Source organism: Mesoplodon densirostris, chromosome 1 (genome assembly GCF_025265405.1).
Source record: "Mesoplodon densirostris isolate mMesDen1 chromosome 1, mMesDen1 primary haplotype, whole genome shotgun sequence".
NCBI lineage: Eukaryota > Metazoa > Chordata > Mammalia > Artiodactyla > Ziphiidae > Mesoplodon > Mesoplodon densirostris.
In genome coordinates, this window is record NC_082661.1 from 9,295,281 (window position 1) to 9,418,170 (window position 122,890).

General features: G+C 42.2%; 4 protein-coding genes across 8 annotated transcripts; 2 read left to right on the forward strand and 2 right to left on the reverse strand.

Moving 5' to 3' along the window:
• Positions 1 to 22,169: 22,169 nt before the first annotated feature.
• ACADSB (acyl-CoA dehydrogenase short/branched chain) lies at positions 22,170 to 61,416 on the reverse strand. 3 transcript variants are annotated; one of them, XM_060098504.1, is made up of 11 exons: positions 61,155 to 61,412; positions 39,349 to 39,508; positions 39,036 to 39,136; positions 36,390 to 36,596; positions 35,668 to 35,838; positions 34,211 to 34,336; positions 32,912 to 33,004; positions 29,458 to 29,547; positions 28,401 to 28,538; positions 26,001 to 26,100; positions 22,170 to 25,268 (listed from the first exon to the last, which is right to left on the reverse strand). In XM_060098504.1, the coding sequence occupies exons 1-11, from the start codon at positions 61,194 to 61,196 to the stop codon at positions 25,198 to 25,200; spliced, it is 1,299 nt and encodes a 432-aa protein (XP_059954487.1). In that variant the 5' UTR covers positions 61,197 to 61,412; the 3' UTR covers positions 22,170 to 25,197. The 3 variants fall into 3 exon arrangements, with proteins under 3 accessions (XP_059954487.1, XP_059954496.1, XP_059954505.1); XM_060098513.1 differs by lacking the exons at positions 28,401 to 28,538; positions 29,458 to 29,547 and having other exon boundaries at positions 61,155 to 61,415; XM_060098522.1 differs by lacking the exons at positions 34,211 to 34,336; positions 35,668 to 35,838; positions 36,390 to 36,596; positions 39,036 to 39,136; positions 39,349 to 39,508 and having other exon boundaries at positions 61,155 to 61,416.
• A 1-nt stretch (position 61,417) lies between these two features.
• IKZF5 (IKAROS family zinc finger 5) lies at positions 61,418 to 76,619 on the forward strand. 3 transcript variants are annotated; one of them, XM_060098544.1, is made up of 6 exons: positions 61,418 to 61,528; positions 62,263 to 62,334; positions 63,045 to 63,193; positions 69,525 to 69,710; positions 71,763 to 71,945; positions 72,552 to 76,619. In XM_060098544.1, exons 4-6 carry the CDS (start codon positions 69,578 to 69,580, stop codon positions 73,493 to 73,495), a joined length of 1,260 nt encoding a protein of 419 aa, XP_059954527.1. In that variant the 5' UTR covers positions 61,418 to 61,528; positions 62,263 to 62,334; positions 63,045 to 63,193; positions 69,525 to 69,577; the 3' UTR covers positions 73,496 to 76,619. The 3 variants fall into 3 exon arrangements, with proteins under 3 accessions (XP_059954527.1, XP_059954518.1, XP_059954537.1); XM_060098535.1 differs by lacking the exon at positions 62,263 to 62,334; XM_060098554.1 differs by lacking the exons at positions 62,263 to 62,334; positions 63,045 to 63,193.
• PSTK (phosphoseryl-tRNA kinase) lies at positions 75,963 to 101,134 on the reverse strand. Its single transcript, XM_060098567.1, has 7 exons — positions 101,037 to 101,134; positions 88,088 to 88,573; positions 85,193 to 85,484; positions 84,747 to 84,945; positions 80,867 to 80,942; positions 80,247 to 80,340; positions 75,963 to 77,289 (listed from the first exon to the last, which is right to left on the reverse strand). The coding sequence occupies exons 2-7, from the start codon at positions 88,301 to 88,303 to the stop codon at positions 77,090 to 77,092; spliced, it is 1,077 nt and encodes a 358-aa protein (XP_059954550.1). The 5' UTR covers positions 88,304 to 88,573; positions 101,037 to 101,134; the 3' UTR covers positions 75,963 to 77,089.
• A 165-nt stretch (positions 101,135 to 101,299) lies between these two features.
• On the forward strand, positions 101,300 to 117,013 carry LOC132490322 (ATPase PAAT-like). The gene is made up of 6 exons (XM_060098582.1): positions 101,300 to 101,603; positions 102,363 to 102,566; positions 103,386 to 103,458; positions 106,290 to 106,496; positions 111,631 to 112,085; positions 115,842 to 117,013. The coding sequence occupies exons 1-6, from the start codon at positions 101,440 to 101,442 to the stop codon at positions 116,074 to 116,076; spliced, it is 1,338 nt and encodes a 445-aa protein (XP_059954565.1). The 5' UTR covers positions 101,300 to 101,439; the 3' UTR covers positions 116,077 to 117,013.
• The last annotated feature ends 5,877 nt before the right edge of the window (positions 117,014 to 122,890 follow it).

Sequence of the window (122,890 nt, forward strand, 5' to 3'; positions counted from 1 at the left end):
CACGGCATGTGGGATCTTCCCGCACCGGGGCACGAACCCATGTCCCCTGCATTGGCAGGCGGACTCTCAACCACTGCGCCACCAGGGAAGCCCCCCCATACTTATAATTTTTAAATTACTTATTGTTCAATAAGTATTGAAATTCAAATTTAACTGGGCATCCTGCATTTTGTATGGCAATCCTGTAATGGGCCTGGGTCTCTGGTGCTTGTGGACCTGCCATACAAGCACTGGACTGTCCACTTAGACCTCCCATTTTATCTAATTAATTCATTTAATGAGCATCTATATAAGTGACTATTATGTGCTGAGTCTTGGGCAAAGTCCTGTGAAAACAGTCAGATTGGCACATGGGATTCACAGTCCAGTGCATAAAACGAGTATTAAGACAAATACCCAAGTACCAGTGAGATGAGTAAGAAAAAGGGGGCATGGGTTCTCCCCTCCCCCACACTCGCCCATACTGATTATTCCCTGAACACTGGGCTGTTTCCCACCTCTGGTCTTTGCCCACACTGTCCCTCATCCTGGAATGTCCTCATCAACACACCTGCTCATTTCACTTCATTCATTCATTCAGCAAACTTTGGTTAAGAACCTTCTGTGCTACGTACTAAGGAACAGAGGGCCTGCCCTGCAGGGGCCTATGGACTCAGTGCCCATTGATGAAGTTTTCCACGTGCCAGCATAGAGGTAGGATTGTGTGATGATGGTGTTACAGGGACAGGAAGAGAAGGAGAAGGGGAAGGGCAGGCCAACAACAGAGTGGGGTTTTGAGGGATAAATAGGAGCTCAACAAGCATGTGGCGTGTGAATGCAGCCATAGTGGATGGACGAGTGAATGAAGCTGACCACACAGATGAGGCCACCCACTTCATGACTGGCCCCAGCCCCTCCTCTCCTCTCTGTGGGGAGCAAGCCAGATCGAGGGAGGCTTCGAGGTCCCTACAGGGTGGACAGAGCCCTTCTTGGGAGCCAGATGGCATTTCCCTGCCTCTGGTTATGCAGCCATGCCCTGAGCCCATTCCAGAAGGAGACGCTGGAGTCAGGGCATTTGACTCTCATGGTCCAGCTTCCTCTGACCAAAACTTAACACTTCGCAAATGAAGCTGGAAGGGCCCTGAGTTGGCAATTTTTCCAGCGCTGCCAGTGTTTCTGGAGTCCTCCAGGTCAAGGCTGGAAGGTCTCTCTTAGCCACTGTCTGGTCCAACCGCCCATTGAACTGATGAATAAACTGAGTCCCAGAGAGGGGAAAACCTTGCCAAAGGTCACATTCCACAGCCTGCCTGGTCCAGTCCAGTGCTGCTGGACCCCAGTTCCCTGGCCTTCCAGTCCTACACGGAGCCTTCCTGTGCAATCAACAACAGAAATTATACTCAGCAAAAGTTATAAATGACACCTTGCAACCAATTGTCTGGGGGCATTCTGGCAGTGGTCCAATCCCCTGTTCACAGACCTCAGCCCTCCTAGGCCGTAAGCCCCAGGCAGCTCAGCTTAGCAGCCGTCCACAAGCACCAGCCACCTTAGAGGATATGGCCGCAGCTGACCTAGGAGGGGGCTCCTGGCAGATGGCCAGGGTCTCTGAGGGACCCTGTTACAGGGGCGCAGGAAGGACTCCTCTCCCAAGCTGTCTCTCTTCCTTCCCCCGGGTTCTCCGCCCTCCAATCCAGCCTGTGATGCTGCAGCCACAAGCAAACACCGGGATGGAGCCACGGCCAGTTACTCCCGCTGAGGAAAGGGAAGAGGCTGAGCAGATGTGGGACTGCAGCCTGGCAGGGCCAGAGTATCCAGTTAGCTGCCAGGGGGGTGGGGGTGGGGGGGGTGGAGCCATCACGGATCTTGGGGGTGGGGGAGTGGCTGCTTCCCCCAGACTTTGGAGAAAGTGAGGACAGGGTTGGAAAAGCCTTCCTGGGAGGGCAGCCCAGGAGCTGGGGCTTAGAGGACCTTTAGGATCTGCCTGGACAACCCGTGAGTCACTGATGAGGCCAGAGAGAGGCCGGGCCTCCCGACTCCAAACCCAGAGCTCCCCTTGGGGTCCACCTTAACCCCAAGCCTTCCGTAAACGCCAGCTCCAGCAGACGCGGATGTGGTCCGGGTGGCCCGGCGAGGATGTTCCAGGGTCCCGTGACGGGGCCGTCCTGGGTGAGAGTGTCCTCTCAGGAATGGGGGGCATTACCCTTCATGGACTCAAAGGTCAGCTGCCGATTCCACCTTGCCACCAGTAATGAAGAGCGCAGGAGGCAGATGGAGGCTGTCCCGCGCACAGTATGCTGATTCCGCTAACCAGTGGACCAGGAAATGGCCGATTATTTGCGCCGCCATCAACAGACAGACATGCTGCCTCAAAGCTCACTTGTCTTTAATGCTGTCCCCCTGTTGAGGATCCTCAGGCTGATCGCTCCAGCCAATTTCCAGAGATGCAGGCGGCAGGAGGAGGGGGTGAGTGACGGAGGTGCGGGCCTTGGAGGGAGCCCTCCGCCAGCGCTCAGACTGCCTGGGGTCCCAGCAGTGACCGGGGGCCGTTGGGGCAGTCCCAGCGCCTCCACTTCTGCTTCTGTGCCCATGGGGCCTCCCTCCCAGGGCTGTGGCCTGGACCAAGAGGCAGGCGGGCTGCTTCCAGGGCCAAAAGGCTCTTATAAGAGAACAGAATTCCCGCTGTGGCTAGCGGGCATTTCTGGACTCTGTGCTGGTTCTCAGACCCGAGGTGGCCCCTCTCTTTGCTCATGGGGTGGTGGATGAAGGTAGGGCCAGAATGCTGTCTGAGACGTGCAGAGCTCAGTTCTCAGATTCTGGGACGTGCCTGAGGCCAAACCAGGGGCTGTCTCCTTGTCTGCCGTTCAGTCCCTCTTGTGTCCCAGTCTTGGAGCCCTAGTACTTTGAGCTTGAGTCCAGTCCTCCTGGGACCATTTCTTTCCAACAACCAATGGTCCTTTGCCATGGAGAAGGCACCCATACTGGGAAAGCCCTCCCTACCTAGATAACAGAGACCTGCAGTGGCTGGCTCCACCTGCAACCTGGGGGTGAAAGCTCCGGGGAAATGACTCGTGTGTGTGTGTGTGTGTGTGTGTGTGTGTGTGTGTGTTTCCCCCTCACTCACTCTGGGCAAAGGTATGTAAGTGATGCATCTCTGCAGCTCTGAACCCCTAACATAAAGAATGTACACCTTTTGTCCTGGGGATCCTGAGACCTCACCTGGGGTATACAAAGTCCGTTCATCCTAGGAAAATTGGTGCTGGAAAAGGCCCACTTTAAATGGATCTGTGTTAAACAGGGATCTCCTTTCTTAGTAAATGGTGAAAACTACAAAGACTTGATGTGGAATTTGTCTTAAATCTTAAATTTGTCTTAAAATTTATAAATTGTATTACAATTTATTAAAATTAATTTATCTTGTGTTTTAAGCTACGGCTATAATTCCATCCATAATCTTTGAGCAAAGAATGAATCAAATGTTGATTTGGGGGGGTATAAATTTTTCAGCAAAAAATTGTGTCATGGCTCACTCTGTAGCCATTCCTTGTGCTTGATTTTCACAGGATGGTCTTACCAGGTGTCATTTTTGCAAAATTATCCAAAGGCTTCATGCATTTTCACAGAGGTGTTCGTTAATCCATGGCAGTTAAATCGCTCCCTTTTGAGTGTCTGCTATGTCATCACCTTTGCCCTTTTTTTACTTCATGTCAAGAATGGCCAGATCCTCATTTATCAATGGTTTTGCATAGAATTTGAATGCTTCTTCAGCATCGTTTTCACTTCATGAAATCCTGTTACTTTGGCACAGTTTGCATTTTCACCTTGCAATCAATTTATACTTTGCAATCAATTTATTTGGGTTTTGCGTAGGTGGGCAAAGATGGACACCAGAGTTTAGCAGAAGGGGGTGTTGGGTGGGCACCACATTTATAGATGGTCAGTTTTTTAGTGAACACCGTGTTATGATGTCTCTAACTGCCCTAAGGAAGCTACATGACTGGGGGACTCAGGTACTGAATCCTAGGATAATAAGGACCCATGTGTGGTACTCCTCATTTTATGTATCCAGATCCTTCTCTGTGAAGAGTAGTGGAGGCAACATGCTTCATCTTCCTGGTCTCTGCTGGTTCCTCCTGGACCACATCTGGGACTCATCCTGGTAGGGTACATGAGCCTCTGAAAAGGACCAGCCAACTCTATCAAAAAGAGCTCCAGATTTAACCATACCCTCCTTAATTTGGTTTCTGGCAGCCTTCTCATCCCTGGACAGAGCATAGGATTCAATCTGAGATGCCACTTTCCTGCCATTTTCCCTGGGGGCACCAGGCAGCAGGACCCAAGGAAGTGGTGAGCAATATTTAGGGACATCTGTTTCATTAAACACCTGTGGTCTTCCAAGTCAAATAATAAATAATAATAGTAATAAGTAAAATGTGTTGAGTGCTTACTATGTGCCAGGTATTGATGCAAACATTTCACAAGTGTTATCTTACTTAATTCTCACTACCCTTTAAGTGCTACCCCCATTTTACAGTTAAGAAAATAAACATGTAGAAAGTTGATTTCTTTTTTCCAGATCATACAGATGATAAATTGCGAGTTGAGATTTGAACCCAGGAAGTCTGACTCTAGACCTCAGACTCATAACTAATACTGTGTTGGAAACTAACTTGGCTTTTTTCTTCTGGGTCTGAATAATGCTGGGGGGTGTAGAGTTGACTAGTTATAGGATAATCTAGCTCCTGCCCCACATTTGATAAGGGAAGAAAACTTGCCAAATGCAGCCTCCAAAATCAATAGCAAAGTGCCATACTGAAACTAACAAGTGTACTTTATGTTTACTCATGAATCCATTTTGAAAATTCTGTGCGTAAGTCAAGAAACTCTCCGTCTTTTAGGAATTCAACCCCGAAAAGGCTGGTGTCTCTCAGTTTCAGGCATGGGAAGTATTTTCTCAAAGATGACTCATTTCTTGAAACTAATGAAATAATTGGGTTGAACATGCTCAATGCAGACTTTCCCCTACCAGTGAGCTCTCTTATAGCCGCTGAAAAGTCACTTTTTGGGGGACTCATTATCCCTCAAGATCCCGTGTCGCTCATTTACATTAGAAAGAGGAAGTTCATAAAAGCCCTTTCTTATTTTCTAACACGAGTTCAAATCAGGGGCCATTATCACCCTATAGAAAGACCCAAATGGCATATGGATCATTCTGGAGAAGGGGGTGAGCGCCTTTTAAGAGAATTGTTTTAGTTTTTGCAGGAAATTAATCAGAGGGATGGGCTTTGTAGAGCGGGGAGCAAATCTAATCTGTCCTTTGTGCGAATTTGCCTTGCTCCAATTCCTAGCAATTGTAGACAACATGCTCTTTTGTCCGGGAGACACTTGTTACATGCATAATTAGAGACTGCAGTAGCTGTGTTTAAAGAAAAACTGTTTTCCAATGTAATGTGTGATCTTGATAATAGTATTTTCATCAAAGGTAGCAATTACATTCATTAAGCTGGGACTGGCCGGGCGGCAAGGAAATTAAGTGGAAAGTGAATAAAAAGCTCCCCTCCCCCCATGTTATCTCCTTCTCTTTATAAGTTGAAATGCACCATGGTGAGCTGGAACTGGGAAATACATAGTGCATATAAAAAAATAAAGTCCTCCTTAATCTTTCTGAATAATGACCCGGCAGATAACCCAGGGACGGCAACTATAGATGCACTTTTCAAATTAAAGGGCTTTATTCTCCCTTAATTTCCTATGCAAGTTTTAAACGAGCTCAACATATGATTCAGGTCTTTAAAGGCTGCAGGGCTCTTTAGGATTCATTCACTGTTCTTTGCACACATAAATTGTTTTGTGCTCTCAAAAAAAAACACAACAAGGCATAAATCAACCAGTTTAGGAGAGAAATAAAGCCATTTGCCTATTTTTAATTACCCCTTTAACTATCATTTAGGCTTCCTTATACTTTAATTTTAAAGATGCTATAAATGAAGTCCACACGTGGAGGTGGAAACACATTACAGGAAAAGAGCGCCCCCTCCAGGTTCTTGAATCTCACTGTGTTGCTGTGAGAAACTTATTCTGGAAAAGAAAAAAAATCCCACACACGTATATGTGTGTGTGTGTATCTCCTCCAGGCAGATGCTCTGTGTCCCTCCCCCATCCCCCTGGATTAAAAGTCCTGCTTGCAATGCCTCAAAGCGTTTGATGATTTCAATTTTATTCAACAGAGCACAATGATAGCCAGACATTTCTGGGCAAAAGCAGATGGAAATATGCCACCTCCTATCAGCACCCTAGCTCTGGCCAATGTTTGACCTGAAAAGCTTTTTGAGAAAATGAAACCAGTCCACAAAAATCAATTGGGGACCCCTATTTCTTGTGATTGGACATGCATAGCTCTGCGGCAAGAATCATTATCTCTAAATTGATTGACCCAAATGTCATGCAGATCATCTTGGAGTGGGAAGCCGAAGAGCTTGAACGGCCTGCGCATTTTCTGCTGGCTGCACAGCCAGATGCGGCAGTGGCCTTGATAGCTAACCTCTAACCAAGCGGGTCAGGGTATTCCACTCTTGGCTAAAGGAGTTGCCATAATTTGAGAAAAAGTGGGACTTCAGAAGTTCTTCAACTTTACTTTCTGATCTGCTCGTTAGCAGTTGATTTGACTTTATGAGACAAGGGTATTGAATGCGGAGCCAGGAGACCAGCCTGTGGTCCCAGCTGGTAATAAGCTAAGGTTTGTTGGATGGCTTACTATCTGCCAGGTACTTGGCTGGGGCTCACACGCATTGTATTCTCATTCTTCACAGCAAGCCTTCGGCGGGGGGGGGGGGGGGGGGGTTGGTATTATCATTTCCATTTTACAGTCAAGAAAATAAAACCTTAGAGAGGTCAAGTAAGCTACCTCGGTCTGTATAATTAAGACATCGGGGACCAGACATCCGTACCCTGCAGTCTGATATCAAAGCCCAACCTCTTGGTCATGAGAGCAGGGGCTTTGGCCTTTCCAGACTCAGGTTCCCTGGACGTAAAGAAGGGGGTAAGCTGACAAAGCCCTAGGGTCCCAAGCAGCTCGACATCTACCACTACAAGATTTCTCAGAAAACCTTTCAAGTTATCTTGTTGAAGCAGCTCGTTTGCTTTGGCGGGGGTGGAGGGGGGCTTCCTTTGAAAAGCCATATGTAGTCCCCAGAGCAGAGAGAGGACAGAGCCGGGTACCCAAGGATCACAGGCAGCTGAAGCTGCCAGGAGGTGGCCCAGTGCCAGGTGATGGGTGTGGATCTTGGTCCACCGACTCAGATGAGCAAGAAGGAAGCAGCGCATTGAGGCTCAACATTCGGGGATGTTTTCTATTTTCTAATAATCATTCCCAATTACCCTCTACCCAAGCCCTCTCTCCTGCTCCCTTGGCAGTAGTAGATCTCAGTTCAACGTGACAAATTCAGTCACTTTTGGTTCATCGAACAGCCTCGGTTTGTTCTTAAGACTTAGCCCCGTTCATTTAAAAACTGCGGTCTCGTGTCCATTTTGAGGCTCGTGTGTCCCGCATCTCAGCAACGGCCCCGCCTGTCTCGTGTCTCTAACGGTTTGTGGCGTGTGTGTGTGTGTGTGTGTGTGTGTGTGTACGAGGGAGAGCGCAGGGTGTCTCTTGACTTTTTCCTTGTTCCCTCTGGCGCTGGGGGTGGTTGTGAGTTGGGGATGAAGGAGGGGGAGGCCTGGGCACGTGCTGTCTCTCCCCTCCCTGACGTTGTGTTCCTTCCCTCTGTGCATGTCACGAATGCGGGCTGGCTGTCGCGGGGACTTGCTTCCTGGGCCCTGGGGGTCTCCTGCAAGAGCGGCTGCAGTGTACCGCTGCCCCGTGGCATTCCTCCTCCGTGCATCCCTCTTTGTCCTCAAGGGAAAAGCGTCTATAGAGAGATGGTATAACACCATCTCATCTACCTCCTGGGCCAGCTCTCCGGCCTGTGGGCACAAGCAGGATCCATCGTCCTTAACTTTTTGGAGCCAAGAACTCAAGACGGCGTGGTCCTGACCCTTTCTTGGGGGCTCCCCCATTGTGCCATGGTTTCCTGGGTCTCTTTTCTCCCGCTTTTATGGGGAAAATCAACAATCCACTGGCTAAGTAAGGTGTCCAACTGGGAACAAAATGCCAGGCTGCCTTCCTTGCCGGATCCTCAACCTTGGATTTGGGGTGGTAAAGCACCCCTTCCTCCACTCTGGTGGGTGGCCTCCCTTCATTTTGAAGGTGGTTTACCGAACTGGTGCTTCTCTGAGGCCCCGGGGGAAGGTGGCTGGTCCTACCCCTGGGGGTTTTCTGAACTCAGAATATGAGATACTTAGGTATGGTGACCTTATCATTTAGTGCCCAAATTGGAAGGCTCTTTTGAAGGTGAAGGGTGGCACGATTAATAATCATCCCGAGACAGCAGACATGACCTGGGACTGTCTGGGCAGACGGAGACGTGTGGCCCCTGATCCTCGAGCACCTCTGGACTCTAGCTCCAGTTCTGGAAAAGGGAGAAATCACCTCCTATACCCTCTCTACCATCAATCAGTGTGATGTCAGCTCTGAGCCCCATCCCAACAAATGGACGGGTATCCAGCTTTGTTCAGGGCTCCTTTCTCAGCAGCTCTGCCTGGGCTCTGAGGTCTCACGCAGGGTCGAAGTGCCTCCGTCATCTGCCACACCACCTGCCTCCACGAGAGACGTCTCTTCCTCTGGTCCCGGGTCCTTCCTTCCAGATGGCTCCTCTGCCGCGTCTGGAACCTGCTTGTGGTTCAGCATCTTTTGTGAGGCTAGAGGGCTCTGCCCAACATCCAGCCTCTTGGCGTCCCAAATACCTTTCCCTCTGGCACACATTTCCAGGGTGCTAGTCTAGGCCACGTGTGGGGCATGGAAGGCCTCTCTTTCCTCTTCCAATCTGAAGAAATCCCTCTTTAATTTAGGGCAGATTCATTTGGGGCAATTCCCTTCAAGACTTATTTTCCACATTGGATTTAGGTTTCTCCTTTCCTTCAAACCCCTTTTGTCCATTGAAAACAGGGACGAAATTTGGGGAAGTACCACTACCAGCCTTGTGGGAAGCACAGAACATAGAACCTGCATAAATGGGGAGAAGAGAAAGGAGAAAATGCCAAAAAAAAGAGCAATACCTCCCCAAATGAATGTTTCCATACTGCTTCAAAGCCACAAGTCCTTGGAGACCAGTAAAGTGTGCTTGGCCAGGAGCCCTGGATGCCACTTGTTCTTCTGCGGAAGCAGCTGCTCCATCTTCTAGAGCCACAGAGACCTATAGAACTTTCTGCAATCATTGATATGCCCTATATCCACATGGCCCAATATGGTAGCCACTAGACAAACATGACTAATGAGCACCTGAAACAACTGAGGAATTGAGTTTTTAATTTTATTTAATTTTAATTTTAATAGCCACATGTGGCTAGTGGCTCTCATACTGGACAGAATAGTTCTAGAGAAATCATTGAAGAGGAGTGATAATAACCCAATTTACATTTAAAAGACTGTCTCAGGCTGCTATGGAAAATGGCTTGGATACTGGGGAAAGTAGAAGCTGGAAGCCAATTAGGAGGTGACTACACCATTCCCAGAGAGAGATCATGCTTCTGATTGGACTAAGGTACTAGTAGAGGTAGAAAGATCTAGAGACATTAAGAATTATTATGGAGGTAGAACTGGTGGAGGAGGCCCACTGGTTACTGGGTCTCTGCATGCCACTCTGAAGACCCCATTTGTAGTTAAACAGATCCACTCTCGATGGTCATTTCTGAACCACTCAATCCTCACAGAGCCCTTGAAAGAGGACAGGTCTTCTCTCAGAGGGGGATGCAGCTGGTTGCCACATGTACTGGGTTGAATAGTGTCTCCCATAATTCATGTCCACCTGGAACCTATGAATGTGACCTTACTTGGAAATAAGATCTTTGCAGATGTAATCCAGTTAAAGCGAAGTCATACGGGATTAGGCTGTGCCCTACATACAACATGACTGGTGTCTTTGAAAGAAGAGGAACGTGCGCCTAGAGCAAGGAGGGCCACGTGATGATGGAGGCAGGGATGGAAGTTGTGCGGCCACGAGCCAAGGAGCTCCAGGATTGCTGGCAACCATCAGAAGCTCAAAGAGGCAAGGAAGCGTTCTTCCCTAGGGCCTCCAGAGGGCATATGGACCAGCTGACACCTTGACTCCAGACTCCTGGCCTCCAGAACTGTGAGAGGATGTATTTCTGTTGTTTTAAGCCACCCAGTTTATGGTGTTTTGTTACGGCAGCCCCGGGAAATAGAGCCACCCAGCCAGCATCCACTCCCTGTTCCTGCCTAGCAGACCTAGATTTTGCTCTGGTAACTACCCTCCTCCAGTATCCATGTACCTAAGGAAGTGGACCTTTCCTGGGTGGGTACTCCTTTGCCCTAAAGGTACTACTACTTTCTTGCCAGGGATGATTTTGGAACGAGTATGGGACTCAAAATTGGCCCGGAGGATAAGAAGAGAAATCTGTGGAGGACTGTTCTTCCGTCTCTCCTAGAAGCTCTTCTTCTCTTGGACATTATTGTGTTAAAGGGTAACACCTGCAGCTGTGGCAGCACCCTGGCTACCTGCCCGAGGATGATGTCCGTGGAAGGATGGCAGAGTATAGAGATGGGAAGACCCTGGGCCTGATTACTTTGCTGAGCTGATGAATCAAACAGCCCTGAGGCCCCCCAGACTCTGGGGTTCCAAGCTCTGTGAGGTGACTGAGACAAGGCTCATACCTCCTCCATCCAAGTGGTTTATCAAACTCCAAACCCCCTGAGAAGAGTGTTGGCAAATGCCATTGTCCCTATCTGGTTGATTTTCCAAATGATGTTTTAGTGTCCCCAGCAACTCCCAGCTGGCCCCCACTTGAATGAAGACAGTGAGTAAAAGAAAGGAGAAACATTTACTAAGCGGCTACTCTCTCAAGAAAAAACACTAACCAAAGAGCGCTTCCTATCTGGCCATCCATACTGCAGATACTTTTGCTCAGCATCTGGCCTCAGCTGTTTTGGAGGCTGGGGCAGGGGTGATGCCTTAGTCTGTTCAGGCTGTTTCTCAGTTTCTCAGTTCTGAAGGCTGGGAAGTTCAAGATTATGACGGCATCAGATTCGGTGTCTGGTGAGGACCTGCTTCCTCATCTTCTCACTGTAACTTCTTGTGGCTGGAGGGGCAAGGGGTCTCAGCCGGGTCCTTTTATAAGGGCACTAATCCCATTCAAAGCACCTTCTAGAGGCCCCACCTCCTAATACTTTAACCCACTTTGTGGGTTAAGATTTCAATATATGAACACAAACATTCAGTCCATAGCAGATGGGAAAGATTCTTTCTCTCTTACCCCAAATTAGGTAATTCCACCAAAACTTTTCATGGTTTCTTGGGTCTCCCTTCTGTCCCTGGCTATCTCAAAAGTTCCTCTCGGGGCTTCCTTGGTGGCGCAGTGGTTGAGAATCTGCCTGCTAATGCAGGGGACACGGGTTTGAGCCCTGGTCTGGGAGGATCCCACAGGCCAGGGAGCAACTAGGCCCGTGAGCCACAACTACTGAGCCTGCGCGTCTGGAGCCTGTGCTCCGCAACAAGAGAGGCCGCGACAGTGAGAGGTGTGCGCACCATGACGAAGAGTGGCCCCCGCTTGCCACAACTAGAGAAAGCCCTCACACAGAAACGAAGACGCAACACAGCAAAAACAAATAAATTAATTAATAAACTCCTACCCCCAGCATCTAAAAAAAAAAAAAAGTTCCTCTCATCCAGAAAAAAAAGTGTATCTCCTAATTTCAGAAGTCCTCACAACCCACCTTTTAATTCCCCAAACTTATTTTGACATATTTCTCCTCCTTTTTTCCTCCTTAAGAAGAGTAACTGAGTCCTCCTTTGGTCTAAATGTACTTAGCGCCCATGAACTCAGGCTCAGCTGCAGACAAACCTTCAGTTCAGTGCCTGGAGTATCCCACAGACGTGCTCCCAAGTCCACTTTTCTTCTCCAGGGCCAGGACTGCTGGAGGCTTTCCCTTTGAATGTTCTTCTTCTTCCCTCCCACCCCCATAGTCAGCACCACTGGGCATTTCCTGACTCTTTCTAGCTTCCTGAGCTTGCCTCCTTCCTTGTTCTTAAGATTTTGATTCCCTTTTACCCCACATCTGAAAGCCAGTACCTAACGATTCTTGGCTCCAGGTCTCATCTCATCCTTCCCTTGTCAAGAATAAAAACGTTGGGAGGGGAACTTCCCTGGTGGCGCAGTGGTTGAGAATCCGCCTGCCAATTCAGGGGACATGGGTTCGAGCCCTGGTCCGGGAGGATTCCCACATGCCGTGGAGCGGCTGAGCCCATGCTCCACAACTGCTGAGCCTGTGCTCTAGAGCCCGTGAGCCACAACTACTGAAGCCGGTGCGCCTAGAGCCCGTGCTCTGCAACGTACAACGGAGAGTGGTCTCTGCTCGCCACAACTAGAGAAAGCCCCACGCAGCAATGAAGACCCAATGCGGCCTAAATAAATAAATAAATTAATTAAAAAAAAAAAACACGTTGGGAGAGACGTCCCTGGCGGTCCAGTGGTTAGGACCCCGTGCTTCTAGTGCAGGGGGCTCGAGTTTGATCCCTGGTCAGGGAACTAAGATCCCGCGTGCTGTGCAGCGTGGCTGAAAAAAAAGAATAAAAGCATTGGACTCCTTTCCTCAGAGTACCTGCACCTCTACCCAAAGGCTATCAGCTGCTTTTAGGATAAAGCTGGATGGGAAAAGGGGGCAGAGCCTCCACTTTCTCTCTGGTCTTGAACCTGACCTCCCAGTCAAGGCTGAGAAGCAGAAGCTTTGCTTCAGATATCACATGCCTGGTTCATACACCGTGAATGGCCGTGGTGGTATCCAGCTTTGCTTTCCTTGTGTCAGGAACCAAATCTTAGAACTAACAACCTATATGAAGATGTGGCAACAGAAGCAATTTTAAAACTAGATAAAGGGGGCTTCCCTAGTGGCACAGTGGTTAAGAGTCCGCCTGCCGATGCAGAGGACACGGGTTCATGCCCCGGTCCAGGAGGATCCCACATGCTGCGGAGCAGCTGGGCCCGTGAGCCATGGCCGCTGATCCTGCGCGTTCAGAGCCTGTGCTCCGCAACGGGAGAGGCCACAGCAGTGAGAGGCCTGGGTACCGCAAAAAAAAACCCCAAAAAACAAAAAAACTAGATAAAGGAGTTTAACTTATTTCATCACAGTTCCAAGAATTTGGCAAGTTGTCTCGGAGCATTTCAGAATGATGTATTCCGCAAGTATTGTACGGATATTCTCAATGTTAGTACTGCACTTAGACCTGGGCAAGGGGATCTGCTGCCCCAGGCCCTGCATTTCATAAACACACAACAGTCCCTGTATTCACCGGGATCTGGTGCTCATGCCGGCACATGGTGACCTGAGCCCTAAACATCCACTCTCGTGACTAACACCTTCCAAGTCATGGGGGACCGCATCTCCTCTGCCCAGAGTGCCTGGAACAAAAGGAGCCTGAATCTTGATGAGGACAATATCAGAGAGATATACTGCTTTGGAGGTGAGGAGGATTTGCTTAGGGAAAAGACAAATTCACTAACTTGTCAAATCCTTCCTCTTGGAAAACAAGAGTGGGATAGATCCTTGCATAACCAATGATCATTTCCCAAAGCACAGAGCTTCCCTTTTCTGGCTTCTCTGTGTTCCAGTGGACAGTTCCAGAAGTTCCCATGAATTGGCATAGCTTTCCAACAGTTTTACATGGTGGCTGACAACATTTTGTAATACTAATAATTCACACGACTTTTAACTTTATGTATGTATGTCTACATGTAACATGCATGGCATGTGACACCAATTCATTACATTAGCTGATGGACACTGAATACCAGAATTGTGAATGGTCTTCTTTTTTATAAAAAGTATTTAATAACTAATTGAAATTTCAAAAATCAAAATTAAAAATTAAGTTTTATTTAAATAACAAAAAATTTATATAAGTTGGAATTTTATTTGGCCTGTAAACTTTATTTATTTATTATTTTTGTCTGTGTTGGCTCTTCATTGCTGCGCATGGGCTTTCTCTAGTTGCAGTGAGTGGGGGCTACTCTTCATTGTGGTGCGTGGGCTTCTCATTGCTGTGGCTTCTCTTGTTGTGGAGCATGGGTTCTAGGCGTGTGGGCTCAGTAGTTGTGGCGCGAGGGCTTAGTAGTTGCAGCACACGGGCTTAGCTGCTCCACAGCATGTGGGATCATCCCAGACCTGGGATTGAACCCGAGTCCCCTGCACTGGCAGGTAGATTCCCAACCACTGCACCACCAGGGAAGTCCCTGGCCTTTTAATGTTAATAATTTTGAGTACTTTAAAAGAAAAATAACTTTTGGAAACAGATGAAGAAGAATTTAAATTTTAAATTTTTTTATTTTTATTTTTATTTTTATTTTTTTTTGTGGTATGTGGGCCTCTCATTGTTGTGGCCTTTCCCGTTGCGAAGCACAGGCTCCGGACGCGCAGGCTCAGCAGCCATGGCTCACGGGCCCAGCCACTCCGCGGCATGTGGGATCTTCCCAGACCAGGGCACGAACCCGTGTCCCCTGCATCGGCAGGCGGACTCTCAACCACTGCGCCACCAGGGAAGCCCTAAATTTTAAATTTTGCCTTAACTTCAATTTACATTTTTATGAAGGTACATTCTTTAATTAATTTCACCCTCTTTATTAATTAAAAAAGTAATTACTGATTAAAACAATAAGACTAGGGGAGTTCCCTGGTGGCCTAGTGGTTAGGATTCTGGACTTTCACTGCTGTGGCCCAGGGTTCAATCCCTGTTCGGGGAACTGAGATCCTGCAAGCCATGTGGTACAGCCAAAACTTAATTTATTTATTTATTTATTTATTTATTTGAAAAAACCAACAAGACCATAGCTGGGCCTCCGGTGGTAGGCTAGCCCCAGGCCCAGGGACATCAGGGCCTGGCCTCCTCACCTTCAGAGAACACTTGCAGAAATGCTGGCGGGGGAGATGTTCTCTCTTACACAGGGCATGCTGAAATTACTGTGGGAAACCCATAAAGTGAGATAGTAAAAATGCAAGAGGAAATAGGGGCCAGAAAAAGGTTGGAAGTTAAGGGCATAGGACAATTTCAGAAGAACATAAGAGAAAAATGAGTCTTGAGAGAAATTACAGAAAAGCCTCAAAACCAACCCACCTACCTGAGAGCGCTCTCTTCTGGATGGTACCAAGGAAGCATGGGCATTTTCTTTCAAGAGATATTCCTTTTAGATGCCTGTGGACTATTCTGACTTTTAATTTTTATTTATTTAATTTTTTGCGGTACGCGGGCCTCTCACTGTTGTGGCCTCTCCCATTGCGGAGCACAGGCTCCAGACACGCAGGCTCAGTGGCCATGGCTCACGGGCCCAGCCTCTCCGCGGCATGTGGGATCTTCCCGGACCGGGGCACGAACCCGTGTCCCCTGCATCGGCAGGCGGACTCTCAACCACTGCACCACCAAGGAAGGCCCTATTCTGACTTTTGCACAATCACATGAAGCTCTTTCCTCTAAGGGGCCAGTAGTGAACACTACCGTATTTGATTTGGATTCAGCTTCTTCTTCATCTATATTATTCGTCAAAGATGAAGAAATTAACTTGTTTTGAAATTTTTACTCTTCTGGAGATTGCCCTGGATTGCTGAAGCCCAGTAGAAATTTGAGACCAAAAAATCTGCTGGAATGAGGCAAACATTTGTATAAACTTAGGGTCAGCTGAGGTGAGAAGTGTGCTAACCCCAAGACAGCATGAATGTCCACCAAATTATGCCTTCTTAGAGCACAACAGTAGATGAACGGAGCCTACATTTTTTAACGCTGAAAAAACAACATCCATGCCTTTCTATAGCTAGCCAGTTTTTTTTTTCTTTTGTATAATTTTTTTTTAAATTGGGGTATAGTTGCTCTACAACGTTGTGTTAGTTTTTGTTTTACAATGAAGTGAATCAGCTATATGTGTATATATATATCCCCTCCCTCTTGGACCTCCCTCCCACTACCACCCCCCAATCCCACCCATCTACGTCATCACAGGGCACTGAGCTGAGCTCCCTGCGCTATACAGTTTCCCACTAGCTATCTGTTTTACACATGGTAGTGTATATATGTCAATCCCAATCTCCCAATTCATCCCACTCCCCCTCCCCCTCCCATGTCCACACGTCCATTCTCTACATCTGCATCTCTATTCCTGCTCTACAAATAAGTCAGAAAAACAAATACCATACATTAGCAGATATATGTGGAACCTAGAAAAATGGTACAGATGAATCTAGCCAGCTTTTAATGTTGGTACGCTTCTGGGCTTCCCTGGTGGCGCAGTGGTTGAGAATCTGCCTGCCAGTGCAGTGGACACGGGTTCGAGCCCTGGTCTGGGAAGATCCCACATGCCGCGGAGCAACTAGGCCCATGAGCCACAACTACTGAGTCTGCGCGTCTGGAGCTTGTGCTCCGCAACAAGAGAGGCCGCGACAGTGAGAGGTCCGCGCACCGCAATGAAGAGTGGCCCCCGCTCGCCGCAACTAGAGAAAGCCCACGCACAGAAACGAAGACCCAACACAGCCAAAAAATAAATAAATAAATAATAAATTTAATGTTGGTACGTTTCAGTCTGAGTAATTCCCAAGACTTCTTGCCCATTGGACAAGTGCAGGGTTGTTTCAGTCTCAAAAAAGCCCTTTATTACAAAATACACTTAAAATGAGCTCAGCAGCGATCAATAAGTATATCCTTAGCCTTTGTCTACTTGGAAAAATCAATTGGGTTGAAAAGATGGAGTATTAATGAGCAAAGGAACTGTACATACATTATACACTGATAGGTTTCTGTTGTATGACTGAGTGCAAAATAAGGCAAGGGACCCACAGAAGCTGTCCACTCAACCAGATGTGCTCCCCCCAGACTCCCCAACCCTCCAAAGGTGCAAAACCTTACAACTCTGGTATTACTTTATTGTGTTTATATCTCCAAGAGGAAAAAAAATCCATTTCTCTCTAAGAGAAATTAATAGATTTAAAAACACCGAATCTAAGGTGATTTATCTCATCAGTAGTTTCTTCATTAACTCTCTTGCTAACAAAGGTAAGGTCTCATTAACGCAAGCCCCAGCGAGTCTCCTATTTTGGGGTGGGAGAATTGCAATGAACACATTGCCCAAAATTGCTTTTGGTTCCACAGAACTAGGTGCACAGCTTCTAGCTGGAGCAAGCCTTCTCACTAGCGCCCTAGAAGACTGACTGGTCACCTGCAATGAGAGTCACCTCTGGACTTGGTAGAAGGGAGGGGGACGTACCCTGCCTGCTCCTCCCACTCTGCCCCTCTAAGCAAGTGGGGTGTTTGGGGAGTCCTGGGCTTGCTTAGTCGTTCCTGCTATATTGGGGCGCTGCAGACGTTGAAAAGGAACATGGACACTGGGGCTGGAATCCCTTGAACACTACTCAAGTTTCAGTATGTGATGAAAATGCTCTGGGGGATTCTGACATAGGCAGATGCCAGGCCCAGTGATCTGACCGGTAAATCAGGAAATCTTCCTTTTTACAAGGAGCAGTGGTGCTGTGGGGGCAAAAGACCCAGGAGAAGGCTGTTTCACTGTTCCCAAGACCTTCACCTGTCTTTATACCACTAGTAACTATTTACATTGTCTCCTAGACCTCAACCTCCCACCTTAATCCTCCTGCAATTTAGACATACATTTCCAAGAGGCGGCTGGACATCTTTCTGGAGGAGATCTGAAAATAAACATCATATCTAATGACGAGGAAGTTCTGGGACTGGTAGTCCCTGGTCTGCACTTTTAGGACTAGAAGTTATTCTAAAACACAGTGAGGACGTTAGCGTGGAGGATAGAAGAGGTGCAATGGTGGAATCTTGGTAAGTGGTAGAATTTCCACTTATGGGCAAAGAAACCAAGAGTCAGCCAAAAGTAGACATTTTGTCAAAAAGCAAAGGAAGCAGAATCTTAGAAGTGGGGTATCCAAAGCTATGTTCGGAATGGATATAATCAGCCACGAATTAAGGGTAAAAAGATAACTTTAAGAACATGGTTTAAACTCACTGACCAAAGTGAACGTCAAGCAAAAAGGGATTAAAGGATCAGGCGATGAGTACGAGAGGTTGGGGCAGGGAGAATGGAGCAGCGGCTCACGGAAGCTTATCCTTTAAGGATGGGGAGACCCGAGCACTTCTGTAGATTGAAGCAAGGAGCCAATCGGGCTAGATAGGCTACAAATGAAATTCAGAGAGAATAATACTAACCCGAGTTCCTAGGGGAGGTCTTCTTTTCTTTTTTTTTTTTGGTGTGACACCCTGACTGACCAACTTGAGTAAAATCAGACTTAGCAGGCACTACTTTCATCATGGGCTGGCAAACTTTTCTTTACGCCTCGTGGGCAAGAGGCAAAATTAAGGAGATTATGCAGATACTTATATACCATTTAAAATGTTAAAAAAAAATCTAGTTTGCAGGTCATAGGCCCTAGTTTTGCCCACCCAATTTAAACCTGGGTCCTTGGACTTGAGATGTTTTGAAATTTTTTTTTCTTGTCCAAGAAAATATTATGTTTGAATACCTCAGATTGAATCACATAAAATCAAATTACAACTAAAGACAAGATGCTAATCACAAGGCCAGAGCAGATGGTCCAGTTCATACCCAAGTATGCGCCCAACCCAACCCAACCCAACCCGGGGAAGTCCCCGCTCAGCAAAGAAAGACACACACTGCTTTTCGTGGGAGGGTCTTTCAACGTGGTCAGTGCTATTTACCCACAGAGGTCAAACCTTCAAGGGATTAGGTGTCAGACCCCTTTTCTGTCCTCTGTGTCAGTCTTTGTCTCCTGTGTGGCCAAATGGAGCTGCCTACATGGCTGTGGCTATTTGAGAAAAGCAGAAAAATTGGTTAAAGGGGAATTGATGCACAAGAGTGAAAAATTTCCATAACCCTATACACAGCTTTATTTTCAATTACGCAAGATTATATTTACTTTATTACAATTGCACAATATTATACAATTATAAAAATTCAAACAATCTAGATGATGCCAACGACTCTGACGCCGTCTTCTTGGTCCCCACTCCCAGCACAGCCCTCAGTGTGATGACTGTATTTTCCCAGTTTATTCTAAGAATTTATATACATGCTTGGACTTACAGAAATATATAGATTTGTACTGTTCTCCACAAATCTTATGTGATTTGTTATTTTCTTAAACAATATAAGCTGGTGATGATTTAACCTCAGAACATGGGTCTTATTCTTTTAAACTGCTGCACAGGATTGCGTAGTGTGTACGTCCATGATTTATATATTCTCCTACCTAGCCATTTCTAATTTTTCACTACTACAAACTACTCTGTCCTTAAAGTCCCTGACGTGCCTTCTTGTCCATGCTCCCAGAAGCACTGACTAAAACAGCTCAGTTTCCCATACTTTTATCGACAATTTGTAATTTATATCTTTATTTTCCAATTAACCAAGGTTATTTAAAGTTATGATGAGCTTTTTTGCATCCTATGTTTTGGTTATTTACTTATTGTGTACAGTGAATGTTGCCTGTAAGTCTGTCTTTTTGGAGTTTGTAGAAGTTTCCTTTGTGGCAAAATTCTAAATTAGACAATTCATTTGCATTTGAAAATAAAAAGTTCCCCTTCTCTCTCTCTGTATATATATGTGTATATATCAAACTTGTTAATTATGCTACCCAATCCCTCTCTGTTCTTACCATTTCCTACTTGACTTGTTGATTTCTAAGTCAGAGGCTGTGATCATGGCTTTGTCAATGTTTTCACTGTATTTTTATTTTTTGTTTTGTTGTATATAGTTCCTATGTTGTTAGAGACATAAACTTCATGACTATTGGACCTTCTTGGTGAAGTCTTCCTGTTTTATTATAAGACATCCTTTTCTTGTCCTTTAAAATTATTTTTGCCTTTAATTCAGTTTTTAAAAGTTATTTATTTATTTATTCATTCATTCATTCATTCATTCATTTATTTATTTATTTATTTTTGGCTGCTTTGGGTCTTCATCGCTTTCTGGCTTTCTCTAGTTGAGGCAACCGGGGGCCACTCTTCGTTGTGGTGCGCGGGCTTCTCATTGCAGTGGCTTCTCTTGTTGCGGAGCATGGGCTCTAGGCACGCGGGCTTCAGTAGTTGTGGCTCACAGGCTCAGTAGCTGCAGCACACAGGCTTAGTTGTTCCGTGGCAATGTGTTCCCTGCATTGGCAGGCGGATTCTTAACCACTGCACCACCAGGGAAGCCCCTAATTCAGTTTTGATTGCTGTTCCTGCTTTCCTTTTAGTAGCATTTGTATGGTCTTTTTCTTTCTCTTTATCGCAACTTTCCTGTGCTGCTTTTTTTAGGTGTTTCTAACGTTATGTAGCTGGGATTTAAATTTTCCTTTTGTGCCATCTTGACATCTTTTATTTCTAATATTTGAGTTTAACCCATTTATACCTATAAGTCCTACTATGTTTGGCTATATTCCTGCCTTACTTTGTTTTACACTTACCATGATTTCTTTGAAAAAAAAAAGTTTTGTAAAGTTAGGTTTTTTTCCCTTTATAATGTGGGCTATCCATACAAGTGATGGCAAATCAAACATCCTAGAGCCACCCACTCAGATTTGCATCCTGCTTGTCTTTCTTCCTACCTCAGGGCGGCTTTTTGATGGCTGTGATGGAGATGATTTTTTTTCGTGGGGGGGTATTTCCGTAGTTCCCTTTTCAGTACTTTTCTCATCCCTCTACTGCAGTGGTCCCCAGCTTTTTTGGCACCAGGGACTGGTTTCGTGGAAGACAATTTTTCCATGGACGGGGGGTGGGGGATGATTCGAGTGCATTACATTTACTGTGCACTTTATTTCTATTATTATTACATTGTAATATATAATGAAATAATTACACAACTCACCATAATACTGACAGAAGGTGGAGCTCAGGTGGTAATGCGAGCAATGGGGAGTGGCTATAAATACAGAGGAAGCTTTGCTCGCTCACCTGCCATTCCCCCCGTGCTGTGCGGCCCTGTTCCTAACAGACCAAGGACAGGTATCGTCCATGGCCAAGGGGTTGGGGACCCCTGCTCTACTCATCTTCCTACTGCCCTATCCACCTACGCTCCCATTCTTCCTCTGAGAACACAGATGATCCCACCATACCTATTTATTTCTTTTACAGGCCATGCTCTCAGCTAGCTTCTCTGCTTGAAAAGATCTGAAACAATCCCTGAAGAATTATTAGCTAATAAAGGGCTAGTTGGCAGTGGCATTTTACTGGAAGACTCCTGAAAATTAACAAACCTTAAAGACCCAAAGGAATGAATCTGGGAGGGCCTTCATCAGCCAGACTGCCCATGTTTGAATCACTTCTGTCATGTATCAATAAGCAATTTATTTCCCTCTTCATGCCTCAGTCTCCTTGCCTTTACAATGGGCTAACAAGAGCGCTTACTCTATAGGGCTGTGAGTTACTACGCGTCAAGAGCATAGAATAATGGCTGGCACATGATAAGAGCTCAAGAGAGCTTAGTGCTATGTTTATCATTCTAACAGATCTAAAGAAATAATTTTGCATAGGGTTGGCCTTGCTGGTTTTCTATGTGTGAGGATACACCAATGAGAACAGAAAAAAGACACCTGACATAAATACATTTCGATAAGAATCTGGTCTTACTCATCTTTGCATGGCAGCTTGGAGTCCATAGCACCTTGGGCCCCTGGTCACAGCAACTGCTCGGCACAGGTCACTGAATGACAAATGAAAAAGGGACTAATATCTAGATTTCTAAAATAATGTAGGAAATAATGGGGAACAGATAGGCTGAAATCTCCTATAAGGTTAGACAATAGCATATTACTGAGTAAAAGGTTCAACGATATAAAATTTCCAGAGGTACTACTATAAACATGAGCATAAATATCAGCTAAATAAGAGCTATACTGTGAAGATGTGCTCAAAAGAGGTGACCTCTCTATTGAAGAGCTGCTTATTTTGTTTTTTAAAAAAAGGGAGTCCCTTTGGTAACATTTTATTTAGCATCAAGAATTTAAAGTTAAATGGTAAGACCTCTTCCCTGAAAACAAACAAAATTGGTTTACATGAGAGTCAAGCTATCAGCTTGGTAAACAGAGGTGTTGTGTCTATCTTGCAGGAAGGTTACATTATTTTCTTACTTCTGTATGTATAACAAACAATTTTGCTTTATTAGAGTAGCAAAAGTCTCCAGTTCGTGCTTTATTTTTTCATTCTCCATAGAATACTGACTTTGTAACACGGACTACAGTCTGATACGTACCATTACAACAAAAGTTTCACTTTATGAAAGATCAGCAAAAATACATCAGCAAGGATATAACTAGTGCATTTACTAAAACACATCATAATCATAAAACCAAGTGGTCACACACAATAATCTTTACATTTGACATACCAGCTACATCCTTGGAGAGCCAGTGTGTTTGGCAGGTGATTAATATATGTAAGTAACGACACTGATCAATCTTAACACTTCTGAAGTGTTAATTCTTTATCAGTTAAACCTAAAATAAATCAATAGAGTCTTGAAACATAACAAGGATGAAATGCAAACTTTGTTGAACAGAGACAGTAGTCAACGGTAGGAAGAGCACGGAATTGGGACCCAGTGCATGTGGACCCTTGTCTTATCTTTGGCCCTGGATGGATGACCTTGGGCAAGTATCCTGGGCTGTATGAATCCTTCACTCTTTTTTTTTTTTTTTTTTTTGCGGTACGCGGGCCTCTCACTGTTGTGGCCTCTCCTGTTGCGGAGCGCAGGCTCCAGATGCGCAGGCTCAGTGGCCATGGCTCACGGGCCCAGCCGCTCCGCGGCATGTGGGATCTTCCCAGACCGGGGCACGAACCTGTGTCCCCTGCATCGGCAGGCGGACTCTCAACCACTGCGCCACCAGGGAAGCCCAATCCTTCACTCTTAAATGAGAGAGTTGGCTGGATGGTTCTCTAAACTCTTTCTAGATTTTGCTTTCCATAATTCTAAAATCTTTGACACCAATTCATTTTTGTGTTGTAAAGTGAAATGTCTAACAATACTACCTTGGCAGTTGGGTTGAGTCCAGCTCTGCCACACAAACACGACTTGTTGCTTGTGTTCAAGTCTCTTCCTGCTGAGCCCCATGACGGCCCTATCATCAAATTAACAAACAGTAGTGACAGGCTTCAGGAGGTAAACAAACTTGTCCTCCACGAGACACAAACTCAAGACCCCCAAAGTCATGGTTATTAAGAAAAGCTATAATGGGAGAACTATGGGGAAAACCCACAACATCCTCTTTGGTAAATGGTACAACAACACAATTCACTAATAGAAGAAGGCAGGTACAGATATTAATTACAATACATAATTCATTTTCAACTGTTATTTGGGAACCTGCACAAAAAATATATACACAATTAGAACTATATCAATATGAACTATAAATTCAAGGTCTAGATGTACACGGGAGCCTCTCTCATGCTAATCTGAAAGTGGCTTATTGTAGTTTCACGTGTTTGTAACTCTACAGGAGGAAGCTGGGATTCTTTTTACTAACGTTGGCTTCTATTCCGTCATCTGAAAAGTCCACCTCTCTCACATAATCACAGAAATTAAAGATGTCCAAGCCCCCCTTTGGGGCATTTCCTCCATCCCCTACTTTCCTTATCAGATTACTGTCTTTTTGTTCTAAAACACTGAATGACTGGCTTCCATCAGCCCTATCTGAAAATCAAGTAGACTTTACCTCTTTTGATCTAAGGTCTAAATTTGTCCGTATTTCTTCCTAATATTTTAATGTAATTCCTATCTCAATTGTATTTACACAGTTCTGAATATTTAACTATGGTATCCATTATAGAAATTAATTCAATGAACATGAACGCACAAAGCAAAATTACTTTGAAAATGTCAAGTTTTCTTAATAAACATTATCCTTTCATTAAAGTACTAAAGTGCTTCCCTTTTGACAGCAGTGATTACTTTAAGCAACTGTATGAGCCTTGAAACATTTTTCAACATCTCTAACCCATGTCCCCTTCCAGAAAATATAAAACACTCACCCTTCACTGTCCTCCTCCCTCCTGAGGGGACTGAGGACCTGTACCCTACAAGGTCTCTCTGATTGAGAATCCCTGATACTGAAGAAATGGCATCGCCAGCCGTATGTTATGTTGAGCTTTGCCTTTCCATAATTTGACTGTAAAACAACTGATTTATTTTTGCCTTCCCAGAAATGTCATGTTTTATATTACCAAATATGCTTTTCGAACTCTACACTCCCTATCCCTCATTCCTTACAAGATTTTAATACACTTCTTTATGGGGACAAGACATCTCCTCTTGAGAATCACTGAACCAAAATATAATTTCTGAATTACTATTCATGATAAAGCTCAATAACTAAGTTTGAGAAAACAGTATTCAATTTAAAGACAGAAAAAATGAATATTACAATATTGAGTATATTCTAATTATTAAACCAAATTATCTAAACTTCATACTTGAAAACTAACGTAGAGACTTGTTTTTAAAATGATCTACTGAAACCATAATGAAATGCACCTTTCATACTGGTCAATTATAGTAACAAATTATATTGCTTTCCTTTGTTGAAATGCTTTCTTTGATTATATAAACTACAGAGTTATACCCTCATTTTCCACTCAGTTTCAGATATTCAGAACTAAAACTTTTCGATTTTTCTAAATAATTTTTGATCAGTTGCTACCTAGTTTAGCAACTTAGAATCAAATCTATTTCTTCTATAGAATTGCCAACTCTCACAAACGTCTCTCTGACTGATGCACAATGACAGGGATATAAAATACCCATGTCTGCAAGAAATACTTATATTGTCTTTATTTTTCCAAATTCTAGTAGAGTGAAATTCTACATACCCTGAAGCTAAAATGATAATGCATATAGAGTTTTAAAAATAGTTTTGGAGAAAATATGGATGTATTTCTTCCCAAAATTTAAAAATGATTTTCTGAGCCTAAGTTAAGCAGATTGGAAAGAGGAGACAGGAAAGGTCTACCTCCAGATCCAAGGAGAAGGGCCTAAATAAAATCATTCAATGCAGCCCCCAACAAGGCACAATAGTTTAAAATTTTACACGAGTGACACCAGGGAGGGGTCCCACTCCCGTGGCTGTCAGTATTCTGAATCTATGCGCCTTGCAATGGTGTTCAGCTGGATATTTGAAGTTCCTTCATATATTGTACCTTAAACAAAGGGGAGAAAAGGAACAATTAGGAGTGGAGCTATGGTTAAGAGTCTATGCAAGAAACAGCTCTGCAAACATTACCTCTGCATTTACTGTAAAACTTTACCAGGAATAGTGTCTAATGTCCCCTGAATATGGTACTATTTGACAAGGTAATTCTGACTAAGAGATAACAATTTTCTATTTGGTTTACAGATTTCCAGAATCAGTATTAAACAGTTGGAAGTTTTTTGTTCCTAAACTATCAACACACAAGCCTGGATGGTTCCTCAGGAACAGGCAGCTTTCATAACTGCTGTTTCTATTTTCCCACCTGGCAGTGGAGCAGCGGAATGCTCAGGCTTGGGTAGGCACTTAGTGTCTAAAATTAGAACTGAGCTTCAAACAACAGCATTAAACTAATAGAAAATATTAACATTTTTAGTAAAAGAAAAATTAAGACAGTAGATTTTGTTGTGGTTTTACTGAAAGGCCTTCAGAGGCCTTGAGGCATTTAAAAAGGAAATTTGATGTTTTAAAAATATATATATATAAATCTATTTTTTTGAAGGAAGAAGTAGGGGAAAATAACCCGGCCACAAGAAAAGGAGAGCCAATAAACGTAATAACTGAAGAGATTAAAACTGCCTTTGCCTACGTACCAGTAATAAAAAAAAAATCAAACAGATACAACAGCCTAAAACACCTACAGAGTCAAATAAAACAAAATAAATGTAAAAACTCTGTTTACCAATCTTCGCATCTCGGAAGTATTTTTCCACAGGATAATTTTTGGTGTAGCCTACTCCTCCCATCCACTCGATACATTTGCCAGTTATTAGGCCCGCAATCTACCAAAAAGCAGCAGCAAATCACATGTTGAAGCCACATAACTTATGCATTACAAACACTCTTGTAGAATATTCTTAGTAACATGGATTCACTGTTATTGGCAGTTGGAAAGATTGATGTCGTTTTATAAATTAGCATTTCTCCTTAGTCCCATTCTCTATACATACATTTATGTAAAATATCCTATTAGTTCACAAAATTCTTATTTTCTTAAGAAAATTAGGGTATTTGTTTAGACTCATACTTGTCGACAGGTATCATTTACTCAGCAAATGTTAATCAAGGGCCTTCTTATGTCAACCACTCTGCCAGCCACAATGGTGAGGGGTGGCCAGTCACTCACTGCCCTTTTGGTCCTGCTGGTCATTCAGAGAGACAGACATTGAATCGCAATCACTGAAACTGAAAAACTGTATGGGGCAAGACAAGAGCCTGCTAGGGAAGCTGCCATGACTTAGATGGGGGATAGGTGAGGAAATTACAGCCTCGCTGAGAACTAAAGGATGAGTTAGGGGACATTTCAAGCTGAGGAATGACACGTGGAAAGGCTCCAAGGGGAAAATGGGTTCCTCAGCCTCAAGGGCCTGAGGACCAATGGGCTGGGATCGGGGTGACCTGTAAAAAGGGAATTGGGGGCAGGCGGGCCGCACATGATGGTGAGCAGTTTGAATAACGTACTGGCCCCCAAAGATGTCCACAGGAGAATCCCCAGAAAGTGTAAATGTTCATCACCTACATGGCATAGAGACTTGCAGGTGTGATTAAGTTAAGAACCTTGCGATGGGGTGATGATCCCAGACTATCTGGGTGGGTCTCGTGTAATCCCAAGGGTCCTTATAAAGGAAAGAGGGAGGCAGAGAAGATGATGTGACCACGAAAACAGAAAGCAGTCAGATCTGAACACCCTACACTATTGGCTCTGAAGACGGAGGGAGGGGCTATGAGTCCAAGAAACAGAGTTGGCTCTAGAAGCTGGAAAAGAAAAGGAAATGGATTCTCCCCTAGAGCCTCCAGAAAGGCAGCTCTGCTGACACGTTAATTTTATCCCAGTGAGACTCATTTCAGACGTCTCACCTCCAGAGCTGTGAGATAATAGAATTGTACTGTCTTAGGCCACTAAATTTTTGGTAATTTGTTAAAAGTAGCAATAGGAAACGAATAAAAAGGTCCCATTTGTTGTGAGGAGCCACTGAAGGGTTTAAAGCTGGAGAGTGGCATGACCTCACGGATACTTTGAAAAGGGACACTGGATGGGAGAAAGCAACAGAGGAAAACAAGAGGTTAGAAGGTGACTCCAGTGGTTTGGTAAAGAAACGGCACAGCTTGGACTAGACAGGTGGCAGTACGAAGGGAGAGAAAAACAAATTCAAGAAATATTTAGGGGGCTTCCCTGGTGACACAGTGATTGAGAGTCCGCCTGACGACGCAGGGGACGCGGGTTCGTGCCCGGGTCCGGGAAGATCCCACATGCCGCAGAGCGGCTGGGCCCCTGAGCCATGGCCGCTGAGCCTGCACATCCGGTGCCTGTGCTCCGCAACGGGAGAGGCCACAACAGTGAGAGGCCCGCGTTCCGCAAAAAAAAAAAAAAAAAAAAAAAAAAAAAAAAAAAAAGAAACATTTAGGGGGTTGAATCCTCAAAACTGAGGATGGATTCAACTGGGGGATGAGGGAAAGGAGGGCGTCAAGCGGACTCAGGTTTGCGACTGGGGTCGGGGGGAGGTGGGTAGGTAAAGCAGAAGCGGGATCTATTAGTCTGGAACTCAGCAGGGAGGCTGAGGCAGAAGATTAAATCTGGGGGCTGAAGAGGTTAAATAAATATTTGAAGCCAGGGAATGACTAAGACATACTGCCGAAGCTGGGAGAGAGCAGCCCAGTGATGAGGCTAAGTTTCCACCAAAGTCCAGTGTGTTACATGTAGAATGCATATGCATGAGCGGGAAGCATCAACACATGGACAGTCCCTTCTTGGGCATTTTTATTTCACATTATCTCCAGGGCATTCACTTCCTCCCAACCATCGTTCGGCTGAGGCTCATCCAGGGATTTACGGTGGGCCTCCTGCCTGAACGGAGTGCCCCGGTCGCCACCTAAGAGCCTATGAAAACATGGAGACCTCACAGAATCAAAGCACCTCCTTATGGAAGCTTTACTTTTTTGCATTTCTGGTGCAGAAACTAGAAAGTTCATGTTATTTTACTTGAAAAACAAATGTGTAACCAACATTTCTAAATGAAGAGGTTAATAAATAAATATCTTTAAAAAAATAAAAAGACTGACTTTTTTTTTTTTTTTTTTTTACCTCTGATGCATAGTACTTGGCCATAGATGATTCTTTAATGAATGGCCTTCCAGCTTCTAAAAGCCTTGCAGCGTTGTATGTGAGTAATCTTGCAGCTTCTAGCTGGGTGGCCATGTGAGCCACTTGGTGTTGGAGCCCCTGTAACATTCAGGCCCAAGGTAGAGAACTGTGATTTCCGAAAACAGCTCATTGTCAAAGTCCTGCCTGGATGTGGAACACTGACAGATTCAAAATATACCCGTCCAAAAATTCACATTCATTTCGCAAGAATAGTTTAAAATCTGCAATCTAAAATAAACCACTACAGGGACCTCCCTGGCGGTCCAGAGGTTAAGACTCCGCGCTCCCAATGCAGGGGGCCCGGGTTCGATCCCTGGTCGGGTAACTAAGATCCCACATGCCGCAACTTCTGAGCTGGCGCACCGCAACGAAGACCCAGCGCAGCCACAATAAATGAGTGAAAGAACGAATAAATAAATAAATAATAAAATAAACCACTACGTGTATTGCTTCTTTAAAAAATTTCAAAGTTCAGGTAACTGATAACTGCCAAGATTTAAAAAATAAATGATCATAGAATTAGGTTTAAAATTTTGACTTATTTTTAACAATGTGTCAAATACTTAAAACATTTACCTGATTCTGAATCACCCTAGACGGTACAGCGTGTTATCTTTATTTTACAGATGAGGCAGTTGAGGTTTGGAGAGGTGAGGTAACTAAAGCTAGTAATAGTAAGACAAAGAACCAGGATTTAAACCCAGGAAGTCTGACTACAGACCCCATGCCCTGGAACTCTGAAGCAGTGAGGAGGCAGCTCCCAAGTGCTCACCAAGGTATCCTGCATCATGCCATAGCCAGGCCTCAAGGACTATTGCTCTGCCCTTGGAGAAGGTCAAGGCAAGCACAAGTATATGCACCAAGATCTATTCCTTCCACTCTGTGCCTCTCCCGTTAAAATCCCTGAGGGGATTCCCTTACAGCTTTGTAACGAAGCTCTTCATTAATGGGAAGGGGGAGAGCACAGCACTGTAGAAAGATGGTAGTAATTATATACCTGAAAATCAAATATTCTTTTGCCAAATTGTTCCCTTTCTTTAATATATGGAATAGTGTAGTCAAAACATCCTTGAGCCAGTCCCAGCATCTGTTAAAATAAAAAAATCAGAATTTCTTATTTTTTATAAGTTTATGCTCTTAATTATTCAAGTTATGAAGTTATTCAAGTTATGAATGCTTTTTACAGCCAAATTGAAAAGTTGGGGTAGGGAAACGTCTAGAGATACCGAGATGGTGAAGTCTAACGTTAATGACCTTCATCCACTGCATTTATAGAACTTAAGTTCTAGTAATTGGGAGAAAATTTGAGTAATTTCCTGTGAAGAAGAGCACATTTGATCCCAGGAGCTAAATCTCCTGGTGTGGCTGTGCTCATGCACCCGGGTTACTTTTTGGGATTCTTCTCCCTTAGGCTTGAGTCTCCAGGCACCAAGTGAGCCTCAGAAATTTTGCTCAAAGACTGGCCTCAAAGACTAGAGTAGCTGCCTCTAGTCCTTCTAGAAGTCAAGTGTACAAGGTCATTTCTGGTCTTCTTTTGTATATGCTCAGGATTAACAAGAGCTTTGGTGGGTAGGGAGGGCATCGGAACATAAAAGAGCAGCGTTTCTCAACCCTGGCAGCACATGAGAATCATCTCGGGGAGCTCAATAATGGGGGGTGGGTGAGTGTGGCCTAAACACCAGCATTCTAAAAACTCTTTAATGTTTTAATGCACAGCTAGAGTTGAGGATAACTGCACAGAGGAACTGGTAAAAACATCAGTTCATACATTTCAAGAATTAATCAGGATGTGGTGACAGTTTTAGCTGGACGGTCTCATTGCAAACTAATCTCCGTAACAATTGAATGACTCAAGCTTAGAAATTGTTTCTAAATTCTAACACTAGGTAGCCATTAAATCACTATCTAATTACAGATGGCTAAGAGGCACATGAAAAGCTGCTCAACATCACTAATGCAAATCAAAACTACAATGAGATATCACATCACACCGGTTGGAATGGGCATCATAAGAAAATCTACAAACAACAAATGCTGGAGAGGGTGTGGAGAAAAGGGAACCGTCTTGCACTGTTGGTGGGAATGTAAATTGATACAGCCACTATGGAGAACAGTATGGATGTTCCTTAGTAAACTAAAAATAGAATTACCGTATGACCCAGCAATCCCACTCCTGGGCATATACCCAGAGAAAACTATAATTCAAAAAGACACGTGCGGGGCCTCCCTGGTGGCGCAGTGGTTAAGAGTCCGCCTGCCGATGCAGGGGATACGGGTTCATGCCCCGGTCTGGGAGGATCCCATATGCCGCGGAGCGGCTGGGCCCGTGAGCCATGGCCGCTGGGCCTGCGCATCCGGAGCCTGTGCTCCGCAACGGGAGAGGCCACAACAGTGAGAGGCCCGCATACCGCAAAAAGAAAAAAAAAAAAAAGACACGTGCACCCCATGTTCATTGCAGCACTATTTACAATAGCCAGGTCATGGAAGCAACCTAAATGCCCATCGACAGACGAATGGATAAAGAAGATGTGGTACATACATACAATGGAATATTACTCAGCCATAAAAAGGAACGAAATTGGGTCATTTGTAGAGAGGTGGATGGACCTAGAGACTGTCATACAGAGTGAAGTAAGTCAGAAAGAGAAAAACAAATATTGTACATTAACACATATATGTGGAATCTAGAAAAATGGTACCGATGAACTGGTTTGCAAGGCAGAAACAGAGACACAGATGTATGTAGAGAACAAATGTAAGGACACCAAGGGTGGAAAGGGGAGGGTGGTGGTGGGATGAACTGGGAGATTGGGATTGACATGTATATACTAATATGTATTAAATAGATAACTAATAAAAAAAATCACTATCTAATTATGCCAAACCATGTAGGTTTTAGAAAAAGGAAAAGAAAAATCAATAGTTAAAGCTTTTGGGGGAAATGCCCACAAACTTATCAATATTTCATTAGTGTTCATTCAAATTTTCCTTTAGCCTTTTATTTTGAACTTTCTGGAGAATGGAATATTACGTTAAAAACTAAAGGACAAAACCCCAAAAGTAAATTAAGGTGAGACAGCGACTCACTGCACTTTTGGCTATGAGAGAAGATAATGTCATTAAACCCTTATAACTAAAGTTTACAGTATGCCAACAATATGGTATATTGACACAAAAACCGTAATTATCAGTTGTCAATCAAAACAGGCTTTTCCAAAACAGTGTAAAATGTTTTCACTATAAATACTGAAAAACTAAATTCTTTACAACTACAGAGTCTTGAGGTTGGATGCCTCCAGTTCACTGTTACATGTGCCTCTTTCTCCAAAAAGCATCCACAGTATTAACCAAGAAATAATAACTATCAGACTTTACCTTTTTCTCTCTTTTTTTCTGACCTTAACTTTTAATTAGGTTATAAGATAACTTGGAGTAATTAGACTAAAGCCCAGGCTGTGCGTTTACTGCCAGACATCTATATTATTTACAGGTCTGGGAACAAGGAAATCCAGTGTTGTAGTTTTTAATGTCATATCTGATAAAGTTGAATCACAGAAAAACTTTAAAAAGAACAGATAAGCCAGATCTCTTTACTAACCTATTATCTAGTTTTGTGGGAAACATGGGTTAAGTTTTGATCTGAGAATACTTTGTTAGCAAATTAACAGCAGCAAAAAAAAAAAAAAGAAAAAAAACCTAGAGTACAATTACAATTTAAATACTCCAAAGAGCTAATATATGCAACATCTTCAAAATATAAAAGCTGTAAGTTTTTGAATTTTGGATACTCAATGATTAAAAATAAATACATTACAAAAATGAAATAATTCATAATAAAACCAAAGACTTTATTCATTTTGTGATTCTAGAAAATAACTGATACCACCTAATAGAAAAATTTAATATGCTATAAGGGCAAATTTGGTAAAAAATTGAATAGTTTTCATCATACGTATCTGTTTAATTGTTGCCATTTTAAGTGCCATATCAAAAAAAATGTCTCATTTTCACATGCAAAACACTAAGCAACAAATCTTTTATTATCTATAGAGACTCTTACTATACAATAGAATGTTACTTATTCTTAATTTTAAAAATTTCAGAATGAATCACATACTTTGAAAAGTTGATTTAAAAAAATACCACATTTAATCTATAATGTACTTAAGAAGTTATCGATCCAGGTATTAGATAATACTCTAATGCTCTCAAAGCAGAAAAACTGTTACCACTAAGCCATTGTTTGGTTCTCAGGACATTATATAATTGACCAAAGTGGAATTTTAAAGAAATCACAGCCAGAAGCTATTCTTTTACCTCATGGAAGGGAAGGGTGCCATCTTGTGTTCACAAGCTTTCAAATACTCATTGGTTTTACTGCATTTTTTCTTTTTACATTTTAATTGACTGTGTGTGGAAGAGTCAAGTTAAAGGGCTAAAATTTGACTTACCTGTGCAGCAATTCCTATTCTACTTTCATTAAGACCCCCGATGGCGTACTTATAGCCATGTCCAACTTGTCCCAGGATATTGGCTTCTGGAACCTGAAAAGAAAAACGTGGTTATTTCTCAATTTAATTTAACATAATTCATTTTGGTAATATATTTTTTAATGCACATATACTCCCAATTTCTGTGGTAATTCTCTAGCATGGTACTTATTAAACTCCAAGGAAATTATCTGCTATGTCTCTGTCTTCCTCTAAACTGTTTCCCACATGCTCTCAGAAGGATAGGACTCAAGTCCATGCTGTTCACTATTGCATCCTCCAGAGCCCAGCACAGACGTTCGGTGAATCTAGAAAAATGAAATCTCATACAATTAATCAATAACATAAATGAGTAACAATTTTCCCCAAACACTTATCTGTATGCTACAATGTAAGATAAAATATAAGGAATAGCAGAAAACATGTAAGGGTAGTAAACCTTTCTTCTGTTGAGACTATTATCACAACAAAAATCAGCTGAGGGCCGTGTGCTTGCTTATGTGTGTGTGTGTGTGTGTGTGTATGTACACAGGCATGTGTACCAAACAGAAAGGAGGAGAGAAGAAATACATAAAACTATTCAACCGTTTACTTGAAAAAAGATCTAGACTAGGTAATTTTAGAAAATACACTTAGCTTCTTAGTATGGGCAGTTAGGAGAGAGAGTGGGCAGAATGGAGAAAGAAAAGGGAAATTAGGAGAAGAAAGACAGTTGGGGTGCAGTAGTGAGGCTCACAGGACATCCATAAGGACACCCCATGGGCACACACACAATCACCAATGAGCAAAAAGGTCACAATCTAATGAGTGGTAGAAAATCCATCACATCCTGTCCGACCTATGTAAAGTTCTAAAGCACAGCATTCTAGTTATCTTTTCCTCGTTTTTTTTGTTAAGACTCAACTCTAAACTGTGGGCGCTGCCTGGCTGTTTTCCACTCTCACTGGGCAACACCCCCATCTTGTGGCCTTGCTGGGCCGACACCACACTCCTCGGAAGCTACGTGTGATGCGCAAGTACCAGGTTCATGAAGTATAAATGAGATTAATCCTCGGGCTGGCTCTTGAGGCCAGCTGCTGGGCAGACAGGTTTCCACCTCTGGCCTAAACTCTCGTGGGAAGTACATTTAGGTCATAACCTAACCTAAGATCATCGTTCAAGAGTTTTACAAAGTACTCTCCTATGCACGCCTAATAGTGCGACGCCTTTCTCGCACAGCTATACTTTCAGGCAAAGCCATTCCACATCTAGGATACCCACCTTGACATTTTCAAACGTTAATGGGCAGGTAGAAGAAGCTCTGATTCCCATTTTGTTCTCTGTTTTCCCTATATGAAGGCCCTCAGTATCACGATCTACCAAGAAGCAGGTAATTCCTTTATACCCCTGAAATGAAGATTTAAAATGCTATAACCACTTTGACTGATAAGATCCCTTGTTTCCAGAGTTCAAAGTAAACAGAAAACGAAAAACAAACCTTAAGGACTTCCCTGGTGGTCTACTGCTTAAGAATCCGCCTGTCAATGCAGGGGACATGGGTTCGAGCCCTGGTCTGGGAAGATCCTACATGCCACAGAGCAACTAAGCCCATACACCACAACTACCGAGCCCACGCTCTACAGCCCGTGAGCCGCAACTACTGAGTCCGCGTGCTGCAACTACTGAAGCCCGTGCGCCTAGAGCCTGGGCTCCGCAACAAGACAAGCCACCGCAATGAGAAGCCCACTCACCACAACAAAGAGTAGCCCCCGCTCGCCGCAACTAGAGAAAGCCCAAAAGCAGCGACAAAGACCCAGTGCAGCAAAAAAACAAAAAACAAAGCAAAACAGACTTTAGCAGTAAATACTAATGGACTCAGAATTACAACATGTGTATTATGAAACAAGAAGTATGGGAGGGCATTAGGTTCAAAATCAAGAACCTTACTATTTATTTTACTCTTTCAGAAACCATTGTGGCTATTAAAATTATTAAGTGACACTAAAGTATTACATGATGAATTCCACATTTTAAATTTAATTTTATTACATATTTTATTTATTTATTATTATTATTATTATTTTTTTTTTTTTTTGCGATACACGGGCCTCTCACTATTGTGGCCTCTCCCGTTGCAGAGCACAGGCTCCGGACGCGCAGGCTCAGCGGCCATGGCTAACGGGCCCAGCCGCTCCGCAGCATGTAGGATCCTCCCGGACCAGGGCATGAACCCGTGTCCCCTGCATCAGCAGGCGGACTCTCAACCACTGCGCCACCAGGGAAGCCCCCATTACATATTTTAGTTTTAAAATTTAATTCAATTAAATGCTACACTAGACAAAAAACTCAAGATATCTTTATCATTTTGCTATATGTCTATTTTCCAACTGAATAAAACATTTTTAAAAATAAATGTACTATTAAATAGGTAAATTCTTCATTATTAAATAGAAAATCTGAAATTCTACCAAATTTAAGATTAGCCTCCTATATAACAGATTAGGAGATTAATTAAATGGTCCTCCATGTAGCTAATGTTTATTCATGTTAATTGTAATATTTATTTTAGGATATTAGTAAATCAGAGGATGAAAAGATGTCAGTTGTTTAACCCTTTCAGTACTGAGGAGAATGAAGAATTTAAGACTAAGTCCTAAAAAGGAAATGGAAGTAGGAAAAAAGAAATGAAGAGAAAAGATTAGGAGGGAAACGGGGAGCAGCTTTGTTTTCAAACTTACAAGAGTAAGGTCTACATTTGCCATCACCAAGAAGAGCCCGGCATCCTTGGCATTGCTAATCCACATCTTTGACCCGTTGATGACATAATAATTTCCCTTTTTATCAGCTTTGGTCTTCAAAGCAAATGAATCGCTACCTGCTCCAGCTTCTGAAAGGCAGAAACTTCCTATCTACACATGCAAAGAAAAAATTCCAAATTAATACCTATATTTATACTTTGCATAACAAATACCCACTTACAGCAAAATAAACATTTGAAAATCAAACTTTTAGCTACTTCTAAAAGCCTGTACGTATCAAAATAGTAATGGTATTCTGACAGTATTATTTTCCAAACTATACTCCACTATTTGTCTAAGGCAGAGTTAAAGACCTAAGCACACATATTCAATGTTAAGTTTAATTAAATTGGTTTTCATAATTACAGGAGAAAGACATCTCAGTGTAAATGAAACTACCAACAAAGGTTTTAGACAATATAATTGGGACCAAAAAAGAAATAATTTTATTGTCCAATGATAATTCCCTAAATTTCCAAGTGGCAAATGAGAGGCAGAGTGTATTTTTCTAGTAGCATTAATTTATTGAGCATTGCTTGAGTTATTAATGGTGCTGTGTTGTGGTCCTGAATAGAAAAGCCAACACTGCGGCTGCTTTTCTCCTGAAAATATCCTATATTTAGAAAAGATCAGATCCATTTCAATAACTCATCTCAACTCACTTGTTCTGTCGCTAGCTTGGGCAAATAGATAGACTTCTGTTCTTCTGTTCCGTATTTTCCAATTAGCCTGTTAATTATTGTGTTCTGGATGTCACATACCAGAGCCACAGACGCATCAACTTTGGCTAATTCCTCTATCACTAGGACAGAGGAAAAAAATGAAGCTCCTGTTCCTCCATACTTGGTGTCAATTTCAATACCCATCAACTAAAGGAAAAATAAGGAAACACAGATTAAGAAAGCTATTTTTATATGGGACAATTCCTTGCAAGAACAAGTTCAAAAATAATTTGTAACCACATCAGCTTAATTTAAAAATTCTATATGTATATCTTTCTTTTATTTGGTATGGCTCTTTCACTCTAAGTAACAAAAAAATCTATAACAGAAACTAAATATCTTTGCAAAGGATAAAATTACATGCTAGAACTATCATTTGTTTCCTTTTGGGATCTAAAAAACAAGAATAAGAGAGGTAAAATGCTTTGAAGGATACTGGAATGGAATAGTGAGAAAATACATAATTAGGAAACTGAAGAAAGCAGTGGAATATCTAGTTTCATTTAGCGTAATCTCTTTGAGTCAACCCCCCACCTTGACTCTTTCAGCCGAGATAATAATTGAATGACCATTCCTTTTGCACCATTTTAGCAAGTCCAGATGGTTAGCAGACCACATGTGGTGGTGTTTCCACACTAGACAAGGCCCAGGTGCCTGGTAAACATGGCCAAATACTGGTCAAGGCTTTCCAGTAACTGCCTGACTGTTCAGTAACCAGTCCTAAGTCTGGAACATGAAACGTCCGTAACACTCCATTTTTAAGTGTCCTCATTTCAGAAGGAGAATGTGTGCACACGTAATTCAAGACCCAAAGCTGTGAACAGGTAAAAGGGCAACGCTTCTTTCTATCCTCTCCAGGCACTCTAGAGTCACACGCACTACAGCCAGGGTGTGGCTGTTATATCCTAAGCTGATGGGAAACTTAGCTGATATGAAGTTAGAACCACATGGGGGAGGACAGAAAGGCTGAGAGAACCAGAAATGATGTCCTGTGAGGAAGAATTCAAGGATTGGGGTGTGCCTGAAGACTGGGGCCAGCATGAGAATATCGGACTATCATATCTTTAACAGCTGTCAGAGACACTGCTTCTCTAAAAAGGTCACCAATTTCCCCTACACTGGAAATATCTGTCAGTTATTATGGCAGGTGACCTCCACAGAAGTGGGACAACAGAAGCTAGGAGTCACATGAGGCTGAGAATAGCTGGTGCAGGATGTGCAACGCAGACCCTCCATGGGGTACGACATCCAGACAGGAGCAGCTGTGGAGGTGGCAGGCAACTCGTCGCTGCGTGTGACCCTGCCTGTAAGAACTGCTCCTCGGGAGAGTGTTGCTCAAGACGTCTCAGAGAAGCCTAGAGGTTCTGAAAACAACGAAGATGAAATCTGGCTGAGAAGTGGACTCACAGATGCTGTTTGACCCACTGTGGCTCCACATAAGATTCCATTTTCCCAAGTTTCATTGCTAAAAGAAAGGTGGAAAAATCACTACAATACATGGTATTAAAAAAAAAAAAAGCTGGTATCTTTTAAACAGTAACAAGTAAAACAGGGGGCCTTCCCTGCTGGTGCAGTGGTTAAGAATCTGCCTGCCAACGCAAGGAACACGGGTTCGAGCCCTGGTCCAGGAAGATCCCACATCCCGCGGAGCAACTAAGCCCGTGCGCCACAACTACTGAAGCCCGCGCTCCACAGCAAGAGAAGTCACCACAATGAGAAGCCCGCGCACTGCAACGAAGAGTAGCCCCCGCTCACCGCAACTAGAGAAGGCCCACACGCAGCAATGAACACCCAGTGCAGCCAAAAATTAATTAATTAATTAATAAAAAAAGAAATAAAACAGTTACGTGGAAAAGGCTAATTTTCAAACAGGATAACAGGACAAGATTTAAGCCAATGGATCTGAGTAGGAGCTATTAGGTCTGGGATAGCCTTGGTGTTCCAAACACAAAATCTTCACACCTATAGAGAAGGGAGAGATGAAGAGTGCAGTGGCTCTGAAATGTTCTCCCTGGGGCTCCCATGCTGATAACCTCTCCCTTAGAAATTGGCTGCCCTTGTTAATGTGGAATTCAGATACCACCTCTTGCTTTTAAGTTTTCCACATACATAGGGATCCAGGTAGATGTGCTGGTATGAAGTTTAAAGTAGGGTTTCTTAACCTTGGCGTTACTAAGCTGGATAATTCGGTCTTGGCAGGCTGTCCTGTGCACTGTGGGACATTTAGCAGCATCTCCAGCGTCTATCTCAGTAGATGCCAGCAGCACACCCAGTTGTGACAGCCAGTCTCCAGACATTGCCAAATGTCCTTTGGGGGACAAAAAACAGCCCCCGGTTGAATACCTCTGGTCTAAAGAAATCGCTCTTGCTTCTAGCCTTTTACTTAAAAAGCGCAGTATTTCTAATTTAAAATGTTAATTCAATTAAAAAATTTTAACTAGGATCTCAATCTAAAAGAGATCCCAGATAATTCTGATTAGGAAATCATGCTATCATTACAATTCCTAAATTTAAGAGTATGCATACATCTTAACACTGGAAGGTATTTATGAAAGTTTGAAATTGGAAGAATCATTAATTATATACCCCTTGTTGAAATAATCCTCGTATTACTGATTTTTCCATTTTTGAATTTTCATCCATTTTTGAAACCAAAGGAGCAATTTGTTCCTGGGCAAATTTTTTAACTGTAGGGAAAAAAAAATACTGGTAAGTCTTTATTTTATTAATATGACATGTTACTTTTTTCAAAAAAAATTTTTTTAATTAATGTCAAAAATTCCATTCATAAACTTAGATGAACACCTCTCCCAATCATGTCACATGTCATGTGATCTCACATTGTAGGCCCAAGTAATGACCAGAGGAATACTGTGGTGAAATTGAGAAGTTCACTCACCGGTGCTCTTTATCATCATCTCCTCATCTGTAAATGTTTGCAGAGGGGCATAGCGTAGGCCCTTATTTGTTGTTTTGAGTCCAGCTTCTGACTGGGAAGATTTTAGGACATGAGGAGGATTTTTCCAGGAAGACAGGCAAATTGGGAAGTTTCTTCTTAGCTGTAGGAACAGTCCCCATTGAATAAGGAACACACACACAAAAGGGAAGAAAAGTACTGGAACATCAGTTTCTTTGGGAATAACTTTATAACCCATTTGTATAACTTCTTTCAGCAAAATAAAGGAGACTGGGACTTCCCTGGTGGCACAGTGGTTAAGAATCCGCCTGCAATGCAGGGGACATGGGTTCGAGCCCTGGTCTGGGAAGATCCCACAGGCCATGGAGCAACTGAGCCCATGTGCCACAACGACTGAGCCTGCGCTCTTACCGTGAGCCACAACTACTGAAGCCCGCACGCCCTAGAGCTCATGCTCTGCAACAAGAGAAGCCACCGCAGTGAGAAGCCCACACACTGCAGCAAGGACCCAATGCAGCCAAAAATAAATAAATAAAATACATTTATAAAAAATCATAATAATAAGGGACATTAACCTGGCACATTATTATTATTTTTTTTTTTGCTGTACGCGGGCCTCTCACTGCTGTGGCCTCTCCCGTTGAGGAGCACAGGCTCCGGACACACAGGCCCCGCGGCCATGGCTCGCGGGCCCAGCCGCTCCGCGGCATGTGGGATCCTCCGGGATCGGGGCACGAACCCGTGTCCCCTGCATCGGCAGGCGGACTCTCAACCACTGCGCCACCAGGGAGGCCCATGGCACATTATTTTAAGATTCACCGTCTTGTAACCAAAATCACAAATTGGTTTGTTAACATATATCTCCTTTATCTGGAAATGAGCTGTTCTGAATAAACACATTTCCCAGATAATTAACTTCTACCTTCAAGGAAAGAGAACTTTTGAGGTGGAACTTATTCTTAAAATGTCACATTGCTCTAACTTCTTGGATAAGGAAACCGGACCTCTAAGAGTACTGATTGTCCACTGTGAAGAGAATTCTCTCGTGGGGCAGGACTGAGTGAGGACACAGGGGCAACTGAGGGAGGAGAGTGCCCCAGCCCACCCTGCCTGGCTGCAAGCGGCTGTGCTTTTTTGGTTTCCATGGCCAGTTTTGTTTTTTCAGCTTCTCATTAGTAAGAGAGCATATGGGTTAAGAAGAAAATGGGCTCTGGAGCCTGAAAGAACTAGTTGTAGTCTGATATTTACTAACTATGTGATCTTGGGCAAGTGGTTTTTAACCTCTCAGTTAAAATCTCTCAGTCTTAGTTTCCTTCCTGGTAAAACGTGGATAATAACCTTTTGGAAAGTTTTGTAAGGATTAATGAAGCAATCCACAACAAGGGTTTAGTGTGGTACCCACCGTACAGTAAGAGCTCAGCAAATAGTAATGACTAATTCTACTCTGATCCCTAAGAATATAACAGAAGGAGTCATGGTTGTAACTTAGTTAAACTGCAAGACTAGCTCTTCCTGCCATTAGTGTGTCCCCCTGTTGCAGGGCCCCAAATCCTTCAAGTCAGCAAAGGATTTGCTACAATTTTGTTGAAAAAAGAGACCATCCAGTTTCGAATGCTTGTTATACCTTCCCAATATTATTCTGTAGAATTCTAGTACAGGGGAAACAAATGAGGAATTAGTCTTTCCCTGAACATAAAACAAAACAAAAACATGCCAAATGAAAGAAACCAGCCACAAAAGATCATATATTATATGAGTCTATTTATAAGAAATTTCCGGAACAGGCAAATCCATAGAGACGCAAAGTAGAGTGGTGGTTGCCTGGGGCTCAGGGTAAGAATGACGAGTGACTGCAAAAGGGCACAATGATCTTTTGGGGGTGATAGAAATGTTCCAAAACTGGATTGTGGTGATGGTTGCACACCTCTGTATATTTACTGAAAACCGCTGTATTATACTCTTAAAAATAGTGAATTATATTGCTCTGTAAATTATATATCAATAAAGCTGTTTAAAAAACTAGTGTTTTCCTTTCATTCACCAAAAAACCCCCAGAATACACTGAGCATCTGTCAAATGCCTAAGAGAACATGTAGGGGTGAAGTTCACCAGCTTCTGAGAAGCTTAGGATCTAGTTAGGACAAGATACAGTTCATGAAACAGGCAAGAAACAAAGCCAAGCTTTGCAGATTAAAAAGCAAATGTAGTAATATGATGCAATATATTTTCTCAATAGTTTTGAGTGTACACTGAAAAGCTTATTGAAAAAAAGAAGCAAGAGTCACCATATTTGAAACCATTGTTAATCTCTCCTACATATCGGTCAATCTTTACAGTTCTGTGTCTTAGATATATTCTGCTTTGGATTCACCTGGGAAAAAAGAACACTGGCCAGTCAGAAAAAAAAAGTGTCTGTCTCAATTTTTCTAGCTAATTTTGTTTTGAGAATGAGACAGATAATTTAGGGCAAAGTTGCATGGAACATTTTTTTCTCATTAAAAGACAGAGCTGGGGGCTTCCCTGGTGGCGCAGTGGTTGAGAGTCCACCTGCTGATGCAGGGGACGCGGGTTCGTGCCCCGGTCCGGGAAGATCTCACATGCCGTGGAGCGGCTGGGCCCGTGAGCCATGGCCGCTGAGCCTGCGCGTCCGGAGCCTGTGCTCCGCAACGGGAGAGGCCACAACAGTGAGAGGCCCCCGTACCGCAAAAAAAAAAAAAAAAAGACAGAGCTGGGACACGAAAACTTTGAACCAGTTAAAAGAAGGGTGGGGGGGCTTCCCTGGAGGTGCAGTGGATGAGACTCCGTGCTCCCAATGCCAGGGGCCTGGGTTCGATCCCTGGTCAGGGAACTAGATCCCACATGCCTGCCACAACTAAGGAGCCCACCTGACGCAACTAAGACCCTGCACAACAAAAATAATAAATATTTTTAAAAAAAGGAAAGGGGAGACATGAGATACTGTCCTCTTCTTGATGAAACATGACATGAATGAAAAAGCAGGGTAAAGAGAAGCGAGGTAAGAAATGCAAATGTGAAGGGGCCTAGGCGAGGGGGCGTGCAGGGGAGTGGGGCCAGGTAGCAGAAGGAGAAACAGTGATCAGCAGCAGCAGGCACAAAGAGGGAAGAAGAATGGGAGAACGGATGCAACTAAGTGTGGGTGCGATTTTGCTCAGTGGCTGGATGGGGCCCTCAATATGTATCCAAATGAATAAAAGAATGGGCCAGGCCATCTTCTCCACAAAATGCTCGTGAAACTTGCCCTATTACATTTCAAAAGCTGCAATACATTGTACACATTTCTTATTTCTAGGGGAGATTTACTTCACTAAACTCACTACAGAATTCATTGTGTCTCTTTGTCAATATATCACCTTTCTACCGAAGTTTATCTTTAGCAGAATGCCCAGCACTGAGAAACAAGGCAGTGGGTCTCACTACACCCATTTTTCCCTGCTGACACAACTGTGACCCCCTTAGTCTCAATACTGCTACTGACAAAGTAGATGACTGTTCAACACATAGCAATTACTTTAGACACAAGATAAGAGAATCCAATGTACTTTAAAAAGTGGTATACAAGTATAGGGGGAGATTACTGAAGATACTTATCATAAAATAGTCGCTATATACGCTAAGTGAATGGAATCCGTTTTTAACCGAAGCATTGAAAGATAACACCTATCCTTTTTGGCAGAAAAAAAAATTTCCTTTTAACATGACAGTTTTTAATAAAGGAGATGTTTCCTTGCTTTGCCTTTAACCACTCAGCCCAAGGTTTCCACGATGATTTTCAGCTGTCCCCTGCCCCTCAGTGTTGACCTCAGCCTCTGCAGATTTGGTGCCCACTCCATCAAAATGATTTTCCACAGTTATAAGCCATTGTACCACATCATCACATTTTTTTGTACAGAGCAGCAATTGCTACTTGAATGGAATAATGGTTATTTATGCCTTGCCAAATACTTTTCGAAGCTTGAGTCTGATCTGTTTCCTACTCAACTGCCTAGAGTTCTGTCGCACTTAGAAGTCCTGATGATCAAATCTGGGGTCTGCAGGCTCCTAAAGGCAGAACAACAAAGTCCACAAACTTGGATGGGGGAAAAACTACATTTTATTTCACGAACCTCTAACTGAAATGTACCATTCCCTTTGATTATGAATGTAGGCAACAAGTTACAGCAGTACTGAGTTATCTGTGACTGTCACTAAAAGAAATTACAGATATTTTTATATCAAATAACAGTTGAAATACTGTTGGTGCCCATCACTACTTCAAAATCATAGTAGTTATTCAAACTGCTGTCAGGTCTTATTTAAGAATCACATAGTCCTATATGGCAATGTAAAATATTTTTATCACTTTTATTGTAACTGATTTCCTCTGTGATCCTATATATTTAACTTTATGCATTTTAAAACATTTTGAGAAAAGGTCTAAAAACTCGACTACACTGCTGTCTATTTTCCACAGATGGCACACAAAAAGGTTAAGAACACCTGACTGCCGAGTGTCCTGGTGAAACTTTTGCTAAACTCATTGAGTGAATCACAATCCGTCTCCATTACGTTCCAGCTGACAAAGTACTGTTCGAAACATCCTTAAAGCGCTTCAAGTTAAGAAGCTTTCGCATGTCTGAATGGTAAAAAGAAGACACAGGAGAGGTGCTGCGATCAACTGCGAAGACCCACCTCAGCTTTTCCAAAGGACAAGTTCTGATATAACAAGAGGGCTTCACCTTAAACCGTGACAGTCATTGGTTCCCACCACATGTGCCCTCCTGGCTCTCCTCACTGCATGTGTGCATGAATGTGTATTTTTTTTTCATATTTTGATTCCATTCTAGTACCAGAGTTCACAGGGTTCATTCTAGCCAGATTTTCTTATGGTAACTTCTGACACTGAGAAACCTGGCTATGACTCATGATCTAGGATGAATTTGCTTATTCAAACCTAGTCCACATATAAAATCGTTTCAGAACTGCTACACACCACTGTGAGAATCAAATTAATCAGAGTGCTTGTGTCCAGTTCTGTCTTTAGCCTCATGGTTCCCAGTCAAAACATTGTTTCTGAAAGTTCTTTCTTCCCCACCCCTGTATCTCAGTGTGGCTGTGTGATTCACTTGTAATGATTCTGGGACCAATTCCAACATTCGAGAGGCTTCCCCACACCAACAAGCGGTTTTCCAGCACCAGTTGAGTGTCCTACTATTCAACTCAATTCTGACACCATCTACCTGTGAAAGCAGCTCTTTTGCCCCATTCCTGTCTCCCTCTAACCTTCAAAAACCTAAATACAGGAATGAGAGCACTAGGCAATTTAACCTAACTCCTGGCTTATGCTCTCCTGAATGCACACCATGCCTTGCCTAACCTGTTGATTCTTTTCCTGGAAAGAATAACTAGCTCCTACCCACTTCATCCCCCATAGCAATCCTGCAGGCAGATCACTGGGCAAGATAATAGTGAAGAGAACCAGACAGCCTGCACACAGTGGAGAATGATGCAGAATCCAACCTCCTGCCTCAATGATTCACTGAGATTCTTCCCCCTTTTTTCCCTTTAAAAACTGTCATGGCTGAGCAGAATCTTCAGAGCTGGTCTCGGGACATGAGCCCACCTTTTCCCCAGATTTCCAGCTTTTCTGATTAAAGCATCTTTCCTTTCTTCTGACACTTGCCTCTCAATTATTGGCTTTTAAGTGGCGAGCAGCCAAACCCGAGTTCAGTAACAGATTTTGGCACCCAACGTGGGGCTGCGCTCTTGGGGCGTCTAGTTGCTTCTGGCAATCCTGAGTTGGAGCTGCCAGCTGCGGTGACTTGCAGGGTTGACCTCGGTGAATGTGCTGCTCATGGCTGGCCAGCCCTTACAGGGGATTCTCAAGTAAGTTCCAGCAGCTGCTGGAAGGAACTATTCATTCCAGGGATTCTCCCTGCCACTCCCCCTGCTTGGCCAGCTGCCAATTGTCACTTTTGGTCAGTGGAAATGGAAATGCGCACTTAGATGAGCTTATGAGCTCCAGGACCAGTAATTTAAGACTGGACTTGGTTTTCTCTGCCTGTTAAGAGAAAAAAGTTTTCTTGGATAGCTGCTTTTGATAACAGATTGTGTGAGTTTCTTTGCCTTTAAGTGATCTGTATTTGCTTTTGAAATCTTTTGTCACTTTGGTTACCTAGAGTTTTGAAACTTTTTGATATCTTTCACAAACTTCTCAAATATCTACTTAAAGTTCCTTTGCGCTCCAGCTAACTTTGGGATGTGTCAGAGGGGCCTTGAGGCATTTCAGAGAGAACTATTTAATAGTATCATTTGGTATGTTAAATTACATGGAGAGCATTATCACATGAGTGATAAAACTATTTAGAATATACTGCATGGATAAATGCTATTAATACAGACATCCTAAAATTATATAAAATTTCTGAAATGTGGGTATGTCCTGGTATATTATAATTCTAGTTGTCATCTTAAAATGTCGTATGTCACAGCAACTTGGTTAAGCTTCTTTGTCAAAAACATTGTAATCAGATCTTTAACCTTGCCTTTTTAAGTCCCTTATCATTCAAAGACACTTAAACTGATGCTTTGCAAAACTGCTTCATTTTCAAGAAGATTCATAGAAAGGACTTTTTTGACAGGTTTTTGATAACTTTTAAATCATACTGCTGAACTGGGTAAGATATTCAAAAAGTCTAATGGAAACTCTGATTTCATAAAACTGTTAACAAAAAAGGATTAGTTACATAAACTTGAGTAAACTGAATATGGTTATAATTTTTTGGTTTTGTCTGAAATACTACTGGCTTTTAATCTGTATTGGTCCAGATATAAGGAAACCTTTCCCTTAAGCTCATTATGATTTACAGCAATTTGGTAAATTACCCATTTGTAAGCAGAATTGAAACATTTACTTTTTCTGTCTGATCCCTCCAGAGACTGGAAACTCTTAGGTTCCCAGCAGCTTTATCGGGGAAATTAGGAAGGCCACCTCCTTACAGGTGCAAAAATCTCAAGGTATTTTGGGAACCTCAGAAAGCGAGGAATTCACCGCAATCTGTAAGGCAAACTCTATGCCCCTGAGTTGGGTGACACCTGGAGACCACAGTGTCAGATCACACAGGTTAAGGGCTCAGCCCCACGACGGCCCACACTCCACATCCCCACACACCAACTGCAAGCCCAGGTTGTCACCTGGGCTTCAGACCCACTAGCTATACATGGGAAGTCCCCAGTCCCCCTCCTTGGGTTCATTTGATTTGCTAAAGCAGCTCTAGAGAGCTTAGAAGAATATATTACTTATGGGATTACTGGTTTGTTATAAAAGGATACTACTCAGGAACAGCCAGATTGTAAGCAGATAGAGTAGGGGGTCCCCAGAGAGAGAGAACCAGGCATGGCTTTCTGGACATGAGAAGCCACTTTTGGCCTAAGCCATTTTGTGATCTAAACTTGACCACAATGTTTGCACTAAAACATGTCTCAGTAACTAATGATCTTAAGGAAAGTGAGTGAATGCAGGAAAAAAGGAAAAGAAGTCAAGAATCCCCAGATCAGTGATAAAATAGTCCCAAGGTCCTCTTCAAGGGATATACATAACAAACTGCCACATATCTTTGAGTTCTGCAGGAACTAAGGGCCCCATCCAAGAAGAGGATGATGTTGACCTTTTTTGACCCTTCAGTCAACTAAAGCTTGGACTCTATCAACCTTTGCCCCAATTCTATGCTTAATTCTCCTCTGCTCGAGCCCCCTCATGAATATGCAGGTACCCTTAGCGTAAAACTTCCCCAATTTTGCTGGTGGGAAAGATCTCCTTACTTAGGAGCAAATAATAAATCCTTCCTTCTCCTGATCTTTGGCTTGGTTGTGAGAAATGGAATATTTCCTGCCATGTCAGTAAACAAAGGATGTCAGTCAACAGCGCTTGCAGCCCTCCAAAGTGAGCTGGTGAGCCCTGAGGGAACTCAGGAAAAAAGAATACCTGCCACCTAGCAGCCATCAGACTGCAGCCACTCCCTACGGTGAGCCCTGAGGAAACTCAGGATGTGAAAATACAGGATACTGTTCCCAGCTAGCTGAGGTGCAGATCAAAGGAATGATTTCAGTGAGCCCAGACTCTTGCGTCTTCCCATACAGTCCACAACTGTGTCTTCTGGCTCGACACCCACCAAGAGGTGAACACAGTTTTTCGGGTAACAGGATAAAGAGATGTATAGGGCAAGATATGGGGACAGGTATCAGAGCTTCCATGCTCTCTTTCCAAGAGAACCACACTCACAGCACCTCAATGTACTCACCAACTGGGAAACTCAGAACCCTGTCCTTTTGGATTTCTATGGGGGGTTTCACGTGACCCCTGATTCAACCTCTAGCCCCTCTTCCCTCCCAGGAGGTTGAGTGGGACTGAAAGTTCCAACTCTCCAAGCCTGTGGTTCATTCCCCTGGCAACCAGCCCCCATTCTTGGGTGTTTCCCAAGTCACCTCATTAACATAAACTCAGGAGTGGTTGAAAGGAGCTTGTTTTGAATAACAAGACACCCATTTAACCTTTATGGCTCTGAAGTGATTTCAGATGCTCCCATTGCTCTTGTTACCTAAGAAACCCCAAAGCTTTGGGAGCTGTGAGCCAGGAACCTGGAGAAAGACCAAAACACACATTTATTGTTACAGAGAAAAACCACAGGTCCAAAATGGCATCACTTGTGCTAAAGTGCATGATATCAAACCTAGATTTAATACGTGACCTAACTGCAGTTTTGACCTTCACCGGAAGTATATAATCCAGAAAATTTGGAATTTTCTGGTCAGTACCAATGAGACTGTCTGTCACTTGGACCCTCTCCATCCCCCTCACCAAGAGGAAGCAGCAGCAATGTACCTGATAAAAGAAAAAAAACACCTGGGCGCACGCCTTCTCCCAGATGTCCTGACCCCAAATAGCCCTTTCTTTTCTTTTGCCCAAGCCTCCTGTTTATATAAAATCCTTCCATTTTGAACAGCTCTTAAGAATGACCTTCTGTTTACTAGATGGGATGCCACCCAATGCATAACTATTGAATAAAGCCAGTTAGATCTTCAAATTTACTTGGTTGAATTTTGTTTTTAAACATTATTATAAATCACAACATCAGAACTTGTAATACAGTGAGATTCATTTGCCGCAGCCTGAATTCCATCTTCCCTCTACACGCTGGTTCGATTTTATTTTTATATATAAAATAACATTCACCTTTGTGGTGTATGGTTTCATGGGTTTTGACAAATTCAGAGTTGTGTATCCAAACACAGTTCCTCACAGAATAGTTCCATCACTCCCCAAATTCCCTCATGTTGCCCACTTTGTAATCAACTCCTTCCCCTTTCATTGGAAGCACAATCAAAACTCTAACCAAGAATGTGTCCAATGATTACCTTTTCCGAGCCTGCATCCAGAAGACAGACACAGACACACACACGCTCACAGCTTTATAGTCACCAACCTCAACCTGGTCTCTTTCTCATTCTCTGACATGATTATCTCAGAGCACTCAAAGCTTCACCCCTCACTGGCAGCTTATAACCTCTTCTACTGGAGAAAATAAATGCCAACAAATGGGAACCGCCTCAACGTTTCACCACCAACCCCATACGTTGTCCCGCACCTGCACCTATTTTTTCTCCTCTTCTCTGGATCCCACCCCTGCAACCTCTGCAGGATGCTCAGCCATACTTTTGTCTTCCATGTTTTTCCAGTTCTCCCTGCTCTAATGCTGACCCTGTGAGCCATCCTTGAGCCTGGTATCTGCCTCCGGGGACCAGCCTCTCCCTTCCTTCCTTCACAGCCACACTGCTGAAGAGCTGCTCTACTAGCTGTCTCTACTTCACTCCTCAGCCCACCCCAACATGGTTCTGCCCCCCACCAATCGGCAGGATCTCCTCCCTTCAAGATCAAACATCTCCATGCTTTTCGGAGTTCAGTTTAGTCACTGCAGCTGACTCAGTTCAGCTGAGCGCCCCCTCCTTTCAGATGCTCCCTCTCTCCGACTCCCAGGACACTCAGCTCTCCTCATTGTCTTCCCATTCGTTCCCGCCCCACCTTCCTCAGCCCGCTCTAGCTTCTCCCCTGCCCCCCATTTGACCCGGAAGTGTTGGAGAAGTTTGACAAAGACTCTCCTTAACCAATGGAGTCGAGATTCTCTTTCTGACTAGGTCCCAACCTTGGGCTGAGTTCAAGTGCCCCTCTATCCAGTTTTAGTAAGAGTCCTGCTGGGACACATGAATGAAAATCCCCTATCCTCGGTATCTCATCACTTTGGTCTACCTTTGGCAAGATCCTGTAGAGCGTGGGTCTAGCAAGAATCCCCTTATTTCTGCTGTTTTCTCTTTTAATTTTCCACCCACTGACCCCCACCCTGCTTCTTGGCTATAAATATCCACTTGTCCTTGTATTTGGAGTTGAGCTTGATCTCACGTCCCTACTGCAAAACCCCAATGCAGGAGTCCCTTCCTGAATAAAGTCTTCTTTACCATCTTTTACAAGGGTCATGAACTAGTTTTTTTTTTTTTTTTTTTTTTAACAAGCTGTTGTAGTGGGTGGAAGGGAATGGACGGACCCTTATACTTTATGGGTTAGTGTAAAAACTGATGTAATTACTGTCCTAAGTGATAGTAAAGATAAAGACATACATGCCCTAAGGCCCAGCAATTCCATTTGAATTCATATGCACAATTATAAACATGCAAAGAATGAAATGACATCTGAAATGGTGAAAAATTAAGAATCTAATTATCTATCAACAAAGGAATGCATAAGTCGTGGTATACTGATTTAACAGTATATTTTACAGCAGTTAAAGTGAACTAGGGAGCTACATATATCAACATGGATAAGTCTTGAAAATATATTAAGCACAAAAAGTAATTTGCAAAAGGATTTATTCCGGGAGACAGTGTTTATGCACACTTTAAAAACACACCAAATGTTAGTATATATTCTCATTGATACACACAGATGCAGTCTAAAAACATAAACAGGAAGCATACACATCAGCCTCAGGAGTGTCGTTATGTTGTGATTTCTCTTGTGTTAGGATTCCCACTCACCTTGTGTGAAACTCACAGGAGTTGAGGTATGTTCAGTAAGTCAAGATGGAGTCATGGCAGAAAATGTGGAGTCCCAGTGTCTTAGTGTGATAAATGAAGAGTGTTAAGGAATTTGTCTGGTAAAGCCTGAGGAAAGACATCACTGAAACAGAAGGAGCAACTGCTGGAGACAAGACCCCTTGGGCACCGTGACCATTACACCTACTGGCCGACTCCTTAGAAAGAACACTGAGATGACTTGAAGGCTCTTGGTTGGAGGACCCGACTCCTCGCTGCTGGGCTGTTGCAGATGGACGCTGCCAGAAGGCCCTGCTGGAGCAGAAGGCGACTTGGCCTCCATGCTTGTCTCCACACCCGTTGCTGGACCAGGACTGCCACTCATGCTGAGACACCTCCTTTCCGGACTTCTCCTGGGAGGGCTTGTTATCCCCTTGTCTAGTTTCCCTACTTTGACCAACCCATGTTGTGTGCTAATTGTGTGCAATAAACTGAGTGAGATCAGCTACCTTTTGTCTGATCTCCGGTCCTGTGATCCAAAACTGGCCTCACTGCTGGGCCCCGGTTATAAGTTACTTCTGTGGAGAGGGTGGAAGTGCAGGGTTTATGTCAGAATTGTTTTATTTCTTTATTAGAAATATTTAATAATAAAAATTTTGATGTTAAGATGTTTTAAAATGAATAAATACCGCAACCACGTATTCTTTGGGCTTTCAAAGTAGGCTTGTTTTTAAAAATGCTAGATGTAGGTCTTAAATAATATGTTCAGGGCTTCCCTGGTGGCTCAGTGGTTGAGAGTCTGCCTGCTAATGCAGGGGACACGGGTTCAAGCCCTGGTCTGGGAGGATCCCACGTGCCGCAGAGCAACTAGGCCCGTGAGCCACAACGACTGAGCCTGCGCGTCTGGAGCCTGTGCTCCGCAACAAGAGAGGCCGCGATAAGTGAGAGGCCCACGCACCGTGATGAAGAGTGGCCCCCACTTGCCAGAACTAGAGAAAGCCCTAGCACAGAAATGAAGACCCAACACAGCAATAATTAATTAATTAATTAATAAACTCCTACCCCCAACATTTTCTAAAAAAAATAATAATAATATGTTCAGCATCACACTACAGAACAATTTTATGGACTTCTTAAGAACCTAACTGCAAAATATAGTTATACACAATTAAACTAAAGAAACTAGTTTATCCTGGGAACTTTTACCAATGACTCTATTAGTGTCTTTGAAACAAGTCCCCCTGAGATTTAAATCAGGGGATGCCACTCTTGGCTACATACCCAGATCACCTGGGGGAGCTTAGAGTAAAAGATTTCAGCCCCACCAATTCGGGCTCTGATCAAACAGACTCAGGATGAAGCCTGGGCTTCTGCATTTCTAAAATGCTCCCTGAGGTGTGTGAGTGGAAAAAAAAAAAATGTTGCCTGCCAAATCAGTAAACAAAGGATGTTGCAGCCATCAAGCCATCACATTACAGCCACTCCATTGGTGAGCCCTGAGGAAACTCAGGAGGAGAGAGCACAGGATACTGGCTCCAGATAGCTGAGGTGCACATCAAAGGAATGATTTCAGTGTGCCCAAAACTCTTGCATCTTCCCATACACAGAAAAGTGTTAAATTCATTAACTTGAGATGTCTGTTTTTTTTGCAGTACGCGGGCCTCCCACTGTCGCGGCCCCTCCCACTGCAGAGCACAGGGTCCGGACGCACAGGCTCAGCGGCCATGGTTCATGGGCCCAGCCGCTCCGCGGCACGCAGGATCTTCCCGGACCGGGGCACGAACCCGTGTCCCCTGCATTGGCAGGCAGACTCTCAACCACTGTGCCACCAAGGAAGCCCTGGACTTTTCTTTTAATTATCAGCAATCTTTTGATGTTCCTACCACCTGGTCTTTGTTGCAAAACCCCCTATATATCTTGGCCCCTCCCTTACCTCTTTTTTGAGCAGTCCCTCAGTGATGAGAGGCTGTCTCCCCAGCTTGAAGTCCTCAGAATGTCCGCGGGATAAAACAGAATTCTCATCTTTTAGGCTGTGCATTTTTTCAGTTGACAGGTGACTCTCACATGTAGCATGAGCTGGAATCTGTGTTTACATGCTTGACTCATGCCAACCCCTTATAACTTTCAAAAGCCAAATTATTCGCTTGCTGAACAAGTTAAATGATCCATGACTGCACCTTCCCTGCTCCCCCTCCACCATGCCCCCAGTTGTCTTACTTAAAACTTGTAACTATGTTCAAAAAAGCTGTTGCCCTATTTCCCATCCAGCCCACTTTCAACATCCTCCATAGGGGATAGGGGAGATTCTTATGTATCCTTCTGGTATTCTTCATATACAAACATAAGCAAGTAGAAATATAGTTGCTTATTTTCCTCCTGGTCCTTCTAGGAGAGCATACTATATACCATATTCTGGCCCATTCATTCATTCATTCATTCATTTCCCCATGTAGCAATATATTCTGGAGATGTTTCTAACATGTAACAATTCCCTTTGTTATTATAAGTAATGCTGTAACAAGGGAGCTCTTTGCTGTGAATGTCAATCTCTATATTGACTGTGGACTTGGTTACACAAACCTACAAGTGATAAAATACCATAGAACTATATGTACACATTTCTTGGGAAGAAAACTTCTCTACTGCCTTAGGTTCTAATGGTAGAGGTTGGGTGTGGGGGCGGGTAGGAAATGACTGACAATAAATGGATTTATAGGAGAAAAGACAAAGTTTCTTTATATCTACAGATGTACTTTCAGGAGGCTTTGTTTAAATTTAGATAATGTTTCTTTCTTGTGGCTGCTGAATGGTCAAATGTTTTAGGTTTAGAGTAATTTTCATACCACTTTGTTGGGCTATCCTTTCCTTGGCATTACAATAATATCAATTTCCTGGTTTCAATAATTGTACTATTGAGATACAACCATGGGAGAATCTGAGTGATGGACAGGGGGGACCTCTCTCTACTATTTGTATTTATGCAACTTCCTATGAATCTAATTACATATTGCAAAGTAAAAAGTTTCTTAAAAAATGCTGCAATGAATAACTTTTGATGTACATTATTTCACATCTGTAGCACAAGCACGAAGAGGAAAATCTGTCAATGTTAAAAATAAATTCAAAATACTGACAAATTTTCTCTAATTGTCCTCCATAGCAGTTAAACCATTCTCACGCCCACTAACAAATATTTAATGGTGCCTGTTTCCCTAGAATCTTGCCAAAACAGCTTGTAGGCCAATTTTTTGATTTCTGCATCCATCTCATAGGTAAAAAAACATTGTATCACAAAGTGTTCTTATAGCTGTCTTTCATTTACGAGTTTGCACCCCTTTTCATACATTTAAGAACCATGTCTAATTCTGTTTTTGTTTATTCATGTCCTGTGCTCATTTTCCTATTCAGTTTTTCTTTTTTTTCCTATTGATTTCTAGGAGCTCAATATAAATTAAGGAAATTAGCTCTTTGGTGACAGGTGTGAGCAGAACACAAAGAGCTTCCCTCATCATCCAGTTATACGAGGGTAAAGTCGCAACCCACTGCAGTCTCCCACCAACAGTGTACCCTAAACGTAATTCAGACTTTTTTTAAAACCTGCAGGCTCAATGAAGCACTCTGTGCTTTCTACAAAAGGGTCCCTAGATGGATATATTATCTCAGGAAGAATTTCAATGACCCCAGATTCTTCCTGTGCATAAAAAAAAAAGCACTAAAATCATTAACTTGAGATATTTGTTCCTTGTGATTAGTATTAGTCTTTTATCAAGATGTATGCTTGACTGCATGTCTTTCCCAGCCGAAATCTTCCTATATATGCTGGCTCCTCCCCTACCTTTTTGTAGCAGTTTGTTGAGCTACTTACTGAGAGGCTGTCTCCCAGGTTTAGTCCTCAGTTTAAGTCCCTGAACTCACAACTCTCATGTTGTGCATTTTTCTTTAAGTTGACAGAGGAGCTGCAAATTTTTTTCAACCGCTTTGTCATCTGTCTTTTGATTTTGCGTATAGTTTTTTTGTTTTGTCATGCAAAAGGTTTTGATGTTTATGTTGTCAAAAGTATCAACCTTTCTTTGATTGACGGCTTTAAATTAGGATGACCTTCCTTACTCTAATAAAGGATTTACCCATGTTTATTTTTAGGATTTTATGCATTCTATTTTTACATTTAATCTGAGTTTTTATGTAGGCTAAAGATAACAGATGCATGAACAAAATTTTTCTTCTAAGTCCTTTTTGACTTAAGAAGTCCAAAAAGCTCATATGATGATTCCAGAGCTAGATAATTAGAGTGCTCACTCTTGGTAAGCACATTTTGATGGTATTTTTAATGTCCTCTTGCAATGAAGCAACTTTACAGATCAAGGAAAGGTAAAATACTATTACGTTATAATTAAATGTGAAATGTTAAAAAACAAAGACAACAGGCCCCAAATGGAATCACTTGTGCTAAGCCCACATCACCAAACCAGACTTAATACCTAAATTAATTAGTTTCAACTCCCCCCAGGAATGGAATCTTAAGACCAGTCAATCTGGAATTACCTGGTCAGCACTAGTGAGGTCATCTGCTTGACAGACCCTGCTGTCCCCTAAAGGAAGGTGACTTTGCCGCAATCTCCTCTCTGCTAGCAACTTCCTAGTCCCACCCCCTCCTGCCTATAAGTCTTTTATTTTGTATAGCTCTTTCGAGCTTCCTTTTGTTTACTAGATGGAATGCTGCCCAATTCATGAACTGCTGAACAAAGCCAATAAAATCTTTAAAATTTATTCAGCTGAATTTTGTTGTTTTAACAGTAAGATACTCAAAGAAGGATCTTTTAGCTCAAATAACCATTCTCCAAGTTGCTGGAAACTAAAGAATATTTTAAAATTAAATTAACAGTGAGATATAATTACACACCTATCAGAATGGCTAAAATAAAAAAATTACTGACAATGCCAACTGCCAGCAAGGATGAGGAGAAACTGGATCTCTCATACACTGCTGACAGGAATGTAAAATGGTAGGGGGTCATGTTGGAAAACAGTTTCGTGGTTTCCTATAAAAATGCAGTTATCATATGACCCAGTAATTGTACTCTTGGGTATTATCCTAGAGAAACGAAAGTTTAAGTTCAAATAAAAACCTGCACACAAATGTTCATGGCAGCTTTATTCACAATAGTCAAAAACTGGAAACAATCTGGATGTCTTTCAACAGGTGAATGGTTAAGCAACCATGGCATGTCCCTATCATGGTATGAGGACCCACATGGAACCTCAGATTCCAATAAAGATTATTCCAAGCCGAAGACATTTGAGATTCAACAGATGCAGAAAAAAGTCTTCTTATCTGACTGCGGGCTTTCTCTCTAGTTGCAGGGAGCCGGGGCTACTCCTCGTTGCGGTGTGAGGGCTTCTCATTGTGGTGGTTTCTCTTGTTGCAGAGCACAGGCTCTAGGCACGCAGGCTTTGGTAGCTGTGGCGCGTGGGCTCCAGAGCGCAGGCTCAGTAGTTGTGGCGCACGGGCTTAGTTGCTCCGTGGCACGTGGGATCTTCCTGGACCACGGCTCGAACCCAAGTCCCCTGCATTGGCAGGCGGATTCTTAAACACTGCGCCATCAGGGAAGTCCCCACACTGATCGTTTTGAATTAAAGATACTTAAGAAATAGCAGTGCAAGAAAGCTACTGACCTCCTCTGTCCCCCTGAAAACAGGAAATAACCTCCCCTGTGAAAGGCACTCTCTCTGTACCAGGAGGGTAGAAGGCATCCTCATCACCAGAGACAGGGAATTGAGGGCAGAGAAGGCTGTATAAACAAAGCTTGTTACTTCTTCACTAACTAGCTACCCCCAGCCCAAACCTCTTTTTCTTGTCAATTCTTCACAAATGTACCGTTTCTTTGTCTAAAGAGCATAAACGCTGCAGGTTTTGGTCACTTCTTTGAGTCTCATATTTTTTATGGGCTCCTTTAAGTACAAAATGTGTTTTTCTCCTGTTAATCTGTCATGCCGATTTAATTATTAGACCAGCTAAAGAACCTAGAAGGGAAAAGGGGAACAGTTTTCCTCCCCTATACTTATTAATGCTGTTTTATCCCCCAGGGTTTATATGTTCTTTTGTTCAGTAAATGACGCAATGCTTTTTTCCCTATGCCCTAATAGTTCAAGGACTCCCAGTCTTCTACTAAGCAAAACTTTACTGAATTCTGACTAAACCTGGGATGTCCATTTTAAGATCTGACTTAAGTACTGCATACCTGACTTTAGATTTTAAAAGTTGATCCTGGGACTTCCCTGGTGGCGCAGTGGTTAAGAATCCGCCTGCCAATGCAGGGGACACGGGTTCAAGCCCTGGTCCAGGAAGATCCCATAAGACGCGGAGCAACTAAGCCTGTGCACCACAACTACTGAGCCTGCGCTCTAGAGCCCACGAGCCACAACTACTGAGCCTGCGCTTTAGAGCCTGCAAGCCACAACTACTGAAGCCTGCGTGCCTAGATCCCGTGCTCCGCAACGAGAAGCCACCACAATAAGATCGTGCACTGCAACCAAGAGTAGCCCCCACTCGCTGAAACTAGAGAAAGCCCGTGTGCAGCAACGAAGACCCAACACAGCCCCCCCCCGCCCCCAAAAGGTTGATCGTTTCTGTTTTCATATGCCCGAGCCAAAACTTTGGCACCAGAATCTCTCTAATCCATGCTTGCTTTCTCCCGAAACAGTAGCTTCTGTTCTCAGGTGTTCTCGAAAACTCCTAAACAGGTGACCTTTCCCTTCCATTAGCCTCAGGCTCCTCATCCCAGCACCAGTAGTTCCTAACAACATCACCACCTTCTAGAAGAGCAGACTGCCTCAGGAGTGGGCTAAATAAACCAAGACAGGGCACAGTGCCAGGAACCAGCATAAAGGAGACCTGTTTGCCTTCCGTGTGACCTTAGCCAAGTCAGCAAGTTCTCTTTCCCAAACTGCCAGTGTACAAAAACGAAACCAGAGACTAACTTCCCTTTATTTCCAGAGGAATCTTAAAAGATAGGATTATTAATGAACTTTTTTTTTAATTGTGCAATTAACTTCGGTCCAATACCTTACCAGGTACTGGGAATTTCTTTGACCCACCCTCCTTTTCAGGGAAACCAGGCTGGTAGCAGAAAGAACAGTTAAGATAGAAGTAAGGACACCTGAGTTCCAGACCAGGTGTGGCATATTCCAGTGCCCCAGATGAATACCAAACTGAGTCAAGGGAGCACTAGAACCTCAGGCAGTTCTTCATGGTTCAATGGACCAAGTTCACTCGCTGCCTCAATTTTCAATCCGTATCTCCATAAATTGACCCTGGGTTAGGGGGGCTGTATTTTGAACTTCTCAAAAAAACACTTGCCTCTGCTTTCCTTGGGTTGTTTCCTTTACATGGCACAAACTCTGCTTGTACTTTTGCTCTTAGGACAGGACTGAAATATCCCTCTCCCTCTTTTGCTCCAATTCTGAATAAAACATGTTTGTCACAAAGCCTCCTCTGATATCCTACATTTATTCTCCTTTTGCTTTGTCTTTCTTCAACATTTACCCAGAATGGTCTGTAATGTACTCCAAAGGCTGACTTGAACCCTCCGGTGCTTCCATTCCCTCAGACGCCCCACCACTCATCTGTGTCTTTGCCTGTCTCCTACTTCTCTAGCTCTTATTTTTCTGCTGGTCTCCGGATCCTCCTCCTGCCCAGCTTCCAAAACTCTCCAGGGGTACATTTTACTGACACTTTTTAAAGTCTAAAAGAGAATTAATTAATTTTCCTTCTGTTCCCCCTAAACTACGTTTCCTCCAGACATCCCAATCTTTGCCCATCACTAAGCCTCTCCATTTAGAAAATGTGGAGTTCATCTAATTCTTCCATCTCAAGGTAATTATCAGCTCTTCTCAAGTCTTTATTAATGTATCTTCCTCGCTAACCGTCACTGGTACCGCCCTAGCTGAGGGCCTCATTACACCACAGGTGAACGTTTGAAATGGGTCTAAGTGGTATCTGTGCTTTTGAGTTCCTTCTGCAAGCTACTGACCATTTAGCTTGTAAAACTCTTTGGCAAACAGCACCTCAGAATCTCAACTGCTCCTGTTGGAATCTTGAAGATCAATTCGTATAGTCAACAAACTGGGCACAGGAAATAGGTTGAGAGCTTTTTACCAGGTTGTAAGGAGAATGGTCCGTTCTTCCCACCCTTCTGGAGCACACAATCAGGGGCAATTTTGCCTTTGGTTGTCACCACTCCGGGGTGCTAAACATCCTACAGTGCACAGGACAGCCTCCCACAATTGAGAATTATTTGGCCTCAAATATCAACAGTGCCAAAATTGAGAAACCCTGGTCTAGCACTCAGGAAAAAAGGAATCAAGACAAATGGAGCCCAAGATAGGGTTAGTATTCGAGGATCCTGAGAGAAAGGAGAGAGAATCTTACGGCTGCCAGAGAAGATGTTTATAGTTAGTCTTCCTGGCACCAGAGCGAAAGAAGGATGGTAAACAAATTATAAAGAAACACTGTCATTTCTGTACTGATGAGTAATAACATTATAAATGATTGTGTTTTAGTAAACAAAAGGTCTGTTATGCGTGACTGTGGGCAACACTGTTTGGGCTACACGCACTGTTATAAGAACAAGTACGGACCTAACCCCTGAACATGACAGGGTCTTGCCAGCTGAATTCATTCCAATCCTCTGCAAACGTATCACATCAGCTATCCTGGCATAATTATTCCTCAAACAAGCAGAGTATACTCCTACCTCTACACCTGTGCTTATACAACCCTTGGCCTGGAATCTTCATTCCTCTGCGGCTTTACCTAAACCTAAGACATCCCTTCTTTTGACACTCAGTTCAAGCCCCACCTCCTGTAGGCATACCTGTCCAAGCTATTTATTTAGCACTGGCAATATCTCATGCATGGCAATAATAAGCTAACGTTTAATGACAGCTGACTCTATGCTGGGCACTATTTTAAGTGATTCATACCTACATATGAATTAATTTAACCTTCACAACGACCCCATGGTATATGTACTATTATTCTCCCCATTTTACAGATCAAGAAACTAAGACCCAAAAGTGGTTAAGTAAGCTGCCCATGATTATACTAGTAGGAAGTGACAGAGCCGGGGTTCACACCTGAGCAATTAGCCTGCAGAACTCATGCTCTAAACCACTGTGCTATAGGCAACATGCCATCAATCACATTCGCTAACTTATGCAAAAGAGGTCTAAAAGCTAAGCAAGACTGAAAGCCACAATAAAACCAAAAATTCCAAACAACAGGTCTTTGATATCTCTGAGGAAGGGGAGGCAGGAGTGCATGAAGGTGAAATTTAGAAACAGACCAGAGTTAGAACACCAGCTTTAACACTTTCTAGTTGAGTGACTTTGAGCAAGTCACTTACTTAATCTTTTTCAGCGTGAGTCTCTGCATCTGAAAGATTAAACTACTTTTTAGAATGGTTGTGAGAATTAAATGAGATGATACAGGTGGGGCACCGAGCACATGCCTGCCACACAGTATGTGGTCAATAAATGCTGGCTCTAGAACAAGAGGGACTCAAATTGTGAAATACGGGGGACTTTCTTTGCTAAACTATTATACAACAGTTATAAAATAGTATTAAAGAGTAATCATAAAAACGTATTTCTTTGCAACAATACACTAATATGATTTTACTAATTTCCTTAATGCCCCAAGCCTGTAAAACAGTCAAACAACATTAATTATCTCTAAATTAATTATCTCTAATGAAACAAAAAGAACCTTGCCACTGGGCATCAGACTAAAACAGCAAAGAGCCTTTAACTCATCAAAGAGAAATGCAAATAAATATAAAAAGCAAACAACCAGCAGTGGGAAAATTCCCATAAAGTGTACCGACAAAGGGGAATGTATTCAAATATGCGACAGTTCTGGAAAGCATGCCATAAGATGAAGGGCTGAATGTTCAGTGTAATGAGAACCCGACGCCAAGAGCTGTGCAAGAATTAACAGTTTGCAGGTCCGGAGAGCAGAATTAGGTACAACTGGATATTCCCGGGAGGCAGGTTTCAGTTCAAGTTCTAAGAAGTGAGACAGGAAAGGGTTCCCCAGTGCTACGGTGAGCCTAACCATGCAAGATGTAATGTCCCAGCTGTGAGATGAGGGGCAGAGGAAATTGTCTTTCTGGCCGGTAACTCCAACCAAGTCCGAGGTCCCTTCCTAACTTTGGAGCAGGGCGGAGGAATGGAGGACGGGCGAACAATGCACAGAATGAGACTGTGCTCGTATTTCAACAACCTTTTTGGGGAAGGGTTGGGCGGTGAAATGTAATCATTGGGGAAATGCGACATCAGAGAAATGACATCTCTACCAAATGCCTCCAAAGATTCAAGACTCGGTAGCTTTCAGGACCCAATGGCCTGCAAAAGATATCTTGCAGCTGTGTCTCTCCGACTCCATGCAAGGTGATTGCTCCGTCAAAGAAGCTTCTAGACCAGCCCCTAGCCCCCTTCTCACCAGCTGCCACTCCCAGCCCTCCTTACAGAAACTGAGGCCGGCTCGGCTAGAGGCCTGGAGAGGGGTCGGGGTCGTGGCCGGCCCGCGGTGAGGGGTCTGAGAGAGACCCGGCGGAGGGAGGGAAGCGCGGGTTCCGTCAGGGGAAGACCCCGCTGCCGGGGCCAAGGTCATCCGGGGCCCCCAAGACGCCCGCTGCGAGCGCACTCACCAGCGCGCCGCCGCGCAGCAGCCGAACTGTGGCTCCCTCCATCTGCGGCCCAGGAAAAGCGCCGTCAAGGATCCCGGGAAGCAGCTCTGGCGCGCCTCCAGGCCGCACACCAATGCCTGGGGGCGGGTGGAGCCAGAGCCCCGCCCACACACACTCCCTCGTCCCTCCCCCTAGCCCTTACGGAAGGCCGAGAGAGACAAACAGCTCCCTCTCCGCTTTCGCCCTGCTCACGCGAGAGTTAGGAAAGGCCGTTGGGCGGTAAGTGAACAGGAGACACAACAAACATGGCGGCGGTGACGAAGACGGCGGGGGCGACGGCGACAGTAGCGGCGTTGAACAAGGCGGAAGGGGTTACTCGGTGCGGCTGTCAGGAGGTAAGTAGCTGGTTACCGGCTCGGACGGCGCTTACACGGCTGAGGAGAGCGGTTAAGGAGGAGAGCGGTTAAGAAGGAGCGGCGGGAGGAGAGAGCGGGGTGCTCGCGACGGGCTGACTCCGCCCTGAACTCAGCCTCAGGGAAGGGGCGGGCGTGGTCGGTTGGTCGGCGGGGGTCACGATCCTGGACCTTCCTGGCCCGAGCGCGGAGGTTGCGGTGTCTGGCCGCGGGAGCCCCGAGGAAGCGAGCGGCCCCTGCGGTGGCGTCGCCGTCTGGCAGGGGCTTGGCGGCTCCTGGGTAGGGAGCTGCCTCTCGCTCTGACAGGTGGTCGTGGTGGTGGGGGCGCCCCGAGGTTTGCGTCTTCACCGGCTCCCGGGGCCAGGGGATCAGCCGAGGTGCGCGTCTCCTAGGTGTTCCGAATCCTGGTGAGGATGCCGCCCCGACGCCAGTTCCGGGCTGTTCGTTGGGAGGACTTTTTAAAGCCTCCGTCTTTTATCTGACGGTCCTTCCTAGATCCGTTTCTACTGCTTGTGCACTCTAATTTTGGGGGAGATGTGAGGTTTGGGGACGATTTTGCAGCGAAGAACTGTTCAGGTTCGTGCAGGATTTAAGTCTTTTAATAAACTGTCCGGCGTGCGAGTAGTCAAGCCATGCATCTAGTAAGTGCTCGGTAAATTGAATCTAAATAGAAGTTAAACCGGTTCTAGCTGCCACTAACCACGTGGCCCATTTAGTGTCCCCTTAGTGTGCTGTTTAGGCCCGAAGAGGAGTGACAAGTGGGAGAAGAAGTAAAGCCGTTTTAAATGGTGAGCTCTACAGAACTTCAGTTTGAAAGAAACACAACTTCCTTAGAACAACTTTTTAAACGTCTGGACTAACAATTTTACAAATCCCGTTTAATTTTGGTTTATGTTGTGCATTCAACACAGCTACAGGTTAATACAAGTTTGGGAGTTTGTTACAGCGAATTGAGACGTTTTGTGTTTTTTGCCCCCAGGGGTCCCAAGTGTTTCCCAAGAAAACCCTAAGTGTTTTGAGTTGTGATAGAGAGGATAATAAAGATGGGAATCAGATGTGCTGTTATTGGGCGTGCCTGGTGGGTTTTCTTTTCTAAACCTTTTCTCACAAATGTTTCCCTGTGGGGCTAGGCTAGTACCTTGTTTTTATGCAATTGTAGCTGTTCAGCAGTACTAAGCCTGGGCCCCTGAGCCTTTTAGAAGTGTACTACGAACAAATGAAGTTAATAACTTAATTTGGAAAGACAGTAACATTTTTGCCAAAAAATGAAATCCACCAGTGGAAAAAAAAGGATAGTCACACTGATGCATGTTACTCTTTGGTGATTATTTGGAGCTTTTGCTGAAGTGAACCTGCTGCTTTGTTGTTTGTCCGTTAGCTTAGTTTTCTTTTCTGGTAGTGGTAAAATTGGCACAAGTTATTTTATTAGCTTATTAAACCCATAGATCCTAATTTTTTGTCACAAAGGTTTTGACTTGTGGTGTATTTTTCTTTGCAGACCTCTGTATGGCTTTTCAATTTTAGTTGAAATTCCCTCCATGGCCTTTTGGAGTCCTTTGGTGTATCTCCAGAGTAAATTTCGATTACTCTACATTTCATCCATGTTGGAGTGGCAAGAAAAAGGAGGAACTGATTTGGGGTGAAAAGGTTAGATTGTGTAACTCCTCTTTTTTATTTTTCCCAGCTTGTATTTATTTAAGTTTTACTTTTATATTATGTTTTCTGATTTCTCAGCACCTCATAATGTCCCTTTTTGCCTTCAGAGAATTGTTTTTTTTTTTGATGGTTATGTAATCAGAGGAAATGTGTTCTAATTCTTTTTGAAGTCCATGTTATTCTCTGTACAAACGAAACCTCATTTGTTAGACTTCTCCATTGATATGTATTCTATGGCAGAGTAAATCTTTCAGTGACCATGATTATTAAGCTATAAAAGTAAACACATTCAATAGAACTGCAGTCACTTAATGTGTATAGGCCTGCCTAAACCCCAAATTAAGTTACTGTATAAGGAAATTAGTTGTTAGTTACCTTATGTTTAATAACCCTACCAGAAATGGTAGATGAATAAAATAGATCCTACTATTGCCTAATCATGTTGTTCTCAAAATCTAGAGTTTGGGAGGAGGGTAGGTTAAAGAGCCCTTTCTGGTTCTTATATCACCTCTATTTCATAGTTGTGGTTGTCTTCTAATTTGCATCATGATGCCGCTGCTTTACATTGTTTGCCCCTGGTTAAGAGGGGTTGGTTGTGTGTGTATTGATGGACAACTTCCCTTTTATGAGACTGAAGATCAGAGGACTTGAATATCAGAACCCAAGGAAGGTCAAGAACAGTTTAAGTTACCTGCTTAAAGGTAAAGAAGTTTTTGTGTTCTTTGGGGATATCAAAGCTTATTCCTCAACTGCTTCTTTCCTTCACTAGCATGAGTGGTCTCTGGTTGTTTTCTAAGAACCTTATTTGTGAGTTTTGAATGGATAGTTTGGGAGAGCTATTGGCATAAAAATAATTTAGGTGCATTCTAGCCAGTTTCTTTATACACATGTATCTATACCCCATGGAATACCATACCAACTTAACTTTAATCAGAAGGGTCACAGGGAGGACTCAGAAATTTTGCTGTATCATAAGAAATGATAATCATAAAGTACGGGAATGAGAGCATTATCGTTTGCTGATTCCTAACGTAGATTTTTATGTTACATTCACAAAGGTTTTAAAATTTATCACTGTCTTAGATGCACCTCCAGATACCAGTTAATTTATGGAGTTCTTAGATTAAACATTTGGTCCTAAGACTGATGATTACTTTATTAAAGACAGGAAGATGGTTTGGATGCAAAACTTTTTTTTTTTTTTTTGATATCAAGAAGTCTTCTGTAGTTTCAGAATTATTCTTTTTCTATTTATTGTGCTTAGAAATACTGACTTGAGATGGAGAAAGCTGGGGTTTGAATCATAGAGTCCATCCGGATTTAGGCATCTTTCATGCATACTCATCTGTTGTGCAGACTAGAGCTCTGCAAGGGCCTGTAATGCTGCATGGTGGGGAGGTGATATAGGTCAAGTGGGCACAAAAATGCTTAGGGATGGGAAGACAAATTTTAAATCATTGCAGAATGTCTACAACTATAAACCATATCAATATATTTAAAATTCTTAAGAATAGAGTTTCTCTCAAGTTTACAATGTTATCTTCCCTTTTTTCATTGGCATCCTTTATTGTTGTTGTTTTTTTAAGTCCATCATGCATTTTGATTGAAAATCGGCATACAATTTTTGGCGGGGAGCACAGTGAAACTTACAATGTGACAATGTGATAATAGCCAAGACTGTCAAAATATGCCAGTCGTTCTCTGTGATTAGGCTTATTTGAGTTCTTAAAACTTGAGATGCATGTATAAAAATATCATTTTCTTCTTCATGGCAGTCCTGTGCCTTTTTTTTCTGCATTATCACATGTACCTTAGCAGTGTTATGCTTTCTAATCAGGATTTGGTAAGATTGATCTTGCTTATTGAAGCCTATCAAAGTATGTTCAGATGTTTTCCAGTGGCAACATCAGTTTTCATGTGAACTGATTGGCAAGAGGTGATGCAGAGTTGCAATGAAATACCAGGATTTCTTTCTAAATTATATAGCTTTTATAATTAGAACACAGACAATCTGTAGGGCCTTACAGCGTTTACAATTTAAGAAACAACTTCCCAGATCTTACTCTTTTCTTTTTTTGGGGGGGTGGGGGGAGAGGTATCTCCCTGTCCTTAAACCTTTTATTACTTTTTTCCTTTTTATATTGTGGGGTCTTTACCTGCTTCAGTACTGTGTTGAAGAGCTGTAGTGATGCAAGCATGCTTGCCTTCTTGATTCTAAAGGGAATGCATCTAAATTTTCTCCATTAATGGTGATGTAGATTTTTGGAAGCTAGCCTGTAGCAGCTTGAGGAAGTGAAAACATTCTAAGTTGGAGTAAATAACTGCTCTGTTGTTTCCTTGCACCCAGTGTTGCCATTGATACTCAATATCTGATTGCTTTTCCTATGTGGATGGGCTGCTCTTCCTCACTAGAAAGTTTCATATTATTCTCTTTGTCCTTGAGATTTTAAAATTTCACAATAATGTGTCTAAGTGTTATTTATTGTTATATATTCTATTTTGCACTCTATGAACCCTTTCAGATAGAATTAAAAGAAATCTTTAATTCTGGAAATTTCTTGATCATTTTTTTCAAAAGCATTTCTCTTTATTTTCTCTGTCTTTTTGGAATTCATTCTTCATCTTTATCTGCTATATTTCTTACCTTTTTATGTATACTTTTACATTGCTCCCCATCCCTGTATGTTTTGAGGTGTGGGGTTTCTTTTTCAGTTTTATTGAGATATAATCTTATTATAGATTATTTTTTAATTTTATTCTTGATAATCTTTTTCATTGGAGCCGACTGGCTCACTTTTTTCCCCCCTAACCAGAGGGCAAATTTTAAAGGACAAATAATCAGCAGAATCAAGTATAGTCATAAAACAAATACTAATCAGTGATTAGGAAACAGAAGAGCAGTTCAAGTCAACAAGGTAAGATGGGAAAAAGGCAACTGAAACAGACGTGTTCAGAAACCAGCAGTGATCCTTAAGATTGAGAAAGCAGAGCCAGACTAAAGCAAGTGATTTAAAGAGGTGGCCTAAAAGAGTGAAATAAGAAGAGATGAGTTTTGGGAAATTGTAAATTGATTTGGGAAATTGCAAATTGGGATATATGAATAATTGAGACTAAGGTGGACCATGTTTGTTTCATTGTAACTAAAAAAGAGATATATACAATGGTAGCATAAGACACTTGGAATCTGGGACAGTGAGGAATTTCTTAATCCAAGGTATAACCATTTTTGGCTGCAGAAATAGGGACTGTCGTCTGAGAACATGCCGTAAACTACACATCTTGTGAGATACTTTACACTTATCTGTAAAACTTAAAACAGCACTGCAATCTGGTATTATTATCTCATTTTACAAAGTAGGAAACTAAGGCTAGAGAAGACCCTGTTCAGAGTCTTTAAGCTAGTAAGTTTGACCTAATACCATAATATTCTGTTGATCCAGAGGACAGATTTTCGGTAGCTTCAACTTTCTAGAAAACAGTGAAAAGAGATAGTAATAATAATAAACCCCTAGGCATCTTCTAAGAAGGGAGGAAAGGAACTATTCGTACATGTTGCATCAAGAAAAGTGAGAATTTGGTCACCTGCAGGTTCTTATTTGGCTAAATGTGTTCAGAGTAAAGAACAAATTAAATGTAAGAAGAGAGGAAGACAAATACGAAAGTAAAATATATCAGTCTGGGGCCAGTAAACAAGGGAAACCAAAACTAGTCCCGTGTTCCTTATTAGATCCTAATAAGGAACTAATTGTTATACAGTTCAGTGATCTATAGTAGCAACACAGTCAAGGTAGTCTGTTTCCAGTAGATTTCTAGTTAAGTCAATTAAAATAGAAGTCTTAGTTCTTAAAATGTTGATCAAGCTTTTGTTAATTAGAAAATGTGCTTTTATCTCATTTCCACAGCTCCACATTTCTTGCCGCTGAAAAACTTAGGCTGAAAAGGACCCAGAGTAGCCCAAATATTCTTGAAGAAGAAAAACAACTGGTGGACTTAAATTACTGAGATATTAAGATTTTTATTATTAAGACTGTGTGGTGTTAGTGTGAGGATAGACAAAAATAGACCAGTGGAACAGAATAGAGAATCCAGAAGTAGAATCACATATATAATCACCTGATTTAGAAAGGTGATAAAAGAGTCAAGTGGAGAAAGGCTGGTCTATTAAATGCATGTTGTTAGGACAGTTGGATGTCTCCTTGGGGAAAAAAGTATATTTTGATTCTTACTTCACCATACACAAAGCTCAATTCCAGATAAAAATATGAAAGGTAAAAAAAGTAATAAAATTTTTAGAAGAAAATACAGAAGAACACCTTCATGTAAAATATAGGCAAGGACACCAACAACTAACTGTAAAGGGCGGGGTGGGGAGGAATGGGTAAATTGGACTATATTAAGAATGTCGGTTCATCAAAAGTTACCATTAAGAAAATGAAAAGGTGGCAACCACAGAGTGGGAGAAGTACTTAACATATACATATCTAATAAAGAACCCATATCCAGAATATTAGACGAACTCTTACATATTACTTAGAAAAAGATGGACAACCTAATAGAAAAATGAACGTGAACAGATACTTCACTGGGTATGAAATAGAGGTTATAGTGGATAATTGAAGTACACAGCTTAATTAATTGTCAAGCTATACAAATTAAAACCAGTGTGATACCACTGTACACCCACCAGGGTGGCTAAGATGAAAAAGGCAAAAAATACCTGAGTGTTGGTGAGGACGTGTAGCAACAAAACTCTTGTCCCCCACTGGTGGGAGTGTAAATTGGTACAGTCACTTTGAAAAATGATTTGGCATTATCTAAAGCTGAATATATGCATATCTGGTGGCCCAGCAATTTCAGAAGTCAGGGTTGTGGAGCCCTTGCTGGTGCACGGGGGTGGGGGTGGGGATTAGTACTGGAAAGGTGCACCGGGGGCTCCTGGGATGCTGGTAGCCTTCTGTTTCTTGACATGGGTGCTGATTTTAGGGATGTGTTCATTTTGTGATGATTCACCGAGCTCTACCTTTAGGATTGATGTGCTTTTCTGTGTGTATGTTATGCTTTGAGAAAAATTTAAGCATATATACAGAGAAGTGACTAATCATTGGCTTTAAGTGCCTACTACTGGCTATTAAAGATGAGAACTTTTTTAGATAGTAAATTACTCATTAAATAGTTGGGTTTAGGGAAAGAAATTTTTAGCATATGGCATATTTAAGAAGACCATATACATTTACATAAATATATTTTTATTGGAAGAAAAAGACCTGTTGTCTCCTAGGTGCTAGACTTCCTCAGCTTGTTCTTACTAGGAAACTTTTTGGTTATTTGATTTGCGAATTTGGGCTATAAACCTGTGTGAGGACCAGTTTCGTTTATGACTACAAAATCTGACATGAGGCTTATTCTCTGTACATCAGCATCAGGGATTTTTTTCTTTAATTTTTTTTTTTTCCTTATTTTCAGAATGAGTAGGATGCTGGGTGGTGGTAGAGGTAGGGATTTGGATTTCTAGGGCAGGGGTCAGGAAACTGTAGCCCATAGGCCAAACCTGGCTCTGTTCCTGTTTTCTTAAAGCTTTATTGGAACACGGTCCCACTTATTCCTTTACATAGTGTCTGTGGCTGCTTTTAGCTATAGTGACAGTTGAGTGGTTGCAGCTGAGACCGCATGACCTGCAAAGGCTAAAATATTTACTGTCTGGTCTTTTACAGAAAGTTTGCCACCCCCTGTTGTAGATCACCTACTTCTAGAGTACTCATTCATGTGAACCCTATGTTTTAAGAGCCTTTGCTGTCTGATATGATAGTCACTAGCCACATGTAGCTATTTCACTTTTAAGTTAATAAAATAAGAAACTCAGGTCATTTGCATTAGCGACATTTAAGCCCTCAGTAGCTACATGTGGCTTGTAGCGACTGGATTGGACACGCAGGTATGCTCCATGTCCGTCATCCACAAATTCTCTGCAACAGCCCCGACTGAGCCACTTGGTTTCTCTACCGTCTCATTCATTGATAATCCCTGCTGATATGCCTGTTTCTTTCCTCTGAATTTATTTTCTCTTTTTTCCTCTCTTTGTAATTTCTTTCTATCCTCTAAAAACTAAGTTTGAATCCCAGTTTATTTAAATATTAAATATATTGTTCACCATTTTGTGTTTCTTTAGTTCATCAGGAAGATTATAAGATACTTAAAGGCGGGGACTGTGTTCTCTGTTGCTTTGTAGTGCCTGGCACATAATAATCTTTGTCACTGTTGTTGTTTTAATATGTACTGTATCTCCCTAAATAATGTAAAATTATTTCATTTTTTTCCCCTGTAGGTATAACGAACTGTAAACTAAAAAAAAAAAAAAAAAAAAAATCAAAAGCAAAGATGGGTGAAAAGAAACCAGAGCCTTTGGACTTCGTGAAAGATTTCCAGGAATACCTGACTCAGCAGACCCATCATGTCAACATGATTTCTGGATCAGTTAGTGGGGACAAAGAAGCAGAGGCTCTTCAGGGAGGTAGACTCATCTTAATACTATTACATAATTCACTTTTTATAAATATATTAGTGTTTGTGTGTCATTACCCGTAGTATGAAGCCCACTACTGTTCACTAATGTGAATCATTCCATTTTTCCTAGAAAGATATGGGCAGTTTTTTTTCCCTTCTTTAAACATGTCAAGTTTTTGCTGAGGGAAAGTAAAGCTCCAGCAGGGCTTACCGTGGCCCAGAGATGCATTATGGTCTTGTGGGAAGGTTAGGGGTTCTAAATTCCCTTCCCATTCTCCTGGTTCTGTTAGCTAACAGCAGACAAGGAACCAAAAAAGGGGGTCCAGCTTCATTACATAAGGGGTTTGGCCATTAGGAAATCTGGGTTAGACCTGAGGCAAAATAGGGGTTTCTGTTTCTTCTCTTAAAATGAAGAGAAGGCCAACCATGTATACCCACCTAGGAGGAGAAACCAGAAGAGAGAAAGCAGTGACCTACCTGAGCCTATTCTACCTGACCTACAGTAGATAGACTGTCTGGTTTGCTTACCACACCAAGACTGGAATCTATTTCTGAACTTAGCTCAGGAGGTAGCAAACTACAGGCAGTGGGCCCCATCTAGACTGCTGTTTTTACACGACCTGCAAGCTCAGAGTGGTTTCTACACTTTTAAATGGTTGGGGTGGGGGGGGAACAAAAGAAAAATAATGTCATGACATGAAAATTATATGAAATTCCAACTTTAGCATCCATAAATAAAGTCTTATTGAAACATAGCCATGCTTGCTAGTTTACCTGTTTTCTATAGCTGTTTTTGAGTTACAATAGCAGAGTTGAGTAGCTGGGATAGAGACCATGTGACCCACAAAGCCTAAAGTATTTGCTATCTGACCTTTATAGGAAAAATTTGCTAAACCTTGACCTAGGTGGTCTAGGGCCTTATAATCCAGGGACCAGCAACAGCAGAGACCAGGACCCTTGACCTAGATGGTCTAGGGCCTTGTAATCCAGGGACCAGCAACAGCGGAGACCAGGCATCACCTGGGAGCTTGTGAGAGGTGCAAAACGTCAACGTGCCACCCCAAATCTACTGAATCAGAAGCTGTATTTTAATACGATCCCCAAGTGATTTCGTATACACATTCTGTTTCGGGAGTTACTGGCTTGGGAAAGCAATGGGAGAAGGGGGGACACTGAGCCTTGCTGTGCCTCCAATGCAACGGGCCTGTTGGATGTTGGACTTGCACCAACCAGCAAAGTCACTTCTCCTCGTGAAGGATAGAGGAAACAGTAGAGCAAAGGGCTTGAATTGTCTGCTCCTGCACTGCTGCCGCCGGCAGATGGAGTAGAAGTGCTTTTCCCATGAAGCTGTAGGAACAGACATTTCCCTCTTAGTACTTTAGGGTACGATTCCTGGGCTGAGGTCCAAGAGAGCAGGGTTGTAGTCCCCCGTCTGTTGGTTTTCCAGATCATGAGCACTTGCCCCTTCAGTTTCTTTATCTATACAAGGAAGTCGTTTGATTAGGTTAAAAGCAAACAGCCAAACACCTCTTAACTCTGAAATTCTTACAGATCATAACATTCAGAGGTAGCAGAGACAACATTTCCCTATATGTGCTTAATTAGAATTTTAAGATCCTAAATGCAACCCAGAATCTAGAACATACGTGTAAGCTGAGTGGAACTGCAAAACTCAACATTAATTGTTTTAGATGAAATAGATGAGGATTTTGGGAGATGATCATGATTGCCCATTGTGTTTGTAGAAGTGGCTAGAAGCTTAAACATGTGTCACCGCCATCACTGTTTACCCCCCTGTCTCCTTACCTGTCAAATAAATACCATACCCTGTTACCTTCCTCAAAAGTATGTTGAGGACTGATATAATTTATGTGTTAGTAATTTGAAATCTCCCTAATAGAATGCTGCTTTTGTATAAAGTTAACCTCAGTTCAGAAAGACTGATTTTTGTGCTAAGCAAACGGTCAATTTATGAAAGATTTTCTACCACTCAACACTAAATTGCTAAATTGAGTTGATTCTGAGACGCATAATTTCTTTTGCTATACTTTGTTTATAGCTGGAACAGATGGTGATCAGAATGGACTTGATCACCCATCTGTTGAAGTTTCCCTGGATGAAAACTCAGGAATGTTAGTAGACGGGTTTGAAAGGACCTTTGATGGGAAGCTCAAGTGTCGGTACTGCAACTATGCCAGCAAAGGCACCGCACGGCTCATTGAACACATCAGAATCCACACAGGTAACGGAGAGGTGGCTGGAGAGGGCATTTCTTTACGGGCAGGTTGATCTATCATATAAATAGTTGTGATAGTTTGAAAATGAAGGTGGATGTAAGGTTTGAATAAATGGAGAAGTGACTCCATTTTTACACAGCAGTAGAATATAGCATACAAGGAAATGAGGCCCCTTGTACAGCTTCCCTTTCCTTAGCCATCTTCCTTCTTAATCTAAATAATCTCAGCATCTGTCTGCTTCTCAGTTGGGCAGGTTAATGCTGAAGACAGCATGAAGTGATAAAATGTTTTGATCTTTATCCTTACTAAGTACGTTTCCTTTGCAGACCAGGGGAAAGGTTTCTGTACGGTTGCAGGCTACCCTGCTACCCCTCAGATGTCACCTTAGCCATCGCTTCTGTGAAGGGGATTCATTCCACTAGTCAATATAGTATAAAGGTTGTTATATGCAGGTTTCTTAATAAATTTTAATAATTTTTTTGCAAATGTGTTATTCTGAAAAGCATTTTATTTTTTGATCAATTTCTGAATTCTAATGAATGGACAAAATATGAAACTTTTCATAAATGAGCTACTCTTGCAGTTTCTCCCCCATTTTTCTTTTTAAACAGGTGAGAAACCTCATAGATGTCACTTATGTCCATTTGCATCTGCTTATGAGCGTCATCTGGAAGCCCATATGCGTTCCCATACAGGAGAAAAACCATATAAATGTGAATTGTGTTCCTTCCGCTGCAGTGATCGAAGTAACCTGTCCCATCACCGAAGGCGCAAGCATAAAATGGTACCAATTAAAGGTACTAGGTCTTCCTTAAGTAGCAAGAAGATGTGGGGGGTTTTACAGAAGAAAACAAGCAATCTGGGCTATAGCAGACGAGCACTAATCAACTTAAGCCCACCTTCCATGGTGGTTCAGAAGCCAGACTACCTTAATGACTTTACCCATGAAATCCCGAATATCCAGACTGACTCCTATGAAAGTATGGCAAAAACCACACCAGCTGGTGGCCTGCCAAGGGACCCCCAAGAACTCATGGTTGACAACCCTTTGAACCAGCTGTCAACTCTCGCAGGACAGTTGTCCAGTTTGCCGCCTGAAAACCAAAACCCCACATCCCCTGATGTCGTTCCCTGCCCTGATGAGAAGCCTTTCATGATGCAGCAGCCCTCTGCTCAAGCGGTAGTTTCTGCCGTGTCAGCCAGTGTTCCTCAGAGCTCCTCTCCCACTAGCCCTGAAGCTCGGCCATCACATAGTCAGAGGAACTATAGTCCGGTGGCAGGTCCGAGCAGTGAACCAAGTGCTCACACGAGTACTCCCAGCATGGGAAACAGTCAGCCAAGCACTCCGGCTCCAACCCTGCCGGTCCAGGACCCTCAGCTTCTACACCACTGCCAGCACTGTGATGTGTACTTTGCCGACAATATCCTTTACACTATTCATATGGGATGTCATGGTTATGAAAATCCTTTTCAGTGTAACATATGTGGGTGCAAATGTAAAAACAGGTATGATTTTGCCTGTCATTTTGCAAGAGGGCAACATAACCAACACTGATGGAAAACAATCACTTATGCTTTACTTGGTTTGCCTTTTCGTGTTTTGTAGTTTACTGTTGTTTTCTGCAGGGGAGGGGTGGGGGGTGTCATCCCTATTAAGGTGTTTGCCAATTTAAAGTCTATACATAGTATAAATTTGACAGTGGAAACAAAATTTCCTCTTTTTTTTTCCCCATAAAAACCTCATCAGGGTCTTTTATGTTTTAGAACAGTTGGACACGTTGGTGTCTGTTTTTTCCTTTCATTTAGACATTTGAGAATTGGAGTGCAATGATAATCTTACAAGTAGTCATTTAAATTTCTCACATTTATGGTCCATAAAAACTTCAAGGCTGGTAGATGCCCTTGGTATTTCAACATCTACACTGCAGCCAGATGTTATTTCTGCCATAATTTCAAAATGGTAAATTACTTTCTCTTACAAAATCTGTTACAACTTATTTCAACGTTTAGTGGAGGAATTGCCTTTAAAATTGCCCTGAATTAAAAACTATTTAGTTAACATAGCTTAGTTGAATCAGTAGTTTAATTTCACCTGATAATAGTAAAGCAATTTCAGTTTAGCAAATCTTTCTTTTTTCCATAAGGGAAAATATAAAACATTTAATTCTGTTAAAGTTATAAAAATGAGGTAAAAGTTCTGAAAAGAAATGAAACTTAAGACTTGAAATTGAAAATGGAGTTTAATATTTAAAATACCTGCCTATTCAACTTGTAGCTTAAACAAACAGCAATTTTCCATTGGATTCTTTTTATTATACTTGTAATTTATTTTAAAAACTACAGGTAAATACATAAGAATGCTAGAAATATCAGAGGATTATCTATGAAGATGCCTTTTTTCCTTTTAATCTGAACTGTTCATTTAAATCTTCAGTCTGATGTTACACGTGAGGTTGATAACTATACTGAGAATCTGTTATTCCTCCTATTCCTTTGATGACCAAAGAGGTACAGTGGAAGTCATCCATCTTATTCCTAGGAAATGCGGTCCTTCCCCCCAAAATCTGAAGTTTCCTTTTCCTGCCTTCTATCCATTTATTGCCCATAATTTTCAAGAAAAGGTAGGTATAGAAACACATGGGAAAAGGTGATGGTGAAGTGATATTTACAAAAATGAGAACATATGTCCAAAACGAATTCTAGACTCCTCTTCAGAATTGGCCATTTAAGATATTTTCTGTGAATTCAAGTTGTAATGCTTATTTGCAGTTTTACCAGTCTTTAATGTACAGCAAGAAAACTATATAAAACTGTGAATCGAATCGTCATTAGTAGAAGAGGATAAAAAAAGTGTGGAAATAGATATAAAAATGCATTTAAACATGGTATTTGTTTACAAAAGTAAAACTTGCTATATAAATCCACAGTAATTAATTTTGATTAGGAGGCTGTTTTTGTGTAATAACTAGCGTACTCTGAGGACAGCTTGGTCAAACAATAAAATATATTGTGACTGTTGGTTTCTGTGTACTTTGCAAAATTTTTATTTTTAATTTGGTTCAAATCTTGAAAGTTACTAATTGGCTTCTTAAGCAAGTATTCTAACTATTAAGCATTATAACTAAGAAGGACTTCTACACTTAATAGTAAGTGAAAGGGTAATGTTGATGGTGTAAGTCCACAAAAACCCCCAAGTGCCAAGTTAGTGCGTCTTCTGCCCTCCATTCCCAATGCTAGAAAGCCATTAAAATGAGTTCTGTGGTTTAATATCCAATCTAAACGAATCTCCATCACATTGTTGAAAAAGCAGCATCAAGGAGTTTCTGCAAACAAATCTTGTCAATCTGAGGCTTGTGAATCTAAAGTCTGCAGCCTGTTCTGCTCTGTTGCTTGGAGCGCTCACTGCTCAGATCAGTTTTAGTGCAGCCATTTCCAAATGTGTAACTTGGCCCTCGTATGTATATATTGTCAGAAACAAGTTGCTGTCATTTGGAAGCTTTTGTGGTTATTTTTTTCTTCTATTTTATTCTTCATATAAAAGCAATACCACAAAATAGAAAATGAAAGTTTTCATTAAACAAAAAAGAACTCTCATGTTAAAACCAGTTTATTTACTGTATATTCTGGGCCAAATAGTGACAAATACATTTTTTTCTGAGAACTAAAGAGATGTTTTGAAAGTACATTTAGTTCAAACAGATTTTTTTTCACAATTGCAAACTAGAATGTATAATTTTAAAATTCCTAGGACTTAAAGAGCACAGTTGTATTCCAAAGGTATCGATGCTTGAAAGCTGTAGTTAATTCTAAATGCACTAAAGTTTTTGAAGCAAATCTACCTTAGAAACTTTTTTAGTATTGTATTTCTAAAAATATTTAGGATTTTATTTAAATTTTTTGTGAGTTAAATTCTGTATTGGAAAGATGTTAGTATCTTCTATTAAGTATTGAATATGTTTCTCCCATTTTATTTTTAATCAAATATTTTATAGAAATGAGTTCAGAAAAGTTTAACATGCACTATTTATAATACTTTGCTGTTAACAGGCAATGTTCTGAAACTAAATTTATTTTTGTTCAGTGAACATAAGTTTAGATGTTTAAAGTTGGTAGATACTTTATCTCCACTAATATTTTTTTTAAGAAACTGTGAAGAGATTAACAGGGAGTAATTTTATTTCAGATTTTATGAATATAGTATGTAGCTACAACTTCTTGAAATTCAAGTAAAGGCTAGACTTTTACTTTGAAAAAATTTCACTGGATATTTTCCAGTGCTATTTCATTTTAGAAATAAGTGTTTGCCATTCACCTGCAGAACTGTTTGAGAAAGGGAATATTACTAAAAAAATGTTCAGAGATAAACCTCATTTAAGTTCTACAAAAATATTTATCAAATGGATGTATTATTTTTTTAAAAATTCCCTGCTAAGGACTTTTCATTAAGTAGTCTTAGAGGGTATATGGTTTCTAGAACTTGGTTTTGTTAATATGTACTTTGATGTCAAGAACGTATTTTATATGTAAAACATAAAACTTGAGTATGGTTGCAAAACACACTATTGTTTAGGGATTCCAGAAAGCAGTTTAATGCTGAAATAACTCTATCTAGTATGTAGTTCATATTGTGAATGAAGCTCTGCTTTTGTAATATATGAATAAAAAATAACACTTTCTAATGATCTCGATTTTTCTTTTTTGAAAACTACGATCCAATTTTTAAAATAATTTTCCAGTGTGTAAAATGTTAATTTTTTTTGAAGATTTTATGGCTACCTTGGTTTGGGTTTGTAGAGTGCCTTACCCATGAGAAGACGTTGCATGAGTTAAAAGCAAAAACAGTTCCATAATGAGCATCTTTTCTCCTTCCTAATTTCTTCTCTTTATTTAAGGTGTGACCCCTGCCCCCCAAACTGTTCTGGCACATAAATGAGGAAGGCTTCCTCTGATGCTTAATTATCCATGTCACATCTGACAAGTGACTGACTGAAGTAGTTTCTGTTATGACAAATGGATCTTTTAGAATGGACTGATTCCCCGCCCCCTTTGGCAATTCACATCATTGGCCTAGAAAACATCCAGTAATACAGAATTGTTTAAATTAGTTTGCAAAATCGTAACCAAAATGGCTTTGATTGGAAATCAAGTTTTAATGCTGCTTTGAAAAATACTTCTGTACAATGTTTTCTTTCTCATAATGAAAAAAAGAAATAACATCTGATAAGTCCATGGTTTGTTGAAAGCACGGGTATTTTTTGTTTCCTTGTCTTAGGTCTTCCAAAAACTCTGCTTTGAGCTTGTTAAGTTCTTCGGCTAGAAGTTTCAAGTTGTACGGAAACACCTGTTCACCTAAAATAAAGATAATCTCAAATTATTTGTGTAAATTAAATCAAGCTGGACTGATGACAGCAGGAAATTAATTTGATTACTTCAGACAAACCATTCAGATTCTTCGATAAATCATAATTGAGTTGGTGTCATGTAGACTAAGGTCACATTAATGTGATACAGGCAGATCATTTAAATAACTTGCTATGACATGCGCAAGCAGAAAAGGCAAACCTGAAAGGGACTTTTTGTTGACAAAATAAGTTGACAGTCTTATTGAATTAACAGGTAGTAAGGCAAAAAAGCAGAGCTAGAAAATGACAATTTGGCTTTGAAGCCCTGATAGACAATACCTAGAACAGTTGTCCAATATAATTTTCTACAACGATAGAAATATTCTATATCTGCCCTATTCTATCAAGCAGCCACTAGCCATGTGGGTAGTGTGACTGAGATGTTTTTGTTGAACATCTTTACAGAGATATAAGTCACATAACATACAGTTTACCCATTTAAACTACAATTTAGTGGTTTTAGTATATTCACAGATACAAGCAACTATCACCACAGTCAATCTTTGAACATTTTTATCATCTGTACTCTTAGGTATCACCCTCTTAACTCCATTCCCCCTCTCTCTGCCCTCAATCCCTAAGCAACCGTTAATCTACTTGAGGTCTCTAGATTAACCCATTGTGGACATTTCACATGACTGGACTCATAATGTGTGCCCTTTTGTGACTGGCTTCTTGCACTTTGCATAATGTTGTTTTGTTTTTTGGGTTTTTTTTTTGTTGTTGCGGTACGCGGACCTCTCACTGTTGTGGCCTCTCCCGTTGCGGAGCACAGGCACCGGACGCGCAGGCTCAGCGGCCATGGCTCACGGGCCCAGTCGCTCCGCGGCATGTGGGATCCTCCCGGACCGGGGCACAAACCCATGTCCCCTGCATCGGCAGGCGGACTCTCAACCACTGCGCCAACAGGGAAGCCCTGCATAATGTTTTTAAGGTTCATCCATGTTGTAGTACGTCATTCCTTTTTATGGCTGAATAATCCATTGTATGCATAGACCACATTTTGTTTGTCAGCCGATGGACATTTGGGTTGCTTCTACCTTTTGGCTATTAGGAATAATGCTGCTATAAGCACTTGTGTACAAATTTTTATAGGAACATTCGTTTTCGTTTCTAGGTCCTGTGGTAATTACATTTAATTGTCTGAGGAACCGCTAGGCTGTTTTCCAAATCAGCTGCACCACTTTACATTCCCAGCAGTGGTGTATGTGGGTTCTGAGTTCTCCACATCCTACCACGTGGACTTTTGGATTCTAGCTGTCCTAGTGGGTGTGCAGTGGTATCTCATTGTGGTTTTGGTTAGCACTTCCCTGATGACTAATGATGTTTTCATGTGGTTACTGGTCATTTGTATATCTTCCCTGAAGAAGTTTCTATTCAAATTCTTTGCCCATTTAAAAAACTGGGTTATTTTTATTATTGAGTTGTGAGAGTCCTTTATGTATTTCGGATATAAGTCCCTTATGAGATGTGATTTGCAAATATTTTCTCCCATTCTGTGGGTTGTCCCTTCACTTCCTTGATGGAAGGAGAACAATTTTTAAATTTTATTTAAGCACAGTTCTAGAAGCTAGTACCACCTCCTTCACACGCACACACAAAATTAATGGGTAGGAAAAGAGTCAAGAGTAATTTGGGCATAACCCTATGCCCCCTTCCCTTCATTTTATGGACAGGCAAATAGTTGAAAGAACTCGTACAACAATTTTTGTTTTCATTCTGATCTGATGCCATTTTTGTTCCAGCTCTCTTTTTCAAGCTTTGGGTTACAACGCATAAATGGGTTGCAAGTTGCAACCAGTGTTTTTCTAAGATGGAATCAAATGGAACACAGTTCATTAAACATGTGAAGGTTTTGTGAAACTTGTTTCTATGCAGGAGTGTGTCTGTGTACTGGGCTACACACTAGGTTACAGTATTATAACCTGCTTACGGATCATGGTTCAAAAAGGTCTGAAAAGCAATATGGTTAGTATATTGTTTCTTTTTCCAATGTTCTAAGTTTTTGTAAAGGTATTAATAATAAATGTTGGTGATGTGGGGGAACATAACAGAAAGCACCAACTAGAATCAGACTTAGCTCAGCATCAGGTTGCCCAGGTACAATATTTAGCAGGTGTTAAGTTCAGCCTTGGGCAAGTTACTTATCCTCTCAGACCTTCCATTTCCTCATTTGTAAAATTACACTTACCTGATAGGATTCTAAAGACTAGAAACTATATTTATAAGGCACTTAGCATATAAAAGGAGTTCAAGAAATGTTAAGCTGCTGTTATTTTTTAAATCAAAGTTTAAATATAGCAAAGAGTTCAATATTTAAAACCTGAAGGAGGGCTTCCCTGGTGGCGCAGTGGTTGGGAGTCCGCCTGCCGATGCAGGGGACACGGGTTCGTGCCCCGGTCCGGGAAGATCCCACATGCCGCGGAGCGGCTGTGCCCGTGAGCCATGGCCGCTGAGCCTGTGCGTCCGGAGCCTGTGCTCCGCAACGGTAGAGGCCACAACAGTGAGAGGCCCGCGTACCGCAAATAAATAAATAAATAAATAAATCCTCCCATCACTACCTTGCCTTACCCTACTTTACTTTTCTCCAGAGCACCGGCATATATTCATATATTTGTATATTTTTTGTTTGTCTCCTCACTGTGATGTTCTGCTCCCTCTCAACTCCCCAGTATCCAAAATAAAGCCTAGTACAGAGTAGCCACTCAGTAAAAACCTATTGGATGGATGAATGCCTGGTTCCAGAGGTAGAAGTTTTAGCTTAATATAACCAAGTTGCATATTTAAACTGAAAACATGATGTAAACTTTATGAATGAAAGCAAATAAACTACCCACGTCCAGGGAACAAGAGTAGCAGGAAAGAATAGTCTCAACTAAATAGAATCTTAACTACTCAACACACCTTTCGCTTCCTTCATTGTCTGAGAGACAATTCTTCGGAGGGTCTGATCAGCTTGATGAAGAATGTTAGTTGAACAAATAATTCTGTCTGTTTCCTAGGTAATAGACATTGTTATTGGAACAGTTATCTAGTTTTACAAAAGAAATAACTAAAGTGTAGGGGATGCATAGGTGAAGAGATACTGAAAAGGAAACGTGACTTTTCTGTTTCAGTTGTTCTTCCCTAGGAGAGGGTCTAAACGAAATACATCCAGTTGTAAACTGGGTTCCATGTAGGCAGTATGCTGGTAAATGTCTAAGAATGGGCTCTCAAAAACACAAACCTATCCATAGTATTTTGTCTGTTTCTACAGTGTAAATATTCCCATCCATGCCCACTTCGAGCTACCAACATGTCAACAGGCTCCAACGTTTCTGAAAATTTAACCGTCTTTGACCAGGCAGTGCAAGCTCCCTCCAGAGTACCACTGCATCCAGGTGTCAGGAGCTGAATGCTGGTAAGATGCCAAGGCAGGGACAAAGTGTCTCTCACATGTTACTCATATTGTACACTCAGGTCAAAAAGATCTTCCTACAAAAAGTTCCTTCTCATTTATACTAAATCTAAACTGGAAGACTTACCTTTTGTTCCACATTCTCCTCCATGTACTTTATTGGATTTTCCAAAGCAGTAAGCAGTAAATCAGTCAATTTCAGTCTATAAGAGAAGGTAGGATAAAATAAATCCTTATATCAAACACCTGTTTTTAAAGAACTTGTGTTTATGGGTACTAAGCTGAATTCTAGAGGAATGAAAGTGGTATATCCAAACTCCTGAACAAAAGGGGAAAAGCAAAGTGATTTGGGAGCTACCTTCTTTTTTTTTTTTTTTTTTTTTTGCTGTATGCGGGCCTCTCACTGCTGTGGCCTCTCCCGTTGCGGAGCACAGGCTCCGGACACACAGGCTCCGCGGCCATGGCTCGCGGGCCCAGCCGCTCCGCGGCATGTGGGATCTTCCGGGATCGGGGCACGAACCCGTGTCCCCTGCATCGGCAGGCGGACTCTCAACCACTGCGCCACCAGGGAAGCCCTGGGAGCTACCTTCTACTTGCAAAATTAAAATGTAGAAGCTCAAAACAAGTGATAAGCCCCCCAAATCCCCTCATGTAAAAAATATTAATTTCCAAAGACTCATATCAATAAGGTTTTAAAAGACATTCTCTCTCTTCCCTCATTAACTGCTGAACTTCAGGCTCCTAGAACTTTATATTCCCTAAAGAAGGAGGCTTAGTCTTTATTTTCTGGCTTCTGCTCATTTACTGGATGTGAATTTGCAAAGTTCCCCACAGGACAAGAGGTCATCGAGGGTTGCAGTAGAATTCATTTATTCATTTAACAAATATTTATTTATTTATTTATTTATTTATTTATTTATTTATTTATTTATTTTTGCTGTACGCGGGCCTCTCACTGCTGTGGCCTCTCCCGCCGCGGAGCACAGGCTCCGGACACACAGGCTCCGCGGCCACGGCTCGCGGGCCCAGCCGCTCCGCGGCATGTGGGACCCCCCGGGATCGGGGCACGAACCCGCGTCCCCTGCATCGGCAGGCGGACTCTCAACCACTGCGCCACCAGGGAAGCCCTAAAAACAAAGAAATTTAGGGATCAGATTTAAAATTCCAAAAAAAGGAAAAAAAAGAAAGTACTGAATGTCATGTCTCTGAGAATATAAATTATGAAGTCTGTCACTCAAACGTCATGTGCATGACAGGCAGATTTTCGTCTGATGAGATTTTTAATTATACGAAGTGAAAACTTCTAATGCAATCATGAGAGAGTGACATGTCAAAGTAAAGCTCTAATTTAAGTTTTCCAGAATAGTCTCATCTTAAAAAAACAAGATTCTTTTCCCCACAGCGTTCCACTCTCTCTGTTTTTGCTGACCTAAACTTTTCCTCCTATGAGTCACCAAACTAGAAAAACAAAACATCTTCCTTGAATGGACATATTTTATTTTTTATTTTTTTTCGGTACGCCTCTCACTGCCGTGGCCTCTCTCATTGCGGAGCACAGGCTCCGGACGCGCAGGCTCAGCGGCCATGGCTCACGGGCCCAGCCGCTCCGCGGCATGTGGGATCTTCCCGGACCGGGGCACGAACCCGTGTCCCCTGCATCGGCAGGCGGACTCTCAACCACTGCGCCACCAGGGAAGCCCCCGAATGGACATATTTTTAGTAAAAGAATAGAACATTAAAAAAAAAAATCAGGGTGAGAGTGTGCAAGTTATGGTAAGGAGTTTAAATTTTACTCAGATACAAGGAGTAGCACTGAAGAAACGTAAGCCAGTGAAGTCACTGAATTAAACCTTCACCTCAACGTGATCTTTCTCACAAAGAAGAGAGCCCAGGTTCTGGAATGAGTGAGACTGCAATGGGTCCAAATCTTCGCTCTGCCATTTACTATCTGGATATGTTACTTTACTTACATGGGCCTCAGTTGTCCCATCATGAAAGGGGGATAATTGTATCTGCCCTCAAAGGATTGTTCTGAGGACTGAATCAGATTATACATATAAAGTGTTCAGAACTTGCCCAGGACATAGTATCTGCTCAACAGCTGTTGCTGCTAATAGTAGTACTAGTAGTAGCATTAGTAGTGGTAATGGTAGTGGTAGTGGTAACAGTAATAGTGGTAACAGCAGTAGTGGTGGTAGTAGTAGTAGTAGTAGTAGTAGTAGTAGTAGTAGTAGTAGTAGTAGTAGTAGTAGTAGTAGCAGCAGCAGCAGCAGCAGCAGCAGCAGCAGCAGTAGTATTTCACAGAAGCCTGGGAAAGGTATATTTGTCACATCATCTTTCAACTTCCAATTCAGGGCCACCAGACTTCAGACTTCAGTCATAGCCATGCTATGACTATTTTGGGCCATATTCTTAAGACCCAAGACAAAACTGCAGATTATGTTCAGGGTTGGTACTGACACTGGCAAAGCTCACACTCCTCCTTGCTTCTAGCAAGAGCTGGCCCCCGGAGCAGTGATGCTCACCTTAGGCTGCTCTCATGGGCTAAAATGGGGTACCTCAATGCCTCAACCAGCCATTCACTTGCGAAGGAAAACATTTTCAGTATTCCAGAAAGAGTAGCCATCAATTGGCTACATGCTCGCCTTCTCAAAGTTTCAAGATATTATGAGAAGTTAAAATTAGAAATCTCAGCCATAGCTTATTTCATTAACCCTATAAACAAAAGTTACTTAAATCGAATTTTTTCTTTTTTTCTTAGAATGTTAGAGTATTACAAAATCCATGGGAACTGTATCCTGGAAACAAAACATTTTGAGGAATGAGTTTAAAAAATTAGCCTTTTAAAAACTGCTGATCTGTGACTTCCCTGGTGGCGCAGTGGTTAAGAATCCGCCTGCCAATGCAGGGGACACGGGTTTGAGCCCTGGTCCAGGAAGATCCCACATGCCGCGGAGCAACTAAGCCCGTGCACCACAACTACTGAGCCTGAGCTCTAGAGCCCGTGAGCCACAACTACTGAGCCCACGTTCCACAACTACTGAAGCCCACGTGCCTAGAGCCCGTGCTCTGCAACAAGAGAAGCCACCGCAATGAGAAGCCCGTACACCATAACGAAGAGTAGCCCCTGCTCGCCGCAACTAGAGAAAGCCCCTGCGCAGCAATGAAGACACAATGCAGCCAAAAATAAATAAATAAAATTAAAAAAAAAAAACAAAAAAAACCCCTGCTGATCCCCTCTGGACAACAGTCAGGCAGGAACTAAGGAACTGTGGGCAATATACACCTCGAACTGCGCTGTTCCGTGCAGCAGCCGTGGGCCACATGCAGCCAATCAAGTTTAAAGTGATTAAAATAACATTTAAAATTCAGGTAATAAGTTGCACTGGCTATACTTCAAGTACTCAATGGTCAGTCGCATGTGGCTAGCAGCTACCACACTGGGCAGGGCAAACAGAGAACATTTCTATCATCAGTGAAACTTCTATCAGAAATGTGCTGAACTAGAACTCTCCAGAACTCTAGAACTCTCAAGACCTATTTTAGGAATGAAATGCATTAGACACCATAGCCACAAGCCTCACATCTACACAAGCAGTGTAACAGGAGTGAGGTTTTAGGCAAATTAGGATTTAGTACCAGTTCTATTCCTTTTCTCTCTATAAGAAAACTACTGGGCAATCTATTTAGACTATGCTACTTCAGCAAGAGTATCAGAGATGTGCCCTACTCTGAACTCCCTGCCCTGACCTCTGGGAAACAGTATAATTTTAACGAGAGTACACATTTGCAAACAAACCTGGGTTCACGTCTCAGCTGTAACTTACAGTCTCAGTGACGCTGGGCAAACTAAACTTCCTCACTCAGTTTCCTCTTCTAAAGAAAGGGGAAATAATGTCCCTCTCCAAGGCTTGTGTGAAGGGTAACCAGGTGGATACAGGGAAAGCATTCAGCACAGTGCCTGGCTCAGCAAAGAAGCTAGTGAAGGACACCTTTGAGTAGGCTACCTGGCCTCTGAAGCACACGCTGGGCTCTGAATTGTGAGGCTGTTGTGTTCCCAAGCATTTTTCTCAGGGTTGGGCTTCTCTATCTTGCTTCCCATCAGGTGGATGGTCTCGGCAGGCACTGGAAGTGGTCTCTGGCCATTCCTCTGTAGACAGGTCTCGAGAGAACACTCTAAAAAGAGCTGGCAAAAGCCTAATGAATCTGAAAACCATTCAAAAACCACAAAATTACTAGGGTACTATTTTTCCAAAATGTGAAATAAACATACTTAGACAAGTTAATCCACCTGCAGCAGGAAAGACCATTTTTCAATACTGAACATGTAGCTTTGAAAATTCAGTAAATCCATATAAACCTCCTAATCCAATCAAGTCCTCACTAAAGACAGTAGTGATTTTGATATGCGAATAAATGTCTCTGAGTGTAAGAAAAAAAATGTGTTAATTACATTTCCGAGCCAGCTGATAGACTTCATATCTCATACTTTGATAATAAAAGTTGTCATCTAAAATCAAAAGCAGAGGTCTAGAAACAGCAGTCTTCGTTAAGAGATAGTGAGACTGGGCCTCAAGTGCTGAAGAAGATATCAGATCTTGATCCTTCAAGCAGGTTAGAAAATCCTCCCACATGGCTTCAGTCCTGCTGGGTGGGGCAGACATCTGACACCCGTTAATGACAGCCAGAAAGAAGTATTCAAGGTACTTCAACAGTTCCTGGCGAAGCGATTTCCACTGGGATGGCTGCAAAATACCGTAGAATTGCAATTTATATTAGGCTTTGGCCAGTAGGGTCATGCCTCAACAACCCCCTGCTCCCCATGATAATTTCTGAACCATTTGGAGTTCTCTAGACACAACTTGCTTTCTCATCCTCATGTCTTCATATACGCTGTTCCCTCTGCCTGAAAAACTACTCAGTGATGTTAGTTCTCTGTGAACTCTTCTCAGACTCAACCATGCAGAAGGCAGCTCAGATCGTCCCTTGCCTATCATGACACCCTGTTCTGTGTATATTGGGTCTCCACTCTAACAGGGTTTACATTGTTTAGGTATCTCTATGTCCCTGCTAGATCAATAGTCTACTGTATACCCAGGCTTCAGCAGAGGGTCAGACACCTAATAGGTGCTCCAGAAATGTATATGAAATGACTGAATGAATAAGTGAAGAAATGAAAGAATGAAAAGCTGTTACCATCCAGGAGAAAGGAGGAACCAAAATCAATACCCTGGGACTTCCCTGGTGGCACAGTGGTTAAGAATCCACCCGCCAATGCAAGGGACACGCGTTCGATCCCTAGTCCAGGAAGATCCCACATGCTGTGGAGCAACTAAGTCTGTGCGCCACAACTACTGAGCCTGCGCTCTAGAGCCTGTGAGCCACAACTACTGAAGCCCACGCGCCTAGAGCCCATGCTCCGCAATAAGAGAAGCCACCCAGTAAGAAGCTCCTGCACCGCAATGAAGAGTAGTCCCCGCTTGCGGCAACTAGAGAAAGCCCACGTGCAGCAACGAAGACCCAACGCAGCCAAAAATAAAAAGAAAATCATTATCCTGCCAAAATAAAATAGTCTGGCTCAGATATAGCAATGCTCATTTTCCCTTGAAATAAGAAAAGTTGTAGATAGAAGGAGGATCAGCTGAAAGGTCCCTGGGTCCAGATGAAAAGACCTCAGGCTAACAACAGGATTGGAATGGGATAGGGAAAGATAGAGGAAGCAGATTGAGGAGAAGAGAATAAATAGCTTGAAAATATAAGTAGTCTTGCACTGCTCAAAGGCTCTGGTGAACACTGACATAGTTATGAGGTCAAGGCTGGAGGGAAAACACAAGGACAGGAGATCAGGATCCCTCTCCTGTCTGTCCATGCTCTACCACATCACTGAGATTACGGCACATAAAACAAATACATCAGCAAAACCCACTCAAGGGCCTCCCTGGTGGCGCAGTGGTTGAGAGTCCGCCTGCCGATGCAGGGGATACGGGTTCGTGCCCCGGTCTGGGAGGATCCCATATGCCGCGGAGCGGCTGGGCCCGTGAGCCATGGCCGCTGAGCCTGCGCATCCGGAGCCTGTGCTCCGCAACGGGAGAGGCCACAACAGTGAGAGGCCCGCATACCGCAAAAAGAAAAAAAAAAAAAAAAAAAAAAACCCACTCAAAAGGAAACAGAAACACGATCACTTCCTAAAAGGTGAGATATCCTACTCGTGGTGACTGGATGAGCCCCATGGCCTTCGTCTGTATGGGGAGAGTGGAAAAAATATAATAAGAAAAGTGAGGGAAAACCCCAGCAGATACAACAATCCCTATCAACAACTTCCAGCTTTCTCCATAGTGGTAAAAATACTATTACTTAAGTAAATCTGGTGCTACCAGGGGCCTGATACTGTATTTACCTCACAATTAACCAAGAATGAGGAAGTATATAACTTTGGTGGAGAAGTTCAAAATTCTTCCATGTGCCAAAGGTACTGTATTTTTGCATATATACTTACAGAGTGGAATCACACCATATTTGAATTTTATTTATGTGAATTCATCTACATTCGGCACTAAATGACAAAAATAACTTTAAAATTTTCAGAATATCTTAATCAGAGTATTTTCTCTAGAGTGAGCATGAGATGGGTGACGTGAATCTACTCTTCCCCGCGGAAGTCTCAGTTTTCACACGCTTCTCAAGGGGATGCATCTCACAGCGCTGAGGGTGATCGGAGGGCTTAAAGAGAAGTACGTACTGGGAACCCAAGTTGACCCCTAAATACAAGCCTATTACTTCATCTGGTGGTCAACGAAGAAACAGCCATCTTTTCCTATTCTGGCAGAAGCAGGTTTACCCTCAGTTGAATGAAGATCCAGCTTCAGAGGCCAAGTCCTTCATTTGTACAGACTCTATTGTCACAGGAGGGGCCCTAGTAAGTACCCTGTCACTTATAATTTTGTATCCTTTTTCTTTAAAAGTGTTTCTCCAAACCGCATTACTTAAAGCCCCACAATACCTGGATTCGCCTGGCTGAATGTTAAATTGGCTGTGTTGGAATTTTTGAGAGATTCTGTCCTTCTTTTCAGAACAACCTTCCCAAAGGATTTTCAGGATATTTGATTATGGGGGACTTCCACCTTGCACGCTGACTTCAGACCCTAACCTTATGCTGGTGGCTGTTTGCATCGTTTTCTATTTCTAGTCAACTCATTCTGTGTTAAACCAGCTCCCCTTTCCTCGAACTCCTGTCTCTCCTCTATCAGAGATCCACCTCCCACACCAGGTATTACCCAGAACAAGTATCGCGGAGTTTGTAGATTTCCCTCCGCGACAGCAGTCTAGGCCCCGCCCCCTCCGTACTGACCAATGGGCGAGCGCTCGCCTCCTCTAGGAACGCGTCTGGCATGACGTCATCATAGGCGACGACGCCCACGGCCCAGCTACTCTCCTGCCGTAGACGGTGGCTGAGGGCACGCGCGAAGGTCGACTTTCCTGCTGCGGGCAGTCCGCAGAGGACGCAGAGACCTAGCTTCTTCGGCTTCTCGCTGCGCGCTCCTCTGGCGTCCTCGCCTGCCTTCATGCTGTCGTGAGAGACCCGAGGTGGCTGCGAGCGTTGTCTGCGGAAATGTCCGCCAACTGCGCATGCACAGTCTCCCACCGCCCTCTTGCGCCGCCTGTTGGCGCAATGGCGGAATGGGCGAGCCTTCGGCTCCAAACACTATGCGTGGTCGCGGTTGTATCCGAGGTCGTCCCCTTGGTCCCCTGAACCCGTGGTACTGAGTTTTCTGTGAGACGAGTCCTCTAGTCTGGGAAGTCCACGGGGATGCGTTTCGTAAAACCTGGACGTTTCCTAAAGGGTCAGAAAATTAGACAAACTTCAGTTAGAATCATCCTTCCTTCCGGAAACTTGCAAACCATTAAGATCTGCGCCTCGGGTTTTTGTTGGTTTTTACGATGAAGTCCCTTGCCTAGGAAAATCGCAGAAGAGACTTCGAGGCTTTTCCTCCAGCAGTCTTTGGAAGGTCAATTACTGGAAATCAAAAAATAGGAATCGAATCTGAGTCCGACGACTGCGCTCCGCTGCCCCTCACAGATGTGATAGGTGGAAGGGCAAAGTAAATAGTAGTCATTGCATCCTAACGCCGCCAGTCGGCAGCAAGTGTGAGGAAATAAAGGCAGGAAAGGAACATCCCCAGACTTCAAGTCCAGCGCATTCATGCAGAGCACACTAGGTATTTTAGTGTTAAAAAAGAAATGCTAAGCTGTGAAGAAGTATAAAACAAATTCCCTCTGTGGGGATGTGGTGTAGAAAAATTGAATTCATATTCTAGCTTTCACCTTATTTTAGGAGATTACTTCTTAGTCATATGAAGTTATGTTTAAAATGTGAACAAGTGAGTGAAAATCAGTGTATACTGGGACAAAATATAATCAATAACCCAATGCTAAATCTGATATATTTGTGATTACAGAGCATGTACACATACGTTATCTCATTTTCTTTCTCTTGGATTGAAGGTGAGCATTGAATTAAACATACTTTTCATTTCATGACATTTTATTGTCATAGGCCCAGTGCAAGATCCCTCTCCTTAATTTATTTTTCATCACTTATCCACACTCACACTCATTTCCTCCCCTTTTCCTAGGCAACCTTTTTTTTTCTCGTTTAAACATGGTTATTTTTTGTTTACTTATTTTAAGATAGACGTTTTAAAGAGCAGTTTTACGTTCATAGCAAAATTGAGCAGAAACTACAGAGTTCACATATACCTCCCCCCACCCCCAGTCTCTCTGGCTCTCAACATCCAGTGTGGTACATTTGTTACCATCGATGAACCTACACATATTATCGCCCAAAGTCCACAGTTCACACAGGGTTTACTCTTGGTGTTATACATTCCATGAGTTTGGGCAAATGTATGATGCTATGTATCCACTATTACAGTGTCACACAGAATAGGTTCACTGCCCTAAAAATCCTTTGTGCGCTACCTATTCATCTCTCCCTACCCCAGCAGCTGCTTATCTTTTTGCTGCCTCCATAGTTTTGCCTTTTCCAAGTTATATAGTTGGAATCATACAGCCTTTTCATATTTGCTTCTTTCACATCTTTCATGGCTTGATTGCTTGTATCTTTTTAAGCACTGAATGATATTCCACTGTCCGGATGAATCACAGTTTATCCATTCACCTACAAAGGTTACCTTGGTTGCTTCCAAGTTTGGGCAATTGTGAATAAAGCTACTATAAACATCTGTGTGCAGATTTTTGCATGGATGTAAATTTTCAACTTATGGTATCTGGGTAAATACCAACGACCGTGATTACTGGATCTTGTGGTAAGAGTATGTTAGTTTTGTAAGAAAGTGACAGACTGTCTTCCAAAGTGGCTGTATCATTTTGCATTCCCACCACAATGAATGAGAGTTCTTGTTGCTTCATATCTTTGTCAGCACTTGGTGTTGTTAGGGTTTAAAATATTCTAATAGGTGGGTAATGTAACCAAACAGAACCCTATGGGGACTTCCCAGAACAGACACCACCCCCCCCACCATGTCCTCCGCCTGCCTCTTGTCTGTAGAAAAACTTTAGCCTCCTAGGCCTTCCCCAGGTTCCAAACAGTAAATTTAATCAGAGAAGTGAGAAAATGCAGAAAGAAAGGAAAACAGTCAAGCAAGGCAAAATAATAATAGTTTAGTCATTAAACAAAGTCAAGGACCTTTAGTTCCTCCTCAAGGGTTATAGATAATATTCTGAGCCAAGTTCTTTGAGCTCTTTTACAGATACTGAAATCCCCACCAGGTGGAAGAAGTTAACTCTATGCTGCTAACAAGCACGTATGCATGGGGTCCTGGAATCAATCTCCAGCAGATACTGAGGGATGACTATCTTCTCTGGTGAGGTTTTTGTTCAGATCTTTTACCCATTTTTAAACTGGGTTGTTCATTTTCTTACTGTTGAGTTGTAAGTGCTGTTTGTATCTTTCGGATAACAGTCCTTTATATGTCTTTTGCCAATATTTTCTCCCAGTCTGTGGCTTGTCTTCTTATTCTCTTGACACTATCTTTGGCAGAGCGGAAGTTTTTCATTTTAATGAATTCCAGCTTACCAATTACTTCTTTCATGGATCGTGTCTTTAAAGTTGTATCTAAAATGTCATCACCAAACCCAAAGTCATCTAGATTTTTTTCCTATGTTATCTTCTATAAGTTTTATAGTTTTGCATTTAGCATTTAGGTCTATGATTACATTTGAATTAATTTTTGTGAAAGATAAAAATCCTGTATCACATTTTTTTTTTACATGGGTTATCTGTTTGTCCCACCTCCATTTTGTTGAAGACTTTTTTTCCTCCATTGCATTGTCTTTGTTTCTTTGTCAAAGATCAATTGACTATACTTGTGTGAGTCTATTTCGGGGCTCTGTATTCTGCCCACTGATCTATTCTTTTTGCCAATACCACACTGTCTTGATTACTGTAGCAGTAAAGTTGGGTAGTATCAGTCCTCTGACTTTTCTTCTCCTTCAATACTGTGTTGGCTCTTCTGGGTCTTTTGCCTCTCCATATAAACTTTAGAATAATTTTGTTGATATCCACAAAAGAACTTGCTGGACTTTTGAGATTGTATTGAATCTATAGATCAAATTGGGAAGAATTGACCTCTTGACAATATTAAGGCTTTCTATCCATGAACATGGAATATCTCCTTTCATTTAATCCTTCTTTGATTTCTGTCATCAGAGTTTTGTAGTTTTCCTCACATAGACCTTGCACAAATGTTGTTAGGTTTATACCAAGTATTTCATTTTTAGGGTGTAATGTAAATCATATTGTTTTAAATTTGAAATCCACTTGCTCACTGCTAGTGTTATGAAAGCAGTTGACTTTTGTATGTTAATCTTGTGTCCTGCAACCTTTCCATAATCACTTATTAGTTCTAGAAGTTTTTGGTTGATTCTTTGGGATTTTCTACATGGACAGTCAGGTCATCAAAGACAGTTTTCTTTCTTCCTTCTCAATCCATATACTTTTCATTTCCTTTTTCTTATTACATTAGCTAGAGCTTCCAGTATGATGTTGAATAGGAGTGGTGAGACATTCTTGCTTCGTTCCTGATCTTTGTGGGAAAGCATCTAGTTTCTCACCATTAAGTATGATGTTAGCTGTATTTTTTTGTAGATGATCTTTTTCTTAAATTTTATTTATTTATTTATTTTTGGCTGCATTGGGTCTTCGTTGCTGCACATGGGCTTTCTTTAATTGCAGTGAGCGGAGGCTACTCCTCGTTGCGGTGCACGGGCTTCTCACTGTGGTGGCTTCTCTTGTTGCAGAGCACAGGCTCTAGGTGTGTGGGCTTCAGTAGTTGTGGCACACGGGCTCAGCAGTTGTGGCCCACGGGCTTAGTTGCCCTGTGGAATGTGGGATCTTCCTGGACCAGGGCTCGAACCCACATCCCCTGCATTGGCAGATGGATTCTTAACCACTGCTCCACCAGGGAAGTCCCTGTAGATGTTCTTTAGCAAGTTGTAGTTCCCCTCTATTCCTAGTTTGCTGAGAGGTTTTTTTTCTATCATGATGAAAATGTTGGATTTTGTCAAATGCTTTTTCTGCATCTATTGATATGATTATGACTTTTCTTCTTTAACCTGTTGATATATTACATTACTCAATTTTCAAATGTTGAGCCAGCTTTGCATGCCTAGAATAAACCCCACTTGGTCATGGTGTCTAATCCTTTCTATATATCACTGGATTTAATTTGCTAATATTTGGTTGAGGATTTTTGCATATGTATTCATGAGAGATACTGGTCGCTGGTGTTCTTTTCTTGTAATATCTTGTAATGTCTGGTTTTGGTATTAGGCTAATGCTGGTCTCATAGAATAAGTTAGGAAGTATTCGCTCTGTTTCTATCTTCTCAGAGATTGAAAAGAACTGATATAATTTCCTCTTCTAATGTTTGGTAGAATTCACCAGTTATTTTGGACCAGTTATCTTTTTTAACAACCTGTTCTGGAACAAAATGATTTTTTAAAATTTTTATAAAAATTGTTTTATATTTCAGAACATCAAAATGAACTATTATGACTTCAAGTTTAGGTGTCCACTATCTAAAAAGACATGCTTTTCAAGGACAGGTTCAAAAATATGCATGTGATGTTGGCATACAGCCATAATTAGAGTACAACCCTGAATTTGTAAAGCTTTCTTCACAGACCTCACTCCCACCTGAGACCCAGAAAAGGACAATAATGTGATGAGATACTTACTGAATATGTGGTCTCTTAAATTAGCAGGGTACCAACATGGTAACATTGCATTTAGTACCAGAGACAAAATATTTGAGAGTCCGGGTGGGTGAATTTTGGGGTCAAATAATGGGGCCCAGGGCCTCCCTGGTGGCGCAAGTGGTTGAGAGTCCGCCTGCCGATGCAGGGGATACGGGTTCGTGCCCCGGTCTGGGAGGATCCCATATGCCGCGGAGCGGCTGGGCCCGTGAGCCATGGCCGCTGAGCCTGCGCGTCCGGAGCCTGTGCTCCGCAACGGGGGAGGCCACAACAGTGAGAGGCCCGCATACCGCAAAAAAAAAAAAAAAAAAAAAAAAAAAAAAAAAAAAATAAAATAATGGGGCCCAGACCACTTGGGTATGTGAACTATGTCCTGCTCCACACACTCCCTTCTTCCCTCAGCCCCAGGGCTGACCACTTTGCCCTAGGAAAGGGAGCTACTCTTGGCTGTACTTCAGTGGAGGAAATACTACACACCTCTGAGAGTGTAAAGGTGTGCCACAAAATCATTCTCTTCTTGAGAATGATCTTAAGAATGTAATATCTCCTTATCAAAGAAAGCAAGTGATAACTCACATATATCTAACTCAGAGTTGCTGCCTTTCCTCCAGAATTTATATAGTCAATTGAGCCATCCTCAAGAGATATTTGTGACCCATTTTCCCTCACATATAAACACATAACCTGAAGGCACACAAGTCACTCCTGTTTAGGATTTATTGTTAAACTTGATTTAAATCACTATTAGACTGGTTATGTCACATGGGCAGTGTTAGTTGTTATCATTCTGTTCCTTCTGATCCTCAGAAGGGAATGGAGATTGGTCAGTAATCCTTCATGCTGGAACAGTCACTCTGCTTTGAACTTGGGGTGAGACTGCTTGACTGACCTTACTTTGCTGGTTCTCTTCTATCAGTTCTGCCACTCACAGCCACAGGCATTGCATGGAACTCTTGCCTCACCTAGACTACCACATGGGCTGTAGGAGGTACCCAGCACCCAGTTCCAATTTTAGCTTTAGCTAAATCTTCCCATGTTGGGGGTGTTCATTCTGTTCTTCTCATGAGAGCTTTCAATTCACTGTGATCCAGCTGCCTGTTCCAAACATGTTAGTTGACCTTAAGGGGAACTGTATTCATCTGAGAGCAAGTGAGCAGAAAAAGCAATGTGTGACAACTCCGGGTTTAAGTTTCCGATCTGTATAATGAATGAAGTCCTCTTAAGGGGACTTAGAAAATCTGAGACTCCACCTTCTGACATCCCCAGTATCTTCAGAAGCAGATTTTCTCCTCTGGTTACTTTTAACACTGTTTTCTACCAACTCAGCACTCAAGTTCTTTAATCACTAACAGAAATTGCTAATAGTCTAACTGCCAAAGCCCAGGTTTATTTAAACATAGCAAGAGCCATAAGACCTCATCCCTCACCACTTTTGCCCATCTTCTCTTTTCTTTACTGATCCTTAGAGCTAAGCCTTCTGAAACACCTTTCCAGTCACAAACAGATTTTTACTTTTAAAAAGACCTTGAACTGCTTTACCTTAATGTCAAAATGACTCTGATAGCATGGCATTGTTCACAACCTCTCCAAAATCTCACTTGTAGTTGCTGAGAAGATTAACTAATACATGTTTACTTTGTGGCCTAGAAGACACTTAGTAAATGCTGGTCTCCTTGGCTGCCACCCACTTATAGGTCTGTGAAAATGAACTTCCTTACTTTACTCTCCAATGAGGTATTGCTCATACCCATTTCAACAACTCCTCCTCTAAAATTTATGCCAAAGTAAAAATTATAAGCTTATTCGCTTTTTCTATAATCACTATCAATGTCATTTCCAGTTAAATCATCATGTCACCAGTCTTATCTTCCTTCTTAGCTTCTTTAAAAAAACCTAACAAAGATAGCCTAAAGTGTGAGCCAGATACTCAAATGTTACCAAATCTTGAACTAATTTTACAGTATCTAGTGTTTTTCTGATTTCCCAAAGACCATTTTGCTCTTGGTGTTGTTAGGATGAAAGCAAAGTAAATGACCTAATATGCTGAAAGTGGGTACTTAGACCCAGAATAATCATCAATCTCACTAACCCTAAGAACCACCAAAGTGTCTGAGGAAAGATCAAAGGTACAAGAAGTAGTTCTGCTAAGAAGAATCTGAATGCTACCAACCTCTGGCTCACAGATGAAACAGATGTCAATTCCTTGGTTTCTTAAGCTTCCAAAACAATTTTCTCAGAAGAAAGCAATTCCTAGAGATTTCCAACAGAGATTTTCACTGTTTCCTTACTTCCATCATGGTGTCATATGTTTAAAATTATTATAAAGATGTTTAAAACAATCAACCCCCTCGAAAGCCTAATAAATGAGCCTCGTATTTTAACACTGCAAAAGTTAACCATTCAATGTTCACTTGATATTTGTGTACCAAATACTGCCTTAAATGCTGGGGATTCACACATAAATAAAGACATCGTCTGGTGTTTAAAAAAGCTCATAATTTATTTGAGGAGAGAAAGTGAGAAAAATAAAATGTGCACAGCAGAGATAAATATAACTACAAATTTTAAAAATTTACATTGGCTGTTCACATTACATTGTATATAAAAGCACAACTCTCAAAGGTAAAACTGGTAAAAAGGATTCTATAGCTTCCCCTTAACCTGCAATCTAATAGTACAACATATCCCTGGAAGGACTTTAATAAACATACCTCAAAATTCTACAATTATATATAAAGACAGGGAATTTTTATAAAAAACACACAATATTCAAAATGAGTTGTGAATATACTATGTAGAATTTTTGCTCAGTTACTTCTTCACAATGTGCAAGTGACACAAAAACATAACAAAAAATAATAAAACACATCCAGGGCTTCCCTGGTGGCGCAGTGGTTGAGAGTCCGCCTGCCGATGCAGGGGACACGGGTTCGTGCCCCGGTCTGGGAGGATCCCACAGGCCGCGGAGCAGCTGGGCCCGTGAGCCATGGCTGCTAAGCCTGCGCATCCAGAGCCTGTGCTCCACAACAGGAGAGGCCACAACAGTGAGAGGCCCGCGTACCGCAAAGAAAAATAAAATAAAATAAAATAATAAAACACATCCAATAGTTGATTTAGCTTGGATACTATTTTGTTTCATTATTAACTTACCAAAAGAAGAGTTAGTTCACATAGATCTTAAAACTCTCAGTAAGCAGTCTAAAACCCTAAGAATGCAGGATAAAACAATCCCATGAAATGGGTCCATTATGAAAGTTCTTTTTAAGCCAGGTATTCTGAAGTTGGAGTGGATTTTTCCATAGATGATACCATGTTATTCATGCTGGTTACTTTTCAAGCCACTTTTTTTTACTGGATTCGTTCACATTAGTGTACATTGCTGTAGATCCAAGCAGAATAAGGTTGTTAATTTTTTTTAATGTAGAAGATAAAACCCACTTAAACAAAAGCTCTTTGCAGTTTTCAACAGTTTAAGGGTATAAAGAGGCTCTGAAACCCAGAGTGTTTAAGAATCTGTTATAAGGCATGTACAGTTAGCAGTAAAACATTGTTATGTGATTACTACCTACCTTACCCCCAAAACCTATATTTGTATCTTTAAAGAAATCTTTTCCCCAATTTTAATTCTTCTCTTTACTAAGACTCTAGGGTAGTGACAGTGGGCAGAGACAGGGAAGCAAGAAAAGCATGTAACAGTAGTGCAGGGTTTTTTTTTAAAGCTGCACACACTATCGCCTAATAAAACTCTACTACTTTCCCCACTTATAATTAACTGCTGTGACTAATGGAAGAATGTGCAACTCTTCACGTCTTGTTGCTGTTTGTGCCTTGTAACAGATTCTTAAACAGGAAAGGATACAGACTAAAAATTGCAAAGCAAAGGCACATGGAGCAGAGTCCAAGAGAAACCAGGCTCAAGCATCCAGCCACGATGTGCGAAAGCATGTGCAGTCCTGCCAACCAAGGAAGCTCACCTGAGTCTTTGTGTTCAAGGTTTTTATTGGGGGTCAATCAGGTAGGCATGGAGCACCAATGTGCTGACATTAGTTTCTTAGTCTTTAGCCTCTTCAGAGGCCAAACTCAAAGAGTATAGCCCTGGGGGCTTCCCTGATGGCACAGTGGCTAAGAATCCAACTGCCCATGCAGGGGACACAGGTTCGAGCCCAGGTCCAGGAAGTTGCCACATGCTGCGGAGCAACTAAGCCCATGCGCCACAACTACTGAGCCTGCGCTCTAGGGTCTGCAAGCCATAACTACTGAGCCCGCATGCCACAACTACTGAAGCCCACGTGCCCTAGAGCCCGTGCTCCGCAACAAGAGAAGCCACTGCAATGAGAAGCCCACATGCCACAACGAAGAGTAGCCCCCATTCGCCGCAACTAGAGAAAGCCCGTGCCCAGCAACAAACACCCAAAGCAGCCAAAAATAAGTAAATAAATTTATATTTTAAAAAAAAGAGTATAGCCCTCACCACACATCACGCTGTTAGCATAACCTAGCTGGTGGGGCTGAGGCCCATAGTTAAAAAGACAATTTTATTAAGCAGATATTCCAGCAGCTTAGAGGATAAGATAGGGGTTGGTCAGGAACCAGGTCTTTCTTTGGAATGTGGGCAAGTTTTGAACATCCCACGCTTAACAAGTTAACCCTTTACTACAAAAACAGCTTTAGGATAAGAAGGTGTCACACAGGTGATAATCATGGATGTAGGCAGATTCAGCTACACATCAAGAGCTTCCCCATAATTTCTACATGTCTTCAGAAAGGCTGAAGCCAGGCTGTATTGAAAACTGTATACAGTCCAGAAATGTTGGACTAACCAGAACAGAGGTTATAAATGACGTGGCGGTGGCGAGCAGCTATAAATGAAGTTGGGGGAAAAGGGGTAGGAAGGTTACTCTTTCTTTCCCGCTTCTAACTTAATTGCAGGTCCAGCATTGAGGCAGGGTGAGAAGAAGGAACTCCAGGCAACCATAGGGCCTGCAGGGACCAGAAAGAACAGGAAGGGAGGAGAAGAGGTACAACTCAAGTGGTACCAGCTGGGAGGAAAGTTAAGTTCCTATAACCACCTTGCTGGGAAGTACACTCCTGGGTAAAAGGCAGGGCAAATACACTAAGAACTCATTCTACTTAAAATTAGGATGGTCAACACCTCAACTGTCGTATTACTAAGTGAATGGGCCCAAGAAAATTAATACCACAAGTCACTTCTTTCTAAAATGTACCTTTCAAATATGCATTGGTTCATATTCTGAAAACAGACTGGAAATATGCCTCTAAAGAGCACATTGAGTTCTTACACATTAAGCTGTAATAAACTTTAAAATAAGTGAGTGAGGGCTTCCCTGGTGGCGCAGTGGTTGAGAGTCAGCCTGCCAATGCAGGGGACACGGGTTCGTGCCCCCGTCCGGGAGGATCCCACATGCCGCGGAGCGGCTGGGCCCGTGAGCCATGGCCGCTGAGCCTGCGCATACGGAGCCTGTGCTCTGCAACGGGAGGGGCCACAACAGTGAGAGGCCCGCGTACAGCAAAAAAAAAAAAAAAAAAAAATAAGTGAGTGAAAGAATTGCATAGTACATCCTAGTGATATTGGTGGTAAGTTTCCAACATATATTTTATGATTTATTTCAAGGGGAAAAATAGGGCAAAAAAATCAGTTGCAATTCATGACGAGAGCAATTTATCGTATTAAGAGTGAGGTCAGTTCTGAACCACCACCACCCTGGCTTTGAAGAAAAAAGCATAAGCTTGAATATACTATTTTTGCCTTTTTCTGCATCTCTTATTTTGTAATAAAGCTGCCAGCCAACTCTCACCAATCTATCAATTCCATACAACAAACCTGTACTCACACCTTTACCAGGCATAGAATAATTACTAATCTCAGCAAGCCTACATAGTAGGGAACACAAATATGTAAACTGATAAAGTCTGAAACCATAAGAGAATTATAGTACCTGACAAAGATTCTTGCTTGGCCAAACTTTATTCAGGCTCCTGAACCTTCTCCTAGGCTCATCTGGGCATTTCCTTATAAAATCTAGTTTTAGCAAGAACATTGCTAAGTCAATTTAGTCAACTTATTTTAATTCCAAATCCCCCATCCTCCGTATCTGACCACCCTTGATAGCTAATCAGGTTCCTCATCTTCCATCATCCCCTGGGTGATGTCTAATAACCCTGGCCTCTCACCAGCAAGAATTCTGTTAGGTAGGTTCAGGCACAATCATTTTGACCCTTGAGGTTTCTCATTAGTAATTTTCTATCCACTGACCCCCACCCCTACCCTGCTCCTTGGCTTTAAATTCTCACTTGTCCATGCTGTATTCAGAATTGAGCCTGGTCCTACACTGAGGTCTTTTCCCCTATTATATAGTTATGAATAAAATCTGCTTTTACTGTCCAGTTTGGGCTTTTCTTTGACATAAATTAAAAGTATAAGAGTAGTACAGAGGAATGAGTTTAATTCTATAGCAGAGTGGAGAGCTGCTTCATTTTGAACGATGCATATAGGATTTTCCCTGTTCCAAAAGAACAGGCATTCCAGAGGGAAAAGCCTGCGCAAAGGTGGGGGAGATGGGAGGGCAGGGAGGCAGGCGGGGGTCAAAGTACAAAGGCTGTACTCGGTCAAGAGCAGCAAGCACCAGGAGGAGAAGAGGGCAGTGCAGAGGATGGAGTGGAAGTGGTTGAGAACGAAGGCTAATGACAGTAAAGAAGCTCCCGGGGGCCTCCCTGGTGGCGCAAGTGGTTGAGAGTCCGCCTGCCGATGCAGGGGATACGGGTTCGTGCCCCGGTCTGGGAGGATCCCATATGCCGCGGAGCGGCTGGGCCCGTGAGCCATGGCCGCTGAGCCTGCGCGTCCGGAGCCTGTGCTCCGCAATGGGAGAGGCCACAACAGTGAGAGGCCCGCATACCGCAAAAAAAAAAAAAAAAAAAAAAAAAAAAAGAAGCTCCCGGAACTGTTCAGATGAAAGCTAGTGCTTGAAAACAGAAGAAGCAGAGATGAAGAAAGATACAACAGGTTTCCTCTAAGAAAACCAAGATTTGGTGATTTACTGGCTGTGCCAAAAAAAAAGGGGGGAGACCATAGGAGTCTAGTTTCCTGACTTGGTCATTCAGCCTTATTCAGGAAAGTCAAAGTCCAGCTGATAGTATTGACCTGGCTCCTTAAAGTGGAGATGGGTGTTTCAGAAGAAGACCCTATTTTCTTTGGGCTGCCAAAGCTGGTCCTGTGAATTAAAGTTAACATATAGGAAGCAGGAACTAGAAGAAAAAATACTGATGTAGACAACCGAGAATGCGTCGGGAGTATTAAAACACCTTTGCAAATTAGGCCCTTTACACTCAAAGCCTTTGGAACTCTGGCATTCGACTTTTCTATATTCTAACTCCCTTTTTTCTTTCAAAAGGAGGAAAGCTCATCTGCACAGGACTCTTCAGGAAGGAGACACGTAGTGGTGGTGGGGAGGGACCATCTACCTTCCTATCCCGGGGTCAAATGGACAGAGCCACCCGCCCCCACTTCCCCGGACCCAAAGCTTCAGGGTCCTTCAGGTCCAGCTCGCATTCTGCTCCACCGCAGACCCGAGGCCGCCGTCCTGCTCGCTCTTCTGGGGCCGGGAGGGCAGACCCCACACCCCTTCGGGCGCAGGCCTTTCTCCACCTTCCACCCGGCCCGGGGGACACGAGGGCGGCCCGGGCCACCTGACAGGGCGAAGCCCCAGGGCCACACACCTTCCTCACACACCACCCGCCCTGGCCCCACACCAAGGGCAACGCCGTCCCAACCTCCTCCTCAGCTAAAGCCGAACGACCGGCACCCACCTGACACCCTCGGAGGAGAGAACGCGTGTACGGAGCGGGCTGAGGACTTTCTGAAAAGCCGACTCCACCGCCTGGCCGCCGCGTCCCCAGCCCCACGCACCCCACCGCAGCCCGCGGAAAGGCTCGGCGTCCGCGCCACAGACCCGAGGGTCGGGACGAGGTCCTTCAGGTCTCGAGAGCCACGACACCACACCTACCTCACGACGTACTCTCCTCACCGGACCGACCCTGCGGGTCGCCCAGCCACCGGCATCCACAAGACATCTCCGGGGCCAACGTCAAACCACCACTGGGTTCCCACGCGCACAGCACCACGCCTGCGCACAGCCCAGCAGCTGGACCAGGCTGTCAGTGCGCATGCGCCGGACTCCAGCTCCCCGCCCCCCCTCGCAGATTTTGAACCCTCCGCCCAAACCGGCCGGCGCGCGCATGCGCGTTTACGGTAGTTGGTCTCTCTCGACCCCGGCGAGAAGCCGCGGCTCTAGGGTTTGCAGCCGGACGAGGCGGAAGTCGCTCTGTTCCTTTACAGTCCCTCAGTCTGGTGGAAATTAAAGAGCTGTAAGAGAGGTTCCGGAGCTGGCCTGGTGTGTAGGTGGCCAGATGGAGACCGAGACCGTACACCCGCCACTGACCCGCCGCCCGCCGCTGGCCTCTTCCTGGGATGCCGCGTGCGGAGCCCTGGCCCAGAGTCTCCATCTCAGCCGGTCTGGTCTCGGCGCCCGGGACGCCGACTGGGAGGAGCTGCTGGCGCCGCCTGCAACCGGGTGCGCCGGGCCGGCGGGGACTGGGGTTGTGCTCGGTGCCAGCCACGCTCCTGGGGGAGCCGGGAGGGGAGGCGGGGGCCGTGAGGGGAGAGGGTCTGGGCCCGGAGCCGAGCCGGTGACGGTCTGTGCGGGCGGCGAGGGCAAGGGGGCAGGTCCCGGGTGGCGGGCCCGCGGGAAAGAGGAGGAGACTCCCGCGTGAGCGCTGGGCGCAGGGGACGGGGGGCAGGTGACCTGAAGACTCGGCGTTTCACTCCCATCCCCCTTGTGTCCGTCACGTTGGCTCCTGAGGCCCCCTGTCGGGATCAGAACCTCCTTTCTATCCCGAAACAAAAACTTACTGTCGACCAAAATAGGCATTAAAAAAAAAAAATCCAGATGTCGAAAATCTTCATCAGCTTAGCTTTGAAAATGGCACACTTTGGTCCTTTATTGCATTCTGCACCCCGCCCCACCCCCACTTCTGAACTGTTTTTTAATGTACACTAGCTGCCCAGTACATATATTTCATTAACTGGACAGGCAATTATAGGAAGTCGCTTAGAATGTATTACAGAAGTCAAGGGAAAAGAGAGTGGAGAGCCCTCACGTCTAAAGCATCATTTCCTTAGGAATTCTGTATTGGGCATTTCGTCAGTGCTTTGCAAGGCGCTTGGTCTCCAAATGTAAATGAATAGGATAACATGTCAACCCCTGTGGCCCATTAAGTGGGTTAATGACAGTGTTCAGAGAACTGTATAATATTCTTCATTTTCTTTTCAGCGAGGATCTGGTGATTTTGAAAAGGAACGTGAACAGCCAAGATGAAAACCCCTGCTTCCTTTACCTGAGATGTGACCCTCCTGGAGGTGAAGAAATCGTTTCTATTGGCCTTTTAAGTTCAGCAAGAAATATGGAAGTATACTCAGGAGAGGAGTACTGTGGAACCAGTAGGGGCAAGAATGTTTGTAATGTTCTGGATAACAGGTTTGTGACCTATGCGTGTGGAAGTGTTCTTCTGAAGTAGTGTTTTATTTTCTTGAGCTTTTGCAGTATTTACTGATTCTCTGACATTGGTGCCAGATACTAGGGGAGAGAAGATAAAAACATACCAGCAGACATAAAAGTTTAGACCTTTAGGGATCTTAAAGACAGTCTAGATCAGCCTAGTTGTTTTTATAAACGTGGAAGTTGAGAGCTAGTGGAAGAGAGAGAAGTTGGTAAAAGATCATAGCTAGTTCGTGGCAGACTGATCAGATGAAGTTCTGGTAAGTGTTTCTTGTCTGTTTTCTTTAACTCACAACAATCTGTTTTCCAAAAATTAAGTTGTCTATCAGTCTGGCACTTTGAACATTTTCCTGTAGGAAACTCTTTACAGATAGTGCCTGAGCCCAACACTGTGCCATACCAGTATACTTATTTAACCCATTATTATACTTCTTGATTTTTTTTCTGATTTCTTTCAAAGATTCTGACCTAATCTCTCCTTAATACGAATCAAAATACGAAGTGTTTTATATACCGTGCATGTTGGATACAACGGGTATGTTATTGAGCTTTACAGTGTACTCTGTGCTGCATGAGTATACATTTGATATCTAATTTCATTTTCTCATATAGCTTGTAAGTGGCAGATGTTGTCTTTGTAGCCAGTGCACTTCAGTAGCAAGTCCCAGCTGTTTATGCCTCACAAGGAAAACTGAATCTCAGGATTTAAATATTGTCCCGGAAACCTTTATTTTTAAATGTAACTATTAAAAGTGATAGTGTGTGAAACTTTTTATGTTAATTCCTTTTTATTTTTAGTGAACATGAAAAGATTATTTTGTACAAAAAATATCTAAAATTGGAGTCTTCCACACATGCTTGTAAAATAAAGGTAAGTCATTCCTAAATGTCACATAGTCATTCCTAAGCTAATTTAAAAACTACAGTTGTCTTCCTATTATATATACTTATTATCTGTAGGTTTGGTAATGTAGTGAGTCCAACTTGGTCCCTGGTTTTAGGTCAGAAATACTCCGTAAACATGTAAAAAGAAATTCTTTTCTCAAAAATTTTCAACATTCTTCTGTTAAAATTTGACCATTTATTAGCTACGATTGTAACCAAAAGTGGTGTTCAGCTGCTCGCCACTCAAAAGCCAATAAAGAGGCCAGGTTGGTGGACAGGAAAGTTTGCTTTGTTTAGAATGCCGGCAACAGCAGGGGTGGGGCGTTGGGGGTGCTGGACTCCTGTCTGAAGGCCAACTCCGCCCACTGACCATCTGGGGAAAAGAGCTTCTATAGACAGAGGGAGGGGGCTGCATGCAGAAACAGCACAGCCAGCTCTGACAGTCATCTTGAAATTGGTCATGTGGTGGCCTGACCAGCATCATCTTGATTGTTCTTCAGTTCCAGGGTTGGTTTGTTCCCTTTTCCTTGAGGCCAGTTTTCGGAATTGTGGCAGCTTATGTTGTGGCTACAGTCTGGTCATCATGTAGTTAACTTCCTCCACCTGGTGAGGGTTTCAGTATCTATAAGACAGCTCGCAGGATGTGGCTCAGAACATGATCTATAGCCCTTGAGGAGGAACTAAAGGTCCTTGACTTTGCTTTATGACTAAACTATTACTGTTTTGTCCTGTTGACTGCTTCTCTTTGCTTCTCCATTTTTGCACTTCTCTGATTAAACTTATTGTTTGGCTAAAGTTTTTCCACAGACCAAAGGCAGGCTGAGGACAAGGTGGGGCAAGGACCATAGGGTCCTGCTCCATTTCCTAGTCATGTCATGTACTGTTGTTAGTACAGCAGTATAGTACTTTTGAGCCTTAAAAGAACGGAGTTAAAAACATTTTTTATCTTTATATAAAACGTAGGTGCCAAGAAAACCACAAGCAGTTTTCGTCCCCAAATCTAGAAGGATAGAGCACAATCAGGGAGGATTCAGACATGGGTACCACAAAGTTAAAGGAGTTTGGATTGGTGTCTTTAGCCTGAAAAATAGTATTCACATGAACTTTACTAAGGTCATCAGATCTAAGGAAATGGTACTGAGCTGGAAATAGAAAGCCCTATTTTTATAAAATTTTTATTGGAGTCGAGTTGATTTACAGTGTTGTGTTAGTTTCAGGTGTCCAGCAAAGTAAGTCAGTTACACATATACATGTATCCACTCTTTTTTACATAAGCCCTGACTGTTAAATGAGCTCTCTTGCTGACTAACACAATAACCTTGGGCAAGTTCCTTCACCTTTTCGACCTCCCTTATGGGTAATATTAGGGAACTGAAGAAAATTCTTGCATTGATTATTTTTAATTTCTCAAATTCTGTGCTGATTATTACTTACAGAAGAGCACACAACTGATTATCCCAAGATGTTGTTTTAGGTGTATATACTAATAGTTTCTAAATTCATTTAAATAAGACCGTTCATTCATCCAACAAATACTGGAGTGCCTGTTGATGCCAGATACTGTACTTGGCATTCAGCAATTGGCAGTTATGAAATAAATTGGAACGAAGGCCTCACATCGCAAACATTAAAGCGGGCAAGACAGATAATAGGTTGACTCAGTGTGCAAAATAGGTACTACATTCGCTACTGAGAAGGGCTTGGGGGTTAAAAAGCGGAACAGGGATAATATGGAGGTTGGAATGTGGGTGTTTACACTTCATGAGGTATTTACTTACTTATTGATGATCTTTGGTGCCACACTGAGTTTTTAGATCATGGGTCTGTATTCGCCTGTGTCTTTGTGTGATATATGGGTTTGTTGTGTCTCTGAAGGTGAATGATGTTTGAAACTGTGCTGTGGAAGTACCAGGGAGTGAAAGAGTGTTTCATTTAGGGACATCCTTGGGTTTGTATGAAAGCTTCTTCTGGGCCAATAGTATATGTAAGTTAAAAGTAATAGTTACTGATGCATATGTTTGAGCACTTACTCAATGATATGTACTGGAAATTTTAACACATAACCCTCATAACAACCATGTGAACTCATTTTACTCCTGATTCAAGTTTGGTATTTGCCCATGGTCACCCAGGCAGAGCCATCACTGAACTCAGGCCTCTCTGATTCTAAATGCTGTTTTCGTTCCACTCTGCTGCTTTGTTGTCCTACACCACACATGAAATGTCTTTTGGTTTAGAAGCATGGACAACGTGAAGAAGCATAAAGCATTGGAAAAGCTACTGGGATAGAAGCCAGAAGAAACCAGCTCAGAGCTCAAGCTTGCTAATTGGGTGTCTTTTGCAAGTTAAAAAAAACACCCTGAACTCGTCTTTTTATGTGTAAACTGTTGAGCTCTCTTAGGTTGTATTGATATTCCCTACAGTTCTAAATTCTAAAATCCTGACTTATTTATACTTAGTATTTCACAAACACTTTGCATGTGACACTGGACAGTCTTATTTTGTATTAAATAATACTATAGCAAGTTTCAGTATGTTATGATCTCAGATTGGTATAGTTTATCTTTAATTCCCTAAAGTAAGTAAGTAGAACATTATTTATACATAATCTTTTATTTAAAAAGGACTTTTTGCATTTACATTGTTTTCTTGAGTCTTTTTTTTTATTATGACTTGTTCTACAGAAACCTTTAAAATGTACTTGAAGTTAATTTTTAGATTCTTGAATGCTTCACTCTTCAGTATTAACAAGAAATGAGCTTAAATGATGATTATTTTTATTATCATTAATTTTGCTGAATTTTTGTATTATAATAGCTGCTCTCCTTTGGTGAAAAGCAGTGTGTGTTCATCAGTAAAGTTGTGGTACACGTGAGGCCACTTTCAGCAAATTCTTCAGCAGGCTCTCCTGCTCTAGGATCAAGGATAGACCTGGAGAGGGTCCAAACCATCATGGAGTCCATGGGGTCAAAGTTGTCATCTGGAGCTCAGCAATTGATGAATATGGTTATTTTCCAGCAACAGGTGAGTAGAAATGGATTTCTTTCCAGATACTGTTAAAATTCTTTAAATGATGTCTTCTTATAAGGACATGGAGAAACATAAATCTTTTTATTTCAACTTTTGTTATTGACTTAACTGTTAGTTTTACTAACTTTTCTAAAAATAACATTCTGTAGACCTACTCTCTTGCAAAAACATATTTCTATTATAGACTTCACAATTTTCCATGAATTCACTCATTTATTCATTCAGCAAGTATTTATTTAGCCCCTTCTTAGTGAATACCACAGTTTTGGTTACTTTAGAAGATTCAAAGATGAATTAGTCGATAACCTGTCGTTAAGGATCTCTGTGGTCTTGTTAGGGGAGTCAGGGCATCTAAGTGGGGAATAATGAGGAATGCTAGGAAAGGCTTATTAAGGGAAGCAGCGTTTTATCTAGGCCTTTAAAGAGGAAGGGTGGGATTAGGCAAGTAAACTTGGAGGGATGCAACTTGAGAGGTAGAGAACAGTATGGATTAAATCTTCAGTGCTAGAGGAATAGGATGTAGCTAGGAAATGAATACAAGTTAATTTCTCTGGAGTGAATAAGTGACGGGAAGTTTCAGGTAGACTGGGGCTGGATCTTAGAGGATTTTGAATGATGTTATAGAGTTTGTGGGTGTCTTTTAGCTCTGTTTTAATAAATTTAATCCGCTATTATGTGTAAGATGAGTCAGTAGGAAAGATGCGTCAGCAGAAAGTGAGGCTACAAGAAGGAAAGCAGCTCTGTTATTTCCGTCATCCAGAGGAGAGTTAATGAGAGTCTAAACTTGGAAGGAGTAACCTGATGCTGGATTGTGAGAGGCTACAACAGTGGGGCCATTGGGACTTGACAAGTAACTTAATATGGGTTTTGTGGGAGAAAAACAGAATCAAACGTGTAACTAAAGTTTTGAAAATGGTGATACCATAATATACATGGAACCCAAGGTGGGAAGCGACTTGGGGGAAACAGGAGTTTAATTTGGGAGTGTTGAGTTTTAGGTGTGAATAACACATGCCCTGGGATGATGATTTGAGGCTTTGGAAACACAGGTGGGGCTAGTGGAGTGTAGGGAGGTTTGGGAGGAGCATGCCTGGTAGATGATGGGGAAGAGGGTGAGGGGAGAGACCGGAGCCAGGAAGGAAGACCCTGGGAGAGTAGGTGCGTTTGCTAAGAATACGGGGAGAGGAAAAAGGAACCAGAAGAGCAGGACACAGCAGTGCTTCAGAGTCACAAGAGATCTGATGTCAGGAGACCTGCATTCAAAGCTATTAGTTCTGTGTTATTTGGCGTCGCTTCCTCTTTTTGAGGATAAATTTCTTCGTGTTTACAATCTAAACGATAATACTGGTAAGATCATAGGATGAAAGTTTAAAACCAATAACGTGAGTTAAAAAACTTACATAACTTTTGTGAGATTTGCCAGTATTAATTTAGGACGAGTATCGTTGGATCAACAGGCAGACATAGGAGAGCAGGGGAGTTGCTGATGGTCTTGGACAGCATGGAGAGCAGAGCTGTGAACTGAACAGCGTCCACACTCTTCTTGCTCTGGCACTGGTGTCTCACCTCCATACCTCAGGAGGCTCCTAGCTGGTCCTCCTGCTCCACGCTCCCTCTCCACAGTGCAGCCAGCATGATCTCAAAGGGTACATCAGACTCGACATCCCCTGTGCCAAGCCCCCTGACTGCTTCCCTTGACACTCAGAACTGATCCAGATTCCTCACGCTCTCATCTGAGGTCTGGGCCCACGTTGTCTCCTCAGCCTCATCTCCTGCTGCATCTCCTTAGATGCCTTGCTCTAGACATTCTGATGTGGGTATTCCACACATATCCAGACGTGCTCCCACCTCAGGACCTTTGCCCTCTTAACTGTTCTCTTTGGCCAGAATCCTCTCTTCCTGGTCTTTGCAAGTGTGCCTTTTTCTTGTTATTTCAACCTCATCTTAAACATTCCATCTTGAATGGCACCTCCGCTAACCACCCTGATTAGAATATTATTAGCCTTTTCCTCCAGATCTGTATCATATATTTTCATCAGCGCTTTCTTGCCTGTTGTTGTTTATGTGTTGTTTTGTGTATCTCATTAAAATACAAGCTTTGTGCAAAGAGGACCTGTCTGTCTAGTTTATGGCTCCGAGTAAATTTTATATAATATGTATGCCCTTTGGATTATCAACTAAGTACTCCTTGGAGATCTTCAGGGGTCAGTTTGAATAGTGATGAGATGAAAACCTGATTTTGAGGGATTAGATAGTAAATGGGTAGTCAGAATGTGGAGGTAGCCAGGGTAAAGTGGGTTGTTTCAAGAATGATAGAGATAAGGAACCTGCCGGTATCAGAATCCCTTGGAATGTTTATAAAGTGCAGAATCCTGGCCCTCACCGGTGACCTGAAACACTGAGGCTGTGATTCAGGACTCACCTATCTTATACAGGCAATGCCAGATGAGTCTTATGCATAGCATAGTTTAAGAACAGATGTTTGAGGGGAAGGATCCAGTGGACATAGAGATTAAACATTTAAAGACAGAAGAAATTTTTTGTGTGTGGAACATGTTGGAAACATTAGAGAGGGTTAATGAATTCAGTAAAATCAGTTCATGGACTGATTTTTATGTTTTAAAACCTTGACTTTGGGAAAGAAATGACATGAATAGTAGTTTGTGGGGGGTTTTGCCCATGTTTTGAGGGTTTTTTGTTTAATTCCCAAAATAATACATTTTCTTTGCTATGAATTTCCGTCCACTCGCAAGTACGTAAGGTGTATTGTAAGAGTGCTCTCCCAGCTCTCATCCTGTTCCCCAGCTTGGTGTGTGTCCTTGTCGCATTTTCTATCATATAGAAAACAAGTCCTCCAACCAACAGCACGTGTGTTGTAACCCCCCAACACACGTGCTAAATCATTATCTGTGGGGACATTTGGGAAACCCCCTGGGGAAGAAAGAAGGTGATCCTGTTAAATTGTCTTTTAAACATGCTAATAAAAGTCTTCTTTCTCGTGGGGAGGCTATATTTATGAATGATTCTCACAGGATACACCTGGTTCTCTAGGATTGCTTTTGTCCACAAACAAGGAATCCATGGAATGTCTTCCTGGAAAGTGTCATATAAGCTCTGTAACTATCTGTTGAGTATAAAGTAGGGATGTTTCATGATCAGAATGTCTCCTTCTATGGAAGGGGCGTAAACCCACACCGTTTGCAACCTTCATATGTTAATTGGGGCAGGGCCTGTTCTGATGAGGAAAGAAAGGACCTGGGGAACAGCTTTCTAGACTCCCTGCTTCACCTTTGCCTTGTGGTTCCTTGTTTTCTGGAAAGTTTCTTAAAGTGATTTCTTATTTCCTTGTATTTGAAGTTCATATGTGCTGAATTTCATTTGTTTTTGCTTTAGCAATTTAGAATAATTGAGTAGGAATTCTGAATCGAAGTGCCTGGCATAGTTGTCATTTAATGTTATCTGAGGGAAAGCTGTGCCCCATTTTCTCAACAAAAATATATTCAGTTATTCAGGATTTTCACTGTTTACCTTTTTCATCTGAAAAGATAAAAACATCTTTTTTTCTTGCTTTTTCAAGGTGATACTTTTTGGATTTTATGATAATTAAAAAAGTTAAAGATAGAACTTTCAGAAATCCTACAAGATGTTCAGAGATACTTATTTTTTTCAGAAATCTCAGGGTATGTTTGCAAATTTGTATTTGTCTTGTTCACTGTCTTATTTCCAGTCCCTGAAACAGTACCTAACACAGAGCAGATTTCTGGTAAATATTTGTTGAATGAATGAGTTTGGGGCTGGCTTAATCCAAGAATCATTTTTTAGAATATTCAGAAAATATACGGACTGAGTGTTTTCTGCCAATCTTGTATAGTATTTTTCTCAGTCTCTCTTAACTAGATACTGAGCAACATTAAGTATGAGATGATATCCCCTCTAAGAATCCCTAGTAGAATTCTGTGTTTAGAAGTTAAGATGGAGGTGTATAACTTAACAGTTAGATAGGCTAGAGGTAGTTTTGCTTTTCTCTTGTGGAAAAATTGAAGAGCATAGCAAGAACATGGCCCTGTATAGGAGACAGTGTAACCTGCTCTCAAAGGTGAGCCAGAGTTTTCTCAGGAAATAATATAGCATAGCCGGTTGAGTTGAGGCCACGAAACATAATCATTACCCTACAAATTATTAAGGCAGACTTAACCAAAAGGTAGCTTGTTTTAGTCATTGAAAATGTCACAGAAGTACTCATATAACATCATACTTTAAGTATGTAACTATCTGGTCTATCTTCCAATGAAAATAAATTGCATATTCTTTGGTTGAATTACCATATGTGACGGTGGGCAGATGATTCTATTTTTCCTGTGTATTTTTTTTTCTTTTAACATCTTTATTAGAGTATAATTGCTTTACAATGGTGTGTTAGTTTCTGCTTTATAACAGTGTGAATCAGCTATACATATACATATATACCCATATCTCCTCCCTGTTTCGTCTCCCTCCCACCCTCCCTATCCCACCCCTCTATGTGGTCAGTAAGCACCGAGCTGATCTCCCGGGGCTATGCGGCTGCTTCCCACTAGCTATCGATTTTACATTTGGTAGTGTATATATGTCCATGCCACTCTCTCACTTCGTCCCAGCTTATCCGTCCCCCTCCCCGTGTCCTCAAGTCCATTCTCTACGTCTGCATCTTTATTCCAGTCCAAGGCAGATGATTTTTAATTGTTTGAAAGTTATCAGTTACTGTGACTGAATTGAGAGTACTAGATTTTATTACCGTAAATTAAGGAAACATTCAAATAAGCCCGTGCAATTTTACTAAGTATGCTTGTATTTATTTGAATATTTTCCATAGCAAAACTAGTGAAATGATTAGAAATCCTGACTCTGGAGTTCGGTGGCCTGGGTTCCAGTCCTGCTTCTGCCACTGACTAGTTGTGTTACCTTGGCCAAGTTAACTTTAGTCTTGGTCTCCTCACTTAATATTGGGATAGTAGCTATAGCCTACTCCATGTGAAAGTTTTGAGGATCAAATGAAAGAAGGCACATCGCCTGACTCTGAGTTGCTCCAGAGGTTACCTGTCATTATGATTCATGTTAATAATAACATTTTCTTATTTACCTGGCTTAGAATTGTATTCCCACTGGAGAGCAGCTTCAGGCAGTTTTGGAGAGCACTGGATACAAGCACATGATCGGACTGCAATCATCTTCTACTTCAGGAGCCTTCAACAAGTCATCCTCCACACCTTTCCCTTCCAGAACTGGATTGACATCTGGAAACATGACTGAAGACTTAAAAGCTTACATTGATCAAAGTACACAGCCAGCTGGTGGAGGAAATATGACAAGCCTCCAAGAGTGTAAACTTGTGCCACAAAACCATTCTCTTCCTGAGAATGATCTTAAGAATGCAATATCTTCTTTGTTACCAAAGAAAGCAAGTGACAACTCACATATACCTAACTCTGAGTTGCTGCCTGTTCTGCAGAATCTGTGTAGTCAAGTGAACCATCTCCGTGTGGGACCCAACAGCAAGTGGCAGGAAAGCATCACCAAGCCCGGCGAAGGCGCTGTTGGCGTTACGTGAGTACTTAAGACAAGTGTGGTTTAGATTGGGGGCAGGAGGGGGGAGGCAGGTGGAGGAAAACAGGTTTGTTTCAATAACTACTGCCTGAAAATGTTTCCAGAGAGGATTTTAGGAGCTTTTACATTTCACCATTAACACACTATAGGAAGGAAATACTCAGCAGAGTAGGACGGATTGCTTTGAAAGAAGTGGGTAAAACTGGAGGTGCCGATTTCTCAGGCATCTGATGGAAGGGGTACAGGCAGCAGGTAGGGTCAGAGTAGAGAGGTGTCTGCGTGAGTGGAGAGGAGCTGTGGGGACCATGATATGGACATTTGTGCCCAATTGTATGAAGTGAGCCATTGGAACAGATTTCCTCTGTAGATCGTGTGTGACCCAGGCTAATTTCGGAGTCATCCAAACATTTTTCAGCTCTAAATTATTTCTAGTGTACAGGCCCTTATCCCCTGATCTCATAATTCCATTTTTTCCAGTCCTGCTTTGATTGAGGGGTGGCTAAGTGTTTAGTATGTTCTCCGTCCTTTATATAGACGTAATGTGTCCAAATTTCACACTAGATTGGAATTCAGGACTCTAATCATAGTTCTAGCTTAACTATTTTGCCTTACTGTTTAAATCTTTTGGCTTAGCCTTTTTTCCCATGTCAAATGAGGGAGTTGTATTGGTTGAAATTTTAATGTCTCTAATAGCATTGAAATTTGAGGAGTTTAATAAGTTATTGAAAAAAAAAGTGGTTCTTACTTGGGCAGGACAAGGAAGGATAACAATAGTCTTTAATAGTTGATAGTCTACATCAGTGTTAACTTGTGATATAGTAAAACAAAACAAACAAAAAATAAAACCCAAAGAAAAAAACATAAACATTTAAAAACTGCTTCTGGGTCCAGCTGAGATGGAATGTCCCTATTTCTCTCAGATCCCCCTTTTTACCAATAAAATCCCTGGACATAATACAACAAACATACAAAGACTGTAAAAGGTGGAAAGAGGTCAGATTGCTCAGGGACTGTGAGGCTTAGTGTTCCTTGGTTCCTAGTTACCTGAGAGTTTCTTTCATCATAGATGGGTATAGGATTTTGTCAAATGTTTTTCCTATGGCCATTCATATGATCATGAATCTTCTTCTGTAGTCTGTTTATATAGTGAATTACATTAATTTCAAAAACTGAACCCACCTTGTATACCTAGAATAAATCCCACTTAGTTGTGGGCTGTAATTCTTCTTTACACAGTGCTGGATCTGATTTGCTAATATTCTGTTGAGTATTCTTGCATCTAATTCATTAAAGATACTGGTCTGTATTTTTCCTGTACTGTCTTTGCCTGGCTTTCTATGAGGGTAATACTGGCCTCATAAAATGAGTTCCATGTCTTAGAAGAGATTGTGTAAAATTAGTATTATTTCTACTTAAACTGTTTGGTAGAAGTCTCTAAGGAAACCAGCTGGGCCTGGATATTTCTTTCCTGGGAACTTTTAAATTACAAATTCAATTTCATACATAGTAAAGTTGTCAATTCTCCCCATTGATATGAAGACTTAATGTAATGCATACTGAAGTTCCACCACAATACTTTGTAGACATAGACAGGATTATTTTTAAAAATATATGAACAGCAAAAGAGGTAGAATAGCTAAAACAACTTTGAAAAAGAAGAATGAGGGCTTCCCTGGTAGCACAGTGGTTAAGAATCCGCCTGCCAATGAAGGGGACACGGGCTCGAGCCCTGGTCTGGGAAAATCCCACATGCCGCAGAGCAGCTAAGCCTGTGTGCCACAACTACTGAAGCCCGTGCACCTAGAGCCCGTGCTCCGCAATAAGAGAAGCCACCACGATGAGAAGCCCACGCACCGTGACGAAGAGTAGCCCCTGCTCGCCGCAACCAGAGAAAAGCCCGCGCGCAGCAACAAAGACCCAACGCAGCCAAAAATAAATAAATAAAATAAAATAAATTTATTAAAAAAAAAAAAGAAGAATGAAGTGGGAGGAATCACTCTTCCCAATGTCGAGTCTTATGTAGTGAGAGTATTCAAGATGATGTAGTGATGGCAGAGGGACAGACACATAGGTCAATGGAACGTAATAGAGAGCTCAGAAATAGACCCACACATGGACTTCCCTGGTGCAGTGGTTAAGAATCTTCCTGCCGATACAGGGGACACGGATTCAAGTCCTGGTCCAGGACTATCCCACAAGCCATGGAGCAACTAAGCCCGTGTGCCACAATTACTGAGCCTGCGCTCTATAGCCTGCAAGCCACAACTACTGAGCCTGTGTGCCACAACTACTGAAGCCCACACGCCTAGAGCCCGTGCTCTGCAACAAGAAAAGCCATCGCAATGAGAAGCCCACGCACCGCAACAAAGAGTAGCCCCCGCTCACCGCAATTAGAGGAAGCCTGCGTGCAGCAATGAAGACCCAACTCGGCCAAAAATAAAAATAAATAATTAAATGAAAAGAAATAGACCCACATGAATATGCTCAACTAATTTTTGACAGAGGTGCAACAGCAATTCAATAAAGGAAGAATAGTCTTTTTAACACATGGTGCTGGAGCAATTGGATATCCGAAGGGTAAAAAGTGAACCATGACCCAAACCTCGTACCTTATACAAAACTTAACTCAAAATGGATCGTAGACTTAAATGTAGAACATAAAGCTATAAAACTTTTCTAATAATACATAGGGGACAATCTTTGGGGACCTAAGACAAGACTTATTGGATATGACACCAAAAGCAAGGTAATAGAAAATTTAATATATTGGATGCCATGAAAATATAAAACTTTTGCCCTGTGAACGACTCTGTTAAGAGGAATAAAATACAAATTACAAAGTGGGGAAAAATATTTGCAAATTACGTATCCAACAAATGACATATCTAAAATATAGAAAGAACTGTCAAAACTCAACATTAAAAAAATCCAATTAGAACATGGGCAGAAGACATAAAGAGACATTTTTTCAGAGAGGATGTACAAAAAGCAAATAAGCAGATGAAAAGATGTGCGACTGACCTCATGGCTATTAAGGAAATGCATATTAAAACCACAATATACCACTATACAGTTATTTAAATGGCTAAAATAAAAAGTTTGAAAGTGGTAATGATAGCAAATGCTGATGAGGATGTGGAGAAACTGGATCTCATTTTAAATCCTGTGAGGTTTTAAAATGGTACAGCCACTCTAAAAAATATTTTGGCAGTTTCTAATAACTAAACATACAGTTGTGCTCCTGGGCATTCATCCCAGAGAAATGAAAACATCTGTCCACACAAAAGCGTGTACACAGTTGTTCATAGAAGCTTCCAGTAATTTAATAAAGTTGTGTGGATTAAAAAAGAAAAAAACTATTTAAATTGTACAGTTGCTTGGGGAAGTACTTGGAAAACCTTAAAAAAATCTTGCAAGATTACTTTAGATTTGGAGCTCAAAATCAAAAGGACCCTTTCTAAAGAGCCATTCTTTGAGGGTAGAAATTCCATCATCTTCATTTATATATTCTCATTTCAATTGTATGCTTAAATGTTTAAAGAATTGAAGAAATAAGAATGCTTTGGGCATTCAGGATTGTGGTCACCTGTTGAGTGTGTATTTTAGAACCTGGAAGTGTGTTGTACGGAGACAGTATAGTTGTGGAGACAAATTTCAGCAATGTGTGTTGGCTGCTTTATTGTACTACAGTTTGGTTGTTTTTGTTATAATATTAGGGAAAATTGTTACATTATTATTTTTTAAATTTACTTTTAGAATGGAAGAGCAATCCATTTGTTCCTACTTGGAAAAGATTCTTTCTAAAAATATGGAACTGATGGAAAAGAAACTTATGGACTACATTGATCAGCGAATATATAAACTCCAGGAGCACATAGATAATAAGATTGCTTTGTTAGTGGACTTGCCACAAAGTCCCAACTCCCCACCCTCTGGCATGCCTCTAAGACATTATGACTCTGGAGAAAGACTTTCAAATGGAGAAAGATAGCACTGAACATGTTCAAAGTACTACAGATATTTATTACATATTTATTACAAATCCAAACCCCCAAAAGTCAAAGCAACTATTTAATGTCATTTGAGGATCACCGTTTACTTACATAAAGCAACCTCAGTGTTCATTTTAACTGACTGTTACTGTAAATCTCATCCTGTACACTAAGAGTTAACATGATAGGGTCAAAAATTTTTTTGTTTTGCATATTTTTCACTTTTATAAGAAATTCACATATACCTCTGGGTTGCTTAAAGTGTTCAAATTTTTTAAGGATTTCTAATGCTTTTCATTAGTTGGTAGTTTATATGTGTTTGATTGGAATACTCTTAATATTTAGAAAGACCTTATGTTTTATGGGTGTACAAAATGCTTAGAATACTTGATATTTTTTCTTTTTCTAATTGATCTTAGAAAACTGGGTACTTAAGACTTGCAACCTTTAATTTCAGATCACCATATTACCTTTTTTATTGTTTATTTCAGATAAAAAATTAGATGTGATATTTGGCATGTGTAAAATTGGTTTACATTGGGGCCATTAATTTTGCGTTCTGTCACACTGTAGTTATGGATAGAAAAGTAAAAATTAGAACTGACCTATTCTTTGTTAGGATTATTACTTTAGATTTTATGTTTGATGTAAAATGAGAGAAGTCATCTTGTCTGATCTCCATCAACTCAGAAAGTAGAAGGAATTCTCTCCTTTTCTGAGCTGATACAGGTTCTTCTTTCCAGAGCCCTTTTCTGATTAAAGTGTGAAATGCTGAGGTTCTGCATTGAAGGATTAAGGCATATGAATCCAGGAGATTGGAGTTCTCTCTGGCAGACATGATTTTCAGAAATTATACCTATTGTATATGTGTTGTAAGGTGATATATTTGCATCTAAAAAATAAATGCATCCACTCTGCAAAGTACTTGTCTTAAACAAATAAAAATATTTTTTTCATCTAATATTTAAGATGAAAAAGGATGGTTTACACTCATTTAGTATGTTGTATTTTGATGAATTTAGTTCTTTGAAGTAAAAACTAATATAAAGTGTGTTCATTTATTAATCACTCTGACCTTAGGGACATGAGGACTTGTATATTACTTTTATCAGTCTTTTCCTAATTTATTAACAACATATGTAGGCATTAGGTAGCATTTCTTTCAGCACTCAGGAGAAATGTGTCTCATTTAAAGCTGAACCCTTTCATTAATAGTTTATACAATTTCTGATTACTGTGGTCTGTTCTTTGATTCACAAATTGCTTTAATATAATTACAACTAGAACACATGCTATGTTTTCTAAAGTAATTAAAATAAATATAATATTCATGATTATAGTAGTAGAAATAATTCAGATGAGCTTTAATTCCTGATCATCTGTTTCTTAATTTCTCCATGTTAATAAAAACCTAAATTACATTTTATATATATTAGAGATTCATAGGTATTGATTTTCTTATACTTACAAATTGCTATAGTATGTATATGTAATTGCTTTATTAAAATTATTATCACCTAAGAAAATACTGCCTGAATTTGCTCAGATAGAAGGAGCAGATCACAGTATGTACAAAATCTCTATTAAGTCTTTTTTTTTCTTGTAACTTTTCTCCCCTTGTATGTGGCACACCCAGTAAGTCAAGTCTGGGAAATCAGGGCTGGCAAATGCACCTTCAGGGGTGTCAGGGTAACCACTGCAGTTTGAGGTGGCTGCAAGGGGTGTGTGGGTGATCAAAAATTAAATCAAGATACAGGTTATTGGGGACTTCCCTGGTGGCGCAGTGGTAAAGAATCTGCCTGCCAGTGCAGGGGACATGGGTTCCAGCCCTGGTCCGGGAAGATCCCACATGCCGTGGACAACTAAGCCCGAGCGCTGTAACTACTGATCCTGCGCTCTAGGGCCTGTGAGCCACAACTACTGAGCCCGCACGCCTACAGCCCGTGCTCCACAACAAGAGAAGCCACCGCAATGAGAAGCCCACGCACGGCAATGAAGAGTAGCCCCTCGCTCTCTGTAACTAGAGAAAGCCCGTGCGCAGCAACGAAGATGCAACGCAGCCAAAAATAAATAAATAAATTTATAAAAATAAAAAAAGATACAGGTTACATATTTTAATTTCCACATTGCGTCCCCTTTGAGTATTCATTCATCTCTGTCTTTCCTATGGTAGCATATTAAGGTTTTCATCCCTCTATCATCACTGGACTTTGATCCTTTTAGGTTCAGGGCAAGGAGTGCGTTTGTGTGCTGCTGCCAAGTGGCTCATAAACAGAGACGACCACTGGAGGCTCCTCCTCACTTAGCCCTAGCCTAGCTTTCCAGGCTCATTGGCCACCACCACATGACCTGCGTTGCAGCCCGTCCTTTCTTCCCAAGTCTCCTCAAGCTGTTGCTTCTGGCAGATGAGAGTCCTCCTGCACTGATCCCCACCTCTTCCTGCCCTAAATCACACTACTGTTCAAAGCTTAGCTGAGGTGCAGCCTTCATGAGCTGCCCTTGGTCTCTCCGTTCCTCAACAAGCGACTGGACACGTGAAACATGAAAAAACAACACAGAAGTTTCTTTTTAGGGGTAAGTAAAACAGTTTAGATTGGCTCAAGCATATGACGCATGTCAGGTAGAGGAAAGGCTTGAAAAGGTAGCCTGGGTCTGGCCTGGGAAAACCATCACTGCTCCACTCGGGATTTGTTAGCACCAAATAATCAGTGGCTCAAGCAGGAGGGTGACATGATTCCCTCTGGGCCTCAGAAAGAAGGAGTGGAGCTTTGCTTGTGACCTCACGTGCAGAAATTCTTGGCATTCTGCTTTGGGTGCTATGAATGTACAACCATGTAACATCTGATTGCCTGACAAAGGGAAGTCAGTGGTGCTCTTCATTTGCTCTCCAGTCTCTGTCAGAATCACCTGGGGAACTTGTTAAACATGAAGGTTTAACAAATCACAATCTAACAAATCACACCAGAGGGAGAAGTGGTCCCTGAGTAGGCATTTCAAAAGATCTCAGGGTTATTATTATTTAGATAACAGGCTGAGCTTGGGGAGTCTGCCTTGGTCTCTATCATAGCACACCTCGACACAGAGCCATCTGATCAGCCCCTCCCATCTGCCTTACCTGGGAGCTGCTTAGAAAGGCAAACTCATGAGCTTTACCGCAAAACCAATGAATCAGAATCTCTGGTGTGGCCCAGCAGAGACCCCTTGGCGAAGGTTCCGTTAAAAACTTAATGTTTTCACTTTCACACTTTGCATCTGGATCAAGCCTGTGAACAGAACACATCTGTGCTTGGAGAAGAGCCGCCATCAAAGGGATCAACTGCTCACATTGGCATCACAGTTTACAAAGTGGTGACACCTCTGTTCTCACTGAAACCTCTCAGACATTAATAGCCACCACCCCCATTGTCAAGCCACACATTATTCATTATCTTTTCACTTTCAAGAAGAAGCAACAGGCTCAGGGAGCTGAACTGCTTTGCCAACCATTCTATCAAGTAAGTGAGGAAGATGGGCCTGGAATCCAGGACTTCTTTCCTTCCCCTTGCTTCCATTCTCTGTTCCCCGTGCCCATGTGGGTTTTGGTATAGAACCTTCTTACTTGGAACTGATCCCCTTTGACATTTGAAATCCAAGGCTGTTGAAAGGAGAAGTGACTCCTCTTCCGTGGCCACCTCTCTCAAGGTAAAGCAAGTACAGCATCTTCCTAGTTGTCCCTTCCTTTCCTCACATCACTACTTCCTCCTCCTTTTTTATTTATTTATTTATTTTTGGCTGCGCCATGCACATGTGCAGCTTGTAGGATCTTAGTTCCCTGAACAGGGATTGAACCCATGCCACCCTGCATTGGAAGTGTGAAATCTTAACCACTGGACCACCAGCGAAGTCCCACTACTTTCTCCTTAAGGACAGTCCCATGCCCTGCATTGGACAGCAGCCCAGGATTTCAGTTTTCTACCATTTTGACATTTTCTCTCCAAATGCCTTCAGAGACCATATTTCCAAGATGACTTAGAGAAAAAAACACAAGGATAGAAAAGCCTGAATTCTCTTTCCATCTTAGTTATTCCTGCTGTGTAACTTTGGATGAGTGGCTTTACCTTTCTTGGCCTCAGTTTTCTCTTCTGTAAGATTGGAGATATCACAGCCTACTTCATTCTCTTGTATGAAGTTTATATGACTTGCCTAGCACAGGCCTAGTATGTAGGAGATATCCAGTAAATGTTAAATTTTTCCCTCCCTCCTTCTACTCTTCTGTTCTCTATCTTCTTAAGTAGCAAGAGTGGGACTCCCCTGGTGGCCCAGTGGTTAGGAATCCATCTTGCAATGCAGGGGACGCCCATTTGATCCCTGGTTGGGGAACTAAGATCCCACATGCCGCGGGGCAACTAAGCCCGGGTGCTGCAGCTACTGAGCCCGTGCACTCTGGAGCCCATTGTCCACAACTAGAGAGGAGCTTGCCCACTGCAACGAAAGATCCCATGCGCCGCAACTAAGACCTGACACAGCCAATAAATAAATAAATAAATAAATATTTAATAAATAAATAGCAAGAGTGACATACGTGGTTCTTAATATCATCACTCTTCCAGTACATTTGAAAGTCCCTCCTGTCTTCCATCTTAGGTGCTATAGGGAAGTCACATTCAAAGTCAATTATATTGAGCAGTCGTTCTTGAGTCTGGTTCCGGAAGCAGCAGCAGCAGCATACCCTGGGAACCTAGTTGAAATGCAGATTTTCAGGCCCTACCTCACAATACTGATTCAGAAGCTCTGGGGCTGGACCCAGCCATCCATGGTTCATCAAGCCCTCCAGCTGATGTGGATGCATGCTCAGTTTGAGAACCGCTGGTCTACGTTTAAAAGCACAGGCTCTGCAGCCAGATTGCATGGGCTCCTTGCTGAAACCCCACTGACACCCTCCAAAGGTGTTCTATAACAGGGAGAAAACAATCAAGACTTTTTACTAAGAGCTTTAAACCCCCGTAAGATTTTGTCCTTGGCTAATTTTTCCAACTCCGTCTCCTACCACCACTCTCCCCTGGATGCATCCCACTAGCCACAATGGCCCTTTTCTTGTCCCTTGAACACACCAAACCCATTGCAGCCTTGGGATCCTGTTACTATTTTCTTTGCCTGGAATACACTTCCTCACTTCGCTCCCCCGTTTTTCTAGGCCTCTGCTGGAATGTCACCTGTTCAGAAGGTTATGTCAGCTATTTTTACTTTCTTTTCCTTTAACTGTCCTTTAAGGGGTAGATCTTTTCAGGACAAATTCTTTTAGTTTTTCTTCATCCGCGAATGTCCTTTTTCCTCCATTCCTGAATGACAGTTTTGCCAGATACAGAATTTAAGTCGTTTTCGTTCAGCACTTGGAAAAATGTGATGTACTACTTTCTTCTGGCCTCCATGGTTACAAACAAGAAAGAAATGCGTTGTCATGTGAATTGGTGTTCCTCTGTAGGTAATGTGTTTTTTCTAGCTGCTTTCAAGTTTGTTTCTTTGTCTTTAGTTTTCAGAAGTTTAATTTAGAATGTGGCTTGCTGTGGATTTTCTTGGCTTTATCCTGTTCAGGATTTTCTCAGCTTCTTGATTCTGTCTTTTGCCAAATTTGGGAAGTTTTTAGCTATTATTTCTTCAAAACCTCATCCCCGTTCTCTCTCTTCTTTCCTAAGACTCTGATACCATAAATGTTGGATCTTTTGTTATGGTCCCAAAGGTCCCTGAGGCTTTGTTAATTTTTGTTCAGATTATTAAATTCTCTTGTTCTGTCCTCAAGTTCGCTGATTTGGTCCTGTCATTTCCATCTGCTACTGAACCCTTCCAGTAAGGTGTTTTTGTTTTGTTTTGTTTTTTAATTTCTGTTAACGTATTTTTAGTTGTATAATATCTATTTGGTTTTTTTGTTGTAACTTCCCTTTCTTTGCTGAAATTTCTATATTGTCATTATTTCAAGAAGATTTGGTATTGATTACCAAAGGCTTTGTAGGATGCTGTCTTCAATTCTTTCTGGATAATTCCAACATTTGATTCATCTTGCTGTTAGCATCAGTTCATGGTCTCTTCTCATTCTGGTGTTCCTTCTCTGGTTCTGGGTCTGCCAGGTGATTTTTCCATTGAATGCTGAATATTTTGGCTATTATGTTAGGAGACTCTAGGTCCTATTTAAATCTTTAATTTTATCAGGTAGTCACCTGGCTTAGGTTTAGAATGCAGAACCTGGCCTATTTTCGTGGGATGAGGTTCCAATGACAATTTAATGTTCAGAGGCTTTTCAGTGCTACTTTGATCTGCTTAGTTTTTTTGGTGCCACTGGGGCTCCCAAGCCTCCAGCAGTGCTGCCTGAAGGAGCCGGAGATTCCCCAGGCTAGAGCCATTTGGTGCATCTAGGTGTGAGAGGGAATCTCTGGCCAACTTCCACTAGCCACTGACTGTCAGGAGGCTCCCACACTGTCCGCCTTGCCACTGGGCTAGCCTGGGCTTGTCAGCAGGACTCGCATTAAATCCAGGGAGAATGAACCCTCCAGAGCCACCCTCTGTTGCTGGATTCAGAGTTGGAGAACATCGGGCCTGGGCTACCTTCTTCTGTCCTGATGCTATACTGCTCATCCAGGCCTAGGGTCCCTAACCAGTTTGCTTTCCTCTTTCCAACATTCACAGTGCTCCTTCGTTTGACCTTTGTTGTGTTTTCTTTTGTTTTTTACCTCAGGTATTACAGTTATTCTTTGCAGAGAGGAGCAGGGAGAAACAAATCTAAGCTTTCTTGTCTGTATCTGGAGTCTCCTCATTTAATGTTACTAGATTGGCTGGGTATGA

What these genes read in the sequence shown, in the direction of transcription:
- ACADSB (XM_060098504.1), bottom strand. Translation starts at nt 61,196, where the DNA reads ATGGAGGGAGCCACAGTTCGGCTGCTGCGCGGCGGCGCGCTG. An exon ending in CCAAGCTAGCGACAGAACAA is followed by an intron (nt 35,839 to 36,389) that starts GTGAGTTGAGAT and finishes TTGCATGTGTAG; the next exon opens with ATAGGAAGTTTCTGCCTTTC. An exon ending in GAATAGGAATTGCTGCACAG is followed by an intron (nt 29,548 to 32,911) that starts GTAAGTCAAATT and finishes TTATTTTAACAG; the next exon opens with ATGCTGGGACTGGCTCAAGG.
- IKZF5 (XM_060098544.1), top strand. Translation starts at nt 69,578, where the DNA reads ATGGGTGAAAAGAAACCAGAGCCTTTGGACTTCGTGAAAGATTTCCAG. An exon ending in AGCAGAGGCTCTTCAGGGAG is followed by an intron (nt 69,711 to 71,762) that starts GTAGACTCATCT and finishes CTTTGTTTATAG; the next exon opens with CTGGAACAGATGGTGATCAG. An exon ending in ACACATCAGAATCCACACAG is followed by an intron (nt 71,946 to 72,551) that starts GTAACGGAGAGG and finishes CTTTTTAAACAG; the next exon opens with GTGAGAAACCTCATAGATGT.
- PSTK (XM_060098567.1), bottom strand. Translation starts at nt 88,303, where the DNA reads ATGAAGGCAGGCGAGGACGCCAGAGGAGCGCGCAGCGAGAAGCCGAAG. An exon ending in GCGTGTGCTTCAGAGGCCAG is followed by an intron (nt 80,943 to 84,746) that starts GTAGCCTACTCA and finishes CTTCTCTTATAG; the next exon opens with ACTGAAATTGACTGATTTAC. An exon ending in AGGAGAATGTGGAACAAAAG is followed by an intron (nt 80,341 to 80,866) that starts GTAAGTCTTCCA and finishes TCTATTACCTAG; the next exon opens with GAAACAGACAGAATTATTTG.
- LOC132490322 (XM_060098582.1), top strand. Translation starts at nt 101,440, where the DNA reads ATGGAGACCGAGACCGTACACCCGCCACTGACCCGCCGCCCGCCGCTG. An exon ending in CTGGCGCCGCCTGCAACCGG is followed by an intron (nt 101,604 to 102,362) that starts GTGCGCCGGGCC and finishes TTTTCTTTTCAG; the next exon opens with CGAGGATCTGGTGATTTTGA. An exon ending in CACATGCTTGTAAAATAAAG is followed by an intron (nt 103,459 to 106,289) that starts GTAAGTCATTCC and finishes GTATTATAATAG; the next exon opens with CTGCTCTCCTTTGGTGAAAA.